The sequence below is a fragment of the Capricornis sumatraensis genome, chromosome 4, assembly GCF_032405125.1.
Source record: "Capricornis sumatraensis isolate serow.1 chromosome 4, serow.2, whole genome shotgun sequence".
Classification (NCBI taxonomy): domain Eukaryota; kingdom Metazoa; phylum Chordata; class Mammalia; order Artiodactyla; family Bovidae; genus Capricornis; species Capricornis sumatraensis.
Window position 1 is genome coordinate 131,455,651 of NC_091072.1, and position 144,179 is coordinate 131,599,829.

General features: G+C 38.1%; 1 protein-coding gene across 1 annotated transcript; it reads right to left on the bottom strand.

The window, feature by feature from the left end:
* Window positions 1-35,860: 35,860 nt before the first annotated feature.
* Window positions 35,861-90,204, bottom strand: ETNK1 (ethanolamine kinase 1). Its single transcript, XM_068970624.1, has 8 exons — window positions 90,034-90,204; window positions 75,991-76,250; window positions 63,920-64,060; window positions 59,049-59,191; window positions 50,204-50,287; window positions 48,245-48,405; window positions 41,817-41,890; window positions 35,861-41,494 (listed from the first exon to the last, which is right to left on the bottom strand). Exons 1-8 carry the CDS (start codon window positions 90,187-90,189, stop codon window positions 41,422-41,424), a joined length of 1,092 nt encoding a protein of 363 aa, XP_068826725.1. The 5' UTR covers window positions 90,190-90,204; the 3' UTR covers window positions 35,861-41,421.
* Between the last annotated feature and the right edge of the window lie 53,975 nt (window positions 90,205-144,179).

Genomic DNA, 144,179 nt, shown 5'->3' on the forward strand with positions numbered 1-144,179 from the left:
ACTGATGTAGGCATTTGTAATTTTTGTCTCTTTTTTATACCAATTTAACCCATCCCTAAGTAAGGCCCCTTCTTGCCTCCCTGTGATATTCTCCTGTCCTTGTGTCTGGGAAGTTTCTCTTTTAGGATACACTGTTTATCTAAATGCTATCAAGAGCATCACTTCATGTCAAGGATTGTATTTGCAAGGATTGTACACCAAAGAGTACATCATAATAATAGGCAGTGCCTTTCCTGTATACATCTTGACACTTGGAAAAGTTGGATAAATAATAAAGCTACATAAAATGTTATATTCAAAGATATAAATTATCACATTCAAGTCAATCTTAAAAATTTAAATATGAAACATGCATTTTCCTTTTTGCATAATTTCATCTCTTTTTCTCTAACTTTGATGAGGAACTATGAGGTTTTTCCCTTCCCTTCAAAGTATTAACTTTTTTTCAATCCATTACTATCATGTAGGTACTTTAGTCATCACTAACAGCAAGAATTATCCTGAAGACTTGTTGGAAAGAATTGAGAAGGTATGAATAGCCCTAGTTGCTAAAAGTAAAAGAAAAACTCTTTAAATAATAGTCACACTTGACTGTTAATCAAATCTTCAAGCAGGAAAAAAAGAATTATGATGTGGAAAAAATTTTAGTATTATTTTAATCATTTAGGTAGGTAGGTGACAGGAAGATAGATATAAAGATAGATAGATCACTTCCCAAAATATAGTGAAATACAGTCAATAACTTAATGGAAATTTTTCAATGATTCATCATGAAGCACTTCTTATGATGCTTGAAACAGCCTGTCAAACAACTTGAATACTTCCTGGTGACAGGAGATTCAAGTGTTCACAGCTCATTCAATATTCTACTTATTTGTGAAGCACCTACTCTGTACCATGCAGCCTCTTCAATTTTTGAACAGTTCTAATTGTTTTAAAGCTCTAACTCATACTGAGATGAAATCCTCCTGTAAAGAGCTTCAACACAGCTCCAGAGAAGAAACACACTCTGCTGGGTGTTGGAGAGAAAGACACAACTGCCTCCAGGGAGCTCAAAATGTCATGTGGGCAGGGGCTGGGGGTTGGACAGTGGAATAATAAATACTGAGCTATGTGGGGGTTCCCAGGTGTCTCAGCTGTAAAGAATCTGCCTGCCAGTGCAGGAGATCTGGGTTCGATCCCTGGGTCAGGAAGATCCCCCGGAGAAGGAAATGGCAATCCAGTCCAGTATTCTTGCCTGGGACATCCCATGGACAAAGGAGCCTGGTGGGCTGCAGTCCATAGAGTCACCAAAAAACCGGACATGACTGAGTGACTAAACGCAGATGTACAAAGTGCTCTGAGAAGCCAGATGCAAAAGCCACCACTTCTGCTAAGAGCGTGGTCAGAGGACTCCAGAGAAAGCATGGTATTAGAAAAGGGTGGACGGGACTCAAAAGAGAAAAAACATTCTAGTTCGAGGAAGAGTATGAATACAAGCATGGAAGCCTAAAAAAGCATGACTTATCTGAGAAACTTAGAGTGGCTCAGTAAGTCCGGAGTAAAAGTTTGTGGAGCAGAAGATAGGACTGACAAAAGTTGGTAAGAAGCAAGTCAGGAAAACACTTGTTCTTCATGATAAGAAGTTTGAATTCCAGGCTTTGAGGGAATCTGTAAAGAATGTTAAATGAGGTCTGTGACAACCTGGAGGGGCGAGGTGGGGAGGGAGGTGGGAGGGACGTCCAGGAGGGAGAGGACACATGTATACCTATGGCCAATTCATGATGATATATGGCAAAAACCACCACAATATTGTAAAGTAATTATCCTCCAATTAAAATAAATAAATTGAATAATAAAAAAGAATGTTAAATAAGGAAGTAACATGATTGGCTTTCATTTTTCTTTTTGAAGTTTTATTAATAAGCTTTATTTTAAGCAGATATGGTATATAATATCCTAGGTTTTTTTTTTTAGTTTTTATTTTATATTGGAGTATAGTTGGTTTACAATGTTATGTTAGTTTCAGGTATACAGCAAAGTGATTCAGGTATACATATATCTATCCTTATTCAAATTCTTTTCCCATTTAGGTTATTACAGAATATTAAGTAGCATCCCCTGTGCTATACAGTAGGTTCCTTTGTGGTTATCTTTTTTAAATATAGTAGGGTGTATATGTTGATCCCAATCTCCTAATTTATCCCTCTCCCATACCTTTTCCTTTTGATAGCCATACGTTTGTTTTCTGATGTGAACAATTGCTCTGAAGCACAGGATGAATCTGAGAAAGGAGAAAACATAAGAATACAGAAAAAGTACTGGGCTTCCTTGATGGCTGAAATGGTAAAGAATCTGCTAGCAATGCAGGAGACCTGGGTTCGATCCCTGGGTCCAGGAAAATCCCCTGGAGAAGGGACTTGCTACCCACTCCAGTATTCTTGCCTGGAGAATTCCATTGGCAGAAGAGCAATCTGAGAAAGGAGAAAACGTAAGCAGAGAGGAGACCTGTACATGGTTTGTTTCCTCCTCTTTCTCTCTCCGACCCTCTCTCTGTTCCTTTCTCTTGAAATGGTAAATATGTCTAAACCAAGGTCTACAAGTGAGGAGAGAGATGAACCAACAGAATTCAGAGATAAAATAAAATCATCATCAGTACTTTCCAACCAACCAGATATGGGGATTGAAGGAGTGGGCTCTAATTCTGCCCCCTGGAGCGTCACAGAATTCTTCCCTATGAAAACTCTTCATCCATTTGAGAATAATTATCACCTTCTTTCCCTCATCTCTCAGACAAAGTGCTCCTTCTCTTTGACCCAAGAACAGTAAAATGCCATTCCGCAGTCTCACCATCCTCCAATGCTTGATTAGATAAAGAAGGTGCCTTTTCTGAAATTTCTCAACTCAACAATGCGCTCAAAACTCAGTGAACAAAGTAATGCATTCTTCTTCAGCCTATAGGTATTTACACCAGCCAAAACATCTCCCTCGCTGTTCAGTTGTCAAGAAAATATACTAATGCTTCTAAATCGAGAACAAAAATAAAATCCCTCAGAAATAAAGTTTAACATTTCATATTTTTGGCACTTAAAACATTCTTCTATTTGTGCTATCCTGAACATATGACTTGCAAAGTGAAGTAGCCATAAATCAGGCTACAACACCCCTCCTCTCAGACATTTGTCAGGAAAAATAATTAATACGCTGGCTAAGAGAACACTAATAACACACTGCATTGCATTTGGTCCTTATTCAACAATGGCAAAGAGTTCCAAAGCAAAAGACAAAGAAAATTAAAATGATCGTTATCCCATACCCTGTTCTACTGATGAAGCACATTCTTGATGCTGGCAAAACTCCTGGACCTGATCTTTACTTTTTAACCTACTGATTCTTTTCCATCAGTGACAGGTTTGTTCTGCCACAAGAGATGCATTTCCAAATTGGCCTGAGGGAGACATGTGGGTTAGAAACAATATTGTCATTGGCCTACTTCTGGCAAGATGGGTGGAAAATCAGACAACTGTTATGTTTTGCAGTTGTGGGCTAATAGTGCCCTCTGTTTTCCATTTTTGCTCCCATCAACAGAATTACCAGATGGCTAAGAAGCCACTATAATAGAAGTAATGTTCCAATATAGTGGGAAAAGACCAGCCCAATAAATACCCTGACATTTATCTAGTTGCAATTGGCAATCTTTGTGTTTAAAGGTTTTTAAAAAGAATACATAACAGAAACCCTTGAAGCTTCACTCCTTTCACCAGAATACTTGTGCGTTGTTGGTTTTTTTTAGAGCAATAAATTCATTGCAGATTGCAGCATTCTCACCCATCCTCCCAAATGCCAAACCTTATAACCCAACGGACCATAGTCACTTAAAAGATTTGTAACACTCTTCAAAATGCCTCCAGAGATTCTCAGTCAGTGGATCTATGATGGAACATAAGAATCTGTAATTTCAAAAAATCTTTCCAGATGATAGGGAACCATTTTGAGAAGTCTAAGGTCTCCCTGTGGGAGACACTTTTAACTCAGGCTGCTGGCCAGGGAAGTAATCAGTCGGGTGATTTTCAGTTCAGACATCCTCTGATCCTACCTCCAGGTTTATTGGTGCCTCCTAGTGGATGGAGAGCAAAGTACCCACGGTGAGTGTGTTCCCTGAGAACCAATGATTTTTAGATTAAAGAGTCATGGAACTGCCTGGAGGAAAAATAAATAAAGCTTCCTCTCTTAAAATGTGGACATGTAAAACTAGTAGGACTCAGTTAATAAAACCACTGTTTTCTTCACCACCACCTTCGAGTTTAGTTCATTCCATCAGGTTAATGCTTCATCTGCTCCTGAAAGAAATTCTGGGAAGATGAAATTCATTCTTCCAGGCATCCTCAGATAAGGAAACCATTTTGTCTGAAAGAGTCTCATCTTTTAATTATAAGTTAAGTCAAGGGGACTTCCTAGGTGGTACAGTGGTTAAGACTTAGTCTTCCAATGCACTGGGTTCGGGTTTGATTCCTGGTTGGGAAGCTGAGATTCCACATGCCTCGGGACCAAAAACCCAAAATAGAATACAGAAGCAATATTGTAACAAGTTCAGGAAAGACTTTAAAGATGTCCACATCAAAAAATAAAAAAGTTAAGTCAAAAGTGCATAATTCAAAGCTAGAATGTTACTCCTCCCCATCTTGTACTGGTACTCCCAAATGAGGTCTGCACATTTAAACTTTTCTCAATATCCTCTCTTGCTTCTCCCCTTCCTCCACCTCACTCATTCAGCTTCCTCTGCCCCAGGCAAGACTACAGGTGGACCTGGGGTCAGAAGAGAGACGGGAGAAGTAAGGACTCTAGAAAGTCTTGCCTGACTGAAACCATACCACCTGCCACTGGCTCCCTCTACTGGCTGCTGCGGAGCGCATGAAGGGCCTTTGTGGAGCTCCTGCCATCATTGCGAACTCTCACCTGCAGAACTAGAACAGATTCGCTCTGGCTCATGGCTCACAGGTCCTCCACCAGTGCCCGACTTCTTCTGCACAATTAAAGCCTTTCTTTTTTTTACCTGACTATCTTTTGTTTTTGTTTTGATCGATTACCATAATAAGTTGATTTATATCATCTTATGCTGCTGCTGCTAAGTCACTTCAGTCGTGTCTGACTCTGTGCTACCACATAGACGGCAGCCCAACAGGCTCCCCCGTCCCTGCGATTCTCCAGGCAAGAATACTGGAGTGGGTTGCCATTTCCTTCTCCAATGCACGAAAGTGAAAAGTGAAAGTGAAGTCGCTCAGTCGTGTCCGACTCTTCACTACGTCATGGACTGCAGCCTACCAGGCTCCTCTGTCCATGGGATTTTCCAGGCAAGAGTACTGGAGTGGGTTACCGTTGCCTTCTCCTATCATCTAATATATGCCCAAAAATGAATATGTTTTTTCCTCGTGATGAGAAGTCTTAAGATCTATTCTCTTAACAACTTTCAAATATACCATAAAGCAGTGTTGGGGCTTGCCTGGTGACTCAGATGGTAAAGAATCTGCCTGTAATGTGTGAGACCTGGGTTCAATCCCTGGGTCGGGAAGATACCCTGGAGGAGGAAATGGATACTCACCTCAGTATTCTTGCTTGGAGAATCCCATGGACAGAGGAGCCTGGTGAGTTCCAGTCCATGGGGTTGCAAAGAGTCGGACATGACTGAGCAACCAACACATTCATAAAGCAGTGTTAAGTATAGTTGTCGTGTTGTACAATACATTATAGCCAAAGAACTGGTTTACCTTTTAACTGGAAGTTTGTGTCTTTTGACCTTCATCCAGTTCCTTTACCCAGCCCTGCCTCTGCTAACTGCAAAACTGTTCTCTTTTTCTAAGAAAATTTTTTTTTCTTGTTTGTTTGTTTAGATCCCCCATACAAGCCAGAGCGTACAATATTTATCTTTCCTGTCTGGGTTATGTCCAAGGTAAAAAGCCTCTTGATGAAAGTGAAAGTGGAGAGTGAAAAAGTTGGCTTAAAGCTCAACATTCAGAAAACGAAGATCATGGCATCCGGTCCCATCACTTCATGGAAAATAGATGGGGAAACAGTAGAAACAGTGTCAGACTTTATTTTTGGGGGCTCCAAAATCACTGCAGATGGTGACTGCAGCCATGAAATTAAAAGACGCTTACTCCTTGGAAGAAAAGTTATGACCAACCTAGACAGTATATTCAAAAGCAGAGGCATTACTTTGCTGACTAAGGGCCGTCTAGTTAAGGCTATGGTTTTTCCTGTGGTCATGTATGGATATGAGAGTTGGACTGTGAAGAAGGCTGAGCGCTGGAGAATTGATGCGTTTGAACTGTGGTGTTGGAGAAGACTCTTGAGAGTCCCTTGGACTGCAAGGAGATCCAACCAGTCCATTCTGAAGGAGATCAACCCTGGGATTTCTTTGGAAGGAATGATGCTAAAGCTGAAAGTCCAGTACTTTGGCCACCTCACGAGAAGGGTTGACTCATTGGAAAAGATTCTGATGCTGAGAGGGATTGGAGGCAGGAGGAGAAGGGGATGACCAAGGATGAGATGGCTGGATGGCATCACGGACTCGATGGATGTGAGTCTGAGTGAGCTCCGGGAGATGGTGATGGACAGGGAGGCCTGGTGTGCTGTGATTCATGGGGTCACAAAGAGTCTGACACAACTGAGCGACTGAACTGAACTGAACTGAACTGAATACCCTCAGGGTCCATCCAAACTATCACCAATGCAGATTTTCCTCCTTTCCATGACTAAATAATATACCATTGTATATTTAAGCCACAGATTCTTTATCCATGCATCCACCAATGGACACTTAAGTTTTTCCATGCCTTGGATACTGTAAATGATTACAGCCTTTCCTGATGAGCTCTCTTGCTCTCCCTGCCCCTCAGAGCTTGGGCAGGATTCAAGGCAGTTCAAGGCCAGCTTTCTTTCTCACACATGGCCCACATCTGATCCCCTGAAGACTCCTGTGTCATTCGCTGTCCCACCATCAAAGCAGGCACATCGAACGAAAGAATCTTGCTTTTAGGTGCTTCAAGCACGTATCAGACATCAGTCAACCATGTTTCTCCAGCAACAGGAAAATAATGCATTCCTTTGAAGTGCACTTTGCTTGACATAAAGCAAAGAAGCCTTCCCTCTACTTCATCTGCATGAGGAAAGAGGATGGGCAGCATACTAAAAACCCCCTCTAAAAATCCTCTTATCTCTCTAACCAGCTCCTCTCAGTCTCTCCAGCTTCTTCCATAACCCAAGGTAGATGATCTGCAAAATCAGTCTATTGTTGTTATTCAGTTGCCAAGTCATGTCCGACTCTTTGTGACCCCATGGATTGCAGAACTCAAGCTTCCCTGTTCTTAACACCTCCCGGAGTTTGCTCAAACTCATGTCTATTGAGTCAGTGATGCCATCCAACCATTTCATCCTCTGTTGCCCCCTTCCCCTCCTGCCTGCAATCTTTCTCAGCATCAGGGTCTTAGCCAATGACTCAGCCCTTCGCCTCAGGTAGCCAAAATATTGAAGCCTCAGCTTCGGCATCAGTCCTTTCAATGAATAATCAGGATTGACTTCCTTTAGGATTGATTGGTTTGATCTCCTTGCTGTCCAAGGGACTCTCAACAGTCCAAAATGTGTTTAAGTGACCCTGCACCCCCCTCCTTGGCAGGCAGTACTTCTAATTGTCTTGAGTCCTCAGATGAAACAGCCATTTACAGAGTCCCCTTTTACATTTGGGCAGCTTAAATCTTAGTCTTTTAGACTGCAAAACTGAGAAGGGCAATGGATTTCCAATAGAGGATCTGAACATGCCCTGCATTCAGTTGGCTCTTTGACATTTGAAGTCTGGGCAGACTGGCAGGTCCCATTTGCCAAGGAGCAATTACTTCTGTAGTAATTAGGTCTGAAATCATGTTGCCTCTTTGAATCAAAAGCAGTTATCTGTGCAAGATAACATTCAACCAGTGCAAACAGAAGAGTAAACAAACAGCCAGTGTTTCCTCAACCAGACACAAAACTAAACTTCATAGCACATGGAGATTCTGAGTATTAAATAATACAAGACTATAATCCTAAGAATACCAAAGAGATTTATCAACCAAAGACAAAATCTAAAAATATAAACTGATTATTTCTATTATAATAGGAAAAGAACAGAAGGACAAAATAAGAGGAAAAGGAGAAAACTTAAGTAGTAAAGGGAAAGCAAAAATTTAGATGTATCAACTATTCTGAAGATCGACAGTTTGATTGCCTTGTTTTACATAAATAGTAGGGACTTCCCTGGTTAAGACGTCGCCTTCCAATGCAGGGGGCCTGGGTTTGATACTGAATCGGGGAGATAGATCCCATGTGCTGCAACTAAGACTTGGCACAGCTGAGATAAATAAATAAAAATAAATATTAAACACAAATTATTTAAAAAAAAAAAAAAAACAGCAATTCTGAATTGCTAAGAGAACTAAAAATTTCCCGCCTCCCTTTTCTATTTTTATTTTTGGTCTGTGTGAGATAAAGACAAACAAAAGGACAACTACAGTTTTGACTCAAGCAACAAGCATTTCAGCTTAAAATGAACAAAGATAATGCAAATTGGCAAAAGCTTTTCATGCAAAATGAACCATCAAATCCCAGGACTAGAAGCATATAAACCCTTGGCATTATTCAATGGATGTTTATTAACTGTTCATGCAATATTAAGCTTAGGGCAAAGATGGCAGTGGGGAGTGGGTGCTTATGGAGTGGTTAAAAATAAAAGTATGAGAGAGATCTTCCCTTGAGACATTTTATCCTCATTAAAAAGTAATTCTTACAGGTTCAAATCATTGCTTCAAATCCCAAGACATTCAGAACTGCATGTAAAGCCATAATTTGTTTCAAAAATAAATTTCAAGACTTCCCTCATGGTCTAGTGGTTAAGAATCTACCTGACAACGTAAGGGACATGGGTTCAATCCCTGATCTGGGAAAATTCCTCGTGCCACAGGGCACCTAGGGCCATATGCCACAATTACTGAGCCCGTGTCTTCAAACTGGTCCACAACTAAAGAGAAGCCACCACAACAAGAAACTCACACTGCAGCGGAAAGTAGCCCCTGCTCGCCCAACTAAAGAAAAGCTCCCATGCAACAACAAAGACCAGAACAAGCAAAAATAAATTAATTTAAAAGATTCACATCCTCCATAAAGTTTTTTTTAATAAATAAATTTCAAATTTGCTAACAAACAAAACAGTTCTCCCACCCCCAAATAAAACCCACAGCAAACATCAACACAATAATGAAAACTGTAAAGCATTAACTTTAAAATTAGAAAAAAGGCAAAATCCCTGATAGCACCAGTTCTATTCACATTACACAGGATATTTGAACCAGTAAAACAATAAAGAGAAAAGATGTAAAAAACATGAGAACTGAACAGGGAAAATCAACAGCCAGTATATGCTTATATACGTTTGTTGTTGCTGTTGTTGTTTCGTTGCTAAGTTGTGTCTGACTCTTTTGCAACCCCATGGACTATAACCTGCCAGGCTCCTCTGTCCATGGACTTCTCCAGGCAAGAATACTGAGTAGGTTGCCATTTCCTTCTCCAGGGGATCTTCCGAACCCAGGTGCAGTCAGGAGATCTTTTACCCTGAGCCACTTGGGAAGCCCAACACTTATATACATAGAAAACCAAAAAAAAAAAAATTATATAGCTAAACTGCTAGAAATATTAAGAGATTTTTAACAAGGTAGCTGGATGTAGGATTATTAGTTTTTAAATCCATATTAAAAAGTCAATTGTACTTTTACACACCAGGAATAAACATTTACAGTATATAACTTTAAAAGATATCACTTAAAAATCAACAATTAAAAAAAGTTGTATAAATAAATTTAACAAAATCTTTGCACAATCTCCAAGAAAAATATAATACTTTACATGAAAGATGACTTATGAGAGCTATACCATGTTCATGGGATACATGAACATAAATATACTGTAACCATATCAGTTATCCTTAACTTATTCAGTATATTCAATTTCATTCTAATCATAGTTCAATAGGTTTTTAAAAGCTAATTTTTACTCATATGTAGATTGATGGGTAGATAGAGAGATGAACAGTTATTTAACAAAGCAATATAGCAAAAATTTATTATAGAATCTAAGCAGTGTATAGTCCCTTAAGCTGCAAGGAGATCCAACCAGTCATCCTAAAGGAAATCAGTCCTGAGTATTCATTGGAAGGACTGATGCTGAAGCTGAAACTCCAATACTTTGGCCACCTGATGCAAAGAACTGCCTTGTTGGAAAAGACCTTGATGCTGGGAAAGGTTGAAGGTAGGAGGAGAAGGGGATGACAGAGGATGAGATGGTTGGATGGCATCACCAACTCAATGGACATGAGTTTGAGTAGGCTCCAGGAGTTGGTGACGGACACGGAGGCCTGGTGTGCTATAGTCGCTGGGGTCACAAAGAGTTGGACACGACTGAGTGACTGAACTGAACTGAACTGAAGCAGTGTGTTTATGAGTGTTTGTTTGCTACAAAACTCTTTCAACTTCTTTTCATTTTTGGAACTTTTCATAATAAAATGTTGGGAGAAAATCATATGTAAATGTCAACAGGTAAGAATAGCCCAGAGACTCCTGAAAAGGAAGAACCAGGTGCTTTAACACATAGGAAAAGTTTGAAAAGAAATTATAATAATTAAGAGAGTATGGCACCGGTGTGGAAATAGAAAAACAAATCAATAGAATAGAATAGAAATCAGGTATTTATGAAAACCTAATTTATTTCAGATCTGACCTTATAGATCACTGGGGAAAGGGTGGGTCATTCATTAAATGGTACAAGGAAAATTGGTAAGCATATAGAAAATAATTTAAATGTTAACAACAAAACTTTAAAACTTTTAGGAAAAAGTAAAGAGAATATCTTTAAATATCTTTAAATTAGTGAAGGCAAAAAAGATGTATAATAAAACCATTTGCAGAAAAGATTTAAAACAGATGTTAAATAAATATATATATATTTTATATATTATATATAATATAAAGGATACTAAAAGGATAAGCAAAATATTACTGTTATTGTTCAGTTGCCAAGTCATGCCCGACTCTTTGCAACCACATGGACTGCAGCACACCAGACTTCCCTATCCTTCACCATCTCCTGGAGTTTTGCCCAAACTCATGTCCATTGAGTTGGTGATATCATCCAGCCATCTCATCTTCCGTTGCCTCCTTCTCCTCCTGCCTTCAATCTTTCCCAGAACAAGGATCTTTTCCAATGAGTCAGCTCTTTACATCAGGTGGCCAAAGTTTTGGAGTTTCAGCTTTAGCTTCAGTCCTTCCAATATTAAACATATAAAATTTATGAAATGTTTTTCTTTCTATGCCAATAGCTCTCTTGTGAACATAGTGAACATTTTTGAAATCCACTGGACTTTCTGTAAGAAGTGTGGCAACACCAATCTCACAAAATGACACAGTACAGGAAGGGCAAAGATCCTCTGTATGCCTGGGGAGAGCACCCTTATAACAGGAATCAGAGTGGCTATGGTAAGCAAACTAAGCTGTTTTTCTGGAAAAAGGCTAAAACTACAAAGAAGATTGTGCTAAGGCTTAAATGTGTTGAGCCTAATGCAGATCTAAAAGAATGCTAGGGGACTTTCTGGCTGTCCAGTGGTTAAGACTTCACCTTCCAATACAGGGGGGACAGGTTCCACCCCCGGTCTGGGAGCTAAGATCCCACATGCCTCGGAGCCAAAAAACCAAAACATAAACAATATTGTAACAAATTCAATAAAGACTTTAAAAATGGCCCCATCAAAACAAAAACTTAAAAAAAAAATAAAAGAATGCTGAATATTCACAAATGCAAGATTTTTGAAGTGGGAGGAGATAAGAGGAATGGCCCAAGTGATCCAGATCTAAGCTCTATCTTTTGTTTTTATTATAGAGACAAAAACTATTGAGGTTATGCTCACTTCATTTGGTGGCTTTGATCTTTGGGGAGGAAAATAGTGTCGTAAACAAAGTTCTCCTTGTGAGGAAATTTATGTTTTAAAAAAGTATATGGAGTGGAGAGATGAAGACGAATTTTGGAATGAGCATATCAAAAGCCACAGATGTCGTGGTAATGATCTATTTTTTTTTAATTGGGTGACATACACGAATATATGTATTCCAATACTTTGGCTTCCTGATACAAAGAACTGACTCATTGGAAAAGACCCTGATTCTGGGAAAACTTGAAGGAAGGAGGAGAAAGGGACAACAGAGGATGAGATGGTTGGATGGCATCACCAACTCCGTGGACATGAGTTTGAGCAAGCTCTAGGAGTTGGTGATGGACAGGGAAGCCTGGCATGCTGCAGTCCATGGGGTCACAAAGTCAAACACAACTGAGCAACTGAACTGATATATGAATATTTCTTTATATTTATAAAACTGGACACATACTGTTTTATATATGATACAATATGCAAATTAAAGATTTTAGGTCAATTGCAGAATGCTAAAAAGCCTAATGTGTGCTGTGCTTAGTTGCTCAGTCCTGTCCGACTCTTTGCAACCCTATGGACTGTAGCTCACCTGGCTCCAGTGTCCGTGGGGATTCTCCAGGCAAGAATATTGGAGTGGGTTGCCATGCCCTCCCTCCTCCAGGAGATCTTCCCAACCCAGGGATTGAACCCAGGTCTCCCGCATTGCAGGTGGATTCTTTTACCATCTGAGCTACCAGGGAAGCCCAAAAGGTCTAATAGGAAAGTAAAAATCTAAAAAAGCTAGTCAAAATAGAAAGAGATCAGTAAACTCTTAAAATCCTAAGATTTTCATGTCTCTCAACTTTAAAGGAAATAAGCCAAAATAAAGGTGACGCTGGCTTATACTTTAGTAAATTTGGTAAAGCATCCATGAAATATAATCTAGAGATTTAAAAACCACACATGACTTCATGAAGTTCTTTTTTATTAGCCTTCTCAAAGTTTACGAATTGTAGCTAAGTATGTCTTTAGTGGAAATAATGACCAGATATCCATCCATCCCTCCCTCCCTCCTTCCATCCTTTCTCTCTACTTCTGTATTAGTTTTGGTTTCCTAATACTATATAATAAATTACAAAAAGAAAATCCCCACAGAAGCTTAAAACAAGTTTATTATTTCACAGTTTTGGGTCAAGAACTTAGTCACAGGCCAACTCCTCTGCTCAGAGTCTTGCCAGGCCAAAAAGCAAAGTGTGACCAGAGCTGTGCTTTCAGCTGTGACTGAGTCCTCTTCCCTGCACATTCAGATTGTTGGCAGAACTTAGCTGCTGTGGTTATAGCTCTGAGCTCTCAGTATTCTTGCTAAGTGCTGGTTCACATTCATTCTCAGCTTCTAGACGCTGCCCTCTGGTCCTAGCTACACGGCATTTCTATAACTTGCAGCTTACTTTTCAAAGCCAGCAGGAGATATCTCTCTCATGCTTCAAATCTAACTTCTTTTAAGAGCATACCCAATTGAGCCAGGCCCTTCTGGGATAATCTCTCTTTTGTTTAATACAAATTCAACTGACTTGGGAACGTTAATTACAGCTGGAAACCGCAAGTTGTTTAAGATGTCTGAAGCATAGAATGACAGGTGGCATTGAGTGGGATAAAATGAAAGAAAAAAGTTAAATCACTTAAGACATTTTAAACCAATTATGGAATGTGGTCCTTATCTTAGCAACAGTTAGAAACCATGAAAAGTGAGGGTTTTTAGGAGCAAAAATGTTAGACTGATGAGATCTGCAGTTTAGAAGAATGATTTTAGGGGGCAGTAATAATGATGTGCTTAGTGTCATGTCCGACTCTTTGGGACCCTATGGACTGTAGCCTGCCAGACTCCTTTATCCATGGGGATTCTCCAGGCAAGAATACTGGAGTGGGTTGTCAAGCCCTCTTTCAGGGGATCTTTCCAACCCAGGGATCGAACCCAGGTCTCCCACACTGCAGGTGGATTCTTTACCATCTGAGCCACCAGAGAAACCCAAGAATACTGGAGTGGGTAGCCTATCCCTTCTCCAGGGGATCTTTCTGACCCAGGAATCAAACTGGGGTGTGCTGCGTTGTAGGTGGATTCTTTACCTGCTGAGCTTCCAGGGAAGCCCAGTAAGAATGATAAAGAGAACAATTCATTTGAGCAAGTATTTGTTTTGTGGCAAAAATAACTCTAGAAACTAAAATGAAATGCATGCTCTCAGAAATGCTTTAATTTGGAAAAAAACAATTTATTATAACCAGAAAAAAGGTCACATGCCCTTCCTCCTCTAACCTACCACAAATATACACAATACGATTTTTGAAAAAATAGCTGAGAGACAGGAAAGCCAAAATGCAAAAAGAACAACCTTTAGGGGAGAAGCACACTGCAATCCATACTGTATCTTCATCTGCTGTTTCCAGGAAGGGTAAAATTTCATCCTTACATGTCCTTGAATTCAAAGCGATACAGAAAACTTGGCCAGTTACAAAAGTCATTGTGTTCACAGGATAAATTGTTCAGGAGAAGAAGGAATATGACTGATGGCAAGACTGAGTGAAACTTCCCCTCCCCCCATCCTTTGTTATTTTAAGTAATACACCAAGCATTGGGAGAGGTCAAAACAGAGGCGTGGCCAGTGCACAGGTGAGCTTGCCGACAAACATCTCTTGATGAAGGGAGGAACGAATATGGCTCTTCAGAGAGAAGAGGCACATCCTGGTCATAAATTTATCTCCATCTGTGGCATTCGATCACTTCTCAGTCAATGTGTCAAAGGGCTTATTTTGTGATTGGAGCATCCCACGTGTATGATAAATTGCCAGCATCGTCTCTTGACTGACTTGTAAATCTCAGTCCTTTTCGGGGATTAACTACTTGCTAAATTCATTTATCAAAATTAAAACTAGGTTTTCAGAATGTTGCCCTCCAAATCCCAAGAAACTATAAAAGATTAACCTTTTGCAGATCCTTCCAGACTGAACACCAGTGGGTAACATCAACGCAAGTGATTAATAGGAGCTTTCTAAGATCCGGGGGAGATGCTGACAGCCGTTTCCCTCACATGACAGCATAAGTCATCTCCTAATCAACCTATGAAAACACACACCCTGAAACTCTCCATACTAATGGAACACATCCAATTAATATTTAGAATATCCATAGGAGTTCTGCTTTGCATTAGTACCAGAGGTTTTTACAAGTATATCAGACCTTCTCAAGGCTGTAAAACAGAATTCATTAACTCAGTCTCGTTCAATCACTCCAGAAGCAACAGGAGCAGCAGCAGAATGAAAGTCCAATCCAGAGTGAATTAGCTTCCAGAAGTCGTAGCTTCTCTGTGATGCTGTTGTTTGTTTTTAAGCTCATTAGTTGCCACTTTTATCTCACTGACCCCTGCACCATCCAAGCTGCATACAGCCTGTATATTCGCCATGGAGAAGCACACTCCTCTTCGTCGTCTTTCTTCCTCGTGCGTTTACAGCCCGTGGTGCTATCTTGGGGCCTTAAAGGCATTTCATCCAAATATCCACATTTGCACAAAATGTTCCGACACCTTCCCAGTACAATCCGTGACATTTTCCCTCCTCTCCCTGAGAGGCGTGCGCCGTGAACCTGCTCCTCCTTGCGTGTGAAATGGCAGCTGGGCTTACTAATGGCTCCCTCAGATCCTCTACCTCCTTCATTCCTCAAAACAAACTACGGCTCAGTTCATAACCGGTCTGAGAACACCCTGAATAAAGTGCCACGGAGACTTCGTTTCCCACGAAAGGGTACAGGTTAGACCCAGATGGAGGTATAAAACAGTATGTGTCCTATCAAAGTAGTCCCAGATTCCCTTAATTACACTTGATGGAGTTGTTCCCTTTGAATCCCCTAAACCAGTGGCAAGTGATCTTTTCCTTTTCCCTGGGGGGCTGCAAACTCACACTGTAATCATTTAAATGGGGATCATACAGGTTATGCTAAAGTCATTCATTTCATAAACATATGGTATACCTAGCAGTACTGAGCATGTATGGTAACCGTGCACTGTGTGAAGCAATTTATATGCATTATTTTTACCAATCTTGACAATGATTTTGTTGGTGACTGAGGCACCGGGAGTGCCTGTAATGTGTCCAAAGTTACTCGAATAGAGAGTGGTTAGATCATGAGTCAGACGTGGTCCCAGAGCCCAGGCTGTACTGACTGACTGTTCTCCCTTTCGCCCTGAGTGAAGCTCTGAAGTAGGTCCTAGAGTCATATTGGATGCATGAGCCACATGGATGGTGAAGACAGTACTTCTGCCCCACCTCCACCTGGGGCTTAAAGTCCAAGAAAAACATGTCAAAATCTATTACAAAGTTAAGAACAGAATGGTGATCCAGCATGGAGAATGGAAAAGCCAGCTTAGGCTAGAAGATTGAAGAAAGCTTCCCCAGAGGAGTGGCATTCAACCCGTAAACATGAAGAAGGATATCCATGGGTTCCATCCCTGGTCGGGGAAGATCCCATATGCTACAAAGTAACTACATGGTACACCACGACTACTGGAGCCTGCGTTCCTACAGCCCATGCTCCACGACAGGAGAAGCCACCGTAAAGCAAAGAGTGGCCCCGAATCACCACAAGCTCAGCAACAGAGACCCAGCCCAGCCAAAAATAAATAGATAAAAAAAACGTTTAAAATTTGCACCAGAGCACATGGACTGGCAGGCCTAACAACCTTTCCCCTTGAGTTGGGGATCTTTGCGTAGGACAAAACATACTCAGTACCATGAGGTGGTCCTTGCTAGGAATTAGGCAAGAAACTATTTCAGGATAGTGAGACTGGAAAGCAAAGACAAAGAGAATCAATTTATGATAACAGAAAAATAGTGAAGAACAAGGCAGAAGATGGAAAGAATCCACCTTAGATTTTAAGGATGATGGTAAAGGCTTGAAATGCAAAGAAAACTTGTTAGAGGCAAAAAAAGAGATGATCTGATCTGTACTGATAATTCGCCTGAGGTTGTATACTAGCTCCACCAACTACACATTCGTAATTCTTATGTGTAATTTTTTTCAGCAGCCTTCAGATAGATGCTCAGTAGCAGGAACAAAGAAAGCAAGTGGTTAGCTTCATCTTAAATTTTAGTAGAAAATTACATAATGCTCTACTACTCATTTTAAAAATAAAATGAAAGTGATCACAAAAGTCTAGACTATAAGGTATAGGAAAAATAAGTTTAGTTCCCCCAAGAAACAAATCATGAGTTGAAAAAGAAAGAGAGAAATAAAGCAGGAATCCATACAGTGAGAAAGTATGAAGAGAAAAGCAGCCATGACAATGTGCGATTTATTTGGATACTGATTCCAACAGACAAATTATAAAGTTATATTTTATAATTGGCATGGGAGCATTGGAAATGCGAGCATTAACTGGATTTTGTAATATTAAGGAATTACTAACATTTGGGGAGTGATATTGGCACTGTGGTTTTGGTTAAGTGTCCTCAGGTTTGAGAGACAGATACAGACATACTCAACGCAAGAATCTGGTATGAGACTAGAGCTTACTTCAAAGTAACTTGGGAAGTGGGAGTGTGTGTGGGGATATGGGTAAAATAAGATTGGCTATGAATTGATAACTTTGCAGCTATATGATAGGTACATAGGGATTCATTATACTATTCTGTGCATTTTCATATAAGTTTCAGGTTTTTATAACAAATTTTGTTTAAGGACAAAACAAGATTCTATTCAATGAATAATGGGAAAATTGCATTGCTTCTGATGATGGTCAGTTAGGGAGATAATGAAAGGGAGGAAACAATTTTAAGGGGAGGATACACAAGTCAGAAAAAGACCAAAAGATGAAAAGGACTGGAACTCAGAGACATGAAGGCATAAATACAAACAGAAAAAAAGGAAGCAACCAAGCCAAAAGACAGACTTGTGAAATGACATTACCACCTTGTGGTCTTTTAGGATATTGCTCCTAACTACTCCAGCCATGATGTTTTTTCACACTTTGTGGGGATGTCACACCTACACTTGTACCAGGTGTAACGGAGGTAACAGCCATGCCTAAGCTTCGGTCTCGAGGTTTCTTATTTGTGACCAAATTTTGTTGACTCTCCTAATATTTTCAGACCATATCTGACTTTTTATCACAAGGTTCCCACATTTGTTACGTTTTATTGTCCTAAGTTTCCCACTTTATTCATTCAGAGTTAGGTCCTGATTTGGTATTTCAGACTTCGTAAACAAATCTTTGTTCACCTTATCCAAATCCTCTGCGGTTTGTTTTTGTTAAAAACAGCTTTATCGAGATTATAATTGATATCCAAAAAATTGGACATAATTAACATATATAATTTGATGAGTTTGGAGAGATGCATAAACCGTCGTGACAATCAAGGTGATAAGCATAATCATCACCTCTGTTTATTACAGCATCTATTTGCTACTCTAACTCCAGCCTAATCTTACTTTTTTTTTCAATATATAGTAACACAATCTTTTTTGGTTTTGTTTTTTAGTATTTATTTATTTGGCTGCTCCGAGGGCTCCAGAGGGAGACGGGCTCCTTAACGGTGGAGCATAGGCTAATTGCTCCATAGCATGAGTGATCCTATTTCCCCAACCAGGGATCAAACCCGTGTTCCCTGCATTGGAAGATGAATTCTTAACCACTGAACCACCAGAGAAGTCCCTTAATCATACTTTCTAATGCCTCCATCTCCTTGAGCATCATACTCACCTTTCTCTCCCCTTTTCCAACTCCACAGAAGTTGTTTTTCTTGCAGTATGTGACAGAACAGCACAATGTAGTCATTGTGTGGGAGCAGCCCACAGACAAAGGAAAGCATTGGAAATGTGGAAGCAAAGGGCTTCTACAGCTAAAATGGCCCCATTACACAGCTATTTGACCCAAGGAAGAACGGTCCATCTCATACACAATAGCCAAATAGCCCCAATGCTATTACTATCACATGGTATTATGTTTTAAAATTTTCCCTCCTCTCCATCCACATTCCTCCTGTGTGAGCTCCTGCTGCTCTCCCTGGCATGGACTCTGCCAGCTTCCAAGCCAGCCTCCTTACTTCCACTAGCCCCTCCTGACCTTCCACACTGCCTCCAGTGACTTCTCCAAAATACAGGTTAATCCTGGACTCTCTGCTTAATACATCCCACTGTTTCCTAACGTCCACAAGAAAAGAATCCTAAGCTCAGACAGCCATGCTGTTTCTAACCTCATCCACTGCAGTGCCCTCAAGGCACACACACTGCCCCATTCATGCCAGATTGCTGGCTGTTCCCGACAAGGCGACTGTATATGTGACACTCCCTGTCTTGGCACTGACTGTTATCCTTGTCTGATAACCCATGTTTATGCCTGGTTAATTCCTAATGTTGATTTGTCTTCACTCAGACACTGAATTGGGCTTCCCAGGTGGCTCAGTGATAAAGAATCTGCCTGCCAGTGCAGGAGATGTGGGTTCGATCCCTGGGTCAGGAAGATCCCCTGGAGGAAGAAATGGCAACCCTCTCCTGTATTCTTGCCTGGAGAATCTCGTGGATAAAGAGCCTGGTGGGCTACAATCCATGGGGTCACAAAGAGTCAGATGTGACCAAGCACACGCACACACACACACACACACACACACACACACACACACACACACACACACACACACAGAGACACTGAATTGAGACTCAGACCTAACATGGCTGACCTCACTTCCCAACTGAGTAGCATCTTCACACTATTATACTTAACTCATTGTGTGGTGATGATGATGTGTTTATTGGTCTCTCTACAGCCCTGCCTCCAGTCTCGTTAGACTCAAGAGGAAGGTAACTGGAACTGTGCTGCATTAATATAAGCTTTCTTAGAACTTAGCACAGTGCCCTGCAAGGTGTGGGTATGCAATAAAGTTTGGCTGCCTTCTCTGCAGCTCTCTGTGGGAATCTGATCTCTGAATATAGAGTGGGTGGCCAGAGCTTTAATGAAGAAAAGAGATACCACTGGGGACTTATCAGATTGGGTATTTTTTAATGATAATTAGCCAGTGTTGGAGAAGGAAATGGCAACCCACTCCAGTGTTCTTGCCTGGAGAATCCCAGGGACGGCGGAGCCTGGTGGGCTGCCGTCTATGGGGTCGCACAGAGTCGGACACGACTGAAGCGACTTAGCAGCAGCAGCAGCAGCCAGTATTAGTAAAGATTCTCTTAAAGTTCAGCTAGGAAGTAAAAAAATTTGTTCAAGCCTTGTAGAAGTAAATACATCAAAATATATCAAACTTGTGCATATCATCGCCACATGTAGGAACTGAAATTGACAATATGCGCACAAAACTCCATACAAGAATGTTTGTCACAACAGTATTGATACAGTCTAAAAAAATCTGAGAATCCAAAATGTCAAAAATAGAAGCTTAACAAAGCAAACTGTGGTATAACCATATGATGGAACTCTAGGCAGTGCTTAAAAATTATATAATATGAAATTTACTCTTGAAAAGCAAAAAATAAAATGCTAGTTATAAGACTGTGGTCAATTTTATAGTGCATGCGTGTGTGTGTGTGTACATTTGTGTGTGTATATGTATGTTTGTTTCTATCATTATTCATCATCAGTCATCACTCAGTCATGTCCGACTCTTTGCGATACCATGTACTGTAGCCCACCAGTTTTCTCTTTTCACGGGACTCTCCAGGCAAGAACACTGGAATGGGTTGCCATGCCTTCCTCCAGGGGATCTTCCCAACCCAGGGATCAAACCACATCTCCTTTGTTTCCTGCACTGGCAGGCAGATTCTTTACCGCTGAGTTACCCAATGCAATAGACATTGTACCTACATACATTTATACACAAACATAAGATAGCCATGCAGAGTGAAAGTCTGGAAAATATATATAACCAAAATGAAAATAGGTTTATAAATAGCGTAGCTGGCTTCTCTGCACTTTCTGATTTTTCTCCACTGAACAGGTATTGCCATTATAATAAAATGGGGGAAATATAAAGTTGGTTTTCTTTTTAAGAGAAGAGGAAGAAGAAAGGAAAGGCAACTGAGTCCCTGAAGCCATCAAGAGGAGAGCTGAGGAAGCTGACCTGAATGTAAAAGAGCATGTGAATCTTAATAACACATAGACCAATGAAATTGTACAGAAGGTTAAGCCAGTTGGTCATATGTGCCTTAGTGTCAAGTACTTAGATCAATATGTACTTGAGGTCAGTGTCAATGAATGGAAATATTGGAAGAGAAGGGAACTGGAAAGAGGAGGTGATATCTGTCAATATTCTGGGTCAGATTATTCACATAACCCTTCTTTCCTTGGTTGTCCCGGCCCACCTCTCCACTCCTCCTCTGTCCTTAACACACAGACTTGGAAAATACTAGAAACTCCCTTTACTCATGGAGAACAGGCAGGATATCTGTGGAAGCAGCGAATCAAGAGTATCTAGACCATATGCCTGCCCAGTCTACCCAGAGTTGCTTCACTAGACTTGGGCCTCTCACCCCTAACCCAGAGCCCAGGGGACACAGTTCAGTGCTTGGAAATTTATTTAAATTTAGGTTTCATCAAAAATGTCGCACTGTTTGATTTACATAGAAAACCAATAGAGAAAATCTCCTGCCTTGTTAGACTGGATACCAAGTATTCATTTTGAACGGTTTCCCAGGTGACACCTGACAATGGAGGAGACAAGAGAGACCTGGGTTCTATCCCTGGCTTGGGAAGGCCCCCTGGAGAAAGGCACAGCAACCCACTCCAGCATTCTTACCTGAAGAATGCCCACAGAGAGAGGAGTCTGGTGGGCTATAGTCCATAAGGTTGCAGAGTTGGACACGACTGAAGCAACTTAGCATGCACACACATTCATTTTGAAAACTCTTTAGTTTCTTAAAAAAAAAAAATTAAAATCATACTAGATGAAACAGGAAGTTGAAGTTTGTCATGGTTAACTCTGTGTTAACCTGATTATGCCAAGGGATTCCCAGATAGCTGGTTAAACATTATTTCCATGTGTGTCTATGAGAGTGTTTCCAGAAGAGATTAATTAGCATTTGCATGGGTGGGCTGAGTACAGCAGATGGCCCTTCCCTATGCGGATGGGCCCCACCCGATTTGTTGAGGGAGGTAAAGGAAGGGAAGTTGTGTTCTCAGCTTGACCATTTCAGCTAAACCACCGATCTCTTTCTGCAGTCAGCTGTCCTGGTTCTCGGACCTCCAGACCCTAGATGGAAACTTCATCACTGACTCTCCCTCTCAGGCCTTTGAACTACACTATCAGCTTTCCTGGGCCTCCAGCTCATAGATAGCAGACCATAGGACTTCTCAGATATTGGTTCTGTTTCTCTGGAGAACTCTGACCACAGTCATTTCATAACAAGTATTTTGCTTTTCAAGAGAATAACTTTAAATTTCGTGCTAAATATTTTTTAACAACTGCCTAGAATTCCATCACATGGTTATACCACAATTTGCTTTGCTAACTTCCTATTCTGGCCATTTTGGGTTTCCAGATACTTTTAGGCTATATCAATACTGCTGTCACAAACATTCTTCTGTTGAGATTTTTGTGCATATTATCAATTTCAGTTCCTACATGTGGAATTCTGGGTTTAATGATATGTCTATGTTAAACATATTTTTTTGTACTTACTTCTATAATGAGTTTCCCAGGTGGCTAACGTGGTAAAGAATCTACCTACCAATGCAGGAAACTCAAGAGAGATAGGTTCAATCCCTGGGTCAGGAAGATCTGGAGAAGGAAATGGCAACCCACTCCAGTATTCTTGCCTGGGAAATCCAATGGACAAAGGAGCCTGGTGGTCTATAGCCCATGGGGGTCACACAGAGTTGGACATGACTTAGCCACTAAACAGCTTTTATAATATTTGAACAAATCTTTACTTCCTAGCTGAAGTTAGAATCCTTGCTAACACTGGCTGCTGCTAAGTCACTTCAGTCGTGTCCGGCTCTGTGTCACCCCACAGATGGCAGCCCACCAGGCTCCCCCATCCCTGGGATTCTCCAGGCAAGAACACCAGAGTGGATTGCCATTTCCTTCTCCAATACATGAAAGTGAAAAGTGAAACTGAAGTCATTCAGTCATGTCTGACTCTTGGTGACCCCATGGACTGCAGCCTACCAGGCTCCTCCATCCATGGGATTTTCCAGGCAAGAGTACTGGAGTGGGATGCCATTGCCTTCTCCAGCTAATGATCATTAAAACACATAGAGATAGCAAGAATACACTAATTTTAATGAACTTTGGCTGTGAAGTTGAAAGAGAAGGATGGAAGTAAAGGGGAATAGACATCGTTACTATTAGAGAGGAAATATTGAACAAAAGGAGAGGACACAGAGGGAGGCACTGGTATCCAATGAGACGGAGAGCATCAGAACATGTCGACTTGTGAGGTTGCAGAAAAGTAACTTATGAGAATGGGTAATATTTGTAGTTTTGAAGATAGAATGTGGGGGGACTTTTTATTTGATTCTGTAAAATTAGAGGCAGGGATCAACTGCTAGAGGGAAAGGAGTGTACAGGGGTGGAACAGCGGGTTTAGAAGCATGGTATATTTTTGGATAATGTCTTCTAGGAAAAGATATAACATCAAACGTGGTGTTCTCTGGGAAGCAGACACTAGGACAGAGTTGGGAGTACAAAGGATCAGCAGAAAGACACCAGTTAAAGAGGAAGGGTTTCATACCAGTGGCTCAGTTTTCTGTACTATTGCACATTCAGAGGAAGCAGATGCAACTTGGTAGGCAGTAATTCATGCTAGCAAGCCCACACAGCACAGCCTTCATCACTGCTGATGTGGCCACATCATCTTTGTGCCAATTGTGCTACCCTTAGGAAGGCCACTGACTCAAAACGCTAACATCAAATGGTCAAGCCATTTTGACTGCTTCGTTGTTTGGTGTTTCTCACATGGTGAATTCTATCTGGGGCATGGCTAATGTAAGGAAGATCTTTACATGTCATGTCCACTACCGTTTATCCACCCTTATGACTCTTAGATCTTGTCACCAGTCTCCCAACCTTTTTCCTTTCCATCTCTGCCCAGCTCGTCACTGCCATTAGTCCTGATAGTGTAACTTCCTTCCACACAAAGTGGATGGCCTAATGTACCACCCACTGGGTTTCCCTCACCATAGTTTTTCAAGGCCACCTTGAGTGGAGCAGTAACTCAGCTGCTGTCCACATCCAGCTCACCTCTACAAACCAAGCCAACCAGTCTACCAACCAAGCTGAGGCTTTTCCCCTTTCCTCCAGCTGTTTTAGAGGTCCTCCCACAAGACCATGGGTGTGCCCTGGAGGAAGGGCAATGGTGCAAACATGATGGGTAATGTAGAGGGTAGGTTATCAGCTCATTCAGCTTAAATCTTTTTGGTACTGCTCATGTTTGGTTCAGACATAGTACTTTCAACCTACAAAGGAGTACCACTGGGTCCACCTGACTTTATAACCTAGTATGACCAACAGGATCCAGATCATGATGGCTGTTTTGAGATGCATGGTTCCTTGGGGTCCCATGTTCAACTATTCCATCTCTACTGAGGACCAGTAGCTCACTAACAGCTATTATCAAAAGGCAGTTAATTCTCTGCTGCGCAGGGCAAGATTTTACTCCCAAACCTCTAGATCCCACTCTATCAGAGGGCTCAAAATAATGCTTGTCTCCAGCTATCAGTGCCAAGGTGGACCCTATGCCCAACAGACATTCCAGGTATTCTTATTCCTCCTGAATACAGTCTCAAGGGCTGTCATTCGCTTTGAATAAGGATTGAAGAATCATCAGTATTAATCATCTACTTACTATGGTGTTGTAGTGACCTTCTCCCTGAGGCCTGACCAACATTTTTGTAAACAGAATCCAGATTTGAAAAGTGGCTGACTAAAAATTGGGCAGGAGTTTTATTATCCTGACTGCCATCACCCTTCTGTCCATCTGACTTTGTTTTTATTTACATATAGCTTGCTAATCTCTTTTGCCCTGAGGGATGCTGTTTTCTATTAACCATCTCCACCAGAGCCAATCCCTTATATGTTCAGGCCTCTGAGCAAATGTTTCTTAAGGACCTCTGTCTACATAAACTGTTGTTGTTTTTTAGTCACTAAGTTGTTCTGACTCTTTTGCGACCCCATGGACAGTAGCCCACCAGGCTTCTCTGTTCATGGGATTTCCCAGGCAATAATACTGGAATGGGTTGCCATTTCCTACTCCAGGGGATCTTCCCAACCCAGGGATCAAACCCACATGTCCTGCGTCTCCTGCACTGGCAGATTCTTTACCAGTGAGCCACTAGGGAAGCTAGGTTCCAACGGTATTACAAAATTCACCGGTCCATGTGAAGTACAGTGATATTAATGAAAATTTAGAATAATGGGTAGAGAAGAGGTAATTACATATTATTTTTCTATCCAATCAGCACATGTAATGGTTCTTTGTGGTGTCCATAAACATCTTCCTTGCCTTTAGGTCCAGGAACCACCTTTTAATGTTCTTTATTGTCAAATGCACCACTACTGGCTAATTTCATATCTCCCATGACAAGAAAAATGTAGCTCTTCAGAGTGCTTGGGAACCAAAAAGATATTCTTGCCTCTGCCTGCAGTTCCTCTAGACCATTTTTTAATAATGTTACATTAAATACTATTTATGGTACATATATACTGATGATGATCTTGCATCATTCTTTGTAGTTTCCATAAACAGTGGCTTCCAGTGACTCTCTCAAAGTTGTTCCTGTGCCTTTTTAAAAAAAATTATTCATTTATTTATATATCTGGCTGTGCTGGGTCTCAACTGTGGCATGTAGAGTCATAGTTGCAGCATGTGCAATCTAGTTCCCCGACCAGGGATTGAACTCCAGATCCCTGCAATGGGAGCATGTCATCTTGGCCACTGGACCACCAGGGAAGTCCCTCTTGTGCTTTTTGATGATAACCACAAATGCAAGTCTTGCTCATCTCATTGTATACAGGAAAATATCATTTGCTAAAGTTAAATTTATCATTTGGAGTTTTATAGCCAAAATATAAAATAACATACCTTCAACCATGTCTTCTCTTGAATTCTCTAGGCTGGATTCCAAGAATATGGTTTCTTTTAATGTTGACCACACTACTGCCTTTCACACCCTACCACCAGCTGGGAGAACAGATGAGAGACCCACGGGTGAAGAAGGAAATGTCAACTCACTCTGGTATTCTTGCCTGGCAAATCCCATGGACAGAGGAGCCTGGTGGGCTACAGTCCATGGGGTCACAAAGAGTCAGATAGGACTTATCAACTAAACAACAACAAAAATGGGTAGAGTGAGGAAAATTGCCCCTTTTTTTCTTATCTGCATGAGAGATGTCTGTCCTTCATCTGACATGATGTAATGTGATTCATGTTAATCAAAGACAAAAGGGGACTTCAATTAGATGTATTTATTTGCATCACAGAGCAATGGTCTTGAAAACCTTCAAAGAAAAGAAGTACAGTGCAGTCAGGAGAACTGCCTGAGCCTAAGAAATGGAGTAACCACTCTGGGTATCAGTGGAAGAAGGGTATGCAGAGTAAAGAATGTTGAAAAACATGCTCACTGCCCTGGGGTACTATAGACCAGAGCCAGTACCATGGTCAAAACATATAGCAAATCAAAGCATAATTCCACATGCTCAATCCCAGGAGTCAGTAGTAGACCACTGGTAACCCAGAACCCTAAACTCATTCTGGTCATACTCAAGTAAGAGTCATTTCAAAACCAGAATGTCAGATCTATTCAGGCAGTGTTCTTGAATGATCCATTGGTGTGCTACATCTGACTGATACCAGAGAGTCAACTGTTAGCCTCTCTTCCCAGCTCTACACTTAGTGACATCATATTAGTAACCTAAAATTGACTGCAGAGAGCTTATCTATACCATGGGAGTCAGCAAACATTTCAGGGCTTTCTTGTGAGTTAGCTAGTTGTTAAACTGCTCTTAAAGGCCAAGCTACATTGGACACTATGAGACTGTAGGAGCATTAACTAGCAAAATTGTATCCCCCAACAGGGCCAGCCCCAGAGGCAGGAGTGGATGAGACGTAATTGGATATATTGAAGCCTAAGGATTGGCTGGATGATGGTGGGAGAAAAACAGAGGTGGCCAGTAGGTGAGGATGCTGGTTGGAGTGCCTGAGATGGCATGCCAGAGTCTAAGCTAGACAAAAGTAACAGGCCAGAAGAAGGACATTTGGACACAAAAGGAAGAGGTCCAAGTTCTGGAGGTTTTAATGAAGGAAGAGAAAAAGTAAGGTGGAAAAAAAGGAAATGAAAAAAGCTAGATAAATAAGAAAGTGCATTTTCAAATGACAAATTAGGCACAGCCCATGACCATCCAGATAGGATGCTGATATGAAATGGAAATGTTAAAATTTGAAAAGGCTAAAGAACTTTCAGCCTGGGTTGCTCGGGTGACATTCTCAGGTGCAGCTAAGTTGTCTCTGGTGATGACAGCAGTGGAGATGAGAGAAAAGACTGTGACTGAGACCCTGAAGCCCCTATGTGAACATGCGGGTATGGCCAGAAGAATAGAAAATGACAGTAAGAAGGAGAACGTGAGTATGGCATAGTTTATGAACTTCACATAAGGCAAGTGTTTGCCGGAAAGAAACAGTAGTGGGAGGTTCAGGGCCCTAGCCACATAGATTCATGAAAGAATGAGCAACCTTTGCTGTGGGGACTTTAAGTGGTACCACAGATACCTTGTGCCACAGTGAACATTTTTATATACTCTTTCTAAACCCCACCCCAACATACCCACACCCATTAATACCTACTTGCCTTACCTACTCACAACATTAAAGCCTAAGATATCCTAAATTCCTGCCATCTGTACTAATCAGCTCAGGCTACCATGACAAAATACTGAACATGGATATATTCAAGTGGCTTAAACGATGTTCATTTTTTCACAACTCTAGACCATGATCAAGGTGCCAGTTGATTAGGTTTCTAATGAGAGGTCTCGTCCTGGACAGTAAATGCTGTGTGCTCACAAACCCTTTCCTCAACGCATGAAGAGAGTAAGCAAGTTCTCTAGTGTCTCTTCCTATTCAGAAGCTAATCCTCTCGGATCAGGGCCCCAGCCCCATGAATTCATTTAACCTTAACTACTTCTTTTGAGGCTCTATTTCCATGAGGGGGGTTAGGATTTCAACATGTGAATTTGGGGAAAGGCATTCAGTCCGTAAAACCATTCAAACGCTAGGCAAAAATGACTTATTTGGCAAGAACCTATGTAATATTTCAGAAAGAAAAGACTCGAAGTGACACTCAAAGCCTGAGACTTCCAAAGACAAGGTACCTCCTTGCAGTAGCCAGTGTTTAGCTAAGATGAAGCTACAGGGAGAATGAGCCCCTGTACCAGCCACAGTTCAAGTAGGGAGCACGGCACAGGAAAAGCAGGGATGTGCCAGAGTGCAGAATGATACCGGAAAGCCCCAATTCCTCTATGTAAGCTTTTCAAACCATCAGTCCTAAAGCAAATCAACCCTGAATATTCACTGGAAGGACTGATGCTGAGGGTGAAGCTCCAATACTTCTGCCACCTGATGCGAAGAGCTGACTCATTAGAAAAGACCCTATTGCTGGGAAAGATTGAGGGCAGGAGAAGTGGGTGACAGAGGATGAGAAGGTTGGATGGCATCATCAACTCAGTGGACATGAGTTTCTGAGAAAACTCCAGGAGCTAGTGAAGGACAGGGGAATCTGGAATGCTGCAGTCCAGGAGGTCACAAAGCGCTGGACACGACTGAGCAACTGAATAACAAAATCTTTACCAAAGTATTTTGGTTATTGCATTCCAGTATTTTAGAACTAAAACAGACTCTAGAGGTAATCTTATTTAATCTGAGAAAAATGAGAAAATGAAGCCCATAAAACTCCTGGTCATTACTGGGAATTTCTGCCATGCGAACAGGATCTTTCCACCATGAAATACTTGCCCTCTAAGTTTCTGGTTGTTTCAAAAAAAAAAAAAAAAGATACTCTGAGTTGACAAGAAAAAAGAACAATAACTAAACTCCACTCAACTTATCCCAAGACTGGCACTATTAGCAACATCCAGTAAGCAATACCCACTTAGCAACACCCACTAAGTTTTTTAATGGCAAAAGATAAATGAGCTGTTGTAGTCAACACAATCTCAGGTAACATGAAGACAAAGAAACAAAAAAAATACTCAGCTCCTCTAATCAAGAAGGAAACTCACTGGCTAATGTAGCCAAGTGGTTGTTTTCTTTCTTGTTGACTTTTTCTTTTGAGACTATTTCAAAGTTGGAACTCAGAGATCTTTTTTAGCAGGATTGCTTTAAGTTGTTAGGGATGTCACAAGACAGCCTTTTACAAGGCACCTACACAGCCTTCTGCTTCTATGTGAGAAAAAAAAAAACTGCAAGAAGCACAATCAAATTTTAAGTTCTTTTCAAAGTGTTACAAAGAGGGAAAACGACAACAGTTTTGAGTTAGATTCTTGAAATGTGAGATTAAAAAGGCAATTCTTATTAACTAGATACTAAATATATGTAGTTTATATAAAAGACTAAGTAATCTTCAATTATTATAAAGACTCACAATATAAAGAGCTGAGAAAGACCAATGAGAGAAACTGTAGTAGAAATTTGGATGTATGATTCATGAACATGTGTTAAAGTAATACAGTAAAGATACCTGATACATCAGTGTAGTTTTAGGTTCATTCCTCTTTTGTGATATTCTGGTTGTGCTAAGAAGGCAGAGGAGACAATCCAATGCAACTAGCCAATCTTTAGAAAAAAGTATATGGTTCCCCACATAACAAATTATTAATGATGGATGCTTTAAAAAAATAAGGTTCTGGTGTAAGTCAATGTTTTACTGACATTTCTGTGATTTTGAGAAAAATAATACAGATTCTGACTGAAACTCAGAGAGTGGAAAAAAATCTTTCACTGCTTGTTTTAATGTTATTGGACATACATTTTTAAAAATACACACTGGGTAAGGGGGCTTAAACAGCTGGTGGGATGCTAGATTCTAAGAACATTGAATTCTGGTCATCTATAGGAGAATCACAATCATTAACAAAATATTTCTCCAAACTGGGACTCAACTAAATAAAAAATTAAAACCAAGCCCTACAGAAGTATTTATTTTTTTTAAAAAATGGATTTCTAACTTCCAAAGGAGTGAAGCACAGCTTCCCTAATGAATTGCTTTTCCGGTATCACATCAACTGAGAAAACGCTATTCTGGAGAGCCATTTCCATGGCTAACCTCTCTCCAAAATCAAATACTGAGTTTTTATTTCACTTAGTATTTTTTGCTTAGAAATATTTCCTAATTATTCAATACTTTGATTCATTCATTCAAAAAATATAAATTGAAAGGTCCATATAGTCAAAGCTATGGTTTTTCCAGTAGTCATGTACAGACGTGAAAGTCAGACCATAAAGGCTGAGTGCCAAAGAATTGATGCTTTTGAATTGTAGTGCTGTGGAAGACTCCTGGAGTCCCTTGGACAGCAAGTTCAAACCAGTCAATTCTAAAGGAAATCAACCCTGAATATTCACTGCAAGGACTGATGCTATAGCTAAAGCTTCGATAATTTGGCCAACTGACGCAAAGAGCCGACTCATTGGAAAAGACTCTGATGCTGGGAAAGACTGAGGGCAAGAAAAGGGAACGACAGGATGAGATGGTTAGATAGCATCATTGACTCAGTGGACATGAGTCTGAGCAAATTCTGGGAGACAGTGAAGGACAGGGAAGTTGGGTGTGGTGCAGTCTATGCAGTCTCAAGTTGGATACAACTTAGTGACTGCACAACAAGAATAAGTCCCATTAAGTACCTAGCACAATGTAAGGTTATACCATAAAGATAAATAAGGCTCAGGTTGTGAAGGCTCGTTAAATATACTCAGGAAGGCAAACACGTAACCAGACAATTACGGATACATTCACTAATAAGAGGTATTCCTCACAAAGCAGTGAGGTGGGCAAAAGGGCTAGAAGGGATGATTGCACAAGCATGGGGCTGGCTTTCTGGAAGCGATACTTCCAAAGTAGTCTGCAAAGAGTTTTTAAAAGCTTTAATAAAGCCAAGCATTAACCTGGTAAGTGGACAAGCAGCACGGGGAAAAATTCAGGGGTTTTTCAATAAGACTGTTATGTCCCAGAACTATGAGCAGATAGATGGGTGCTGCCCTAAAAGTATAAGGCAAGAGGTGGGACGAATCTGAAGCTGAAGAGCTGAGACCAAACTAAGGAAATCTTCAGCACTGTTTGGAGAGCCATTTTAAACAGTGAAATTGTCAACGAAATGCACAAAAATGTGAAAAATGTTGCACTAACCACATGACGAAAAGAACATTAACAGTATGAGAGCCGAAACAAAAGGCAGAGTATCAGCTTATTCTGCCTCAGCTGGGAATTCATGTGTCAGGGAAACTCAAACTTTTCATTACTCTGCACATGTCCACAGAAGACAATAAGAGCAGCCCAAGAATCATTGGGCATATAAACAAATTTTAACAAGTAAGCAAATTTGCCAATATGGAATCCAGGAATAATGAGGATAACTTGTATGCACACACACACATATATGTGCACATAAATACATATAGCTCTGTATACCACCACACACTGACAAGAGAATATATTAACACCTTCTTCAAGAACGTTTCCCACCCTGATGGCTCAGATGATAAAGAATCTACCTGCAATGCAGGAGACCTGGGTTCAACCCCTGGATCGGGAAGATCCCCTAGAGAAGGGAATGGCAACCCACTCCAGTATTCTACTGAACAACTTCAAACAGTCTAATCATGTGTAATCAGGGACCCATAAAGAGAAGATAGAACAGGTCTGAACTAATACTCAAAGAAATAATGGCTGAAACTTCCCCAAATCTGGTAAAAGACATAAATTTACAGATTCAAAATGGTCAAAACCCAAGCAGGATGATAAATAGAAAGGAAATCACATCAAAATGCATTACAACCAAATTGCTAAAAACCAATTAAAAAGAGGTCTTGAAAGCAGCCAAAAAAACAAAAAAGAAACATACTTTTTCTTCATTCATTTCAATGACCACTAACTCATCAGAGGTAAAACTAGTTTTCTTAGGAAATACAAGTATTGAAACATTGAGGGGTAAAGATTTGTGGGACTTCCCAGGTGGCACTAGTAGTAAATCACCTGCCTGCCAATGTAGATGTGAGACATGGGTTCAATCCCTGGGTTGGGAAGATACTCTGGAGGAAGGCAAGGCAATTCACTCCAGCATTCTTGCCTGGAGAAGCCCATGGAGAATGGAGCCTGGCGGGCTACAGTTCTTGAAGTCTCAAAGAGTCGAACATGAATGAGCGAATGGACACACACACACGCAAAGATTTATGTGTGCAAATTACTCAACTAATTCACAAAAAGAAATACCCCAGAAACGGGTACAGCAAAGGAAGTACAATATTAATAGGGGAACTCTGGAAAGGATGTATCAGAGTACACTAAACAATCGTCGTGACTTTTTTGAAAAAAGTTAAGTGTTGCTCAGTCGTGTCCAACTCTTTGTGACGCCATGAACTGTAGCCTGCCAGGCTCCTCTGTCCATGGAAATCTTCAGGGAAGAATACTGGAGTGGGCTGTCATTCCCTTTTCCAGGGGATCTTCCCAACCCAGATATTGAACCCAGGCCTCCTGCACTACAGGGAGTTTCTTTACTGTTTGAGCCACCAGGGAAAGCACTATGACTTTGCTCAGTTCAGTTCAGTTCAGTTCAGTCGCTCAGTCGTGTCCGACTCTTTGCGACCCCAAGAATCGCAGCACGCCAGGCCTCCCTGTCCATCACCATCTCCCGGAGTTCACTCAGACTCACGTCCATCGAGTCCGTGATGCCATCCAGCCATCTCATCCTGGGTCATTCCCTTCTCCTCCTGCCCCCAATCCCTCCCAGCATCAGAGTCTTTTCCAGTGAGTCAACTCTTTGCATGAGGTGGCCAAAGTACTGGAGTTTCAGCTTTAGCATCATTCCTTCCAAATAAATCCCAGGGTTGATCTTCAGAATGGACTGGTTGGATCTCCTTGCAGTCCAAGGGACTCTCAAGAGTCTTCTCCAACACCACAGTTCAAACGCATCAATTCTTTGGCGGTCAGCCTTCTTCACAGTCCAACTCTCACATCCATACATGACCACAGGAAAAACCATAGCATTGACTTAGACAGACCTTAGTCAGCAAAGTAATGCCTCTGCTTTTAAATATACTATCTAGGTTGGTTATAACTTTTCTTCCAAGGAGTAAACGTCTTTTAATTTCATGGCTGCCGTCACCTTCTGCAGTGATTTTGTAGCCCGAAAAAATAAAGTCGGATGAGTTTGCTAGTATTTCCTAATTCTGTCCACTGATGGAATTTAGAAACAATATTGCCCCAAAATGGTTAAGGCCTTAATTTCTAAATATTCTCTAAAAATTAAAAAAAATGTTAAGGCTCCTTAAGTATTTGAACTGAGGGTTGGGGCAGGTAAAGTACAAATCTAGCTTGGAACACCTTAAATTGCCAAAAAAGGAAGTGCTCTAGAAATGACGTGGACAGTGTTGAAAGAATACAGCCAATACGGTGAAGGAGCTCCCAATCACCAAGTTGAAACTAATTGAGCACTGTAACAACAACAACAAAAATTACAGCTCACAGAACATCCTTGTGTCCTTACTGGTTGGATAAATAAAAGTAAATAAACAAAGGTACTTCTTTCCCTTAAGAGTAAAATTCTAATTTATGAATGTAGAAGGAAACAGGGCAACAGAAAAGCAACATCATGCAAATGTCACAATGCTGTCTCAGGGCAAAAACTGCCAATGGATGCTAAAATTAATAGCAAAAAAAACCCCCAAAAATCCTGCACAGCTTCATAAACCTGGGAGACATTTTAATCAAGTAACTAAGATTAAAACCACTAGTAACATACATATCAATATATTATACCTCACATAACTTCCCAGGAAGCTCAGTGGTAAAGAATCCATCTGCCAAAGCCAAGAAACCCAGGTTCAAACCCAGGATTGGGAAGATTCCCTGGAGAAGGAAGTGGCAACCCTCTCCAGCATTCTTGCCTGGGAAATCCCATGGATAGAGGAGCCTGGCAGGCTACAGTCCATGCGGTGGCAAGAGTCAGATATGACTTAGCGACTATAACAACAATCTCATATGATACAAGGAAAAGGATACATTACTATGGTATTCTTAACAAAAATACATATCTATATTTTCAGAGTAAGGAAATAAGAAAAACAAATATGAAATATTTGTTTGGAGAGGCAAGGAAGAACTCTAGAAAGTTGAATCAGATATTGGAGCTATCAGTATGGATTCAATCCTAAAGGAAATTAATCCTGAATATTCACCAGAAGGACTGATGCTAAGTTGAAGCTCCAATATTTTGGCCATCTGATGTGAAGAGCCAACTCATTGGAAATGACTCTGATGCTGGGGAAGACTGAGGGAAGGAGAAGAGGGCAACAGAGGATGAGATGGCTGGAGAGCATCATTGATTCAATGGACCTGGGTTTGAGCAAACTCTTTCAGGAAACAGTGAAGGACAGTGGGGACTGGAGTGCTGTGGTCCATGGGGTTACAAAGAGTTAGACACAACTGAGCAACTGACTGTGTGGATCACAATAAACTGTGGAAAATTATGAAAGAGATGGGAATGCCAGACCACCTGACCTGCCTCTTGAGAAACCTATATGCAGGTCAGGAAGCAACACTTAGAACTGGACATGGAACAACAGACTGGTTCCAAATAGGAAAAGGAGCACGTCAAGGCTGTATATTGTCACCCTGCTTATTTAACTTATATGCAGAGTACATCATGAGAAACGCTGGGCTGGAAGAAACACAAGCTGGAATCAAGATTGCCGGGAGAAATATCAATCACCTCAGATATGCAGATGACACCACCCTTATGGCAGAAAGTGAAGAGGAGCTAAAAAGCCTCTTGATGAAAGTAAAACAGGAGAGTGAAAAAGTTGGCTTAAAGCTCAACATTCAGAAAATGAAGATCATGGCATCTGGTCCCATTACTTCATGGGAAATAGATGGGGAAACAGTAGAAACAGTGTCAAACTTTATTTTTGGGGGCTCCCAAATCACTGCAGATGGTGACTGCAGCCACAAAATTAAAAGACGCTTATTCCTTGGAAGAAAAGTTATGACGAACCTAGATAGTATATTCAAAAGCAGAGCCATTACTTTGCTGACTAAGGTCTGTCTAGTCAAGGCTATGGTTTTCCCAGTGGTCATGTATGGATGTGAGAGTTGGACTGTGAAGAAGGCTGACCGCCGAAGAATTGATGCGTTTGAACTGTGGTGTTGGAGAAGACTCTTGAGAGTCCCTTGGACTGCAAGGAGATCCAACCAGTCCATTCTGAAGGAGATCAATCCTGGGATTTCTTTGGAAGGAATGATGCTAAAGCTGAAGCTCCAGTACTTTGGCCACCTCATGCGAGGGGTTGACTCACTGGAAAAGACTCTGATGCTGACAGGGATTGGGGGCAGGAGGAGAAGGGGACGACAGAGGATGAGATGGCTGGATGGCATCACGGACTCGATGGACGTGAGTCTGAGTGAACTCCGGGAGATGGTGATCGACAGGGAGGCCTGGCGTGCTGCGATTCATGGGGTCGCAAAGAATCGGACACGACTGAGTGACTTAACTGAACTGAACTGAACAACTGAACAACTTCAAATATACAAACAGTTATACGTGAACACAAAAGCTTTTGCTACAAGAGGAAAACTACAAAAATAAGCTGAAGTCACAAGATTTATGGATACAAGCAGTTAGAACTCAACTTTATTGTTACAACCAATTTTTATTTACAGATTATAAATCTCTTCAAAAGGATACATTCCTTCATTTAATCAATGGTAAAAGGCCTTATTAAATAGAAATAAAGCCTAAACATCACTTATATTTAAACAGAAATACAGATTCATTAAAAGTTTGTGAACATATAGCAAAAACGCATTTTCATTTAAGAAGTTACATGAATGAGGCTGTTTTTAATTTTATTCACTGGCAACCCCATTTTAACCACAGAACAAATTTTACTTAAATTAACAGCAGTAAAAATGTAAAAATTAAAATTGAAACATGAAAATGAGCAACAAAAAACAGGAAGTATCTTCATTACCAAACAGATTACAAGTTCTCAGACACTCAGATACTTTCTGAGGCATATCAAATACACCTACCTCAAACGTTGCATTCATTTGAGAGGTATCAATACATTTTCAGTGCTGAGACTATCTGTAGCACTTACAGTATTTACAGAGCAGCATTATACTACTATGTTTCACATTTAATAAACACAAATTTAACCTTTATGCCACAATTTCCCAATTCAACATACAGCTAATGCAATGAGAGTTATTAATTTTTTTCTTTTGAAACCGATACGGACATTATCATTTAAGAACATGGAATAATGCCAGGTCTTCTTTCTTAAAATAATAGTATGTTTTAAAATCCAAATACTTCAAATCATGGAAACTTCACCCAGCTATACAAAGGCTCCTAAATAGAATAGAGTTTAAAACTCTACTCTTTGCAAATTCCACCAATTTACAATTACTTTAGAACATGGAAGTAACAGGAAACTTCCTCAGATTACTGAACAATAAAAACGTCAGCGTGTCACTACCTAAATTAGGTAGCAGCACACCACAACCATGCAAGTGCTCTTATTTCTGCCACTGCTTTTTGGGGGGGGGGGGGGTGGTCCTTTTCCAGTTCATAGGATCTAGCATTCATGGATATCATCAGATCTTGGTCTCTCTCTTAACGTCCCTTCGTTAAGAGTTATGAAATTTAACTAATGGTACAATTCAAATCAGCCAGCTTTTTCTTACTCTTCATTAACTAGTTCAAATGTAACACATAATGTTTTCAGTTTTTATAAACACCTTGTGTTTTGTCAAAACGAGTAATGGTAATTAATACCATTAGTGGGCAGGATGTAAACAAAAATATGTCTACATTTAGGAATTAAGAATTTTACAGAGCAACTTTTTTCATAACTAGAAAAGTCATAGGATGCATAATGAACACAGATTTTAACTGGCTGTTTGATAACATCAGTAGCATAGTAAGTGCATTAAGTATAGGAAAGAAGAGAAAGCAGATTGTAGGTTAGAACCCTACTAAAAACTTGACTTCTGAATGCCTCAAACTCAAAAAGGTAAAGCACTACCATTATTTTTTCTATTCAAATGGTTGAAATCTGTCCATTTCAAATTATAATCCAGAAAGGAAAATTTTAGTGTAAAACCTGTTCAAAAAATCCAATTCATCATGTAATATATCTTATTAATTTCAGTTTTTCAAGTACTCAAGTAATGCAAATTCAGGCATTTTCTTTTAGAGCAATGCATTTACATACTAAACTTCCAAGATGGGGGGAAATTCATTTAAAATAATCGCTACATTTTTCTGTCTGAAGACACCAAACCCAAGACAAAACACTGTAATCACACAAGTGGTATGTAACAGAAAAATAGGCGGTTCCCTATAACTAATATCTTTTGTTTAAAAAAGAAACAAAAACAAATTGCCTTAATATGTAACTAAGTTTCCAGTCAAACATATTCTAAGATCTAACGAACTATATTAGAAAATTCAGAGCAAATCAATTTTGAAATAAAGATTAAAGTTGCTTTAGGACATCCTTATAATTCACTTTCCTTGGTACATAATAGTTACTAGCGTTTGCCTTTTGTGTTGAGTGATGCAAGTTGCCGTCAATAACAAAACTTTCCTCCTAGCATAAAGCATTGTTAACTCTTAACTGAACGACTGACTAATATTAAAAGCTTGCCTATATCACTTTGGAATGCAGTATAAAATGCTTATTAAAAACAATGTAAAGCAGAAAAGCAAAATGATAGTTTTCTCATTTACATTATGAAGGATTTTGAAAATGGTACAGAAAATGTAAGAAAGAAATACCTATATAACTTTAAAAGTGGAGGTTTTTAACTTTTAATTCAGAGTGTTTAGGGGGAATTTTTCCTTTAAATTTGGAAGCTTTCATAATATGTTTATGAAGTTAAATATTCCTAGTTCCACAAAAATGGAATTAGCAGTCATTAAAAGAACAGTTCTATCTTTTTCTGTATTTTACAATCCCCTAATGAACAATTTCATACTTAGAGAAGCCAACTGAGATATGCTTAAGTTGAACTAGAAGCTATTATTTATCATCTCCCTTGTACCTATGGGACTTAAGAATCATATTGAGATATATAAAAATTGAAAGTGTTTTTTTTTGGTAGAGAAAAGTTAACAGCCTTGAAAATAGAAAAGGGTAATACTTCAGTTTGCAATCATTAAACTGCATTTTTAATTTGCTTTAGTTTAGAATCATGACTCAAAGAATGGAATTCTTACAGGGTATTAACTTAATGCCTGCAAGAATCTAACCTCCAAAAACTAATAGCCAAATAAAGAATGAAAAAAAGTCATATTAGGCACTGAGAGGCTAAACAAGTAAGTACTGACGTTAACAAAAATGGATAACCCTATTTCCAGTTCCTCTTGTTATCCCACTGTACCGCCCCATCTGTTGGTTATTTCCAGTCTAAACCAAAGAGCTGGATCATTCCCTTACAGAAAAATGTCTACAAAAGGAAAGAGAATGCAAAAACAATACACAATCTCATATGCAAGATACAATTCACACTAATTTACAAACGTTTATTTACACTGTTTTATATACATTCCAGGCAGACCTAGTTGATGAGTTTTGTGCTCATATTGATCTCAAATGATCACGTGAACAGTATGATTTACTACCACATCTCTTTAATTCCCAGAAAGTGGTGGTAGCATGGGGTCTGGAGGGAAAAAAGTCAAGTATTACTGGTCAGGTAAGATCACATAAGTAGGTAAGGAACAAAGAGGAAAAGAATTGTGGAATTCTGCTTGTTTAAGCATCCAGGCCACTATGGTCTACTGACTAACAATGAGTATACATGAATGCACTTCTCTAACAACCATTTTCATATTTACAAAATGAGCTTACTATCAGTTATTAGGTAAGGCATTCAAGTTCCTTAACATAAAAAGGCAAAAGACATCTCAGCAAGCCACAGGACAAATTTTAGAGGGATGTTTTCCCTTGAGAATCCCTTAAATGGTCAATTCAAAGGGAAGCAATTTTGAATTCTATTATTAGGCTGAAGTATGATCCCCAAAACCTGCAAAGGAAGTGAGAACATCATGATACCCCAAAGAGTGGGAGAAATATCTTAAATATCTTATTTTGTTCCCAAGATCCACTGCCTAGGGCTAAAGTGAGAGTCTTTATTCCCCTTTACATTCACTTCCTGAATCTCTCTGAACCACTTACAACGGTGTCACAGCAAGCAGCCACGCACAGTCTACCAGCAATGGCTCAGTGAATGTATTCAAAATAGTCTGAAGACTATGGAAGGAAGATAGAAAAATGATCTCCTCTCCGACCACCGTTCTCCAAGATATATACTGTTGCACTTTTAGGAAGTCAGAAAGCAAAAAAAACCTCGAGTCCTACATATTCTTCATTGTTCTAAGAAAATGTTCCAGCCACAGATGAAAACTCCACCAAAAACAATTTCTCAAGTTCACTCTTAACATTCTATAAAAAGCTATTAACTGTTTAACTGGTTCTTTTCCTTTAGTTAATTAGGTAAAGTTGTACTGATCCAATGATAACACGGTTTATAAAAACAGAAATGAACATTTGCAACGTTGGGGAGGTAGGAAACAAATCGTGGTTAACACTGTTACAGATTCAGACAGATTTTAAGATTCTACTCATGTAACTAGAATTTACCATTTTCAATGCCTGTGTTTCTACTTACTTTATCAGTTTTAAACATCTTGAGCTAATCCAAGTATTTTAAAGCACTTATCTGAGAGTATAAGTCATTTGGAATAATACATCAGACTCCCCAGATTTCTCAGAGGATAAATTTGCAGTTGCATATTCTGAAGACGCAGATTCATTAAGACAACTTTGTACATGGGCACTTATGCGACCAAAGTGTGCAAAGCTTCTCAGACTAATTTTCTAAGCGAAGTTAACCATGACTGCTCAACTCCACACAGCAGTCTTCAAAACTTGAAGTTTGCTTATCTATCCCAAAGACACAAGTTCCTTCCAAATAATAACTGTCATCCTCTCACAGACAAAAACAAACAAAATCAAAAGAAATCAAAACAAACAGAAGCCCTCCTACCATGAGTATTTTTGCTTAATTCACACTGTTATATCAGATTTTAAGTGTACAGGATTGATGTTCTAAATGTTCCTTATTTAATTCTTTTAACCACCTCAACTTATTTCTCTGAAACTACATGTTATCAAGTAATCATTTGCTATCATTCTAAAGACACAGAAGCAAAACTAAAACATAAAGCCACAGTGTAAGGAATGAATCTGGAGAAGTAAAAAAGAATTAATCTAAATGACATTTTCTTGTTCCCAAATATTATAAGCATTCTACCTCTGTTTCAAAAATTAGTAACTGCTGTACTAGCTACTATTTAATAACAAACAAAATACAGTATATCCCAATAAGTGAAACAAAATTTTTGGTTAGAAACAAATTGATACAGTAAAATTTTAAAAACAAACTGTACCTAAAATGACCATACACAGTACATGGAAACATTATTTAATGCAGATTTTGGTAACAAAACCACCATATATCTATTCCAGGATTATATGGTAAATGTTAATATTTATTCTGCCAGACTATGTAAGAAGAGGGAAATTTAAATTCTAAGATGGTCCCCCCTCCAAAATGCTTTCCAATTCTTCAGAAAGATGTACCACTATCATAGACAGTGTATGTATTTCATTCTCCTAAACAGATATTTTTCTATGAACATTCTAAGTTATCTAAACCAGTGTCTGGCATTTCAAGAGTAAATGATTCATTTTACTTACAGTGTGTCAGAAAGGTTACTCTAAACATCAAAAATGTTTACTGAAATTAATCTTATTAAAGTAAAACATAACAAAAAAAATATTTTCTCTGGGAATTTTTCATTGCTTACACTAAACAAACAGATGAAACAGATGAAAGCAGTCACAAAATTCATGTTAAATTTATAATAAATAATTCACATATAACATAGATTAAATTATAAAAGGATTAAACTGACATCTTTGTATCTTTTTGCTGATTTAACAAACTTCTAACCCACCACATACTGAAAGCAGTAGGTATATTTCTTGACATCATTCAGACTATTTAAAAAATAAGTTGGTTGTTAAGAGGCATAATTTGTAAAGCAAGAAAACCAAATTAAAAGAATTTTAACAAATATTGACTTTTTGGAATTTCTTAAAGATCCACAAGCACTGTTCAGCTACTTAAGAATAATTAAAGTCTTCTTTACTCAGGCACTTTTAATGCAGTAACCTCAGGCTTCATTTTAAAGTACTGGTTAAAACGAACAACTGCATACCTATCAAGAAAAGAGAGTAACAACAGAATTAGAGCTAAAAACCTTAATCCTTCCTTTATTTTCACTCACCCTTCTAAGTTGTTTTAAGTTTTAAAATTTAAAAGGACGTATTTTTAGTTTATTGCACCACCTACTGGACACTTTTCTAATACTGAGAACATTTTAACAGATTAAACCAGATTTCCTTGCAAACCAACTATTAAATGCATGCAACTCTTATAACATCTGACTAAAAATAATAACTACATGTCCCTTATGGATTCTAAAATGAATCCAAAAAGAGTAGAGACAAATGTAATGCATAGAATAAAATTAAACTTACCCAAGGAAATCAAAATCAATAGTGGAGTATTTGGCTTGAATCAAAGCCCACAATCCCCAAAAGAAATGAGAAGCCTAAAAGAAGGAAAGAAAAATCAAGAATTATGATAATTGATTTCTTTTTAAAGCAAATATCAAATTCTAAGTTTTTCCTCTTTCATCAACTCCATGCATATTTTCTTGATGCCTTTTTAACACATAGTATCTACAACACAGGTAATACTGAAGTGCACAACTCTCTGCTGCTGCTGCTGCGTCGCTTCAGTCGTGTCCGACTCTGTGTGACCCCACAGATGGCAGCCCACCAGGCTCCCCCGTCCCTGGGATTCCCCAGGCAAGAATACTGGAGTGGGTTGCCATTTCCTTCTCCAAGGCATGAAAGTGAAAAGTGAAAGTGAAGTCACTCAGTCGTGTCCGACTCTTAGCGACCCCATGGACTGAAGCCTACCAGGCTCCTCCATCCACGGGATTTTCCAGGCAAGAGTACTGGATTGCCTTCTCTGGTATAATTAGGAGCTGCACAATAATGTTGTATTTATACTTTACTAAAATCTATTTCACTATTCACTTAGTGAATCTAAGACTTTACTTCCCAAGAAATATTCTATTGTAACCAGAAATACTGTAACTGGAAAAAAAATTACTAGCTGTGTAGCTGTAAACAATTAACTCCTCTGTTTCCTCATCGGTAAAATGCAGGTGTGATCATTTATAATAAAAAATAAACATCTGATCTACATCCACTGTTTCTGACTTTCCTAAGCATAAAGTAACTGGGAGCATTTTTTATATAATATCTGGTCTTTTGTTGTTGGTTCCTAAAATAGTTCCAGAGCCATAAAAGTGAAAAGAATGTCTGGTTATTCTTAACAAGTCCCTTTCAACCACATGTTACTGAGGTATCGTTTGAAAAGATGCTAAACCTGAGGGCTGGTTGCCAGGGGGAACCAACCAGCTGATTAGATGGCTGGAACTTTCAACCCCATCACCTCCACACCTCAGGGGAGAGAAGAGGAGCTTGAAGGCTGAGATAAATCAATGGCCAATGATTTAATCAGTCTTGCCTCTGTAATGAAGCATCTATTAAAACCTAAAAGGAAGGGGTCTGGCAAGTTTCCTAATTTCATGAACCACAACCTATGCACATACTTGGGAAGGGAGGGGGTGGTCTACCCTAAACTCCACGGAACAGAAGTTCCTGAACCCAGGACACTTCCAGACCTCACTCTACCATACTTCTTCATCGAGCTTTCTTCTGTATCCTTATAATATCCTTAATGATAAACTGATGAACATATGCAAACATTTCTCTAAGGTCCATGAGCCACTCTGGCAAATTAATAGGCCCCAAGGAGGGAGTTGTGAAAACCTCCCATTTATAGCCAGTTGGTAAGAAGTACCAATAACACCCTAGACTTGCAAGTAGCATCTAAAGGGGTGAGGGCACAGTCTTGTGGGACTGAACCCTGAACTCATAGAATCTGACACTACCTCCAGGTGGACAGCATCAGACTTGAGTAGAATATGTAAGACACCCAATCACTGCCTGCTGAGAACTGGAGAACTTGGGCGGGGGGGGGTGGGGGGGGGTTGTCTCTGTGTGTGTGTCTGTGCGTGTCTGTGCGTGTGTCTGTGTCTGTCTGTGTGTGTGTGTGTAAAGGGGAGAACTACCTCAGAGCAACTAACAATAGCATTTACACCTGGCATACAACAAACATCCAATAAAATATTAATTATTATAATTACACAAAACCAGAATGACAAAAATGAGGAAGACTTTAAAAAATGGTCTTTCTATCTAAGGATATGTCTCAGGTATTGAAAGGTGAATTATGAAATGCCCTCCTTCTTTTGAAAGTCTAAGTCAGCGGTTCTCAAAGCGGTCCATGAGTCCATGGAAGATTCTGAGGCCCCAAGCTATTTTCACTATAATACTAACATGTTACTTGTCTTTATGACCCTGTTTACCTTTGCAGTAATGGAAAAGCAGTAATGGGTCACACTCCTGGTTCCTTAACATAAGCCAAGGTACCAAACTGTACTAGTATAATGGTCTTACTCTACCACCACACACTCGCAGTACAAATACAGTCTCACTAAAGAATGTACTTTATGAAGCCATTAAAACTATTAATCTTATTACATCTCCACCCTTGAATACATGATATTCTGACATTCTGTGAGATGACACAGAAGTACACACAAAGCACGGCTGATGCCTACCCAAAGTATGAAGGCTGTCTCAAGGTAACACACATATGATTGAGTTGTGACATAAACTTGCACAATTTTAATGGAATACCATTTTTACTTGAAAGAACAACTGACATATGAACTAGTTATTAGAATTGGGTATTTGGCAGACATTTCTCAAATATAAAAAAAGAGAACTTGTCATTTCAATGAAAATAACTGACAGTATTTGTTGCCAATGATAGACTTAAGACTATTCAACCTAAATTAGAACACTGGAAAATCTGTGTTCAATTCTGTGAGATTATCAGCTTCTCAATAAAGTGCTTATTATTTTTCTGATACTGGCAGTGACATAAATAAGTGTAATTTTTCAATATATAATGAGATGCATCAACTTTGAGAAGATTATACAACTTAATAAATCCATATTTTCCAAATAACTAATGAATGACATTAAAATTACAAAATCACACACTGGTATAAGAGGCATTCAAAGTGTAAGATAAACTAACGAAGTTTAATGTAATAGAGTAGAAAAGTTAACTGATATGCTCAGATTAAACATTACTACTAAACTTTAAGCAACTATTACTTATTGAATTTTGGTGAAGCATCAAAAAAAGAATATCCACAGTTCTCTGAAAAGGCAAAATACTTCTCTTTCCCAACAACATATGTGTGTGAAACAGGACTATCTTCACACACTTCAAAGAAAACAACACATTATATGAGATGAAATGCGGAAGCAAATATGAGAGTCTAACTTTTGTTAAGCTAGACATCAGAGAAATTTGTGAAAGTATAAAATTATGTCATTCTTCTCACTGAAGTGTTTTTTCCTTTGGAAAAATAGTTATTTTAATTTTTAAAATGCTGTTTATGTTAATCTGAGCTTTTTAAAAATATATATATTTAGTAAATATTTTAAATTTGTTTTAATATCCAAGATGGTAAATATTGGTCACCTAAAAATAACATCAAAACAGCTCTCCCCCATGTTTCAAGCACTGTTATCAACCATATTTCTCAATTTTTATTCATACAGTAATGTAAAATAACTAAATGATTCTATATTAGAGAAGCATTATACACAGAACCTCACTTATTTTGGTAGGTTAACACCTTTTACAGGCTGAAAACGAAAAAATTCATATAAAATTAGTCTCTTATATGAATAAAAAGGAAAGTAAGGGAACAGTCCATTTATTATTTGCATTCTCAAAAATGGAGAAGTGAGAATACTAAAGTACAACTAATATAATACTCTATGATTCTATGATTTACTAATACTATTTGTCTCAGATTAGGAAGTTACAGATATGTACGTCTATCAGAGGGCATTTTAATTCCTAGGCTACCCACATCTGTTGCCAAGAAAAATTAGAAGCTTTATATAGTGAACAAATAAAATAAATTCTCAAACTCTTCTGAAAACCTCATATAATTTTAATATATTATATATAAATAATACATAAGTCTAAGTTTGTAAATATATAATTATACAACATAACTTTACTTACAAAGAATCTGAGGTCTGCCAACAATGTGTCTAAAAACTCATCAGAGCTTTAAAAACCCAGATTAGCTATTTGGTTTTATAATACAAATACCTACTTTTGTTTGTCATCATCTCAACATTAATTAATTACAGTAAACAATCAATAACAAGTGAAGTCTTTTAATATTTAAAAGTTTGACCATGCCCTGAGGAATAAACATTTACCAACCATTTATTTTGGGGCTTCCCTGGAGGCTTAGCTGTGTAAAGGATCCGCCTGCAATGTGGGAGACCTGTGTTTGATCCCTGGGTTGGGAGGATCCCCTGGAGAAGGGAAGGCTACCCACTCCAATATTCTGGCCTGAAGAATTCCATGGACTATATAGTCAATGGGGTTGCAAAGAATCAAACATGACTGAGTGACTTTCACATAACCATTCATTTATTTAAAACCTCTACACCTCGATCGTATTACTCAAACCTCTTTTCCTCCCTTATCAAAACAGCCTTATAATGTATGTCAGTGCTGTCTTCTTCGTGACAAGTGATCAAGGAAGGAGAAGGAAAGAGTTTTTAAGACATGTCTATAAAGAATAAGAGGAACTTGCCAGAAAATACAGGGAAAAGGGTATCCTAGGTAGAAAGAAGCATACAGGGTTAAAACACCTTGGAGTGTTTAGAAAACATGATGACTCTGCTAGAGGAGGAAGTGGGATGTGAGAAATACAGTGGGAAATAAGAAAATCTGTAGATGCTACCATTTGTATGTCACTCTATAAATCATAGGGAGCCATAGAGTAGAGAAGTGACACAATCAGATTCATAAATTAGATTCTAGTTATTAGAAAGATCACTTTTAAAATGTACTGTATGAATTACAGACAGAAAAAACCTAAAGGTGAAGAGACAAGTAAAGACTAATGTAGGTGAGAGATTAAGTCCTTAATCATAGGTCATGCAATTAAGGAGATAAGAGGTGGAATTCACAGAATTTCAGGAACCAAAAAAAAAAAAAAGAAAAAAAAAGAACCTGAAAATAGAAAAGTGTGAGAAGAGGAACACTTGAAAGATAATGCCTTCTTTCCTGGTTTCAGAATACAACAGAATGCACATCATTTTAATTAAGTCAAAATAGTACAGTGAAGAATAAATAACGGGAAACAGGACAAGATGCTGAAAATAAAATTAAAGTTTGGACACATTGTGGTCAAATACTAATGAAACCCTGGAGAGATACAGTCCAGATCTGGAGCTTGACAGTGGGAGGAAACTCAACTTGGGATCATTAAAAGAAAGGGCAGTAAAAGCCAGGGAAATGTATATAAAGTAGGGAATTCCCTGGTAGTCCAGTGACTAGGACTAGGCACTCTCACTGCTAAGGGCCCAGGTTCAATCCCTGGTCAGGGAACTAAGATCCCACAAGCTGTGCGGCACTGCCAAAAAAAGAAAAAGAAAACGGGGCAGAGCCCAAAATCTGAACACTAGGAAACACTAGAATGCAAGAGAATTAGAGGAAGAGTAAGAAGAAAGAAGAGCCAGAGAAGCAGACAAGCAGGAGAGCACAAAAGAGAAAAACCAAGGGAAAATGGTACCACAAAAATTAACAAATAAAAAACTGGAATCAATGGGAAAATATACTGTCAAATGCTATGGACAGATAAAGTAAGATAAAGACTTAAGAGTTTTAACTGGATTTAGCAATTATGCCATAATTGTTAAGAAAACCCTATATTCTCTACTTTAAGATCATGCTTAAAAAAGAATAAACAGAAACAGCAGGCATCCTAGGACCAAATGGAGAGCATGTCATTAATGTTCTAAAGCCATCAGAACAGTAGGTAAAGAAGTCACATTTCAGCACATCCTCTTAAGATGTATTCTGAATGGCTCTGAAGAAATGCTACTTTTAATACTATGGAAACAGTACACCCATGAGCCACCATTAGAGTCTATTTGTAAAGACTACATGGCAAATAATTCCCGTGTCAATTGTAGAGAATTGTATTAAAACTAAAAAGACACAGTAGCTAAAAGAACTGCAACCCAATATTCAATTTGTCTCAACACTTTAGCTGAAAGCTCATTCTAATGGCATCATGTCATTCTCAAAAGATAATTTAAATGAATTAAATTTTGAAAAAGTAGATGCATTTAGAGTAAAGAGAGGTGGGTCTTGAAAATAACAGAGCATTAAAATACCAAAGATGTGGGAAATAACTGCTTATCAAAAGGTCATGAAGACACAATACTGTGCAGTTATGAACACAGTTCTACTGGTTCTTCCAATCTACTTTTAATCATGCTAACATGAGAAGTTCATGTGATGATTACATGTATTCTGGAAATAACCTCATTTCTCATAAATCTATCCTTGATTATGTGTTTTAATAACATAAAGAAAGAGAATTCGGTATTTTTAAAAAGTGCTTCACACTTTAATCCTAACTCTATCTCAAATCCATTAACTGAACAAATAATTTTATTGAGCACTTAACCTGTAGTTTGGCATTGCTGTTCTAGGGGCTGGGGATACAGTAGTGAATGAAATAAAATCTTTGTCCTCAAAAGCATTACAGTGCGGGAATTTTAAACACTCTTGTTTTGTCATTATTTTAAACAATTAAAAAGTCCAAAAAACTCAAAATAGGAACTGCTTAAAAAATGATGGAAAACTTTTTTTAAGCTATTAACATTGTATTAAGAACCTTTCATTAATTTCTTAAATTTAAACTTACCAAAGCAAACTGATTGACTTGAATGAACAGTATTTCTACTTCCTTTTCAGTAACTTCAGTCCCAAAACCCTTATATTCTTTGTAGGCTTCAAGGTAAGAACGCAGCCACTGGCCCTGTAGTTCTCTACCTGGATAAAGACTATAGTCTACATCACTCACACCTAAAATAGAAAAATACAGTGAGATTTTTTAAAACACATGACATATCTTTTACTTTAATAATGTGCACCATCTACCTATTTTTTCAGAAAAAAATTATTAAATGTCTCCTTTTTTGCTGAAACACTAGATATTATTAAGTAAATAACATTTATTAAGTAAACCAATCATAACGTATTCCTAATTAAATTCTAATACACCATAATCAATTTTCACTGCCTCAATTTTTCCTCAAAATGTGAAGCCTGAACCAACTACCATTAGGTGTCACAAATCTTCATTTACCTCAGTATCTCAGGAGATTCTTATGATTCTTATGCACACTAGCATCTAGAGCATTTTCTAGAACTGTGGCTTTAAAGCGTCTTTAACCATTACTTCCAAAGTAACAAATATTTAAGTGGATAGACCTTTATATTTTTTGTTTTTTGGCCACGCAGCATGTGGGCTCTTAGTTCCCCAACCAAGCATTGAACCTGCACCCCCTACATTGGAAGCATGGAGTCCTAACTACTGGACCACTAGTGAAAACCATAAATACATGTTTATATTGAAGCCTTACACATGCACCTGATACTGTATTTCATGAAACAATATTTACCCTAACTACACTTTCCAATTCTGATATTTTCTATTTCTTTTGCATTCTTTGCTTTAATTAATTCCCCTACACATCTGATCTCATGATGTGCAGTTTGAAGAATACTCGTCTAGTTCCTAGTATTTTGCCTACCATTCAAGTTGATCCTAAGTTGATCCAAACTTACCTCTCTGGTCTTATGACACTCTATTCTCCTTCATGGATTTTATATCCTACAGGAATAGGTATATTCACCTTGAAGATTTCTTCCTTCTTCCTGCAGTGCCCTCCTTTCTATTTGCATATCAAAATTCTACCTTTTTCAATTATTTTCTACACAAAATCATAATAAGATCACTGAAGCTTCCTCTTTTGTATCCTCACCAGTGAAGCATATTCATGGTGATAACTCTTTTTATGCACAACTACTCTCCCTTCCTATAGATAAAGAAATAAATTCTTGAGCTTTTTAGTTAGATGACATTCAAAAAGCCCAGGTATACAATGGAAAGTCAAAGTCACTCAGCTATATCCAACTGTTTAGGACCCCATGGACTGTAGCCTGCCAGGCGCCTCTGACCATGGAATTCTCCACTTGGGCTTCCCTGGCAGTTGGCTCAGCTGGTAAAGGATCGCCTGCAATGTGGGAGACCTGTGTTTGATCTCTGGGTTGGGAAGATCCCCTGGAGAAGGGAATAGCTACCCACTCCAGTATTCTGGCCTGGAGAATTCCATGGACTGTATAGGCCACGGAGTTGCAAAGAGTTGGACATGACTGAGCGACTTTCACTCACACACAATGGAAACAGCAAAGGCCTTTAAATGATTAAAAAAAAAAAAAAGAGTTGGTTTCAAATCTTAGTTCTCTGCATTTTACCGTGACCTTGGTGAATTACTTTACTCATCTGTAAATTGAGAACATGGATTGTGTGTAGAAAAAATTAGATGAGATTTATAAAGCAACTATGTCAATTCTTAAAAAAAAAAGTAAAAGCCACAATTATTATTTTTCTCTTATTTTCCTTAAGAAATTAAGGAAGAGGTCATCATCTCTTTCCTCCAATAATAAAGAAAAACCATAATGGTCATGAAGAAAATTAAAATTGTTGCTCCTACCCCCAAGTTGATCTTCTGTAAAGAACAAAAAAATTCTAAAAAGCACCCTTTCAAAGTTTTATATGCTACCTCACTAGAGGAACATGTTCTCTGCTGGATTTTACCTGCAAATTCATTGAAATGATTTCCAATATCATATGCCAGGTAGTTGTATCCAGAATATTCATAATCAATGAACTGTACATCACCTATGTGAGACACAAAAACAAAGACATAAGGAATCACATATAGGATACGAAAATCCCTATGCTATTTATAATTAAATAGCTTCCAATATTTTGTCTCATTGTACGTGCTTGGTTACATGCACTTCTGAGACAATACAGGGTAAGGCTGTGAATTTTATGGCAATGAGCTTTACAAAATTCCAATTATGTGCATAGGTCAACAGCTTCTTTGTGGACATCAATGTCCACTATACTAAATAAAAGTCAAAAAATACAGTCATTCTCCACATTCAAACAAAAGCAAATATGTATTTAACCACATGGGGGCATCAGTTACTTAAAAATTCAAGTGTAGTTAGAAATGAAAACTACCTTTGGAAACAATAATTTATGCAACTTTCTCAAAAGATTAATATATATTCCAACAGTGAGTTTACCGATGGAAAAAATACATAGACTTTCAAAGGTTTGAATTCTGTGAGTCCTGCACTTAAGCTATAACACTTGCTGATTAACAGAACCTCTTTAAGGTAAGATAGTTGCTATCAAACTCTTAAATATTTTTGAAATGCTACATAATTAAGGTTTCCAATAGCTTACTTGAGCAGCATTAAGGTGGTCATTTTATCATTTAAAGGAACAAAGGTAAGCTATTTTTTCTTTTTGAGAAATTTTTATATAAACTAAAAAAATCCCTATTCTAAATTAGTGCTTTATACATATGCAAATTTTATTATAATTCTTCAGACTATCCTGTTCCATTCGCCCAAGGGACAAACTCTTGCTTAGGAAGCTTCATCTTTGGATATTGAGTTTTAGTTAGAAGATTTGGCTCAACACAGATATAGGTCCTATTCAAATGAGGAAAAGACAGGGAGGGAGGGAGAGAGAAAGAGAAACATTAAGAAAAAAACATCAAAATGGGTCACTGTCTACACCAGGGGATCACAAACTCAAAAGGCTCAACAGTTAAAATGGATACATGAACACAGATGTAAGGCTGTTAAGAATAGTTTCTAAGCTGCTGATATTGAGAAAATACAGAGCTATGTCTAGTTACACTATCTTTTAAAACATCAAGCTGAGGTAATAAACTTCTGGTTTAAACACACTGGCTTTTCCCAGATGAAAGAGCCTTTTAACTATCATGTGTTGCTATAAATGTATATGTTTAATCTTGGACTGTATGTTGATCATATTCCAACTCAGAAAAAGAGTATTATATGACCAATAAAATGTAATAGCAAGTATTTTACACAAAAGCAAAAAAATATATATATATAGTTGCATTTAATATATAATTCAAAACTTTCATAATAGTCAAGTCTAGAGTAAAATAAGTGAGATCATCAAAGTATTAAAGTCCAGTTACCAAAATCTATACGCATATTGACAAAATAAGGTTTCTAAGAGCTGGTGACTACATAAACCACTGCAACACAACCAATTTATATTCTTGGAGAAACAAAAACTATCCCACAGAAAGTCTTAAAGTTAACCAAAGCACTTCACTAACCAGCAGAATGGGAGGACAGAACAAGCTTTAACCAAATCACTTCACCAGTAAGTTGCAAAATGAAAAGTCAGAATATATTTAAAAATTTTCTTCTAGGTACCCTTGGGAATGACAGGGTAAAGACCACCATGATGACAAAATACTTTGCAGCCATGATAAAAATTTCATTTTCAAAAGTTATTTAATGGCCAGGAGAATTACAAATGTTATATGACAAAAGATACAAAATAGTAAACACAGTGATCCAAATTATTAAAATATGCCTGAAGAGAGAAGGAAAAAAAAAAGAAACATAATACATAGAGGGGAAAAGATGGTGGAAATAAACCAAAACATTTTTATTGGTTTCATTTCAGATGGTAGACAAGTGACCTTTTTTCCTTTATTCTTTACAATAAACATTACTTTAAGGAGAAAAAAAATGATAGTTTAAAAAGATTAGGATGAAAGAGACTAAACATAATGATTTGGGAAATACCTATCTACCCACCCAGACTTCAAAATATTAGGATTCCAGAGGATTTACCAAGTTGTCTCACTGAGTCAACCAAACAATTTTAATAAACAATTTTTCAAATTACAGCTGTTGATTGTTTTAGCTCTTTAAATACAAATTCTTGTAGAGCTCATACAAACTGTTACATGCCAATAAAAATACACAGCCCAGTCCCGAAGCTTACTTTAGCCACATAAACAAAAGCTTCAATTTCAATTTTCAAAATCATATTTAGAATTTGGCAAATATAAATAAAACAGCAGGTAAAACATGCCTGCTTATAGAGTATATACAATTTAAATAAAGCATAGATCATTTTAACAAAAGTTAAAATCTGTTTCAGTATGAAAATTTTAGCAATGACTTTTTGTAGTAGCATTAATTCATTAAAACTAGCCTTTATTTTTAAATGCTATGTTGAGTTTATAAATAATGAAATTTTAAAAATAAGAAAATGAAGCTAACAAGATACAGATGAGGCTGTTACCAGGCTCCGTGCATGTGAACAAGTGATGCGATAAACCTCCAGTCAGTGCGTTTAAGAAGCACGGGTGCGCCGCCACATGGCAGCAACAATGGCATACCTAATCTGTAGCAGATGAAGAAAATTTGGCAAACTCACATTTTACAAGACACAAAGCTTAAAAGGAAAAAAAAATTTTTTTAATCTGCATTAACTATTCTTTTCAAACTACTGCAAACAAAGTGGAACTCAACCTTAAATTTAATCTTCTGCAACAAAGTAGAATTAAAAAGGCCTGCTTTCCTTATTTTGGGTGCCAGAAAAATCAAATTACTGGAAAATGCTTTCCTACAAGAAAAAAAAAATACCCTGAACTTTTTTCCTCTACAAATTTAACTTCTGAATTCTAAAATTTCCAATTTATTTAGAGAAATATCCACATCACTATTAAAAACTAACAGCTCATATGGCATGACCATCTTGTTTTCTCAAAAGCTTTTTCTTTTATTACTATGTTTCTTTATCTTCACAGTAATGAAGTCCACTCTTATTGAGTTAAATAAATCGTTCAAATCTCAGTACAGTTTAAACAATATTTAAAGTACTTTAAAACCAAAAAAACGTTAATTAACTAAGGCTATATAATTCACACAATCCATTCATTTGGACTCCTTTACTTGTTGTTGTTAAGGAAAAAAGGATTAAAAGCAAAATAACCAATATGAGAACCTGAAAATGATTCCAATTCACCCTACTTGCTCTACAGAGTTATGTAAGACAGGAAAAGAAGAGAGAAAAAGTAACCACGATTACACTCAAGTTGGCAAAATGTTTTCCCTCTTAGGCAGAAAAAGGAAGTATTCTATTCTGGGAAAGTTTCCTTTCATCTCTTTCTCTGAAGTCCAGTAACTTTACCCTGGACATGCACACCTTCAACCACAGCACTCATCATTCTGAATGTAAACATCCGTTTTCTTATCTGACTCCTCCATCGTTTCCTGGAGGGGCAGTTGGAGGGGCAGCAGGTCCCTTCCACCTTTCTTCATGCAATCCACAGAGCAAACCCTAGCACACAGGAAGTAGTCAAATGCTAGTGAAATATTAATAAATGGAAGTTTTGCAGAGAATGCTCAGACACAGTGATAACACATGTTTAAATGGGAGCAGGGGAGATAAGTATGAAACACTAAGGAACAAAGTATGGCATTTCTGACGTTCTTATTCAGTATATGGTTGAACATACAGTGGAAGTGAATGCATGAGTAAAGAAAAAAATCTAAACTAGTAACTATTTTAAGTAGCTCTTCCTTAATAGTTCAAGTTTTTACAGTCCATTTAAGTTTTTTATTATGTGAATTAGGGATATTTTATTTTATGCTAAATAGTGATTTAGACTACAAGGTTTAAAACAAAGTTAAGACTATCCTTCATAATAATTCTACCCTGGAAAATATACGCTAACAAATACGGTAACAAATTTTAATTTAAAAATAAAACAAAAAAACACTTGTTAAAAATCAATAAAATAACCACAACAATGCTTTTTCATGAATAATAATAAAGTGAGTAAGAGTTAGAGTCAATCAACTCTAGAGTCAATCAATGGGTGAATGGTGACTCACCCATTTTCTAATTATATTGTTTAAAACTCTGAAGAAGAATCTAGCTTACTCTGTAATTGCCCAAGAAAGCTTTGTTTCCTTAAATATTTATACATTAGCTTCTTGCATTTGCTGACAGAAAAAAATAATCAATGGCAGCCATTTAAAGTTATATATTAGGTCTTAAGCTTTTTATGAAGTTTTTATGAACGGGGGGCTTCCCTGGTGGCTCAGCTAGTAAAGAATCCACCTGCAATGCAGGAGACCTGGGTATGATCTCTGGGTTGGGAAGATCCCCTGGATAAAGCAAAGGCTACCCACTCCAGTGTTCTTGCCTGAAGAATTCCATGGACTCTTATAGTCCATGGGGTCCCAAAGAATCAGACATGACTGAGCAAATTTCACTTTATGAATCGGGGAAAAGAAGAAACAAAACAGCCACCAGTAAACATTCTGACAGAGGATTAAGACATGAGACGACAAACTCAAAAGCTTTAGCGATTACTTCTGTCAGCAGCTAAAGGATTAGTTGAAATTAAAATACGAGATTTGAAGTCAGTTAATAAGCAATATTGAAATTTGTTCCACTTGGTATAAATTATTTTTAATTAATTGCTGATTAACTTAAAAGAAGACTGATAAGTCTTATCATACAGTTCTGGAGCAAGAGTCACTGCTTTTGGTTTTATCATTATATAACAAATTCTACCATCATATCATTAAGTATACTTTTCTTACCTTTTTAAGATGTCATTTCACTGAAGCCAAGGAATGGGATGCTGTCTTACCAACCACCTAATTCCTGGCACTGACTAACATTTCAAAAATCTTGACAACTACCATCAACTTCAGAAAGGAAGCTTACTCTTCTCCCATATTCCTGAGTCCTGTCAACTGACATGATGAAAACAAGTAGAAGCAGGATTTCTTCTGTGATGCCTACCAGTTCCTGTAACATTCACAGGTGAAAATGCCTACAAACTGCAGAGTACTCATAGTCTGTGTTTGTGTGGATATGAATAAGTACAGCACACATATATATATACATTTTTAACTTTAAATTAATCACTCAAATTATAGTTAAGATAAAATCTGTAAATTGCATTTAAAGACAATCTGAATTGTCATCTTATACTACTAAGCCATAAATCCTTCTGGCTTACAGTTACCATTTTTACTTTTTCAGAATCAGATACACTTTGTATAATACATCTCCTATGAACATAATACAGGGGTTGGCAAACAATGTGTCCTCAAGCCAAATTCAACCCAGTGCCTAACAACATATGGCTGTGTTTGTGCCACAACACAGAGCTTAATAGTGGAAACAGAGACTATAATATGGGATGAAAAGTCTGAAGTACGTACTACATAGCTCCTTACAGTTTGCCAACTCTTATCACAGTATAATAGTTGCAACTGAGAGCTGTAAAGCACCTAGTCTGGTGCAATATGTGTTATATGCCTCATCTAAAATCTTGTCAGGAAGCATCTGGAGTAGCTATTATCTCTAGTCTCAAACAGAGCAAATAAAAGTTCTAGACTATCAACAATATAAGCAGCACTTCCTAGAGTCTTAAGCCCATCCATAAAAATTTTTGTTCAGATGGTCTTGGATGGAGCCCAGATACCTACATTTTCCCCAAGTATCCTAGGTGATTCTGGTGCAGACAGTAAAGGATTAAATACAAACACTTAATGAAGATAAAGACGACTTCTTTAATACCACCTACTTCCATATGTGATTGAGCAGGGATCTGCACACAAGAGTGTTTGGTTCCAAAATCTATATTCCTTTTGACTTCTCTTTAAAGTTACTTAAGAGTTTGATTACTCTTTTAAGAGTAATGTATCTGCTGATAAGAGTTACTTAAGAGATTTTTAATCTAGTTATACGATATAAAAATCTAAGTTATTATAGCTGAAAAGTACATGCAGAGACCAACATGATCCAATATACATTCATAAAGTTTAAAATTTGTACTTTCAAGAAATTAAGACTCTGAAATACACTATATCTTATTACTTTATATTTATCATAGGTGGGTACAAAATGGTGAAGCCCTGAGCTGAAATCACATGAACGACTTATCAAGTGATAACAAATCAAACACATTTGTGAACATACTATGTAACTTAATCATTTATTCTATGTAGAAACCATTTTAATTCTGAAAGACTTAAAACTTGGGATTTCAGATGCTACAAGGCAGTAAGGTAAAGAACTCTGCAGTCCATGCTTCTAATTTCAATGAGCCTCCTGATAGTACAATTTTAAGTACTAATGCTATGCTACAGCTCAAATACATATATTCTTTGCTTATTAAATTCACTAAATTTATATAATTTACCTTTTTTAAAAGTATGAGGCAAGTTACTTCTCCTTATAACTAAAGAAAATATGTCATAACCACATTACTTCAAAACCATTAGCTCCTAATTCAAAACAAGTAAGATAATAGCAGGATAAGATAATAAAAAATAAAAACAAGCTTCTTGCCACATTTTCATGAGTTTCAGATTTTACCTGAACAACATTCCAAACATGTTTTCTTAATGCTTATGTATCAACTAATCACATAGAAACTGATTTTTTTAATGGATGCCGCAAAGTCCAAAGTAGCCTTCCTAATGAACAGTATAAAACCATTGGTAAGAAGAAAAAAAAAAAAACATTGCAAGAAAACATAACAGAATATTTTCATAACTAACACACAAACATAACCACAAAGACAAGAAGAAACAAATGGTACATAATAGACTCCTATGTTGAAGCGCAAACTCTAAAAACTGTATCAACGTATTTACACTTGTTAAACTGTGAGTTTTATTCTTCAATGCAGGGAAGAAAAATTAACCACAAAAGTATGATTTAGGTAACTCCTGGTAAAACAAAAAATGACAAGAAGTTTGAACTTTTAAAGCCAGGATGAAGCATAAATATTTTATTTGAAAACAGGAGAAATTTTCATATCACTAATCAGCAGTTTAGATAGCCAACTAGTTAAATAAAAAAGCAAAAATTCATGTTTTATACCTAAAACATAGTAATCTGATTTTTTTGGTCCCTTTTATTTTAGATATCAATTAAGTTTGTTTGGTGAAATGAATATGCAAAAGAAACTTATAAAATAAAAATGTGAAAAGTTAAAATTATATTTCAAAGGAAATAAGAGATTCTCTTAATTAACTTGCAGTTAAAAATAAAGCTGAGTGTCCACTTCAAATGTCAGATGAAGGCCCTTACTTGAAATTCCATTATATAATATAATGTGTTATTAGGTCTTGCACTGAACTTAAAAGATAATACATCACTTTAATGAATAACTAATATTCTTGTTTCACAAATGGCATTGAGATTTGGTTACTATTAGACAATGTAGTACATATATACTGTAACAATTATAGGTAATAAATGGATAACAATAAATTAAAGGACACTGTCAAGTACTTAATGTTTTAGGGTACACTGGAAGTTTTTAAAAAATATTATTCCATAGACTTCAAGACATTCAAAATAGAGATGTTAGCTCAAAATTTTTTTAGACTCTCTAATCCAGATTAAAATATCAAATATAAAAGGGACTTAAGCGTGTTTTTGAAAATATTGGCTTCAGTCTACCATCCTTGACAGTGTTCTTTGTTTTTCAAGTTGAAGTCAGTTATAAATATTACAAGCTTTTGCATTAGAACAGTCTCAACTTATAATTAGATAAGAATGGTCATAAATAGTAATTTGACATAATATGACCACTTAATCAGAATTCTTTGGCTTCAGTATCTTCAAAAAGCACACTTATAATTCAAAATAATCTTCCAACTGCAATATTTACCTTCAAAACTGGTTTCCTACAAAATGCAATAGCTTCAAAGTTTCAGACAGACTTTTTGAATTAACACTAATCTTTCAACCAAATTGTGTCTTTTAAATTTCAGTGTAGTATATTGAAGGGCATCTACCATTTTAGCAACCAAACCTCAAACCACTTTATCCAATAATATTATACAATCATGTGTTTCTTAAATATGAAAACATAAGAGAATTTGAATACAGCAAGATAAAAACAATCCCCAAAAACATTTCACCAAAATGTATCACTGTCCTCCTCAAAAACTGTTAAGACAATTTACTAAAGTGTCTTGATTATTACTTCAGTAGATAAAATTTCAGCAACTACAAAATAAAATTTCCTCCATCTGTGGCTTATTTCCTTAGCATCAAAATATCTAACAAGTCAGTAAAATAAACAGGTAATAGGAAACCTGGATACATTTGTTTTTAATACTCTATCCACCCCCAACACTCAGAATATTTCTATATTTATAAAACAGTGCAATGTCAGTTGGTTTTTCAATAACCCTCATTACAAGCAGGTGCATTTTCAAACCACGAATTACCAAATATTTACAATTAAATTTATAAACAGTCATGTCATCATTTTTCACTTAAAACTCTAACAGAAACCAAAAACTATTTCTAATAAACCAATTCTAAGAAACATTTTATACAACTATGCAGAAAATATATATTCCTAATATAGCACAGTTACCATGACTTTGTAACCAAAAGAAAACACTTCAGTCTTCATACATGTTTTTAACCCTTACATTTGAATTAAATTTATTGATTGATACAAAGATCAAAGGACTGTTATAAACTCAAAGGAAAAAAAAAACTTTACTTACTGCTAAAGTCAGATACCTACCTTGTTTCTCATTGTAGATTATATTCTTACACAACAGGTCATTATGGCAAAGCACAACAGGTGAGCCCAGGTTGGAAAGAATCTTCTTCATCCAAGTCATTTCTTCCTGAAGAATCTGAGAGCTTGGGATATCACTCAAGAACCTTTCAGTTAAAAAAAAAAAAAAGTTACATCTTGTTTATATTAATGACAACGTGTTTTTTTAAGTTTCCCTAAGGAACTCCGGGAGTTGGTGATGGACAGGGAGGCCTGGAGTTGGTGATAGACAGGGAGGCCTGGTGATTCATAGGGTCGCAAAGAGTTGGAAACGACTGAGTGACTGAACTGAACTGAACTGAAGGAATAAAACCTTTTATTTTCTTTTTGGTCACATACAACTTTTTTCCTTTCAGTTTTAAGATATAATTGACACACACAGCCCTACTGAAGTGTACAAAATAAAATTTGACTTACCTACATAATAAAATGATTACTACAATAAGGTTAGTTAAGTATCCATCATCTCATACAGATACAAAATAAAAAGAAATATTTTTCTCTTGTAATGAGAACTCATGTTCTTAACAACTTTCATATATAACAATGTAACAATATAACAAAAGTTGTTACAACAATATAACAACTTTCATAAATAACATAGCAATGTTACTTTACCATGTTGTATATATACATCCCTAGTGCTTATTTATTTTATATCTGGAAGTTTGAACCTTTTGCCTACTTTCATCCAATTCCCCCTTCCCCTCACCCCATCTTTGGTAACCACAGATCTGATCTCTTTTTGTCTGAGTGAGTTTGTTTGTTTTTGAAATATAAATGACCTACAATACTGTTACTTCCTGGTGTACGACACAGTAATTCAGTTATTTCAATACATAACAAAAAATCTATTTTTAATAAGTTCTTTCTATTTAAATGTAGACTTCTGAATTAAAACAGGCCAATTATTCTAAGATTAGAATAAAGAAAATCCATTATAAACAACTTTACTATGAATAAAAAGAAACTGAACAAGACACCTAAAATGCAGGGCATAAAAGTAAAAAGTGCATCAGTACAAAACAGGGCAGGGAAAAATATACATGTCTAACAGCTGACATTTACTAACACTATTCTTCTCAATGTTTTATATTTATCTCCACTCTACAGATGGGGGAAACCAAGACACATAGTTTAATAAAAAGAAGTTTAAGCATTTAAAGTCACAAAGATAACCTATTAAAGAACTAAAACATCTATCTCAAGCTTGGAAGGGTGAATGTCATATAAATTAGTTAAAGTCACATTTGAAAGTCAACAGATATATTTGGGCTTCCAGGTGGCTCAGCAGTAAAGAATCCACCTGCAGTGCAAGAGCTGCAGGAGACTTGGGAAGATCCCCTGGAGGAAGAAATGGCAGCCCACTCCAGCATTCTTGCCTGGAGAATCCCATGGAGAGAGGAGCCTGGCGGGCTACAGTCTACAGCGTTGCAAAGAGAGACATGACTAAAGTGACTTTGCATGCACGCATGCAGATATTATCTATTGCTGACAAATCAACTCATTATTATATGATAATCATCAATCATATAAACATTATGATACTATCATATGATAACCATACCATAGAATATTCATCTTTACAGAGAATTGCCTCAGTAGTTAGACTGTGAAGGATGAGAGTTTGACAAGGATTGGTGATTACGGCTTTTTATCCTGTGCTCTTTTCTGTACTATTTATTGTGCCATATTTGTAATAATAAAAATACAATGGAACAAAAATAGTGTGCTGCTATTAATTCCTCAATAGCACCATCAGGCATACGAAATTGCTGTTCCTCCTCTTCTTCCCTAAAACTTCAAGACAAGTTCTCTTCATTCTTTCTCTATACAGTCTCTCAGATTACCCCTTTCATTTTACAATACAATAAACAATCTGTATCAGAGTTTACTTTAATGAATCTGCCTATTCACTGTTCTCCCAACTGCTGCATTCTCTTCTACACGTAGCTTCCAACAGAGATCTGCAAAATGGTGTAATTATTCAAGAATTTATTTTAAAAGTACCGAGTTGAATGGAAATAATAGGACTCAAAGGATTATTAATAATCACAATCATGTACAGACAAAAAGGAATGAAAGGAAATATGAAAAATATTTTTAATATTAATTATTTTTAATACTTTAATTGTGTATTTTCTATTGGGGCAAGGATCTTTCGTTATCTACCATAGGGCATCTCCAGATTTATCACTAACCCCAAGAATTTAAAGTAACCTCTGAATAATAAATTTTTAAAATAGCAGCTAACATTTATTTAGCACTTAAATGCACCAAGCACTGTTCTAAGATATGTGTATATACCGACTCAATCCTCACAAAATCTCTAAAACGTAAACATCCTACCCTTGTTATTTCCATTTTACAGAAAAGGAAACAGGTGACGTGTCCAGGGTTACACAGCAGAACTGAGATTTGATCCCAGGCAGTCTGGCTCCAGAGTCTTGTACTCTTAATCCATACAATATCATACTCCCTCTCAACACTGCACCACTGCCAGCTTCATTATTTTAAAGTGACTTTTTTCCTGAAATCTTTCAATAAAATTATTTCAAAGGTGGATTTTTTTGTTTGTTTTTATGTGATCATTTTCTGAATATCCAGCACCATGGACAAACTATCAGATGTCTGTCTCTCCCAGTTTACAGGGTACAATATCCCTGTCCATTCAGAGTCTGACAAACTGTGTGCAAACAAAGCACACACAGAGTGAGCCAAACTAATCTTTTGAAATAATCAACTTTAATTTTTTCCTAATGAATTATAAAAAATAAAACAAAACAAGGAAAAAAAAATCCACAGGTCCTGCTTACCTCTGTCGTTCTTAAAGACTTCCTGAATACAAAAGTGGAAGTCTTCATGTACATTTTAGATATAAAGACAAAGTAAGATGTGCAATTTCTCTACTAGTATTAATAACATTATGTAAAAACATGCTCGGTGTAGTTTCTGAGGCATGTGTCACAGGTTATTTCAGAGGGTCCCAGCAGGACTGTGCTCTTTGTTAGGAGCAGTCAAGATGGTAAGTAGGAAGACTGAGCTCACCTGCTCCAGCGGACACATCAAAATTACAACTACTGACAGAGGTACTAATGAGGAGAAAGACCAGAAGACTAGCACAAAAGATTTTTTAAAGGTAGAATGGAGAAGCCACAGTAAGACAAGTAGAAGGGGCAGAGATACAGTACAGTGAAGACCCACACCCCTGGGTGGGCAACCCACAAATGGGAGTATAATTACAATTGCAGAGGTTCTCCACATGGAGAGACAACAAGCCGCATCTCTGGCTCCCTAGCCCAGGAATCCTACACTGGGAAGGCTGGCTCCTAGAACATTTGGCTTTCAAAGGGCACACTTTCAGGAGAACCAGAGGGCTGTGGGAAACAGACTCCACTCTTAAAGGGCAGATACAATATCCCGCATACTCTGGGATCCAGGGCAGAAGCAGTAATCTGAAAGGAGCCTGGGTCACACCCACCTGCTGATCCTCAAGAGCCTCCTGATAAGGCAAGAGGCAAATGAAGCACCCCCTGGGCTCACAGGCACTGGCAGCAGCCATTCTGGGAGTTCATTCTACCAGGAGGACACTGGTCCTGGCAACCACCACTGTGGAATCCTCCCTCTAGCTCACTGGCACCAGGACCCAGCCCCGCTCTAGCTGATAAAGTTTTAGGACACCCTGGGCCCCTACCGCAGCCATCCAGGGATCCTGCCCCACCCACCAGCAAGCTGATACTAGCTTCCAGGACACCCTGGACCCCAAAGCCAGCTGTGCTTGAACCAGCCCTGCCCACTGGAGGTCTGATACCTACTTTGAGGAACCTCAGGGCTGTGCAGCCAGAGACCCTGGGACCTGACTCCACCCAACAGCAGACCAGCTCTAGGCCCAGGAAGCTCCAGGACCTGGGCCCTGTCCACCAGAGGCCCACACTAGACTGAGGATCTGTAGCCCCACAACCACCGACGCCAGACCCAGTTCTGCCCACCAGAGAGCCAGCCTGGCCCCCTTAACACAGCTGTACATTATACATGAAAAGTTAAGAGAGTAAAACCTAAGAGTTCTCATCACAAGGAAAAAAAAAATTTTTTCTATGTCTTTATTATGAGATGACAGATGGTCACTAAACTTATTGCAGTAATAATTTCATAACATATAGAAATCAAACCATTATGCTGTGTATCTCAAACTTATTCAGTGCTGTGTGTCAATTATATCTCAATAAAACTGGAAGAAAAAAAAACTTGTTTAGATTCTAAATTCTGATTTACACATTTATCTTTATAGGAAATGAAATATCTTAGTTACTCTGAACCTGAAGTCCTACAAAATCTGAGACTCCAGTAAAAGAACTTTCAATCTCATTATATGAGATTTTAAAAGTCACAATAAACTAAGACAACCCAAACCTTTTCACACTTCAATATGACTACACTGCCCCAATGTAGATCTCTAGGCCCATTCAAAGCAGCCTTCCTTTGGACAGAAACAATTGCTTTAAAAAGGTCCCTATGGTCAATTCACACTAATATACCCAATAACAGTAACCTTTATATTATGTTTACTGCCAAATAAATGTTCTATATTTGTTTCTTGGCTCCCCACTTCCCCAGTTTTATAGGGACTGATTTTTTTTTTTTTTTGAGCTGACTGGGGGAAGAAAGCAGATTTCTGTAGTGCCTTCTGAGAGTTAAATGGATTATTGCTTATTTTACTTAAATGCAAAGAGATAAACAAAATCAGATTTTACACACCTTACAGTTATCTTCGAAACCCTATATATATATAGCAAAACAATGTAAAACATAATGTCAAATAAAAAAAGTAATTCTACCTTTTATTAATGTCTTCATCTGCAAATCCTGTGGGAATGAGAGAGAAATATTTTCCCATCTTTAGCCACAGGTTAGATTTGGGAATCCAGCCATTGTGTGCATGAATAGCATGGATTTTAGCAAGCTGACGAGCTATTAGCCTGTTTAAAAACAAAACAGCATAAAAAGGAAAGTGTTATGCACCATACAGTTCATATTTACTCAAACTAAAATAATTAGGGTGCTTTTACCATATAACATGATTTCTTTTTACCTTACATAAGATTTAAAATAATATGGCAAGTCAACTCTCACTAGAAAAGGTAAACATTTAAAATATAAGTAGGAAGAAATACCTAAAATTAATATAGCAATTATAGTTCAAAAGGGATTGAGTGCAGCCTATTTTGATTATACAGTGTCGGCAACCAGCAGAATACACAACTATAAATGATTTCAAGGCGCACATTAGACATTAACTACCAATACATTTAAATTACACTGAGTCATTTTAATTTTGAGCCTTTGAAGTCACTGAAGTTAAAGGGCAAAGAGGACTAAAAGGTAAATGGGCAGATAAAAAGGTTCTATGAGTTAATTTCTGAAGGGGGGTGTTAACAAATTCTCTGAACAAATGTTAGGATTTTATGATGTCAATTAATCCTTATATAATGAAAAAATAATGTGAAGCTGTGTGTATTTATGTCCACACTATCTTTTTATCTGTAGAACCTAGTACAGCAAATGCTAATGGAGGAATAAGCATACTACATAGAAATAAGAACTAAATTAATATTCAGTCCATAGAACTGTAGGTAAAAAAGTGACAATAATCTATAAAAAAAGAACTTAAAACTGGCAAATCTTCAACATTACAATCTAATGTAACATCCCTCAAAGTAAAGTCCTAGGTCTTAAAATACAGCACCACCAAGGAATTTCTGAAGTTCTACCTTGCATCTACTGAATCACAAACTCTAGGGGTAGGCCCTAGTACTCTGCATTTTAAACAAGATTTCCAGGTGATTCCAATTCACTGTGTAATTTGAGAAGTACTGACTTAATGTTCCAATTCTGCTTTTGAAGTCACTGAGGTTAAACCACAAAAGAGACTAAGGTAAAAAGGTAAGTGGGCAGATTAACAGGTTCTATGACTTAATTTCTATATCTTATGTTAATAAACATTAGCTGGCCTATGTACTAAAATTGATCTTTGGAAACTTTAAGAAAAAAGAAAAAAAAGCCTGGGTATTACCCCAGAAATTAAATGGTTTGGGGTGCAGCCACGGCATCAAGGTATTTTAAAAGCTTCTCAGATGACGTGAATACGCAAAAATCACTTTAAGCACACAGGGAATCTAGTATTGTAGTTATCGCTCACCAATCTGTGATAAAATAACAGTTTCATTATGTTTTCATACTATAGTGAATATTCTTATCTACTTAGTTTTTAATAAGATTCCTGATTTTCCTTTGGAAAAACTTCTATCCCTCTTACTTTTAGTTCATGTGGTTCCTTCAGAGCTGATCTCCATCCTAACCCCCTATCCCAGCTGCACCACTAACTTCAGGAGTGAAGAGATATCAGACTTGCCCAAAGCACTCCATCCTGCATGCCAGAGTGATTGGTTCAGGGTATTTCACCCAAGCTCAGGCTAAAAGGATTTGATCCCAAAACTTCTACTGAAGCTACTGACTTTGGGTGAAGCCATCAGAAAAAGAGGAACACACCCTCACACACACACACACGCACACTCCGCAAATTGATTAGATAAGTCTGCAACTGCTAGTAATTATAATTGTCACTCTTCAGAAAAGTTTGCCAGAAAAAAAAGCTAACATACAATAAAACAGACAGCAACACTCCTCATGACAGACACTATTAGAGTCCCTGGATCCACCCATACTTGAACTTAGTATTCTCAGATATAGACACCAACAAATTCCTTCTTCTTTGAGCCAGTCTGAATTTTCATATTATTATCCTCAATAAGAGTCCTGATGCGGCTCAGAAGTGTTTAGTCATTACTGCAAGTGAGTTCCAGTTTTACTACAAGAAATATTCAATGCTTTGTTTGAAAGAACATAGCATTAAAGAACCAACCAATTGACTAATATTCTTCATCTTTCCATTTAGATGATTATAATTCAGCTGATTTTTGATGTTCGACGATCTGAAAAATATTTCACAGTGGGGGTAATGCTTAATGCTTGTAAGAAGCAGACAATTGTTACTGGTCTGACAGTACTTGAGGCAACAAAATGAGGCTTATGGGACATAGCCCTCACAGATCTGTCTTTGATGCACAATGCTGTAACTGAATTCACTGTTTCCCTATTGATTCTCCCCTGTACCCAGATACAGAAATTGGTCAGTTTCGATTGTCTTCAGAGCACTACTGGACTTTACTATCGAATTAAAAATGAGTAACAAAGTATTTGTAACGCTGTTCTTTAACCTACCTAAATTGTTAAAGAGAAACCTCCTAATATTGTTACTCTTAAGCTTAAAGATTACATGGAGACCATATCCAGCCAGTTCTTCAGCCTAAAGACGCTGTAAGTGTCATGTCTGACACATTCAATATTTTTCTTCTTGTGAGACATTCAATATTTTTCTCTTTCTACTGTTTTCTATTTTGACAAATAAGTATGATGAGGTTTCACTGTAACTGAGTAATATTTGCTTTTGGCCTTTATTTTGATGATTAAGTTATGATTCTACCTATGGATGTTGAAGTTATTTAAAAGGAGAGGCAAAAGGTTATCTTATCTGAGAATATGTTTTGCATTTAAGGCACTGCATTCTTGTCTAAAATGGAAAACTTTGCTGATCTGAGAATAAAACTAAGTATGCAACCATGTGAAGAATAAATCACATTTTGATGAAAAAAAAAAAAAGAATCCTAATGCATTACCAAAATATTAAAATCCATGATCTTTTTAGGTATGTGTGTTTTGGTTCATACCTCTCAAATTACCAAATAATCATTTTTTATAAATAATTATTGCTTGAATGACCTTAAGACCACATATTCTATAAGAATACAGAATAAAAAATCTATTTTTATTATCAATCTCTCATACAGTATTTGCATTAAAAAGCTAGACCCCCTAAAAGTGCTATAAATAAACATATAGCACTTTAAGCACTAAGAAACTTCATTAAAAAGACCAAGTGATAATTAAAGTGCAAATAAACACATATATTTATATACACGTGCACACAGGTATATGTATACATAAACTGGTTTTAAACTTTAAGCGAGGGAGTTGGGACAAGAGGTCTGAAGAAAAGTAATCCATGTTACACAAAACTCAAGGAGAAATCTATATCAACAGAACATTATGACCTAAAACTGTTTACTCACTTGTTGGGTAAACAATATGGAGAAGGGTCACGTATTAGAATAGATACTTAAATTTTTATTTGCTGTTTTAAAAATAAATAATAATGTCATTTTTCATTGTTTTACCCCAGAGTTTATATGAGACTGATTTGAAAACCAAAAAATGTAGTTTCAGAAGTTCTCCAAATATAAGTTATTCAGCTACGAGTGACTGAAATGACAATTCTACGGTAAATAGAATGGTCATAACTCCAAAGGGCTCGTACATGTTAACAGAATCTGCTGAATAGGTGCTATGAGAAAAAGCACCTACTAATTTGAGAATCTTGACCTTTTGGGCAGAAAGATGGCTAACTAGAGCTGGGCCAGGATTTGAACTGATTATGTGATGCAAAGGCCACGGTCTTTCCACCACAGTATACTGCAGTAACACTGCACAGAATTAGCAAATCACTGCATTTCTGAGTCTCTGGGTTCTAACAAGGAAAGCCAAATTACTCATGTAATCTTAAAATCTCTCCTTCATATCTAAGAAGGGATGTCTGTAAATAAAAGAAAAAAATTTATATAAACATCCACTCAGTTTAGAGATTTAAGTTCAATAATGACAATAGGAATTTCACATTTTTATTCATATACAAGGCTCCTGTAAACTAACTTCCCATCTCATATCAATTTCCTACTAGTCATAATAGAAATATTAAATATACACGATCTATGGATTAAAAGAGGCAAAGTTTTCCAAATGATACCGATTTTTATCAAAAATCAGCAACTATTTTCATCTTTGAGTAAATTTCTGAAATTACAAGTGAAATTATAAAAATTATTTTATGTGAAATTTTAAAAATACTGTTAGATAATGAGATATATATCTACCCAAATGGAAAACAATCTATTAATTACCAACATACAAGAGCAAAATTAGTATTTTCAAACAAAGCTATATCAAAATTTAAGAGCTAATGATTAGTATCTTCTAAAGTAAATTATAGATATCTTTGTCCTTTCTAAAGGTGCACTGTCAAAATAGTATTTGATTATATAAGGGATGATGTTAATATTAAATAATAACATCATGCTTATATAACAGGTAAAAATATATTCAGAATATTATTTAAATGTTTTATAGCATTTTCCTATGTAATTTTTTTTAAATAGCAGCAAATAATAATACTATAGTTGAGATTGCTTTATTAATACTACTGATCAATACTATCACTAGGTTATACTACAAGAGGCAAACACCATGCCTTATTCTTCTCTCTTAGCATTCAGCACTAAAAGGAGGTACTTAATAGATACTTGATGAATAAGAATCATCTTGGTAACAGATTCAGGGTACATTTAGAAACTTACCACAGGATTCTACCACTATTGGAGTTATCCTCAGGTGGATTAAATAAAATCTACCCTGGATTTTTTTTTAATCTCATATAATACCAGTTGTGCCGAAATTAATGCAGAGCTACAGAAAGACCAAGGGACCATCCATTTGAAACACTGCCTGTTCTTTGACAAGACATAACTTGCATAGTAAGTCTTTTTTTTTTCTCAAAATTTAGAATTCAAGCTAATTTCTACAGGTCTTAGAACTATTGGTGTATCATCTCTGTAGCAAAATTAACAAGGAAAGGAAGAAAATCTATTATACAAATATCCTCATGGAAATAACAAACATAGTTAAACTGCAAGCACAGCAACTACATACTTAAAAACCAGGCTTTGCTAAGAGATTTTAAAAATTAAATAAGTCCTATTTACAAGTTCCATACTCATCTGAAATTTTTAATAAATTGGGTCTTGAAAAAAAAACCAACATGCAATTTGTGAAGGATGGCTTTGTTAGGAAAATTTATGGTTTTTCACTTGTAACTGAATTCAACACATTTGCAGAACACAAAATCAACACATAAAATATGCTGCAAATCTACATTACCAATGAACAACATTCTCCTCAAAAAGGAGATTAAGCAAAACAACTCCATTTACAATAGCATCAAAAAGAATAAAATGCTTAAAAATAAATTTATCCAAGAAGGCAAAAAAAGTTCTATACAAAACATTGCTGAAAAAAATTAAATACAGAATTAAATGGAAAGATATCCCCTGTTTGTGGACTAGAAGACTTAAAATTGCTAATAATGTCAATACTAGCCAAAGTGATTTATAAATTCAATACTATCCCTACCAAAATCCTAATAGAATTTTTTACATTAAACAGAAAAAAAAAAAAAAACAACCCTAAAATTCAAATGTAATTTTAAGGAATCCCAGACAGATTAAAAACAAGTTAAAGAAAAAAGAATAAAGTTAGAGGTCTCACATTTCCTGATTTCAAAACTTATTACAAAGCTACAGTTATCAAAACAGAGTGGTACTGGCATATCACCAGACACACAGAGCAACAGAATAGAGCCCAAAACTAAACCCCCCAGTTTATGAGCAAATGATTTTCAATAAGGATGCCAAGACTATTCAATGGCAGAGGACAGTTTTCTCAACAGATGGTGCTAGAAAAACAGAATATCCACATGTAAAAGACAGAAATTCCTTAATCCTTTCCTTAAATCATACATAAAAATTAACCTGAAGTGGATCAAAAATATAAATGTAAGAGCTAAAACTATAGAACTTTTAGAAGAAAATACAAGGGAAAAGCTTCATGACGCTAGACTTGCTAACAACTTTCTGGATATGACACCAATAGCACAGATGACAAAAGTAAAAACAAACAAACTGGCCTACATACATCAATTTTTTTTTTCCCCCAGACAGGCAGGTGGCAGGTTAAGTAAGCAAGAGAACTTACATATAAGGCTTGTCTTGGGTAGCTGTAGGAGAAATACATCTACCTGCCTGCCAGAATCATAGAAGTTTATACAGAAGTCTTTACGGAGTTCAGTAATGTATGCCATCCAGACAGTCTCAACAACACCCCATTCTCTCCAGGCTCTAGCCTCGAAAATAGCTTCCACTGGGGGAACAGTGAGCAGAGTACACATTCCAAGGGCAGGGGAGGGGGCGCTGCTGCTAAGTCACTTCGGTCGTGCCTGACTCTGTGCAACCCCATAGACGGCAGCCCACCAGGCTCCCCCGTCCCTGGGATTCTCCAGGCAAGAACACTGGAGTGGGTTGCCATTTCCTTCTCCAATGCATGAAAGTGAAGAGTGAAAGTGAAGTTGCTCAGTCATGTCCGACTCTTCACGACCCCATGGACTGCAGCCCACCACGCTCCTCCGTCCATGGGATTTTCCAGGCAAGAGTACTGGAGTAGGGTGCCATCGCCTTCTCCAGGGAGGGGGTGAGGAACCTCCTATTGTGTGAGTACAGCCCAGGGAGTCAACTGGTGGTCACATCCCCTTGATGACCTCTTCCAACAATTGCAGAGGTTGTTAGCGATCAACAAAACAATCCACGTACATCCAAATTTAAAACTGTGCATTAAAGGGCAAAATCAACAGAGTGAAAAGGCAACCCATAGAATTAAATAAAAGTATTTTTAAGTCATATATATGATATGGGGTTAATATTCAGATTATCTAAATACTCTTACATCTTGACAACAAAAAATAATCCAATTAGAAAACTGGAAGAGGACCTGAATTGACATTTCCCCCAAGAAGATACACAAATGGCCAACAGGCATAAGAAAAGATGCTAAATGTGACTATTAGGGAAATAGAGAACAAAATCACAATGAGATACCATCTCCTTATAATTGGGATGGCTACTATCAAAATAATAATAATATGTCAGCAAGGACTTGGAAAAACTGGACCCTGTGCACTGCTGGTGAGAATGGAAATTGGTGGTGCTATGGAAAACAGTATGGCAGTTTCAAAAAAAATTAAAAATAGAATGACTGTATGATCAAGCAATTCTGATAATATATCCTAAAGAACTGAAAACAGGGTCTAAAAAAGCGTTTGCTCACCCACATTCGTAAGAACATTATACATAACAGTAAAAAAAGTAGTAATAACCCAATGTTCATCCATGAATTAGTGAGTAAACAAAACATAGCCTACACATACAATGGAATATTATTCAGCCTTTAAAAAAAGGAAGGAAACTCTGATACATGCTACAACATGGATGAAGACATTAAGCTAAGTAAAATAAGCCAGTCACAAAAAGACAGAAGTAACACTAATATAAGGTATCCAGAGCAGTCAAATTCATACAGACAAAAAGTAGTATGGCTGCCAAGGGGGCAGTAGGGGAGAATGGGAAGTTGTTGCTTTTGTATATAAAATTTTAGTTTTGCCGGACGAAAAGAACTGTGGAGATTGTTTGCAAAACAATGTGAATGTACTTAACACTATGCAACTGCATACTTAAAAATTAAGATGGCAAATTATGTTACATGTATTTTATTACAATTTAAAATAAAAATGTTAAATAATATAAATGGTCATAAAAAAGAATACAGTTCTTAAAAAGACTTGATTAGAACAATTCAATTATTTTCTATTAGCTAATTTTATATACAACAAGAAAAACAACTAGGTAATAAAAAATTAAGATTTCTTATTTTCACTATCACAGATGGTCCTTCTTCTATGTAGTCTCAATCAGATATGGTTTTACTGTACTAACATCAAGGCAAATGTTAGTTTAAATTCCATACTCAATAAACCCAAATGTTTGAAAACCTCAAGGCTGCAGAGAATTTCTTCAAATACCTACTAATACTCACTAGTTGCTCCTTTCTTGGAAGCTTTTTAAAAACTGTAACAATAACAGGCATTTTTTGAAATTGAAAAAACAGATCCCCAATCCTACCTTCCCAACAGAATTTATTTTTTAAAAACTCCTTTCAGTTTTTTACATAAACAAATTACTGATTGTAACCACAGTTTAACTAGTAAGCTGATTTTTTCTTAGTCCTACATCAGACATTTTGTATGTTTTAGACAACATTCAATATTAACATAACATTTATTTGTGCTAATGTACCTTTGTTATATTCAAATATGAGTTGTTATCACACAACCAAGCCATATGACTTTCTTTTATGACTTACTATATATTGCCCTACGGATTTCCAAAAGAGAACATTACCAATTCTATTTGCAACCCATAGTTTACCAGTTTCACTACAATATGCTCAGCACTGGAAGTTGGTATTTTTTAGTTATGTTTATTGATAAATGTGCAATAACTCATTTTAAACTGCACTTCTCCCTGTATGTCTGTTGCTGAGCGGTTTTAATTACACTTCAGCCAGTATTCCCAGCAAGAGGTAAATTTTAGAGAAATACCAGGTAAGAAAATTCCTAAACACTTTAGAATTTAAAAAATAATAATAATAATTAAAGATTTCTGCAATATTTGACTGCTATAGAGAAATTCAAATAAAAAAGGTCATGATAAACTTGCATAGGCTGAATTACTAGTTAAGTATTAGCATGATGTAATTCGTTTTACCTGTCATCTCCCTCAGACTCCTCCATGTTCTGCATCACCTTTAAGGTCCAATTCAAATATCATCTTAGTTTAAACACTGCTTATTTCCCAACTATGCCACAGTAAATTAGTTGTACTTTTTTAAAAACCTTTTCTACTCCTCTGTGTATACTATTTAGCTTATTTTTCCCCCCAAGGCTATTGTCTATCACAGACTGTATTACTAGTAGAGCAGCTGACTAAATTACTTTTCCTCCCCTAGGTTAGATTAAATACAAATATATTCCAATGCCCGGTATATCCAAAGTAGATTCTCTTTATTATAATCATAATACAGGCAAGTAGACACGTCTGGAGAAGTCAAAGCAAGGGAATACTGTGGACTTTGATCTATGGCTCAAGACCCTTTCAGGAAAAGGTTTGTGAGATTAAAACTATTTTCATCAAGTGTTATTTACCTTTTTTGTTCTTTTCTAAATGGGTGTAGAGAACAATATTGAAAAGTTACATGAAATGGTCTAATGTTGTCATCATGTTGACTGACAGCTAAAAGAATATGCACTTTGGTAATCTTCCATTCTAAAAACTTTGTTTTAATTTCTAACATAGTTCAGTCCAGTTCAGTCACTCAGTCGTGTCCGACTCTTTGCGACCTCATGAACCATAGCACACCAGGCCTCCCAGTCCATCACCAAATCCTGGAGTCCACCCAAACCCATGTCCATTGAATTGCCATCCAATCATCTCATCCTCTGTTGTCCCCTTCTCCTGCCCTCAAACTTTCCCAGCATCAGGGTCTTTTCAAAAGAGTCAGCTCTTCACATCAGGTAGCCAAAGTATTCGAGTTTCAGCTTCAGCATCAGTCCTTCCAGTGAATACCCAGGACTGATCTCCTTTAGAATGGACTGGTTAGATCTCCTTGCAGTCCAAAGGACTCTCAAGAGTTTTCTCCAACACCACAGTTCAAAAGCATCAAGTCTTCTGTGCTCAGCTTGCTTTATAGTCCAACTATCACATCCATACATGACCACTGGAAAAGCCATAGCCTTGACTAGATGGACCTTTGTTGGCAAAGTAATGCCTCTGCTTTTTAATATGCTGTCTAGGTTGGTCATAACTTTCCTTCCAAGGAGTAAGCATCTTTTAATTTCATGGCTGCAATCACCATCTGTAGTGATTCTGGAGCGCCCAAAAATAAAGTCAGCCATTGTTACCACTGTTTCCCCATCTATTTGCCATGAAGTGATGGGACGGATGCCATGATCTTGGTTTTCTGAATGTTGAGCTTTAAACCAACTTTTTCACTCTCCTCTTTCACTTTCATCAAGAGGCTCTTTAGTTCTTCTTCACTTTCTGCCATAAGGGTGGTGTTATCTGCATATCTGAGATTACTGATATTTCTCCCAGCAATCTTGATTCCAGCTTGTGCTTCCTCCAGCCCAGCGTTTCTCATGATGTACTCTGCATATAAGTTAAATAAGCAGGGTGACAATATACAGCCTTGACGCACTCCTTTTTCTATTTGGAACCAGTCTGTTGTTCCATGTCCAGTTCTAACTGTTGCTTCCTGACCTGCATACAGGTCATACCTGCCTCTCAAGAGGCAGGTCAGGTGGTCTGGTATTCCCATCTCTTTCAGAATTTTCCACAGATCCACAGAGTCAAAGACTTTGGTGTAATAAATAAAATAGACATAGATGTTTTTCTGGAACTCTCTTGCTTTTTCAATGATCCAACGAATGTTGGCAATTTGATCTCTGGTTCCTCTGCCTTTTCTAAAACCAACTTGAACATCAGGAAGTTCACAGTTCACATATTGCTGAAGCCTGGCTTGGAGAATTTTGAGCATTACTTTACTAGCATGTGAGATGAGTCCAATTATGCAGTAGTTTGAGCACTCCTTGGCATTACCCTTGGGATTGCAATGAAAACTGACCTTTTCCAGTCCTGTGGCCATTCCTGAGTTTTCCAAATTTGCTGGCATATTGAGTGCAGCACTTTCACAGCATCATCTTTCAGGATTTAAAATAGCTCAACTGGAATTCCATCACCTCCGCTAGCTTTGTTCATAGTGATACTTCCTAAGGCCCACTTGACTTCACATTCCAGGATGTCCAGCTCTAGGTGAGTGTGAGTGATCACACCATCGTGATTACCTGGGTCGTGAAGATCTTTTTTGTACAGTTCTTCTGTGTATTCCTGCCACTTCTTCTTAATATCTTCTGCTTCTGTTAGATCCATACCATTTCTGTCCTTTATCGAGCCCATCTTTGCATGAAATGTTCCCTTGGTATGTCTAATTTTCTTGAAGAGATCTCTAATCTTTCCCATTCTGTTGTTTTCCTCTATTTCTTTGCATTGATCACTGAGGAAGGCTTTCTTATCTCTCCTTGCTATTCTTTGGAACTCTACATTCAGATGCTTATATCTTCTTTTCTTTTCTCCTTTGCTTTTTGCTTGCCTTCTTTTTACAGCTATTTGTAAGGCCTCCTCAGACAGCCATTTTGCTTTTCTGCATTTGTTTTTCTTGGGGATGGTCTTGATTCCTGTCTCCTGTACAATGTCACGAACCTCCATCCATAGTTCATCAGGCACTATGTCTATCAGATCTAGTCCCTTAAATCTGTTTCTCACTTCCACTGTATAGTCATAAGGGATTTGATTTAGGTCATACCTGAATGGTCTAACATAGTAAATATTGATAAATATAATTCACAATAACAAAAACTCTTTAGGTCCTCAGTAAACTTTAAAAGTTGTAAAACAGTCTTGGGACCAAACTGTTTGAGAAGTTTAGATCTAAACTATAAATGAACTTGCAGTTTTCAAACCAAGCCCATTTATTACAGTTTTCAAGAGCAGAAAAGAAAATTTTATCAATTTTATATTTTTAGAGCATTTCCTTATAAAAATACAATACATTGAATTAAATACTAGAAGTTTAAAGAGTAACAAAGAAGTGTTAACAGTATTAAAAGGATCTTAGTGAGCAATAACTCTGAAACTATGAGCAACTGAGTGACAAAACTTAATAAGAAATGTGTTATGATTTGATTCAAGCACTATTTTAAAAAAATTAAGGAGAAACTTTGACCTTCTATAGCAAGCTAATCTAAAACCTCACACTCTTATTTCTTTTGCAGAGTTAACTATGAGAATTCAGATAAAAAGGAATACTTTTTCTGTAGCAAAAAAACAAAATCCGAACAAGAGAAAGTTTCTAAATTAACCAAATAGTTGCTTAAAGAAAGAAAAGGCAGTTTCAAAAAACATTTCCTTAGTGCACTTAAGTTTTCAAAAGGAAAAATTACTTAGGAAAAGAAATGTACCTGAAAATGGCAGGGTTGCAGACATGCTTTGGATCCAACGCTTCTCCCTGTATAAATTCATAGCACAGTCCATTATTGAAGGTACAGTAGAGCTGTGGTGCACAGCCATGAGCCTGCAACACTCGGAAACTCTTCACTTCCTCATCACGGTCGACTAACAACTCAGTCTTATTGCCATAAATTCGCACCAGGACGACATCCTCCATTGTATTACCCACATAACAGCCAATAAGTTTATTTGTGATTCCATCAGTGAAAAGCTGCCCCCAAAAAAAAGAAAAAAAAAAAGGAAAAACAATTATTCACTTTTAAGGAAGGATTAGGAGATAATTTGAAAAACATTAAATACTAATTGAAAGAAAATGTCTACTTAATTTTTGAATATAATTTTGCCTAACATGTCTATAACTTTAATTCTAGATGTAAACAAAATGGAATGCTGCTGTTTAATATGTTGTGTGGTACAACACACACATTCTTTCTCTCTCCTATGTCTAACAGATTGGAAAATCTCTGAAGATAGGGAAAAGTGGCTTTCTTGCTAGCGTAATATATGATATAAAAAAGTCTTTAATAATGTTCACAAGTTTAAAATTACAAACTTAATGTACCATAATTTTCATTATGGTAAATCTCCAATTTATAAAAAACTTAATTTTAAATGCTATTTTCAAAGATTACTTAACATAATATGCACTATCAATTATTCTAAGTATTCAGGTTATAATAATTTAAACTTGAATGCTACAGCTAAACAAGCAGCAGCAGCACAATCTTAATTAGATGAAGATAGAGAAGTAACTAGAGATTTCACAGATATTTTCTAAAAGGGAGGTCGGGGACTTTTCAAGATTTTTTTTTTTTGCTGCACCATGAGGCATGAGGGATCTTAGTTCCCCAACCAGGGACTGAACCCATGCCCCCTGCTATGGAAGGGCAAAGTCTTAACCAACAGACCACTAGGGAAGTCCCCTCAGGAGTTTTAAAGTCTTTTTTCAGATTTGAGTATAATATTATATTAAAAAGCAAAAGATGATTAGCAATATTAGTTCTCTAAGTCTATTCAAAAACTGCAACTTTTGTCTTCCTCTACATTAATTTGACACTCAGTTCAGTTCAGTTGCTCAGTCATGTCTGACTCTCTGCAACCCCATGGACTATAGCACACCAGGCTTCCCTGTCCATCACCAACTCCTGCAGCTTGCTCAAACTCATGTCCATCGAGTCAGTGATGCCATCCAACCATCTCACCCTCTGTCATCCCCTTCTCCTAAAATTGACACTAAAACTTTCTATTTACCCAATTATAACTCAGAGCTTTTGGAGGCTCTCGGGTGGAATAAAGGAATAAAAGTGAAAGCAAGTGTTAAGGATATTTATCCCAAGACAACTGGGAAAGAACAAGAATAATGAACAAAGGATAAGTTTTAAATGTATACACATTCAACTAATGCCTGAGAAAGACGGTAATCATTTTTATTTTGATAAGACTGTTGTAATGATAAATAATACCTGAAAAGGCTAAAAGATCTTCAGGTGAAATTTGAAAGAAGTATTTACTTATCCTTATTCACCTAATGTAGGTAAATTTAATGAGCTAATGTGAAAAGATTTATTTTGAATATCTATGTTTTGAGGGTATGCAGAGACATACAAACTCTGCTTTCCACCTAGATTTCAAAAAGCTGGTAGGTAGGGAAACAATGACAAGAAGCATATGCCCTTATACTAAATTCCGATCATCATTTTCTTAAAAACTATGTTGCAAGTTTGTTCTTATTAAAATATCAACTGGCACCCTACCCCAGTACTCTTGCCTGGAAAATCCCATGGATGGAGGAGCCTGGTGGGCTGCAGTCCATGGGGTCGCTAAGAGTCGGACACGACTGAGCGACTTCACTTTCACTTTTCACTTTCATGCATGGGAGAAGGAAATGGCAACCCACTCCAGTGTTCTTGCCTGGAGAATCCCAGGGATGGGGAGCCCGGTGGGCTGCCATCTATGGGGTCGCACAGAGTTGGACAGGACTGAAGCGACTTAGCAGCAGCACACATATTACTCTGTAACTCCTCCAAATATCATATAGAAATAAAATATTTCAATTATTGAAATAATTAATGTTCTGAAATGCTTATGATGAATGACACTCCGCACTTCTCAAAAGCCAGGAGTAAAATCTATGTTTTCCACATCCTCGCAACAAAAATTTAGTAAGGACTTAAATACTGGCTTCCCTGGTGGCTCAGGCTTCTGCCTGCAATGCGGGGGACCTGGGTTCGATCCCTGGGTTGGGAAGATCCCCTGGAGAAGGAAACGGCAACCCACTCCAGTATTCCCTCCTGGAAAATCCCATGGATGGAGGAGCCTGGCAGGCTACAGTCCACGGGGTCGCAAGGAGTCGGACATGACTGAGCAACTTCACTTTCACTTTAAATATTAGCTTGTCTTATTGATCTGCTACTGCTAAGTCGCTTCAGTCGTGTCCGACTCTGTGTGACCCCACAGACGGCAGCCCACCGGGCTCCCCCATCCCTGGGATTCTCCAGGCAAGAACACTGGAGTGGGTTGCCATTTCCTTCTCCAATGCATGAAAGTGAAAAGTGAAAGTGAAGTCGCTCAGTGGTGTCCAACCCTTAGCGACCCCATGGACTGCAGCCTACCAAGCTCCTCTGTCCACGGGATTTTCCAGGCAAAAGTACTGGAGTGGGTGCCATATTTATTCTTTCACTCTTGCTTATAATGAATTTCTTTAATTGTGCATGCTATATTGTATATTTATGTGTACACACAGAAATACACATTTAAGATGTACGCACTTAAAAGGGCCAGAAGTGGATAACATTATGGATAAGATTATTGAACAATATACACACATTTACAAGGATGACATTGAATCACAACTCCAATGACACTAACCCTAACATACTCTACTATACAAAATAGCTACAAATTTACAATAAAATGATAGTCACAATAAATTTCTGGGGCAAAAAAGTATTACTTCATTTATAAGAGTATTTTGCTTCCCTGATGGCTCAGCTGGTAAAGAATCCACCTGCAATGTGGGAGAACTGGGTTCAGTCCTTGGGTTGAGAAGATTCCCTGGAGAAAGGAATGGCTACCCACTCCAATATTCTGGCCTGGAGAATTCCATGAACTGTACAGTCCATGGGGTCGCAAACAGTCGGACACAACTAAGCGACTTTTACTTCACTTCATAAGAGTATTTTATGTAAAGTATCACTTAATTTATATTTATGTATAAATAAGGATAGAAATGTCTACAAAAATATCCAACACAAATATTAGGTAGTTTAAATCCTGTCTCTTGTTTCCCTGTTTTAAACTTTTTTCTTTTGGATTATGCGTGTTTTCTTTTTTTTTTTTTCTTCCACAATCAATCCAGTTTAAATGTGAAAAAGTTAAATTAGTGAGAAAAACAAAAGGAGCCCAATAGCTAGGAACAGACCCAGTACATACAGCAAGCCCTAGAGATTCAGTTGAACATAAGTAATTTCACAGAACATCAGTATCAGATGAGACCACTCTGTGACCATAATGCATCAAGACAAAAACAAAGCCACTCTGTAATCATGTGTGAACACAGATAAAACTATGAATTTTTTCCAAACCACAAAAATCACCAAACATCCCCCTGCTCTGGCTAATATGAGGAAATGCTGTTTCTTTTCTAGTACAGTTCTGGCCCTGCTTCATTCCTCCAGTCCTCTAGGTAAGGTAAGTTACCCACAGTTACAGACTTGCCCCACTTCCTTTCTGACAGCACCCAATCCACAGGAAAGCCTTGCTTCCTTAAAAGTGAAAGTCACTCAGTCATGTCCAGCTCTTTGCGACCCCATGGACCATATAGTCCATGGAATTCTCCAGGCCAGAATACTGGAGTGAGTAGCCTATCCCTTCTCCAGGGGATCTTCCCAACCCAGGCATCAAACAAGGGTCTCCTGCATTGCAGGTGGATTCTTTACCAACTGAGCTATCAGGGAAGCTTCCTTGACCCCTCTCCTAAATTTTTATGCTAAGTCCTTTCTAATACCCACATAGCAAGAGCCCCACCATTACTCATGGAATAAGTCTTCCTCAACTGCAAGGAGTAATAAATCCAATTTGTTCAGCTATTCAAATGACCTCTTGATGGAGATTTCTGGCTTTAAAGATGAATGGATAATGCTTTTTCACTCTTGGATGGTTCCTACCTCATGCATAAATCAACAATTAATTCAAGGTACTTCAGCTTTCCAAAATGGACAAAAATATACTAGGTATATGCTAGGTATGAGCACTATATCAGATATATACTAGAAATGTAAAATTCCACCTCATTGGAGGGGGTACAAAAACAATAGAAATCTCATGGAGCTCCTTTTCACAGGGTTTATCCTACACTATTTGTCAAGTATTTAAGATAGTACTAGTTCAGAGAATGAGATTGGAGCAAGACTGCTCTACTTGACTGTAAATTCTAGGTGTGTCAGTCTATAAGTTGAGTAATCTTAGGCAAGTCACTTAACTTGTATGTGCTTTATTCATCTCATGTCTAATATAAGCAATTAGAATCTACTTTATAGTTTTAGTTTTTGTTTTTTAATTAATATGTTTTTATGAGAATTAATAGCTTCTCTTGTGGCTCAGCTGATAAAGAATCCGCCTGCAATACGGGTTCAATCCCTGGGTTGGGACGATCCCCTGGAGAAGGAAAAGGCTACCCACTCCAGTATTCTAGCCTGGAAAATTCCATGGACTGTATAGTCCATGGGATTGCAAAGAGTTGGACACGACTGAACAACTTTCACTCATGAGAATTAATGACTTAACATATACAAAAGCACACACAACAGTTTCTGACACAAACTAAGCTCTTATCAAGTATGCAGATAACCACATATTTAAATTTCAACACAAGACAGCAAAATGATTCATAATGAGATCATAAAAGTTAATAATTATGACAACATCTATGTTACAGATTAGCCCCTAGACTCTATGCTGCTGTACTGCCCAAACCTGTACAGGTTGCCATTTGAAGTAACACAGAAAACCTGGTTGGTGAAAAGAAATTACAGTTTAATGACACCTTAGAAGTTAAAGTGACTATCAATGAACCTGAAGACCTTCTTGAGACCCCCAAAACATAATCCAATGCCTCCTTTCAGTGCGTGACACTATCTTGCAATGACAAACTCTATATCTTAGCTACCACGAAATTTCTTTAGTCCCTAAGACGATTAAGAAATCAAGCAGAGTTTTGATATTTATTTATGGTTTAAAATGACCAATTAATACTAAATTCAAATGAATAAGCCTCCACAGGCCAAGATAATGGGAAAGACAAGTTTCAATTATTCTTTAAGATAATGACTACTACACAAGACCAGAAATTTAGAAAGATGGAATTAATTTGTGTCAGTTCACTGTTTTGTAGAAGAAACTATTGTGATTCCACCATCTTCCAAAATGACAGGATTAAAAGCAATGTAAAAAGAAAACAAAATACCATTTTCATGGATCTAACTGGCAAAAATTATTTTTAATTTAATATCAGAGATTGGAGAAGATATACAGAAAAAGATACTTTACAACACTTTTTGAGGAATAAAAAATTACATACAGTGAGAAATACCATGACAGTTTTATGTCAACTTGGCTTGGCTATAATGCCCAGTCATTCAATCAAACATTAATTTAGATGCAGCTCTGTAGGTATTTTGCAGACTTATTAACCAGATAACTTCAAGTAAAAGATTAATCTCCATAAGTGAGCCTCATTCGATCAGGTGACGGGCTGTTAAAGCAAAACTTAGGCTTTCCTGAAGATACTCTGCCTTAAGGCTACAACATCAATTCCTGTCTTAAGAGTTTACAGCTTACCAGACAATGCCATACAAATTTCAGATTTACCAACTTCTACAACTGTGTGAGCCAGTTCCTTGAAGTAGATTATATATATATATATACACACACATACACACACACATGTATATGTGTGTGTGTATGTTTTTTTTCTTTAAATTTAATTTCACTAAGAATTAATGGATATACTTAAAGAAGTTACACGAAATATATGCATAAAAGTAGTTCACTGCAATACTGATTTTAATATCTAAAAAATAAAAACAAAATTTAAAAAAAGATTACATACACTGACAGAGATATTGAAGATATACTATTTTAAAAGCACCATATGGAATAATTTAATTATATTTACTATATTTATAAATGAAGGTAGATAATGTATGCTGGTAAATCCATACATAAATTATTTATGCTGGTAAATAATCTGACAATTTTACATAAGTCAAAAAAAACTGTTCACAAAATTATCTTTGAGGAGGACTTAGTGTTGAGGGATTTAAGTTTTTTACTTTCCATTTTATAGCCTTATTTATGTTTTAAATATTTTATTAACAGCATGAACCATTTGTATTTATTAAACAAAATCAACAGGGTTAGATAGTATTCTTTTATGAGTGTGATGAATGCCTGTGTGTGTGTGTAGTCCACTCAGTCATGTCCAACTCTTTGCAACCCTATGGACTATGGTTCACCATAGTCTCTGTCCATGGAATTCTCCAGGCAAGAATACTGCAGTGGGTTGTCAATTCCTCCTCCAGGGGATCTTCCCAACCAAGAGATCAAGCTATATCCTGTGTCTGCTGCAAAGCAGGCAGATTCTTTATCTGCTGAGCCTTTCTAATTTTCCTCTTTATACTCTTTAGAATTCTTTTTAAAACCTCACTTTAAAAGTAATTAAGTCACATGATCAAATATTATGTTTCTAGCTACCAAAAATTGTGGTCAATACCATAAAAACATGAAAATATTTACAACGGACATGAGTTTGAGCAAGCTCCAGGAGTTGGTGATGGACAGGGAAGCCCGCAGTCCATGGGGTCACAAAGAGTTGGACATGACAGAGCAACTGAACTGAACTGATATGAAGAACAGGAATATAAAAGTGTACATAAGATTCAATAAAACAACTATGTAAAATATTAAAGGGAGAAGTAGATGGTAATAAACAAAATAGAACAGTTGATTGTTTAATAAAATATGAATAGGAAGTAGGGGTTTTTTGCTACTCAAAGTTTTAATATTGTGTTACATCTTTTCAGTAAAACTAAATTATTTCATGATTATACAGTTCTTTATTTAAAAAATTTACACATACAGTATATTTTCTCAGAGTACTAGAAAAAATGACTAATTCAATTCAAAAATATTGTTCTGTTAACTTTTTTAAAACTGTTATTATGATTACCACTAGAGGGAGGGAAAAGTTAGGAGCAGAAAGGGAAGTGGGAGATATTCTGGGTTACTGGTTAATATTTTCTCTTTCCCTGCGCTAGGGCTACAAAGGTATTTGTTCTACAACAATTTATGTTTCACTTTTTCCTGTAGGCTTGTTGTATCTCACAATTTTTAAAAGGGTGACAAAAATTTATCTATAGCCCATAAGATGTATCAGAGTAAAAGAACTTCTAAGAAAAAACTCGGGGGACTTCCCCTGGTGGTCCAGTGTAAGATTCTGTGCTTCTACGGCAGAGGGTTCAGGTTCAATCTCTGGCCAAGGAACTAAAATCCCACCTGTCACATGGCAAGGCCAAAAGATAAAAAACAGTGACAGAATCCTGAAAAATACAACCTGATTCCTTACATAAAGGCCTTTCATTACTGCCCTATCTTTGTCAGCCACAAAAAGAAACACAAAACAAAACAAAGCCCTTAAGCTTCCCACTTCCTCCCGGACCTGCAAGCAATTAACAAGTCCTGCACATTTATTTTCTGAAATGTCAAATCTATTCCTTATTTCCAGCTTCAAGGCCACTGTCCTAATTTGGATCCCAGCACCACTTATCTATACTAACATAACAGTCTTTCCTCAGTTGTCTTTCACAACATTTTTTAAAGCAACACACAGGGGGAAAAAACGTATTTATGGCTTAATTCAATACATATATTTTATGTAAAACTAAAACAAGCTTCACAAGAAATATTTAACCATATTACTTGCAATGCTCTCTGATCTATCCTATCACATCTTAACTCATCTTTTTAAACTGTAGTGGTTTCAATCCACTATACTAATTTAGCATCCTCTTAGTAAGCAACAACCAAGAGTTTCAAAAATAATGTCCTTTCTAGGTGATCTGCTGCTGCTGCTAAGTTGCTTCAACCATGTCCGACCCTGTGCGACCCCATAGAGGGCAGCCCACCAGGCTCCCCCGTCCTTGGGATTCTCCAGGCAAGAACACCGGAGTGGGTTGCCATTTCCTTCTCTAATGCATGAAAGTGAAAAGTGAAAGTGAAAAGTGAAAGTGAAGTCGCTCAGTCGTGTCCGACTACCAGGCTCCTCCATCCATGTGATTTTCCAGGCAAGAGTACTGGAGTAGGGTGCCATTGCCTTCTCCGTTCTAAGTGATCACTCACTTTCCAATTCAAAACATTTTCTTCAATGGATGCTGCCTAAATAGTAATCTGCCACTTAATATATAACATACTGCTTAAAAACATTCACCAACTTCCCATTACGTCCTAGATAATAAAATACCACCTTCTAATGAGGCATAAATACTTCACATTTAACCTCTGCCTTATTTGGAAATCACTTTGTACACCATTCTACCCAGGACACTCATAGTCCACGAAACACTCATAGTTTACGAAAGTGGTTTTTCTTTGCCCAGAAGTACTTCCCCATTCCATCTCCTATCTTTCCTTCCAAGCTCAATTCAAGGTACCCCTTGAAGCCTCTCTGTGAAGCCTTTCCTTTTCCATTCTCCCATGCCTACCTTCTGCTACAAGAAATGCTGCTAAAAATTAGCATTATGCCAGCACAAAAAAATACATGTCAAAATTACTGAATTTTAGGAGCTTACAATTCTTTTAGAACAACTTTCTACTTACAAAGGCTGGGGGTTGAGCCGGGGATGGGGGGGCAGGGTGAAGTAATAAAACATACTGTTTATAATTTTTTACCTATTTCATTTAATTCTCCTGATACTCTACTCTTAGTAGTAAAAGTAGTAAACGAATAGTAATTAAAATTACTATTTGTTGTAGTGTAGTAGTTAAAAGTGAAAGAGGAGAGTGAAAAAGTTGGCTTAAAACTCAACATTCAGAAAACTAAGATCAAGGCATCTGGTTCCATCACTTCATGGCAAATAGATGGGGAAACAATGGAAAGAGTGTCAGACTTTATTTTGGGGGGCTCCAAAATCACAGCAGATGGTGATTGCAACCATGAAATTAAAAGACACTTGCTCCTTGAAAGAAAAGTTATGACCAACCTAGACAGCATATTAAAAAGCAAAGACATTACTTTGCCAACAAGGGTCCGTCTAGTCAAAGCTATGGTTTTTCCAGTGGTCATCTATGGATTTGAGAGTTGAACTATAAAGAAAGCTGAGCGCCAAAGACTGATGTTTTTGAACTGTGGTGCTGGAGAAGACTCTTGAGAGTCTCTTGGACTGCAAGGAGATCCAACAAGTCCATCCTAAAGGAAACCAGTCCTGAATATTCACTGGAAGGACTGATGCTGAAGCTGAAATTCCAATACTTTGGCCACCTAATGAGAAGGACTGACTCATTTGAAAAGACCCTGATGCTGGGAAATATTGAAGGCAGGAGGAGAAGGGGATGTCAGAGGATGAGATGGTTGGAGGTATCACCGACTCAACGGACATGAGTAAACTCTGGGAGTTGTTGATGCACAGGAAGGCCTGGCGAGCTTCCGTCCATGGGTTGCAACACGAATGAGCGACTGAACTGAACTGATAGTAGTTAAATTCTGTTTTGTACTATGCTACTATTTTCCAAGGTAGACAATAATTTCTTTTTATAGAGATTTTTAAACTTGCCAAAGGTGGCAAATGGCTGACATCAGGATTTGAAACCATCCTCTTTCCACTACAGTACTGAGGCCTCAAAGAGTGGTGAAATGGTTGCTCAGTCCAAGACATATAGCTATTAATACTTGAAAGTGAACTAGCACATTAGACCCCTGACTTTGTGGTCACACATTATCAAAATACATGGGAGCCTATCAAACATTACACATCCTTCACAGAAGCCTATTAAACATCCCATCTCTCTTAGTCATAGTTAAAATACTCTCAGGTGTTATCACCCACTCAAATACTTTCCTATTAGATAGTAATGATTTTAAAAGAAAGCAGAAGTGAATCCCTTTTCCAGAATAATGTCACATGTGAAAAAAGTAACGAAATTATATTTGTAAGGAACTTAAGACAAAATCTTTCTATGAACCAAAGATTTAATTTTTAAACAAATTACTAATATTGCAGAGAAATGGCTTCCCTGTCTAAATCATAATATACAAACTGCAGTCCATGGGGTCGCAAGGAGTCAGACAAGACTGAACTGAACAAACATAAACTTTTATCAAAGAGCAATAATTTATGAGTTCTCATCCCAGATCTGGAAAAGGCAGTGGCACCCCACTCCAGTACTCTTGCCTGGAAAATGCCATGGATAGAGGAGCCTGGTAGGCTGCAGTCCATGGGGTCGCTGAGAGTCGGACACCACTGAGCAGTTTCACTTTCACTCTTTACTTTCATGCATTGGAGAAGGAAATGGCAACCCACTCCAGTGTTCTTGCCTGGAGAATCCCAGGGACGGGGGAGCCTGGTGGGCTGCCGTCTATGGGGTCGCAGAGTCGGACACGACTGAAGCAACTTAGCAGCAGCAGCAGCATCCCAGATCTGCCATTACTAACTTCAAATTCAGTATCATATAACTATAAAATACATATTAACAGTCTACATCTATCTCACAGGATTGCTGGGAGAGTGTATGCCAAAGTGCTTTCTTTATAAACAGTAAAATATTATTAAATAAAAAACTCTGATGTCTTGTTTTAGACCTACTCTGCCTATTCTAACATACTACACTCCACAAAGCTCACCACTCCTTTTATATCGTATTCTTTTAATTTGGCAGAGATAGGGAAAAAATAATTCAACTTTTTAAAGCTCTATCTAAAATGAGACATATTATCCCATATGTCCATAAGTTGTGAGCAAAGATGGGACCCTCTATCATTTTGAATGTACTAACATCTTTTTTTGTTTGCTTCTGGATTTTGTAATGTGCTCTCAAAGTTCAGCTGGCAAGACTAAGTGCCAGGTAAATAAGTATTATTAGAGTAAGCTTCTAAGGTATGTTTAAATAATATTTTATATCACATAAGAATTTGAGAAAAAAATCTTTTAAAAAATATGTGCTATTATTATTGATACTTGTTTTACTCTTTTAACTATATGTGAGGTATGACTTTTATCTTTATACTTCAAAGGAAATAAAAGCAAATCTCAAAAGAAAATATTTCTGTCCATATTTACTATAATGACCTAGAATTTGGGAGTCAGATCTACTAAATTGAGAGATGAATAACCATCAACTCAGCTTAGCAGTTGTCCCAGCTTCTGGATCAAAAGCTTTGCTTGCACATGGAGGGATTAGATTTCTAAATAACAATCATCATAAGGACAAAACAAATGGTAGTATTTACCTTCATTTACAAATAAGCACATTGGAAGTTTGGAAAATGAGTACAAAGGTCTCAAAGTCAAAAGTTGATACACGGGTTTCAGGTAAGGCTCAATCTCAAGTACTTTCAACAGTTAGAAACAGTCTAAATGTTAATACATTTTATCCTTTTTTTCAACCTATATCCTGGCTTTACTTCACTGCTGCTAAGCTGCTTCAGTCCTGTCCGACTCTGTGCAACCCATAGAAGGCAGCCCACCAGGCTCCCCCATCCCTGGGATTCTCGAGGCAAGAATACTGGAGTGGGTTGCCATTTCCTTCTCCGATGCATGAAAGTGAAAAGTCAAAGTGAAGTCGCTCAGTCATGTCCGACTCTTTGCAACCCCATGGACTGCAGCCAACCAGGCTCCTCCGTCCATGGGATTTTCCAGGCAAGAGTACTGGAGTGGGGTGCCATTGCCTTCTCCACTGAGCTATATCTAAAAAATGATAGTACCCATCTTAAATGGTTGTCTGAGGGATTAAATTATTTTAAAAAAACACCTCATGTACCTCTGAAATTCCAGTCATCAAAGCTTCAAACTCTTAAGTCTCTGCTTAAAAAGTAATACAGCGTGTCAGAACCAGAGTTTACCAGAAAACGGCAATGTCTTTAATTAATATGTTTAATTAATAATTGACGGCCAGAACATAACTTATTTTAATAAATGTAAAAAACTAGAATAAGTTAATAAATAATAAACTAAAGAAGTGTAGAGTTTCAACTTGGAAGTTTCAATTAAACTAATTTTCCTTACAGAAAATATGCTGTTATTGTTCAGTCACTAAGTTGTGTTGGACTCTGCAACCCCATGGACTGCAGCACGCCCGGCTTCCCTGTTCTTCACTATCTCCCAGTTTGCTTAAATTCATGTCCCTTGAATCGGTAATGGGATCTAACCATCTCATCCTCCGCACCCCACTCCATCCTCCTTTTGCCATCAATCTTTCCCAGCATCACGGTCTTTCCAATGAGTCAGTTTTTCAAATCAGGCGGCCTAAGTATTGGAACTTCAGCATAAGTCCTTCCAATGAATATTCAGGACTGATTTCCTTCAGGATTGACTGGTTTGATCTCCTTTCAGTCCAAGGGACTCTCAGGAGTCTTCTCCAACACCGCAATTCAAAAGCATCAATTCTCCGGTGCTCATCCTTCTTTATGGTCCAACTCTATTATTTTTTTTTTATTACACATGAAAATCACTTTTGATTCACTATGCCCTACATATCTGGCTAACAAACACTCCCTTAAATTTTCAAAATTTTTGTCTGATAACTTTTTTTCAAAACATATGGGTCCTTTTAATCTGCTCAAAACTCTTCCAGACAGTAAGAACTGAAGCCAACATTTATGAAACTGAAGTGTCAAGGACTGTTCTGGGCCCTAGGGCACTATTCATGTTTTATTCATTTTTGTATAGGTGACTACTTTAGCAAAGCACCTGAGATACTATTAAGTTAACTTTGCTGAAATAGTCAACAAAATAAGGCAGATGATCTGGCTACTTCAACTGAATACTCTTATATTATTGCTCAGATTTGAAATAAACCTTAAATATGCCAGCCTTTAAAATTACTTTGTGTTTGCAAGGAAAAAGGAGGTTCATTTTCGTATATAGTACCTAAAACTGCAAAAGTTAAAAAGAAATGTGCTCAAAATACATTTCCTGTATGCTGCATCATAACTTATTAAAAATAAGCTATTCAAAAACGCATAGGTTCTCCAGGACTTTTTCTCCCAATTTCTATGAATACAGTGGCTCCGGAAAAAGAAATATTCACAAGCCACCTATCATTCCAACATCAGATATTGTTAGGTTCACTCACATGATTAAAACCTTTACAGAAATACTGATACAAACAAAATAACGTGTGCAGGGCCACCTAAGAACCCAATCTGATAATGCATGATGACCATGGTCATTACTTTGGGAAACAGGGCTGTCGCCAATCCCAGGATTTGAGAAGATAAAACGCAGGGTGAGCATCAGTGGCTTACACCGACGGGGGGAGGGTTGGGAAGGGAAAGGAAAAGATCAGAGAAAATTAATTACTGCATTATTTGTGAAAGGAGAGGCGACAGCGGCTTAGGCCGACGGGCGAGGACCCCTTGCAAGGGGAGTGGAAAGGGTTCATTCCGCAGTCTTCTAGGATAGGCGAGGGGGAGGAGGGGCGAGAAACAACAAGGACCTTCCTGAGGTGCAAGGGGTGCGTCACTAACGTAGCCGCTTCGGGAAAAAGGAAATCTGCCCTCAGGACAGCCTCAGTAAGCAATGATGAAAGGGGGAGTGACCTTCCTAGGTGTGACGGAGGAAACACAGGGTCACTTCCCAAAGAACGGAACGAGAAGACGTTCCCGGAGATCCTCCTGGGGCCCCGGGGACCATAAAGGATGGTGAGGAGGAAACCCCCCACTCCCTTCCCCCCTGGGCCGCGTCAAGGTCGGGAGAGACCCGGGGCTAAGGTGTGGGCGTTACCTGCAGAGTCACCTCCTGAGGGTCCCAGTGCGGCCGGAGGTGTTGCAGGAGGCTCAGGGCCCCCTCCCGGCAGCGCTGCTCCTCCTGATCTTGCACCGTGACGTCCAGCTTGGGGACCTCCGGGGAGCCGTGCGGGACGTGGATGTAATTGGCCATGGCCCAGGCGACGGCAGAGACTACCACAACGACGACGGCGACGGCGACCACGAGAACGGCGGGCGCCGACAGGCTGCTGGATCCTTCCGTCCCGGGGCGCCCTCGCGGGAGGGCTGGGGGCGTTCAGACTGACAGCCGAGCGGTAGGAGAACCGGTGGAGGCGGCACTCTCGCCGACCCGGGTCTGGACAGCGGCTGAACTGAGCGGGGACTGCTCACGGGAAAAAAATTCCTCTCGTCTGCGCTCGGCCGCCGGCGGGCGCGGAGCATGCCGGGACTGGCCTGACGCTGGCGTCACGCGCGGGGCGGGGCCTCGGCTGCGTCAGGCTCAGGGCCGCGTGTCTAGCTCTGAGGCACAATGGGCCTGGTTCCCAGGGCTCGGTTTCTCGGCCTTTATCAGACTCTTCCTGGCGTGCTGTTACTCGGAAACACGCGGGGCTCGCCTTCTGGAATGAGGCTGAGCCCTGCCAAGCTCCGAACGAAAGGCACTTAAGCTTTAGCTCACCTTTTTTGGGGAAGGGGTGGGTCTTGGTATCTGGGTTTGAGGTAGAGCTGACTTTTTCTGGAATGCCAGGGACGCGTCCTGAGATAACCCCAGGTTCAGCCTCTGAGTTTGGCCTGAGTTTGGGCAAGCTGAATTAACTGGGTCGCCTTGATCTCGGAGCTGCTGTGTACTGAGGTCCACATAGTTGGGTTGACAACTAACTTACCATCAGCAGTATACTGAGCTCATGGTATACTGGGACAGTTAAGATAATTGGGTAAAACGGAGACTGCACGTCAAGATGTATTTCTAAAGGTCGGTTATTTGACCGTACTGAGAATTATTTAGAGTCAGGAGGAACAGGTTATAGTCTAAGATGAAGATGGAAGGGAAGTAATTCTGAGGCTCAGCGATGGAAGTGCTGGGTGGGCCTATTAGTCTCCTGGTCTTATATCAGCTAATACCATTGCTAAGAGAATACTGGAAACTGGGTAATCCGCAAGTAATTTACTGGGACTTCCTAATTTTCCTTATAACGTGAGGAAATTGGGTTTAGATTTGACCTCTTAATCTTAATCTGTATTCTCTGCAACACTTGGTAAATGGTGAATATACTTGTTAGTGGTGAATTACATCACTAACAACTCAGCTTAACAGTCAAAATGTTTAATTATCTGATTAACATCAGTTTACATTCTGATAGTTCAGAACCCACTTACCTTTGTAAATCACAAAATAGCTTACTTTCAGTAAGGGGGGTGGGCGTGTGCGCGTGCCAAACTTCATAAACTGAAAACAAGGAAAAGAGAGTTTTATAGACAACAAGAAAGTTGATTCAGCATATTCCAAACTTAGTCTTTTTTAAATCATATATTGCAAGAAACGCTAAATTACATGTTCTTGTTTGGGTGGAAATAATATACTAATAATTTCACATTTCAGGTAGAATCTATTTTATTTTTGTATAATTTGTACTTTTATTAAACAGTTGAATTTTAAGAATTTTGAAACTGTTCTGAATTATGAAATGATTTTAAAAATTATTTCTGGAATTACACAAATTTGTAATTTTAAAGAAACATCTGTTAATAATTAGACCCCCCCCAAAAAAAAAAACTATTAGATGCCTAAGAATAAAACTAACAAAATATGTGTAATACTTTATGGGTGAAATTATACTAATGGAGAAATGAACCACATCCATGAATAAGAAAACATAATTATTATAAAGAACTCAGTTTTCACTGAACTAATCAATAAGTATAGTGCAATTACAATTAAAATCTCAACTGAGTTTTTCACAAAACTTGTTAAAGTGACATTAAAATTCACACCAAAAGTTAAGGTCGAACAAAAGCTGCTATGTTTCTTTGTGGGAGAGGGAGATTGGAGAATAAGTTGGGAGAACACATGCTACCAAGATTTATTATATAACAGTTTGCTGCTGCTGCTGCCAAGTCACTTCAGTCGTGTCCAACTCTATGCGACCCCATAGATGGCAGCCCACCAGGCTCCCCCATCCCTGGGATTCTCCAGGCAAGAACACTGGAGCGGGTTGCCATTTCCTTCTCCAATGCATGAAAGTGAAAAGTGAAAGGGAAGTCGCTCAGTTGTGTCCGTCTCTTCACAAACTCATGGACTGCAGCCTACCAGGCTCCTCCTTCCATGGGATTTTCCAGGCAAGAATACTGGAGTGGGGTGCCATTGCCTTCTCCGATATAACAGTTTAGGAGTGGGCAAACAAACCAGTAGAACAAATAAGGATTCCAGAAAAAGATCTACACATTTATGAGATCTTTGAATATAATGAAAGTGGCATTAAAAATTAGGAAAGCATGGATAAATAGTACTGGAGTAATTGCTATTTGTATGTGAAACTTTTTGATCCCATTGTTACCCCAAAACTGGGTTTGCCACTTCATGAATGTTGAGCCAAAAGATATAACCAAGGCAAAGATCTGGACAAGGTAATATTTATTACTTGCAGCAAGTGAAGAGACACCAGGGAACGTCTAAGCAACATCTCCTAGAACAGCAAAATTGGAGAAGTTTTAAGCTAAAGGAGCATGCATATTCATGAAGCGAATTGGGAGGAATATGCACATTTATGAAGGAACTTGAATAGAGGATAATTCAGCATATTACTGGGGCAAAGGTCAGCAGAGTCCAAGCCTTAGTTGATGGAAGTCATGAGAGTCAGAAAACGTCAGCGTCTTCATTCCTTAGGTTGTGACCAGTCTGGGTCTTCCACCTGGGTGAGGGGACTTACCATCTGTAGAACAGTTCAAGAATTTGTGTCAAATTATATAGATAGATATATAGCTATACCTTGAGAAAGAACTAGGACTACTTTATAGCTTAACTGTTGTTTCTTGACTGCTTTTCTTCTGTTTCTAAACTCCTTTGTTCCCTTGAGATCATTAATTACTGAGATCTGTACAGGGTAAGCATTGCAACCAAGCTCAGATCACAAAATGGCTTAGGCCAAAAATGGCTTCTCTTATGTCAAGAAAGCCATGCCTGCTTTTCTTTCTCTGGAGACCCTCTATACTATCTGCTTACAGGCTTAATTAAAATTAAAAATTTCTGCTCTGTGAAAAACATATCTGTATTTAAGAGACTGCAAGTCCAAGACACAGACTGGGAGAAAATATTTGCACAACATATATCTGATAAAAGATTTGTATCCAAAATGTGAAAATAACTTTTAAAACTTACTAATGGAAAACAAACAATCCAATTTAAAAATGGGCAAAGGATCAGAACAGTGACCTAACCCCAATTCCATACACAGACAGCAAACAAGCATATGAAAACATTCAACATCATATCATTAGGAAATTGCAACTTTATACAACAATGTGATATGACTACACATTTATTAGAATAGCGGAAATCCAAAATACAAAAAATGCTGTTGAAGATGTAGAGAAACAGGAACTCTTACTACTGACAGAGTGATAATGGTATAGTCACTTTGGAAGAGAGTTAGGGAGATTCTTACAAAGGTAAACGTTGTCTTACCATAAAATCAGTAATCATGGTCCTTGATCTTTACCCAAATGAGTTGAAAACTTACATCCACACAAAAAAAAACCTGCATAAGAATATTTATAGAATTTTTATTCATTTATAGTATTTTTATTCATAATTGACAAAACTTGAAAACAATCAAGATATCAGTGAAAAGGTAAATAGATTTAATAGATGAATAGATGGCATCCGGTCCCATCACTTCATGGCAAATAGATGGGGAAATAATGGAAACAGTGGCAGACTTTATTTTTGGGGGCTCCAAAATCACTGCAGATGGTGACTGCAGCTATGAAATTAAAAGACACTTACTCCTTGGAAGGAAAGTTATGACCAACCTAGACAACACATATTAAAAAGCAGAGACATTACTTTGCCAATAAAGGTCCATCTTGTCAAGGCTATGGTTTTTCCAGTAGTCATGTATGGATATGAGAGTTGGACTATAAAGAAAGCTGAGCACCAAAGAATTGATGCTTTTGACCTGTGGTGTTAGAGAAGACTCTTGAGAGTCTCTTGCACTGCAAGGAGATCCAACCAGTCCATCCTAAAGGAGATAAGCCCTGAATACTCATTGGAAGGACTGATGTTGAAGCTGAAACTCCAATACTTTGGCCACCTGATGTGAAGAGCTGACTCATTTGAAAAACCCTGATGCTGGGAAAAAATTGAAGGCAGAAGGAGAAGGGGACGACAGAGGATAAAATGGTTGGATGGCATCACTAACTCAATGGACATGAGTTCGAGTAAACTCTGGTGGTTGGCAATGTACAGGGAGGCCTGGCGTGCTGCAGCCCATGGGGTCGCAAAGAGTCGGACACAACTGAGTGACTGAACTGAATAGATGTAAAAACAACAACAACAGCAACAACAACAGAAACCACCATGACATGTATCCAATGGAATATTATTCAGCAATAATAAGAAATGAGGGATAAATCCACCAAAAAAAATGAAAGAAACTTTAATGCATATTGCTAAGTCAAGTCTGCCGATTTGAAAAGGCTATAAAATGATTCCAACTGTATGCCATTCTAGAAGAAGCAAAACAATAATAGAGACAGTATAAAGATCAATGGTGACCAAGTGTTCAGCCAGAGGAAAGGAAGGATGAATAGATGACTCACAGGAAGTTTTAGAGCAGTGAAACTATTCTGTATGTATGATACTGTAATGTGGCTACAAGATTTGAACTTTTCAAAACCCATAGGACTGTACAACACAAAGACTGAACCCTAATGTAAACTAGGGACTTTAGTTCAGATTTATGTCTTTGGCAAGGCAGTAGTTATTTTAACAATGTAAATGAATGAATGGAAAAATTGTAGAAGGAAACATAGGATCAATTTTGCAAGTTAAGGAAAGATTTCCTAAAGAAGTTTCATAAAGCGCACACCGCAAAGGAAAAAGATTGAAAACTTTGAAAATATTAAAATTTAAAACTTTCTGAAATTAATTGGCTAGCCATAAAAAAGACATTAATTGACAACACATAAAAAAGATAAAAGATAATTGTGACATATATTCTCAAAAAGGACTAATATTCTGAATACCACTAATCAAGAAGAAAGTCAAGTCACTCAAGAGAAAATGAATAAAGAATACTAATTTTCAGAAGAGAAAATACAAACAGGAAATAAACATCAAAATATACTTCTATAACTAATAAGCAATGCAAGTTAAAACAACGAGACATTTTATTTCCATCCATTAGACTGGGAAAAATTTTGAATTCTTACAGTGCCAAGTGTACATTACTGATAGGAAAGTGAAATATTAGAAAAATAAAAACTATGGAGAGCAATTTTTCAGTATTTATTAAGATGAATATAAACATTCTTTGCCATCCACCAACTTCAATTCCAGAAACATACAAAAATCTCACATATGTGTATGAGAAAGTGTGTAAAGAATATACATGCAAGTATGCCAAGTCACTTTAGTTGTGTGACTCTGTGACTCTACGGGCTGTAGCCTGCCAGGTTCCTCTGTTCATGAGATTCTCCAGGCAGGAATACTGGAGTGGGTTGCCATCCCCTCCTCCAGGGGAGTTTTCTGACCCAGGGATCAAACCCACATCTCCTGCACTGGCAGTTCTTTACCACTAGTGCCACCTTTGAAGCCCAAAGAATGTGCACTGCAGTATTAATCATAATAGCTTATAATTGATAACAACCAAGCTGTCCCTCAGTCAACAAACAGTTGGATAAATGATACATAGATGGATAAATAGACAAGTAGAAATATCCTACAGCAGAATAATGACAGCAGGTGGAACACATCCATCTACTCATACATACATTAGGAGACAACAATGTCCATAGAAGTCAGAGGTCACGCTGCAGCTTTGAGGACCCAACAGCAACAGTGCCTCTGGATAGTTTTCAAATAGCTGACTTCTCTGTCTCCTCTCTTCCCCTGTTTTTATCTCTGCTGCTGCTGCTGCAAGTCGCTTCAGTTGTGTCCAACTCTGTGCGACCCCATAGACAGCAGCCCACCAGGCTCCCCCGTCCCTGGGATTCTCAAGGCAAGAACACTGGAGTAGGTTGCCATTTCCTTCTCCAATGCATGAAAGTGAAAAGTCAAAGTGAAGTCGCTCAGTCGTGTCCGACTCTTAGCAACCCCATGGACTGCAGCCCACCAGGCTCCTCCGTCCATGGGATTTTCCAGGCAAGAGTGGGGTGCCATTGCCTTCTCTGGTTTTTATCTCTAGTCTGCTTCTAATTGTCTGTTTTGGCTTTCTTGTGATTTCTCCTTACGGGTTTCTTTCCATGGGATCCCTATCACTCAGAGCTTACTCAAAAATTGTTCCCCAAAAGGTCTTTCCATTGCTTCCTTTATCACAATAACCTGTTTGATTTTTTTTATATATAACTTGTCACTATGTAAGTTATCTCAAAATCAATGTATTAACTTTTTTAGTAGCTACCTTTGTAGACACAGTGTTAGCCCTAAAAGAGCAAAGCCACAGTCTGTCTTGTCTACTGCCCCTTCCACTACCTAGTGCCTAGAAAATAAAAGGTACTTAATGAACAAATGCTTCAGTTCACCTCATTAGCTCCTGAAACAGCCAGTCACAGATAAGAATAGCATTAGCCAGGGGCCGAATTAGTTGGAGTTGGTGATGGACACGGAAGCCTGGCTGTGCTGCAGTTCATGGGGTTCCAAAGAATCAGACACGACTGAGCAACTGAACTGAACTCATAGAGTACTCTGATCATGCTGAGCTATGGAGCTATGGTTTTTCCAGTGGTCATGTATGGATGTGAGAGTTGGACTATAAAGATAGCTGAATGCCGAAGAATTGATGGTTTTGAACTGTGGTGTTGGAGAAGACTCTTGAGAGTCCCTTGGACTGCAAGGAGATCCAACCAGTCCATCTGAAAGGAAAGCAGTCCTGAATATTCATTGGAAGGACTGATGTTGAAGCTGAAACTCCAACACTTTGGCCACCTGATGCGAAGAACTGACACATTGGAAAAAACCCTGATGCTGGGAAAGATTGAGGGAAGGAGGAGAAGGGGACAACAGAGGATGAGATGGTTGGATGGCACCGACTCAATGGATATGAGTTTGAGTAAACTCCAGGAGTTGGTGATGGACAGGGAGGCCTAGTGTGCTGCAATCCATGGGGTCGCAAAGAGTCGGACACAACTGAGCAACTGAACTGAACTGAACTGATCACACTGAACTTTCCTGTCTCTGACTTCTTCCTAGGTCATAGGCCAGCCCATAAATTATCTTTGGCTTTGGAAAAATTCCTTAGCTTCAGGGCATCATTAAAATTGTTCAGCATCGTGCTTGTAAAAGAGAAGTGAAGGTATAACAGCAATATAACATTCCAACAAACTTTAGTCCCCTCCCAGTATTTAGCATTACGTTGTGGCCCTCCAGTATTTGGGAAGATCTGTCTTATATCTCTGCTTCTTGAAATTGGATTCATTCTTCAGAGCTTAACCTCCAGCAACCATCTTCACAGAGTTTAGCTAGATTTTCCCAGTCTAATTTTACTTTTATCCCTTTTATGCATCTATTTAGTTCAGTTCAGTTCAGTCGCTCAGTCGTGTCTGACTCTTTGCGACCCCATGAATTGCAGCATGCCAGCATCTATTAGAACACTTTAAAAATTCTGCCTTGTGCCACCTGTATTGTAGACTTAAGCCATAAAGATTATGCAACACATAAAAGACTAGTAAAATATTTATAACTTGCTACATAATAAACGTTTTGTATGAGGGAATAAAAGGACCACTGAATATACATCTGGAGGCTCTAGTCATAAATATTTTAATTACAATGGAGTTAACCTTAGTTACCAGAGTAATGGGTTCAATCCCAGAGTTGCAAAGATCTCCCAGAGAAGGAAATGGCAACCCATTCCAGTACTCTTGCCTGGAAAATCCCATGAACGGAGGAGCCTGGGAGGCTACAGTCCACGGGATTGCAGAGAGTGAGACACGACTGAGCAACTTCAGTTCATCAGAGTAATAACACATAGAATTCACAGAAGAAAATATTCTGTGAAACAAGATTATGTGGGCATATCTAATAGCCAGATCATTCACCAGATTCAACACGTGTTTAAGAAGAAATCACTCTTGTACACCTACCAGAGAATCAGGATTCATTAATGCTATCATAGACTGAACTGAAAATTCAGAAATCCAAAACATCTGTGACCCCTCCTTCATGTTCAAGGACATGCATGCTCCACACACCTGCTCCCTCTCTTAAAAAAAAAAGAAAAGGAAAGAAAGAAAAACAAGACCCTCTAGGTGTTTAGATTTTCAGATGCTGCATAAAAATGAAGCTGCCCCTGTTCTTCACTTTACAACTTTAAGATAGCCTAAGGGAGCTGGCCATCTATAAAACCACTGCAACAATCACATGTGTGCTCAGTTTTAAAAGCTAATAAATATTTAACTCTATAAAACATGTCTATTGGTGCTTGTTCTAGCTTGCTTCTTTCTCCTGTTCCTAGAATCGGATTATAACTATTCCATATAATAGGTTAATTCCTTAATAGCAAGAATTCTATCATTTTCCTCTTAATAGCCTCGATGGTGTCAAGGGTGTCTTGCATACTGTAAATTACTATTGAGGATTTAGTAGAACAGAGAAATATTTCAAATGATTCTGAATTATAAGAATCTAAAATATGTAAGTGGGGAAAATATTGTTAAAGATATATGGGTAATGAGAGGGAATGCACCTTACCAAATATTGAATCATATTATAAAGCTGTAAGTTGTGAGGCTGGCACTGGAATAAACAGATCCAAAAAAGAAAAATCTATGTGTAAATGGATATTTAGATGTAATAAACTTTAATAGTTTAAATCAGTGGGAGAAGGCAGATTAATTAAAAAATAATGTTGAGATCATATTTTTCACAGAATTTGTTAAAAGTCTGTGTCTATTATTTTTATTTATTTATTTCCTTTTGGATTTTTTTGGCCATGCAGTGTGGCTTGCAGGATTTTAGCTGCCCCACCAGGCCTTGAACCTGGGCCCTTGACAGTGAAAGCATGGAGCCCTAACCACTGGACAGTCAGGGAGTTCCCTATTATTGTTATTTAAGTGATATTAATTAAAAGTTCATAAGTACTGATCAATATTTCATTTTTGTTGTTATTGTTCAGTCACCAAGTAGTGTCAGACTCTTTGTGACTCCCATGGACTGCAGTGCACCAGGCTTCCCTTTCATCTTCAATTCTATATAAATCACAGCCAAGAACATCATTTTAAAAATGAAAAAACAGGGAATTCCTGGGGTACCAGAGTTTCACTGCTGTTGGACCAGTCAGGGAACTACAAGATCCCACAAGCCATGTGATGAGACCCCCAAAAAAAGGAGAAACATATTTAGCTTAATTAAATCCTGTGGGGTTTTTTAATCCATTTTTCCAGGACTTTGCTGATGATTGCCATTTAACAGTCACTTAATTATTTCTTGAATAATAAAATGGGTGACAGGCTAAATATGTTCTGCATTATAGTTTAAAACAATTTTTTCAGACCCCTAAGGTACACTGAATCACTCTATATTGTTGTCAGTACCATTCCAACTTTCTCCCAAATGCACCCAAGAGTTTAAATACCAATTCCCAAATTAAACATTTCATATCTCTATTTTCATGCTTATTCAGTCCTTATAAGAAGTGTTTGAAACTGTGTTTTAATAGTTGGAAATCAGGATTTCAGAGCAATCATGTATGCACACAAACTCAGTTCAGTTCAGTTCAGTCGTTCAGTCGTGTCTGACTCTTTGAAACCCCATGAACCGCAGCACACCAGGCCTCCCTGTCCATCACCAACTCCCGGAGTCCACCCAAACCCATGTCCATTGAGTCGCTGATGCCATCCAACCATCTCATCCTCTGTCGTCCCCTTCTCCTGCCCTCAATCTTTCCCAGCATCAGGGTCTTTTCAAATGAGTCAGCTCTTTGCATCAGGTGGCCAAAATATTGGAGTTTCAGCTTCAACATCAGTCTTTCCAATGAATACCCTACAAAGGTCTAATGTCTACTACTTGTGGGCCTATAGCATTTGAAAAATACAGCAAGAAAGAACCAGTCTCTCCAAGTTCAAATTCTACTCTTATCTTGTTCCAAAGGATGAAACTTTGCTTTCTAGCTCTTAAAGTATATTATACAGATACTGGAGACATATTGAAGGGGCTGAAAGGATTTGAACTTTGCAGCTAGATGATCCTACTACCAAATTTGAGCAATGTATTTAATCTCCTTTAATCTCAGTTTTCCCATCTGCAAAACAGTGATAATAACAGAGATGCCAAAAAGATGTAAATAGATGATTATACAATCTTCAGGATAATGCCTGGTCCCAGTAAGGGCTCAAATATGTGTTGAGCCCTTATTTTAAGTTTTTTATCTGGATTAAATGAAGACTCAATGGACATCAGGTTGAGCACACTCTGGGAGGGAGGGAAACCTGGTATGCTTGCAGTTCATGGGATTGCAAAGAGTCACACATGACTCAGAGACTATACAACAACATAATAATTAGCTATTATTAAATGAGATGGTGCTATTATCATTTGACTATAAAAGGCAAACGACCTTCTTAACTTAGTCCAGGAACATTGTCACAATGCTTAAACCTTAGTTCAGTAAAGGGATTTCAAAATCTGAAACTAAGTTATGGTTTGGAGGTCTGCCTAAACTAATGACATCTCTTTTCTTTCCTTGGGAGAGGTGTATCATGCGCTAGAGGAGAATATTCTGGGGGAAGGGTAAGGAGAGTATCAAGGACCTCCTTTCTCTGGCCCTTTGTAATCCACTAGGTCTGCTCAGGTTACTCGCCTTTTCTTCCCTTTGTATATTTTAAAGCTGCTCTGAGTAACAGGACCCGGAAAGGCAGCACAATAGCCGGGAATGAGGCGTGATGCAGTAACTGGCGGCTCACTGATAACGTCTCCCACGCTCCTAAGACCTGAGCGGAGCGATGGGGCCATTATTTTGCAGGACTGAAAGGTAACGACAGAGGATGAGAGGCTTAGATGGCATCACCGATTCAATGGACATGAGTTTGGGTAAATTCCGGAAGTTGGTGATGGACAGGGAGGCCTGGAGTGCTGCGGTTCATGGGGTCGCAAAGAGTCAGGCACGACTGAGCGACTGAACTGAACTGAACTAATGGGTAACGAAAATTCTGAAGACTGCTGAAGAGTTAAGTGAAATACGAGCCTTTTTAAGGAACGTGGGCAGAATGTCACCCTATTAATGGTAAACTGGTGAGATAACCCAGCATTCCTAGGTAACTACTAAATAACAGATTATTAAACCAAATAGACATCTGGAAGAGCCTTAATAGGAAAGGCAAAATTCTGACGGCTCAAACAGAACATAGCCTACTGTCCTAATGAATTAACTTTAATCATGGTGTCAGGACACAATGAGGAAACACTGAATTTCACCTATTTGGAATTTGGGAAGATGTGGTTCTTTCTTCTTATCAACACGTTAGGATTACAGAGATCCAGTCCTTTAAATTCGGTATTATAAATTAGAAAAAAATTTGACTGAAAATCTTATCCAAGTGGTTAAAAGTACCACGGATGGTGAAATGTGCCAGGTGGGCTACTTGAGGATCATTTCTAGAGTTTTGTTTGTTTTTTTTTTAATGCACTTACATATGACAAATATTGTAGAAAACCAGTAGGAATTTCTACCCACTAGTGCTCAGTGATTAATAATAGCCAAACCAAGGTACAAATGGGGCTTCCCTGATGGCTCAGTGGTAAAGAATGTGCCTGCCAATGCAGGAGATTCGGGGTCAATCCCTGGAAGATCACCTGGAGAAGGAAATGGCAACCCACTGCAGTATGAGAAATCCCATGGGCAAAGGAGCCTGGCAGGGCTACTGTCCATGAGGTAGCAGATTAGCAACTGAAACAACAACTACAATAAGGTACAAATATATTAGAGGTGGCTAATACACAGACATTCATACAGAAGAAATAAAAATTTGGGTTAGGGAGAAAAGAGGAAGGAGCAAAATGTATTTTTTAAAAGTCCAATGTAAAGTGTTCTAATTGGACATAACGAGAATATGAAATATGTATTTATTTAGGTACAAATTAAAAAAAGAAAAAAGTTTTAAAAAATATTTATTAATTTATTGTTTGGCTGCACGGGGTCCTCACTGTTGTGTTCAGGCTTTCTCTATTTGCAGCGAGTGGGGGCTACACTCTAGCGGTAGTGGCTTCTCTTGTTGCAGAGTGTGGTCTCCAGTAGTTGCAGTGCACGGGCTTAGTTGCTCTGAGGCATGTGTATCTTCCAGGACCAGGAATTGAACCCGAGTCCCCAGCACTGGCAGGCAGATTCCTATCCACTATACCACCTTGGAAGTCCCAAATTATTTTTCAATATTAATTATATCTGAGTTGTTTACAAAATAATAAACATTAAAGCAGGATGCATGCCAAATCATACAAAATCAAAATCTTTAGCCTGAGATTAAAAAGAAGGGCCCAACATTAAGAGGCAAATGAATATTCTTCCAAACGAAAACTAAGTCAAAAAGAAACTTAAAAATACAGTAACAATATTTGGGAAATAATTGATATGAAAACAGTGTTGCAAGATAGACCTCTGCTAAATCAGAACTCAGACTTGTAAGTTAATTTATGATTTTGTGTTTTATCATCAAAATTAAAAAAGAGAAAATAAGCGCTGTAGTTTTCATTTAAAAAATACCCCAAGGAGGGGAAGGTGAGGGGTGGGCACACACCCCATAAAATCAACCTCTCTTTCAGCTCAGCCAAAGCTATCTTAGGTGTAACAGAATATGTAAATATAAATGGGATTCTTAGGTACATCCAATAACTAGTTTGGGAGGAAAAAAAATGTTTAAATTGTATTGGCAAGTCAGACAAAAGAATAAATTACCCAAGAATAAAGATGTGTAAGAAAGCTTTTCCTATAGTGCATACTTACTTTTTTAAATTATAAAATATTAACATGTATAAAGGAAAATCCAGTAATTTTTTTCTCAATAAGAGTAAAAAATCTGCAGTAATTATCAATAACATAATCAGATAGCATTAACTCTAATAACAATAGCTCCAGATTTTTGGTTAAAAGTAATTTAATGAACATGGCAATTGAGGGATTTTCCAGGGATCCAGTACTTAGGACTAAACACTTTCACTATCGAAGACCCAGGCTCAATCTCTGGTTGGGGAACTAAGATCCCACAAGTCACAAAACCAAACCAAAGAAAACAAAACAGCAACTGAGCAGAATGACAAAGTGGTCAAAACATATTTCCAGTAACTTTAAATTTCACACACATGATGCCCTGTTTCACAATTTCTTCATACTTTCATACATCTTTTAAAATTTTTGCCTGTTTCAGGATTTTTTCAGATTATTTTTGCTTTTCTTCCTAAGTATTTATAGCGAATTGTACTACTCTGAGCTATTTAAAATAATGAAGTTTGAAAGTAACCTAAATATTGAAAACTAGGTTTGAATATGCCTGTGTAGCATAAATTTATGCAATCATAAATTAAAATGTAGTTTCAAAATTTTACATTTTGAGGGACTTCCTTGGTGGTCTAGTGGCTAAGACTCCACACTTCCAATGCAGGAGACCCAGGGTCAATCCCTTGTTAGGATCTAGATTCCACATGCCACAACTAAGATTCAGCACAGCCAAGTAAATAAATTAATTAAAATAATTTTTTAAGTTTACATTTTGAAATGAAAGACAAAATGTAATGTATGGACTGTGTTTTCAAGGTAAAGAATTGTGTGTGTGTGTGTGTGTGTGTGTGTGTGTGTGTCTTTGCAGGAGCAGAAAAGGAATTAGGAAGATAGATGCCGTTGCCTTAACAGGTTTCCCAGGTGGCGCAGTGGTCAAGAATCCGCCTGCCAATGCAGGAGGTGCAGGTTTGATCCCTGGGTCTGAAAGATCCACTGGAGAAGGAAATGGCAACCCACTCCAATATTCTTGCCTGAACAATTCCATGGACAGAGGAGCCTGGCCGGCCATAGTCCATGGGGTCACAAAGAGTCTAACGTGACTGAGAGACGGAGCACACACACAGAGCCCCTGGATAAATGTGTAACTATATGGTGCTGTCCTGTTAGCTGCATGCACATTGCTGTACAGCATATTTCTAGAGTTTTTTCATCTTTCAGGACTGGAATTCTGTTGAATAGAAACCTCTCATTGTCCCCTTACCCTCATCAACTCCTGTCACCCTACTTTTTGCTTCTATGAATCTGACTGCTTTAGATACTTTAAGTGAATCCGAGTATTTGTCCTTTAGTGATTGGCTTATTTCACTCAACATGATGTCCTCTAAATTCACGTGTTGTAGCATATGACAGAATTTCCCTTTTTTTTTTTAAGTCTTTATTGAATTTGTTACAATATTGCTTTCATGTTTTGGCATGTGGGATTTTAGCAACCCGACCAGGGATTGAAACTACATCCCCTGCACTGGAAGGTAAGTCTTAACAACCAGAACACCAGAGAAGTCTCCAGAATTTCCTTCTTTTTAAGACAATAATATTCCATTGTTTGGATATACATCATTTTCTTTATCCATTCATTCATCTGTGGACTTTTAGGTTTTTTCCTATTTTTTCACTGTTTGTGAATAATACTGCAATGAACATAGTGGCACAAATATCTCTATGAGATCCTGTTTTCAATTCTTTTGAATAAATCCCCAGATAAGATTTCTGAGGGACATCCATGCCATTTCCATAGTGATTCTACCATTCTACATTCCCACCAACAGTGTACAAATATTCCAATTTCTTCACATCTTTACCAACACTTTTTTTTATAATGGCCATACTAACCAGTGTAAGGTGACATCTCATTGTAGTTTTGATGGCATTTCCTTGAAGATTAGTGATGCTGAACATACTTTTATCCACTCATAGATGATTTTTATGTATTCCCTGGAGAAATATCTATTTATTAACTCCTTCACCCATTTTTAAGTTGGATTATTTGGGGTTTTGCTATTGACATGTAGGAGTTTTTCTTATATTTTGGATATCATTTCCTTTTCAGATATGTGGTTTGCAAATATTTTCTCTCAGTCCATAGGTTACTTATCACTCTGTTGATTGTTTGCGGCACAAAAGCTTTCTATTTTGATGTGCCCCCATTCGTCTGTTTTTGCTTTTGTTTTCTATGCTTTTAGTGACATATCCAAGAAATCATTGTCAAGACCAGTGTTAGAAAGTTTCCCCCCGAAGTTTTCTCCCAGCAATTTTATTTCATTTCAAGTCTTATGTTTAAGTCTTTAACTCATTTTGTATTGATCTTTGTGGGTGTAAGTTAGGGGTCCAGTTTCAATTTTTTACATGTCCATATCCAGTTTTCTCATCATTTTTTGAATAGACTATCTTTTCCCCATTATGTACGATATGTCTTGGCACCTCTGCCAGAGTTGATTTCAGTGTAAATACATGAGTTTATTTCTGGGTTCTCTATTCTATTCAGCTGGTCTATATGCCTTTCTTTATGCCAATACCATGCTATTTTGATTATTGTATTAATATTAATAGCTTTATAATATGTTTTGAAATGAAATGTGGGGTCTCCAGCTTTGTTCTTCTTTATCAAGATTGTTTCTGGCAATTTAGAGTCCTTTATGGTTCCATGTGAATTTCAAGATTTTTTTCAATTTTACTAAATAAATTGAATTTGTTGAGTCTGAAAGGAAGGACTTTTTAGGTCACCTTAAATGACAGAAATAAAGTATAATTGCAGCATATGCTATTTTGTGTCATTTTCTCACACCACTAAACCTGTGGCAAAAGTTTTTTAATTTCTATTGAAATATAAATGAAAAATAAAACTATAAGCTATTTATAAGAGTACAACATGATTATTTGATATAGCCATTGACATTTTGATACGGACTGCACTGAATCTGTAGCTTGCTTTGGGTAGTATGGACATTTTAACCCTATTCATTCTTCCAATTCATGAAGGCAGGATATATTTTGGTTTATTTTTGTCTAACTTGTTTCAGCATTGTGTCATAATTTATTTATTCTATTTCAGTAGTTTTTTTTTTCCAGATGCCTTGTTGTAATGAACATTTTGAGTAACATCTTTCTGCAGGTATTTTTTCTTTAATTTCTGATTACTTTTTATGATAGATTAAAAAATAAAGATGATTGTGTCAAAGGCTATAAATAACTATATTTAAGATTTGATTAATGATGCCATATTGCTTTCCCAAAAGTCTTTTTCAAACTACATTTCTATAAGTTAAGTACATGTTCATCTGCCTATATTGTTTAAGCCATGGAGTTTTGAGGAACTGTATGTTGTTGTTTAGTCACCAAGTCACGTCCAATTCTTTTGCAACCCCATGGACTATATAACCTGCCAGGCTCCTCACTCCTTGGGATTTCCCAGGCAGAAATACTGGAGTACATTGCCATTTCCTACTCCAGGCGATCTTCCCAACCTAGGGATAGAACCTGTGTCTCCTGCTTTAACAGGCAGATTATTCACCATTTGTCACCAGTGAAACCTGGACTGTATGTTAACTGCAATAAAACCTAGTATATCCTAAATATTGCTATGATTTACAAAGTTTTCTGATTACAGCACCAAAATGATTAAAATTTGGGAAGCTTTTACATGGTTTTGAAACTTTATGGCATAAGATAAAATCTAAATGTGAATCAGAAGCTTTGTATTGGAGAGCTAGCAGAAATTTTATAAAGATTTCAAATGTCTTTTGGGAATTCTGAAATGGAAACTCAGGAGACTTTTTGTGAAGCAGATGAAATGAAATTGGTTGTGTCAAACAATATCACTGAGTGTTAAATTCTGCCAAGTAACTGGAAGGGAGGATTTACATGAAAAATATTCTTTTGAATCCCATTTGAAATTCTAGAGCCTGAAGTAAAGATGATTCTGATTATTATGGGGTAGGCAGTATAACTTAATTGTTAATAATAGGCCCTTTACCAAAATTCTCAAATCCCAAAGTTTCTAAAAACCAAAAATAGTGTTTTACATTTGCCCTAAACTAATTGGGTAACAAATTCAGACTTGAAGTGAAATCAAACTACTTAAAGTCCTCATTTGTTCCGCTCCATGTGAAGTAATAAATTTAAATCAGATATATTTATTTCTTTGCTTATGGGGAGGTATCCAGACTCTGCTGAAAATGTTATACAAATTTTGGTGAAGGGTCTCATTTACTTTTCTAAAATCTGAGTGATTCTGAATTATAAAGTGTATTAAACCTCATGAATTTCTGGTGAAGTATTACAGACTTGTGATAGTTAGGATTTTTTTTTTTAATATATATATTTTATGCCTCATGGCTCAGTGGTAAATAATCCACCTGCCAATGCAGGAAAGGAAATTTCAATCCCTGGGTGGGAAAGATCCCCTGGAGAAGGGCCAGGGGAGCTTGGCAGGCAAAAGTCCACGGGGTGGCAAAAGAGTCAGACACAACTTAGTGACTAAACGATAAACACCACCACTTTGTGCAGATTATACTAAGTGCTTTGTCTTATCTTATAAAACTTATGATAAAGATATAGTGGTTATTTCCATTTTACAGATGAGAAAACAGACACAGAAAGGTGAAACAACTTACAAAGGGTAGAGCCTAAATCCATGTCACGGCTCCAGTCAGACGGCTGGACAAGCTCAGCTGGTTTTTCAATCAGAGTGCAAGGCTTACTTAGTACTAAAATCAGGCTGGTTTAATAACCACTCACTCTCAGTTTTGTCATTGTAGAATGAGAATAATATGACTGACTAGTCATATACCTGATTAGTACCTAGATTAAATAAAACGTGAATCACTTAAGACAGTGGCACATAATACCTACTCAATATACTCAATATATGTGTGCTATTGTGGTATGTGTTGATCACTTTAAACCAACCTGAACTATCAATCACGATGGGGACCTTGAAATACTTAGAAACAACTTAGAATTTGCATCAATAAAAAAGAAAATATCTATTTGGACTACCTAGGAAGACATCTTAAAAACATATAGTATATCCCTACAGTAGAAACTAACACGACATTGTAAAGCAACTATAGGTTTAGTCACTAAATCACGTCCGACTTTTGTGACCCCATGGACTGTAGCCTGCCAGGCTCCTCTGTCTGGGCTATGGTCTGACCTGTAGAACAGTATTTGACCCAAAGCGGGTAATCAATAAATATTTCCTCAAAGAACAGGGTTGTAAAGCTGTAAAGAGGCAACCCCATGCTTCACACTATGAAATGTTGATATATTATATGATGGTAGATAATAAAAATGTTAATGGGTTTATTGCCTTCCTGTAAACAAACAGTTAAGTCCGCAGTCTGTATGTTATTAGTGTTGTGCTGAAGATCCTCCCATGCTTGTCTGGCAAGATGTCTGATAACGAATAAAAGAACTGAGCTTTACTTTCTATTTCAATCCCTCAGCTGACAGACTAGACAATGTAGGGGAAGAGGGGCACTTAAGTGTGCAGAAATTGGTCAAATGAGGCTGGATTTTAAAGCTGATTGGAAAGCTCTGGGGTCTGACTAGGTTGTCCTTAAGAGATGAGTCAGGGGAATTTGATAGAAGAGTTGAACTCATCTAGAAAACTCTAAGCTTTATGTTTATGCTATGTTGAAGGGAGACTGCTGGAAAGTAGTTATGCATGTTTTTTGGATAAAAGGACCTTGAAAAACTTTGAACCTTTAGAATTTAAGAAACCATAAGCTACTTAAGAAATAATTGATAATATATATGAATCATCTGATATTAGCATTAGTAACAAATAAGTAGTATACCAAAACTGTAACATTATTTATTTCACTTAATTTTATCGTGCTAGAAATATCACTTGTGAATTGTGATTAAAGATTTATAATAAAAATACTATAGCTTTCCCTCCCTGAGAGCTATTTGCCCAGCTCAGGCCACATCAATTTCTTAATCATTATCAATAGATTTATTGACAGCAAATAAATAGCCCATTTGGGGCGGTGGGGGGGGGAGCAATAGTAGAACACCCGAAGTATGTCCTTCCAGTCCATGCCTGAAAAAGCTTCTACTTATATTTCAAGACCAGTATAGATCAACAAAATGAAAAGGTAACTTATAGAATGGGAGAAAATATTTGCAAACCAATATCTTATAAATGATTAATATCCAAAATATGTAAGGAACTCATACAACACACACAAAAAAACAAGAAAATATCTGATTTTAAAACAGGCAAAGGACATAAATATATATTTTTCCAAAGAAGACATACACATGGTCAATGGTATAAGTAGAGATACTTAACATCATTAATCATCAGAAAAATGCAAATCAAAGCCACATTGAGTTATCACCTCACACCTCTTAGAATGGCTATTATCAAAAAGAGAAGTGACAATAAATGCAAATGAAGGTGTGGAGAAAGGGGCACATTTGTGCATTGGTGGCAGAAATGTGAATTGGTGCAGCTACTATGGAAAACAGTATGGAGGGTCCTCAAAAACTTAAAAATAAAACTACCATATGATCCAGTAATGCCACATCTGTGTATTTATCTGAAAAAAAATGAAAACACTAAGTTGAAAAGATATATGCATCCCCCTGTTTATTGTGGCTTCCCTGATAGCTTGGGTGGTAAAGAATCCATCTGCAATGCAGGAGACTCCGATTCGATCCCTGGGTAGGGAAGATGCTCCTAGAGAAGGAATAGGCTACCCACTCCAATATTCTTGGTCTTCCCTTGTGGCTCAGCTGATAAATAAGCTGCCTGCAATGTGGGAGACCTAGGTTCAATCCCTGGATTAGGAAGATGCCCTGGAGAAGGGAAAGGCTACCCAATCCAGTATTCTGGCCCAGAGAATTCCATGGACCCTAAGAGTCAGACACAACTGAGCGACTTTCACTTCACTTCATGTTTACTGTAGTATTGCTTACTATAGGATGCATGGATGAAGAAAAATTTTTATACATATCTCATATATCATAAAAAAGAAAGAGATCATCCCATTTGCTACAACATAGATGGACCTAGAGGACATTATGAAATGTGAGATAAGACAAAGACATATTGTATAATCTCACTTAAATGTGGAATCTAAAAAAAAAAAAAACACCTCACAGAAACAGCAGATTGGTCATGGGGGATTGATGAGAGAAAGGAATGAGTGAAGACCAAGAGTACAAACTTCCAGTTGATAAGATGAATAAATTCTGAGGATCTAACGTACAGCTTGGTGAGTATAGTGAAAAATACTGTATTGTATACAATTGCTGAACATGAAACCAGCATCACACAAGGAAAAATGGTAACTATGTGAGGTGATAGATCTGAGCTACCAGGGAAGCCCAAGAATACTGAAGTGGGTAGCTTATTCATTCTCCAGGGGGATCTTCCCAACCCAGGAACTGAACAGGGGTCTCCTGCATTGCGGGCAGATTCCTTACCAGCTGAGCTACCAGGTAAGCCTATTCTTAAGGATCAGTTCAGTTCAGTCGCTCAGTCATGTCTGACTCCTTGTGACCCCATGGACTGCAGCAAACAGGAACTACATTCTATTTGCTTTTTATTCCCTAGCTAGCGTTGCGCTTCAAACAGTAGGCATTTAAGAAATGACTGAGGTAATTACTGAATTAACTCACATGTATTTCTCAGAATTGAAAAACTGAAGTAAGTTTTGGATAACTAGCACATTTTGGAAAAATCACAGATATTCATGATCATGAAGTGCTGAATGTGCTAAGACCTTTTTCTTAAGATTACAGGAGATTTACCTAACAGAGCTGATAATTGACTATCATCACCCAACTGCCGACACTAACACAGCTCTTAAAATTATGAAAAGCATCTAAGTTTTGTTGGTGTTTTAAAGATCACTTTGTTTACTTCAGGCTCTGATGAACTTTTAAGTCAATGAACAGCTCTAAGAGATCTTAATTTTCCAGTAACATGAGAGTGAGCTGGATGGTGGAATATGACCTAAGGTTTGCAATTCTACACTAGTGTTTAACTTCTTCAAGTAACTCATTAACTATTTGAATTGCAAATAGAAAGGGCATGATAATGCTGAAAGAACTAAGCAGACTGATAAACATTTCTGGAAATGGGAAATCTTTTACATTTTTGCAGTGTTCTAAGGCTATACAGCTTGTGAGTTGTCTTTCATTCACTGAGACATTCCCTCACATTTTTTATTGTATGTGTAACTATCCCAACTTCAAACGTGGTGCAGTTAGGGTTGTGAACACTTCCTTTGAACTTTGTTTTGTGACTTATTTCTCATAACAAGGAAATTCCAACTTGGCACATACTCAAATATGTGCAGAGAGAGATAATTCTTTAAAGAAATATACATGGTGACACAGTGATGATTTGAAAAAAAAAATCCTATTTTTTTAAAAGCTAATTTAATATTGTTTTGTGCAGATTCTTAAACATGGTTGTATATCTTTTAGATTCTAACTAAAAGTGACATTGGTATTAATGTGGCTATTATCTCAGTTTTACAAGTTTGGTTACAGGTATCTTCATATCTGTTGACTTTGGTAACATGTCTAATGGAAATATAAAATTTCCTAAAATAAAAGAGAAATATTTTCAGAAGTAGTACTAAGTGAAAACTGAGCTAAGCAACAATTAAGGCATTTATGCCTGTCTTGTTCATCATTTGTTTTCCTGGCAAAAAAAATCCCCTACAGAAACCTAATTATTATTTTATATTTTAACAGTACTTAAAGTCTGGGTGTTAGTTGCTAGGTCATGTCCAACTCTGCAACCCCTTGGACTGTAGCCTTCCAGGCTCCTCTGTCCATGGGATCCTCTAGGAAAGAATACTGGAGTGGATTGCCATTTCCTTCTCTACGGGATCTTCCCAACCCAAGGACTGAACCTGGGTCTCCAGTACTACAGACAAACTGTCTACCATCTGAGCCACCAGGAAAGCCCAACTTAGATGCAATTAAAGAATTTTCTTTCTCTTTGGTATATGACTGTTTTTCACACAATGATGGGTGTCTTGAACAAGGAAAGTGTTAGTTCCACTGAACTGAGTGCAAATGAAACTTTTATAGGATTGTTGCTAATTCATAATGCCATCAAAATAAAGAAAAAAGAATAATAGTCTTTCTTGTATATTAGCTCATTTGTTTTTTTATTTTAAATTTCTTTAATTTTTAGTCAAAGGGTAACTGCTTTACAGAATTGTGTTGGTTTCTGCCACTCAAATAACACTTTTTTAATGAGTATGGATAAACGTGAACAGAAAATCTAGGTTGATTATATCTGTGCTTCCTGGGAGCTAATGTAATTCAGTGGTCACTAATATTGAACTAACATTCATTGACCATTACTCTATGCCAGGCAGGGGTCTGCACACTTTGTGAATATCATTAACCTTCACAAACACTATGAAAGAGAACCATGATGGGACATGAGCTCTTAGGGGAACAGATGCAAGACAAGAAAGGGAATAAAGTTTTGAACAGTGAGGTTAGTCATAAACTTAGCAAGAGAGCTGTTTCAGGGGGACTTGAAGCAATGAGTACAAATATATTCACCCCAGTGGTTTTTAAATAGTAGAAAAATAGAAATAATATAAATCCAATTACAAAAGAATGACACATTAACCACAGTATTTTCACTGGACAGAGCCTTATGCTATCATCAAAAATTTGTTTCAAATAATGTGTACTAGTATAGACATTCCATTTATCAACAAACGAGAACACTTTTGATAAATGGAAACACTCTCAAAAAAATATTGTTCAGATATTTTTAAAGGAATTATTTCTTTAAAAAAAAAAAAGGAATTCTTTCTTAAAAAATTTGTTTGGCTGCACTGGGTCTTAGTTTTGGCAAGCAGGATCATCAATCTTCATTACAGCAGGCAGGATTTTTTTGTGTCATGTGGAATCTAAAGCCCTGACCAGGGATTGAATCCAGGGGCCTTGCACTGGAAGTGTGCAGTCTTAGCTACTGGACCACCAGGCAAGTCCCATTAAGGAATTCTAATAAATTCCATGGCTCTCTTATACAGTCAGTAAAAACAACTGGGAGCTGACTGTAGCTCATATCATGAACTCTTTATTGCAAAATTCAAACTTAAATTGAAGAAAGTAGGGAAAACTACTAGACCATTCAGGTATGACCTGAATCAAACCCCTTATGATTATACAGTGGAAGTGACAAATAGATTCAAGGGATTATATCTGATAGACAAAGTGCCTGAAAAACCATGGATGGGGTTTTGTAAATTGTACAGGAGGTGGTGATTAAGACCATCCCCAAGAAAAAGAAATGCAAAAAGGCAAAACGGTTGTCTGAGGAGACCTTAAAATAGCTGAGAAAAGAAGAGAAGCTAAAGGTAAAGGAGAAAAGGAAAGATATACCCATCTGAATGCAGAGCTCCGAAGAATAGCAAGGAGAGATAAGAAAGTCTTCTTCAGCGATCAGTGCAAATAGAGACAAGCAATAGAAAGGGAAAGACTAGAAATCTCTTCAAGAAAATGAGATACCAAGGGAACATTTCATGCAAAGATGGGCACGAGAAAGGACAGAAACAGTACAGACTTAACAGAAGCAGAAGATATTAAGAAGAGGTGGCAAGAATACATGGAAGAACTATACAAAAAAGATTTTAATGACCCAGATAATCACAATGGTGTGATCACTCACCTAGAGCCAGACATCCTAGAGTGCAAAGTCAAATGGGCCTTAGAAAGCATCACTACGAACAAAGCTAGTGCAGGTGATGGAATTCCAGTTGAGCTATTTCAAATCCTGAAAGATGACGCTGTGAAAGTGCTGCACTCAATATGCCAGCAAATTTGGAAAACTCAGCAGTGGCCACAGGACTGGAAACGGTAGGCTTTTATTTCAACCCCAAAGAAAAGCAATGCCAAAAAATATTCAAACTACTGAACAATTGCACTCATCTCACATGTTAGCTAAGTAATGCTCAAAATTCTCCAAGCAAGGCTTCAACAGTACTTAAACCAAAAACTTTCAGATGTTCAAGCTGGATTTAGAAAAGGTAGAGAAATCAGAGATCAAATTGCCAACCTCTGTTGGATCATCGAAAAAGCAAGAGTTTGAGAAAAACATTTACTTCTTCTTTACACTACACTAAATCCTTTAACTGTGTAGATCACAATAAACTGTGGAAAATTCTGAAAGAGATGGGACTACCAGACCACCTGACTTCCTCCTGAGAAATCTGTATGCAGGTCAAGAAGCAACAGTTAGAACTGGACGTGGAACAACAGACTAGTTCCAAGTAGGGAAAGGAGTATGTCAAGGCTGTATATTGTCACCCTGTTTATTTAACTTCTATGCAGAGTACATCATGAGAAATGCTGGGCTGGAAGAAGCACAAGCTGGAATCAAGATTGCCAGGAGAAATATCAAAAACCTCAGATATGCAGATGACACCACCGTTATGGCAGAAAGCAAAGAATTAAACAGCCTCTTGATGAAAGTGAAAGAGGACAGTGAAAAAGTTGGTTTCAAACTCAACATTCAGAAAACTAAGATTATGGCATCTGATCCCATCACTTCATGGCAAATAGATGGAGAAACAATGGAACCAGTGACAGACTTTATTTTCTTGGGCTCCAGAATCATTGCAGATGGTGATTGCAGCCATGAAATTAAAAGACACTTGCTCTGGAAGAAAAGCTAGACAGCATATTCAAAAGCAGACATTACTTTGCCAACAAAGGTCCATCTAGTCAAAGCTATGGTTTTTCCAGTAGTCATGTATGGATGTGAGAAATGGACCATAATGAAAGCTGAGCACCGAAGAATTGATTCTTTTGAACTGTGGTGTTGGAGAAGACTCTTGAGAGTCCTGTAGACTCTCCTGTAGATGGCAAGGAGATCAAAACCAGTCAATCCTAAAGGAAATCAATCCTGAATATTCATTGGAAGGATTGATGCTGAAGCTGAGGCTCCAATATTTTGGCTACCTGATGTGAAGAACTGACTTATTAGAAAAGACTTTGATGCTGGGAGAGATTGAAGGCAGGAGGAGAAAGGGACAACAGAGAATGAGATGGTTGGATGGCATCACCGACTCGAGGGACATGAGTTTGAACAAGCTCTGAGAGTTGGTGATGGACAGGGAAGCCTGGCATGCTGCAGTCCATGGGATCCCAAAGAATCAGGCATGACTGAGTGACTGGGCTTAACTGAACTTGGCTCTCCTCTAAAGCTGTTAACACTCCAGTAACACTTCCTACATCTCTTTTTTCTCTCCTTTTCAATTTTCTGTAAACACATATTACTCTGGAGCCTCTTAGTTACAAGGGGTTTCCCAGGTAGCTCAGTGGTGAAGAATTTGCCTGCCAATGCAGGAGACACAAGAGATAGGGGTTTGATCCCTGGGTGGAGATGATCCCCTAGAGTAGCAAATGGCAACCCACTCCAGTACTTGTGTGAAAAATTTCATGCACAGAGGAGCCTGGCAGGAGCCTCTTTGCTATAAGCCACACTCCAATATTTTCTCAACTCTTTTCCCTTTCTGTCCACCCCTCTTCATTACTTTCTTTTTTTCTCTTCTTCCCACCACTTCCTGGCAGAGGGACCTTTTCTCTGGAGGAAAAGATGGGATGCTGGAATAAAGCAAAACAGAAAGTTAGCATTATCTCTTTCAGCGGAGGAAGTGTCATTTCCACATTAAGAATTTTTTATCCTGCTCAGTTATGAAGAGGCTAACAGAATTTAAGATACCAAATATTAAAACTTGCTATCAAGTTCCAAGTTCAATATTGAAACTTGGTATTCAAGTATGATTATCAAACTGGCTTTTTTTGGGGGGGTTTAATTTTAAGTGTGACAACTTGTAAATACTCCCACCAGAAATTCATCATATAAACCTCTATCGACATTAGATATTTTACTTCTTTGTGTGTTTTTTCATGTAAATCTAGGAAAATTTATCTTAAAATACTGATAAATACACAGCAACAACAATAGTAACATCAACAGAAGAGCTAAAATATAAAGCATTGGAAAGCTCTCTCAGTCAGAAGGGCAAGGGTTTTGCTGTACAAAATAAAAACTTTTATTGGAATTATGTCCTAGGATTCTGCCAACCCCTTGCTGAGCCACATAAATATGATTTACATATAACTTTTGTTTACCCTGAGAGGTCAGAGCCCTCAAAGTAGCCAGTTTTTAACAGGGAATATGTCAAGAGGAAGTAAAGTAGAAGTGAGGGCTTAAAAATACTTTAAATTGCTTCCTTGTTTTTGATTTTTTTAAAAAATTTCCATTTCTAAACATAATTGATATTACTAGAGCCCTGCTGCTGTCTTTGATTAAATGAGAAAAGATTAATTGCTGTACTTTGCAGCTCAGTAGATACTTCCTGTAATATCCTGTTTTCTGTTAACTACTTAATCAATAATTCAATTAAAACTCAGAAGACTTATAAGTAGATGGGATGAAGTTTCATGAGGTCTTGGATTTACTTTAAAATATTTTAGTAATAAGAAAAAAAAAGGAAGGTAGATGCAGCTAGTATGGCTAATACTGATAAGCTTTTAAAGCTCTGAGCTGCATGGATTGTGCTGTGCTGTGCTAAGTTGCTTCAGCTGTGTCCTGCTCTCTGAGACCCCCATGGACTGTAGCCTGCCAGGCTCCTCTGTCCATGGGATTCTCCAGCAAGAATACTAGAGTGGGTTGTTGTGCCCTCCACCAGGGGATCTTCCCAACTCAGGGATTGAACCCACGTCTCTTAGGTCTCCTGCAGTGGCAGGTGGATATTCTTCACCACTTGCACCACCTACTTTAAAATATTTTAGTAATAAAAAGAAAGAAAAAGAGGGTAGATGAAGCCAGTATGGCTAATACTAATAAACTTTTAAATCTCTGAGTTGCGTGTATTAGGGTTCATTATACTACTAGTCTCTCCACCTTTGTGAGTCTGCAATTTTTCATAATAAGATTAAAATCAGTAGTTACATTGAAGGCAATTTCTGGTTTTTTTGGTTACATCTTGATTTGTGCAGAATAGTATTAAAAATTTCTGATGTAAAAAGTGTTCTAAATATCCAAGGATGACGGAAGCATATATAAACAATAAATATCAGATTTAAGACATTTTGACGTTAAAAGTAACACCAACTCGCATTTCTTGTCTCAAGTAGAAAATCCAGTTGCTTCAACCAGCTCCAGCTCTCTGCCACTTCCCACAGCACTCCTCTCCTTGCCCTTGTACTTCTGGAAATTAAGCTTTCAATTATTTTTTTTAGCAACATTCTTCTACTTTCTTTGGAAAATCACCTTTGTATAAAATAGTGTTGTTTATATTTTAACATTAAAAATAACTTAGAGTCAGTTTTATCAGATGAAGCAGGATTGATTTCCCACTGCAAGCCCCATTTTTGCCTTGAAATTTCACCAAGCATTTGGCTTCACAAAGCTGTGTTTCTGAATTCCTCTGAATTACTATCATATTTACTATTCATGTTCGGGCTCTTCTCTATTATTACATGTAAGTATATGAACTAAAATGGAACTCATTTAAGAGCAGTGACTCTTTTCTAGATCTCTCTGGACTCTCAAGGGGCTGAATGTGATGTTTTATTTGTAGGCTGAACATTGAACTAAAACTCTGCTTTGGTCCGAGCACATGCATCTTTCCCTTACCTCTAGTTGGTTCCTTTCAGCTTAGTAACAGTCATGGACAATTGAATGTGAATCTTGGGGCTGTTACTGGTTTACCTAGCAACTGGGAGGGTTCCCAAGGATACAAACCCTGAAGACAGATCCTTTTGATATGGTAATGAATGAAACAAAGGAGGGAGTCCTAAAACAGTGCAGTTCCATACAAACTGAAATCATATGTCAATATTAGAATTACTGTATAATTAACTGTGGCTTTAAGGTCACAGAAGGAGCCATTATTGCCCTTTCTATAATCAAGCATTTTATTTCAGTCACATCAAACAAATAGGCCTAACTTTTTAAAAATGAAATGAGGACATATAGAAGAGTAGTAAGAACAATATTACAGATAGCCATATTCATATAAGTGAGATTTAGCAAATATTAGCATTCATTTTTCCTGTGAAATAAAAAATTATTGAGTAGAATCCCTCTTACCTCGTTTTCTTTTCTCTTTCCCCAGAAGAACAGCTATCCTGAAGTTGATATGTATATTCTCATGCATGTTTTTATATTTTTAGCATATGTATTGTTTATATTCATTATATACTATGTAGTATTATTCTGTATGTTTACAAATGTTACATTATATGCGAGCTTCCCTGGTGGCTCAGCTGGCAAGGAACCTGTCTGCCAATGCAGGAAATGCAAGAGATGGGGGTTCAATCCCTGATTCAGAAAGATCCCCCTGCCTGGAAAATTCCAAGGACAGAGAAGTCTGGTGGGCTGCAATCCCTGGGGTCACAAAGAGTCAGACAGGACTGAGCACTCACACATCTCCTTGCAAACTGGTTTTATAAAGTTAACTTTTATTAGACTATAGTTGATTTACAACATCAGCATTAGTTTCTGCTGTAGAGCAAAGTGAATCTGTTATGCATATACATATTGAATTGGCTAAAAAATTCCTTCAGGTTTTTTTCTTAACATCATAAAGAAAAATCCAAATGAACTTTCTGACTGCCCCAATATATCCACTCTTTTTCATACTCTATTCCCATATAAGTCATTACAGAGTATTGGTAGAATTGGTAGAATTCCCTGTACTATACAGTAGATTTTTATTACTTATCTCTCATATATGTAGTAGTGTGTATATGTCAATCCATGTTCCAGTTTATCTCACCTCACACCCCTTGGTAATCATAAGTTTGTTCTCTACATCTGTGACTCTATTTCTGTTTTGTAAATAGGTTCATTATTCAATTCTACATATAAGCGATATCATATAATATTGGTTCTTCTCTGTCTGACTTAATTCACTAAGCATGACAATCTCTAGGTCCACCATGTTGCTGCAAACGGCAAACTGCTTTTTCATTAAAAATTATTCACAGGTTTCTCCTGCAATCTGAAAGTTCATGGAGCACTCCTATGGTATTTTCCTAAGCCAAAGTTGTGGAGAGCAAAGAAACAATTTCCTTTAGGGCTGCTGCGGCTGCTGCTGCTAAGTCACTTCAGTCGTGTCCGACTCTGTGCGACCCCATAGACTGCAGCCCACCAGGCTCCCCCGTCCCTGGGATTCTCCAGGCAAGGACACTGGAGTGGGTTGCCATTTTCTTCTCCAATTCATGAAAGTGAAAAGTGAAAGTGAAGTCATTCAGTCGTGTCCGACTCTAGCAAACCCATGGACTGCAGCCTACGAGGCTCATCTGTCCATGGGATTTTCCAGGCAAGAGTACTGGAGTGTGGTGCCGTTTCTTTCTCCATCCTTCAGGGCACATCCTGCTAAAAGGATTCACAAAGTAAGTCAAGATAAAGCACAGGTGCTTGGAATTCAAAGCTATGGCGGCTTGAGTGTAAATCCCAGGAAAGGAGCTTGGTGTTGCCCCTGTCACTCTCTGGCACACACGGCCTCTATAATCATGGGCTGCAAAACAAATGTGGTCATTGTCAACTTTAGCCCACCAGGTGTCCATGGAAATTTCCAAGCAAGGATACTGGAGTGGGTTGTCATTTCCCCCTCCGGGGATCTTTCCAACCCAGGAATTGAACCTGCCATCTCTTGTTTCTCCAGGTGGATTCTTTACCACTGAGCTATCAGGGAATTCTGCAAAAACAAATGCTGAAGACTATTTTACTTTTTGCCATTTTCCTAAGCACAGAAGCTCTCAGATTTGCTAACCAGATTTCATTTGGTTAGCAAAAGCACACACTAGTGTAGGTCTTTGGTAGAAAGGGAAGTGACATAAAGCAAATATTTGGAAACTGAAGGATACTTGTGTTGAAGATTGTTGCATGCAGATACGTGTAATAAATTCATTTTAATTGCTGCATAGGATTCCAGAGTGAATAACATACAATTTGTTTGCATACATATTTTCTTATGGAAAAGCATTAAAATTATAATCTCCAATTTGAGGGGAAATTACACCAAAAAAAGTCACTGTAAAAAACTTTTACATGATGACATATGTGAGAATCTCTTTAGTATAAACATTTGAACCTGAAAAAAATATTAATATGATAAATTGTTATAGATTTTCTGCCTTTGGACCATGCTTATATTCATGGAATAAACCTTATTTGGTCATAACTTTTTTCAGTTACTAGATTATTCAAAGCACATTTTATATATGATCTTTGGCTCTACGTTCACAATTGAGGTTTGTCTATAATGTTATTTTCTTATAAGACACAAGTAATTTTATTTATTTATGTTTTGACACAATTAATTTTAGTACCAAGGTTGCTGTGCTGTGCTTAGTAGCTCAGTCATGTCCAACTCTTTGTGACTCCATGAACTGTAGCCTGCCAGGCTCCTCTGTCCATGGGATTCTCCAGGCAAGAATACTGGAGTGGTTGCCATACCTGCCTTCAGGTGATCTTCCCAACCCAGGGATCGAACCCAGGTCTCCTGCATTACAGGTGGATTCTTTATTGTTTGAGCCACCAGGGAAGCCCAAGAATACTGAAGTAGGCAGCCTATCCTTTCTCCAGGGGATCTTCCCTTCCCGGAAATAGAACCCAGGTCTCCTGCATTGCAGACGAATTCTTTATTAGCTGAGATACAAGGGAAGCCCAAATATATATATATGTATATATATTAATTTTGTTGTATACCTGAAACTACAAAATATTGTAATTCAATATTGTAATTCAGTTTTTTGTACTTCAATTTTATACTAGAACATTCAAACACAGGCCTTAAGAGGCTTCTTCTTTTGGAGCTCCAGCAGCAGTATAAGTAAACTTGGACTAGACTATTGACTAGGGCTTCCCTGTTGACTCAGATAGTAAAGAATCGGCCTGCAATGCAGGGTACCCCAGTTCAATCCTTGGGTCAGGAGACTTTTGAATAGTGGAGAGACGATAGACTTCCAAAGAAAAAACTCTGGCTTCCAGTGCTCCCTGCTAAGGCCTTAGACTTAGGAAGGAAATGATCTTGGATATTTCCATGCATCAGCTCTTAGATGCATGAACAACTTCAGATAGCACCATATCAGACAGAGATAAGTCATGCCCCTGACCCCTCCTCAAACTGCAGAATCGTGAACAAATAAATGATTGCTTTTCAGTTCAGTTCAGTTCAGTTGCTCCGTCGTGTCTGACTCTTTGTGACCCCATGAATTGCAACACACCAGGCCTCCCTGTCCATCACCAACTCCCAGAGTTCACCCAGATTCACGTCCATCGAGTCCATGATGCCATCCAGCCATCTCATCCTCGGTTGTCCCCTTCTCCTCCTGCCCCCAATCCCTCCCAGCATCAGAGTCTTTTCCAATGAGTCAACTCTTCGCATGAGGTGGCCAAAGTATTGGAGTTACAGCTTCAGCATCAGTCCTTCCAGTGAACACCCAGGACTGATCTCCTTTAGAATGGACTGGTTGGATCTCCTTGCAGTCCAAGGGACTCTCAAGAGTCTTCTCCAACACCACAGTTCAAAAGCATCAATTCTTTGGTGCTCAGCTTTCTTCCACAGTTCAACTTTCACATCCATACATGACCACTGGAAAAACCATAGCCTTGACTAGACAGACCTTTGTTGGCAAAGTAATGTCTCTGCTTTTGAATATGCTATCTAGGTTGGTCATAACTTTCCTTCCAAGGAGCAAGCGTCTTTTAATTTCATGGCTGCAATCACCATCTGCAGTGATTTGGGAGCCCAAAAAAATAAAGTCTGACACTGTTTCCACTGTTTCCCTATCTATTTGCCATGAAGTGATGGGACCAGATGCCATGATCCTTGTTTTCTGAATGTTGAGTTTTAAGCCAACTTTTTCACTCTCCTCTTTCACTTTCATCAGGAGGCTTTTTAGTTCCTCTTCTCTTTCTACCATAAGGGTGGTGTCATCTGCATATCTGAGGTTATTGCTATTTTTCCTGGCAATCTTGATTCCAGCTTATGCTTCTTCCAGCCCAGTGTTTCTCATAATGTACTCTGCATATAAGTTAAGTAAGCAGGGTGACAATATACAGCCTTGACATACTCCTTTTCCTATTTGGAACCAGTCTGTTGTTCCATGTCCAGTTCTAACTTTGCTTCCTCACCTGCATAGAGGTTTCTCAAGAGGCAGGCCAGGTGTTCTGGTATTCCCATCTCTTTCAGAAGTCAAGAAACACCTGGAGTAACAGGCAAATTTGGCCTTGGAGTAAGGAATGAAACAGGGCAAAGGCTAATAAGAGTTTTGCCAAGAAAATGCACTGGTCATAGCAAACACCCTCTTCCAACAACACCAGAGAAGACTCTACACATGGACATCACCAGATGGTCAACACCAAAATCACATTGATTGTATTCTTTGCAGCGAAAGATGGAGAAGCTCTATACAGTCAGCAAAAACAAGATTGGGAGCTGACTGTGGCTCAGATCATGAACTCCTTATTACCAAATTCAGACTTAAATTGAAGAAAGTGGAGAAAACAACTAGACCATTCATGTATGACCTAAATCAAATCCCTTATGATTATACAGTGGAAGTCAGAAATAGATTTAAGGGACTAGATCTGATAGAGTGCCTGATGAACTATGGACGGAGGTTTGTGACATTGTACAGGAGACAGGGATCAAGACAATCCCCATGGAAAAGAAATGCAAAAAAGCAAAATGGCTGTCTGAGGAGGCCTTACTAATAGCTATGAAAAGAAGAGAAGCGAAAAGTAAAGGAGAAAAGGAAAGATATAAGCATCTGAATGCAGAGTTCCAAAGAATAACAAGGAGAGAGAAGAAAGCCTTCCTCAGTGATCAGTGCAAAGAAATAGAGGAAAAGAACAGAATAGGAAAGACTAGAGATCTCTTCAAGAAAATCAGAGATACCAGGGGAACATTTCATGCAAAGATGGGCTCGATAAAGGACAGAAATGGTATGGACCATACAGATGCAGAAATATTAAGAAGAGGTGGCAAGAATACACAGAACTGTACAAAAAAGATCTTCATGACCCAGATAATCACGATGGTGTTATTACTCACCTAGAGCCAGACATCCTGGAATGTGAAGTTAAGTGGGCCTTAGAAAGCATCACTATGAACAAAGCTAGTGGAGGTGATGGAATTCCAGTTGAGCTATTTCAAATCCTAAAACATGATGCTGTGAAAGTGCCGCACTCAATATGCCAACAAATTTGGAAAACTCAGCAGCAGCCACAGGACTGGAAAAGGTCAGTTTTCATTCCAGTCCCTAAGAAAGGCAATGCCAAAGAATGCTCAAACTTCCACACAATTGCACTCATCTCACATGCTAGTAAAGTAATGCTCAAAATTCTCCAAGCCAGGCCTCAGCAATACATGAACCATGAACTTCCAGATGTTCAAACTGGTTTGAGAAAAGGCAGAGGAACCAGAGATCAAATTGCCAACATCCGCTGGATCATTGAAAAAGCAAGAGAGTTCCAGAAAAATATCTATTTCTGTTTTATTGACTATGCCAAAGCCTTTGACTGTGTGGATCACAATAAACTGTGGAAAATTCTGATTGTTTTTAAAAGCCACTAAATTATTGGGCTGGTTTGTTATGCAACAATAAATAACTAAAACAAGGTGCTTGAGACCATTTTGGGGAGGATGGTGGAACACATTTATGGAAACAGATAATTAGGGATTTAAATATGTTGAATTTGAGATCAGAGTGGGAAATACATATCAAAATGTTCTGCTGTCAAATATATAACATCTTAAAGAAGAGTAATAATATTATCTGGTGGCTCAGATGGTAAAGTATCTGCCTGCAGTCCAGGAGTTCAGTTCATTTCAGTTCAGTCTCTCAGTCGTGTCCAACTCCCGGCGACCTCATGGACTGCAGCACACCAGGCTTCCTGTCCATCACCAACTCCCAAAATTTACTCAAACTCATGTCCATTGAGTCGGTGATGCCATCCAACCATCTCATCCTCTGTCGTCCCCTTCTCCTCTCACCTTCAATCTTTCCCACCATCAGGGTCTTTTCAAATGAGTCAGTTCCTCACATTAGGTGGCCAAAGTGTTGGAGTTTCAGCTTCAGCATCAATCCTTCCAATGAATATTCAGGACTAATTTCCTTTAGGATGGACTGGTTTGATCTCCTTGTAGTCCAAGAGACTTTCAAGAGTCTTCTCCAACACCACAGTCAAAAGCATCAATTCTTCTGCATTCAGCTTTCTTTATAGTCCAATTCTCACATCCATACATGACTGCTGGAAAACCCAGGATACCTGGGTTCAATCCCTGGGTTGGGAAGATCCCTTGGAAGAGGGCATGGCAACCCTCTCCATTATTCTTGCTTGGAGAATCCCCATGGACTGGCGAGCTACAGTCCATGGAGTCACAAAGAGTAGGGCATGACTGAGTGACTAAGCACACGCAAAGAAGAGTACAGAGAAGGAAATGGCAACCCAGTCCAGTATCCTTGCCTGAAAAATCTCATGGAATGAGGAGCTTGGCAGGCTACAGTCCATGGGGCTGCCAAATAGTCGGACACGACTTAGCGACTAAACAACAAGAGAAGAATAAAACAGGAGTATATATTTATAAAACAATTTAAGCACTGATTGGTTGAACAAGTATTTACTAATAATCTATCATGTTTCAGGCATTCTGCTAGGGGTTGAAAGACAATGTAAATGTTTCAAAATGTCTTAGGTTAACTTAGCCAGTTAACAATTTTCAGAATATTTTTGTATGTACTGGTAGATTCTCGCAAAGATAGACTGGCCTATTTCTCTAGTCCCCTCTACCTTCATTCCCAACAGCCTTGATATCCGTAGTATCTTGCAATAAAGAAAAGCCATAGGCCAATTCTGGTAGGTGTACAATGTTTATTAGAATATCACTTATATACATATATATAAATTATGGGCCTTCCACATTAAGAAAGAAAAATCCCATTTAAGAAATGCATATTAAAGTAATGAAGGAAACCAAAATTACAGTATTAATATTGTCATGGTAGGTTTGGGAATTAGCTGTTTGCCATTTTAATGTTTTACAGTTTGGTGCTTTAAGTATTTGACATATTTAATATTTTACAGATTATCCTCATGATATTCTCATTTTTCAATATAAAAAGTTATGTCAATTTTTGTTTGCAATTTTAAGCTGAAAGACATAAGACAGTGTTATTAAGTTTTATAAATAATATTATAACTTTTAAAATAGCTTGAGATTCAACATAAATATATTTACATATTTAATTTTCTAGATTTAGGAGTTATTCAAAGACTTGGGAAGTTTTGCTGATCAGACAGTTGAATTATTTAACTAAAACCATACACAAGACTAAATATTAATCAAAAGCCTCTTAAAAGTAAGTGTTAAATTTTTTCAGATTTTAAATTAATTATTTGATTGATAAGTTAAAAGCTTAAGAAGAAATGAGCTTTTTAACTTATAACTTTAATAAATCAAACATTAATTTTAATAACCTCAAAAGTAATCTTTTCCCAAGTCATTGTCAAGGACACCCAAATATTCTCACTTAAATAATGTAGATTAAGGGTTCATCAATGTTAGGTGCAGCTTTTGTTGAAAAGGAATAAATGCTACCATGTGTGTGTGTTCTCCTGCTTTGTTTCTCTATTTGTTTAATAGCTAAAATTTACGTTTCTAAAATTTAACTTGAGTGTTTAAATATTTCAAATAGTAAACTGCTAAGAAAGACATTTCTTTTCTTTTCTTTCTTTCTTTTTTTTTTTTTTTTTTTTGAGTGCTGCTCTATAAGGAGCAGCTTTGTTCAAAAATGGCCCAGAGAACTTACTGCAGGTTTCCCAGACAATAAGCAGCTGTCTCTCAGGGGGAGGGGCTGCCTTTGAACTCAGCTATCCACCAGCTGGTGGCTTCTTCTACCTACCAGGAGGATTACAATTTTTCATGGATTGAAAGAAAGGGTTGAATCTTGGATATGTGGAGCTTAAAATTTATAGTCTCCGTTTGCTAAACTTTCAGTTTTGTTTCCCCAATAAATCTTATTCCTTAAGCATATCTTGTGACATTGCAGAATTCACTTTGACCCTCTTCTTAAGTTCTGCTGTTTGTATGCTGATTCGGTGTTATTACTTTACATCTCTTTCACGTGCAGCAATGGAAGAAATTAATTAGAAATTTTATCCTGCTCAAATACAAAGGAAGTGTAAGATATACCCTTGCAGTCACAATTACTTGCAAGTGGAATGGAAGAAAGCTTAGAAAGACACTTGTAATAATTAAATTAGAAATGGTCATTCCTTTGAGCAAATTGAGACAGATGTGAAAAATATTTTAGGAATAAAAATGGATATTGCTGTAAACTATGTGTTGTTGCACCATATAACCCATTTTCATCACTGCAGATAATTTGCCTTTGTAGTAAATCCAAGATCTTCAAGAGCAGATCTATCTTGAGCTGGAAAGAAACCACCTAAGTATATGAACTTCGGTGTCTACAAATGCTAAGTGATGAATCATTTTGGTCCTGGCTCTGCCTTTTTTCTGCAATGTGACTTCATTCAAGATCATATATAAAGCAGAGAACATACAGCTTACTCTGCCAATGTGATAGTTTAGTTGTTTTTTAGCTAAGTGGACGTGAAAGGATCTTGAAAATTCAGAAAAGAGGCGCTACCACACCCAGCACTTAGCCACTGCTCCATATTCCTGAGCACACAGCTTCCCGGTGCTTAGAAGACACAATTTTCCCCTCTTCGTGTTCTGAACAGGTATGTCCCTTTAAGTCCATGTTCAATAGCTATCACCTCCTAGTGCTTTTATGGAAATGTTCAACCTCATCTGAAGTCTTCTTTCGTCTTAAAGCTTTTACTGATCATAGAATTATTTGGCTCATACGTTTTGTTATTTACTTGGATCAGTTGTATTTTATTTAATTTGGTCACACTGTAAGACTTGCAGAATCTTAATCCCCCGAGCAGGGATTGAAGCCATCTAGTGAAAGTGCTGAGTCCTAACCACTGGACCATCAGGAAGTTTGCAATTGTATTTTTATAATGGAGTGTAATGTCACATATTGAAAGTAGGAAGGAGATAGTATCCAAAAGTATTCACAGTCTGAGCAGATGTCTGCGTAGTTTTTGCTAGGCTGTGTGGGGACTCCAAGGTGATCATTCTCGTTTCTAGGAGTATCATAATGTAGTAGTAGAGTTGAAACATTCTTCTTATTAAATATTCATAGTCATTACCATTAAGCACCATAAAATCATTATCATCTCGACAGTATATGAAGCCCTAAGAGTAAAGGAGCTTGATCTAAAGAGATTTGAGAGAAAAGACAACTTATGGCAGAGGCTCAGAGATTCAGTACATAAGAGATTCAGGAAAGGAGGCTGAGAGTCCAGGAAAGGCTGTGAGCCTAAAACTGCTTTTTAAAAAATTACATTTAAAAAAACTGAGCACTAAAAAAATGTTCAATCTGGAATGACAGAAATACAAATTAAAACCATAATAAGACACCATTCCCCATCCACTAGAGTGGTTAACATTTAAAAGACTGACAACATTAAGTGTTGGAGAATATGAAGCAACCGGTACATAGAGACTGCTGAGGGAAATCCAAATTGTCTGGCCATATTGGAAAGCAATTCGGCTGTTTCCTGTAAAGTTAAGTTCAGTTCAATTCAGTCGATCAGTCGTGTCTGACTCTTTGCAACCCCGTGAATCGCAGCACGCCAGGCCTCCCTGTCCATCACCATCTCCCGGAGTTCACTCAGACTCACGTCCATTGAGTCAATGATGCCACCCAGCCATCTCATCCTCGGTCGTCCCCTTCTCCTCCTGCCCCCAATCCCTCCCAGCATCAGAGTCTTTTCCAATGAGTCAACTCTTCTCATGAGGTGGCCAAAGTACTGGAGTTTCAGCTACATACAATTAAAACACAGTCTAGCAATTCCACTCTTCAATATTTATTCATAGAGAATGAAAATATATGTCTCCATAAAGACTTGATCTTAAATATTATGAGCAATTTTATGCATAATAGCACAAAACTGAATTCAATCCAAATGTGGTTAATGAATAAGCAAGAATGTCTCCTTTTATTACTAAGTAATATTGGATCTTAAAAGACACTTACTCCTTGGAAGAAAACTTATGACCAACCTAGATAGCATATTGAAAAGCAGAGACATTACTTTGCCAACAAAGGTCCGTCTAATCAAGGCTATGGTTTTTCCAGTGGTCATGTATGGATGTGAGAGTTGGACTGTGAAGAAAGCTGAGTGCTAAAGAATTGATGCTTTTGAACTGTGGTGTTGGAGAAGACTCTTGAGAGTCCCTTGGACTGCAAGGAGATCCAACCAGTCCATTCTGAAGGAGATCAGCCCTGGGATTTCTTTGGAAGGAATGACGCTAAAGCTGAAACTCCAATACTTTGGCCACCTCATGCGAAGAGTTGACTCATTGGAAAAGACTCTGATGCTGGGAGGGATTGGGGGCAGGAGGAGAAGGGGACAACCGAGGATGAGATGGCTGGATGGCATCACTGACTCGATGGACGTGAGTCTGAGTGAACTCTGGGAGTAGCTGATGGTCAGGGAGGCCTGGCGTGCTGCGATTCATGGGGTCACAAGGAGTTGGACACGACTGAGCAACTGAACTGAACTGAATATTGGATTTTATAGGTGGGTGTATTTTTTTTTTTACTCACTAGCTGATGGACATGGGTTGTTTCTAATTTAGGGTTATAAATATTTAGGTATAAGTGTTTCTATAGACTTCAGTTTTTATTTCTCCTGGGTAAATGCCTAAGAGTGGAATTGCTATACTGTATGCCAAAGGTATATTTTTGGAATTCCCTGGTGGTCTGATGGTTAGGACTCTGAGCTCCCAAAGCAGAGGATACAGGCTTGATCCCTGGTCAGAGAACTAAGATCCTGCAAATTTTGTGATGCAGGCCCCAAAAAGTGCATGTTTCAGTTTATAAAAATCTATCAATGTGTTTCTACGATGGCTGCACAAATTGAATTCCCACCAGCAATGTATGATAGTCCCAGTTGCTCTGCATCCTAGCCAGCATTTGATACTATCATTAAAAATATTAACATTTCTAATATTATGGATTGAATATTATGTGTTCTCCCCCAATTCTATGTTGAAACCCTAACCTCTGAGTATAACTGTATTTGGAGACAGAGTCTTTAAAGCTAAATGAAGTTATAGAGTGGAGGCTTAATTCAGTAGGACTGGTGTCCTTATAAGAAGAGGAAGAGATACCAGAGGTACACAGCACAAAAAAAGGCCAAATGAGGACACAGCAATATGGCAGCAATCTACAAGCCAGGAAAAGAGGTTGCACCAGAAACTCACCCTGCCAACACCTTGATCTCAGACTTCCAGCCTCCAGAACTGTGAGAAGATTAATTTCTGTCGGTTAAGTCACCTAGTCAGAGGTATTCTCTTATGGTAGCTAGCACAGACTACTACAAGTATATAGTGGAAACTCATATGGTTTTAATTTGCATTTTCTGAGTGATTAGTGATATTGACCCTCTTTTCATGTACTTATGTGACATCTCTAGGTCTTTTTGTGAAGTATACATTTCCATACAATTATGAATATTAAACCTCCAATACTTTGGCCACCTGATCCAAAGAACTGACTCATTGGAAAAGACCCTGATGCTGGCAAAGACTGAAGGCAGGAGGAGAAGGGGATGAGAGAGGATGAGATGACTGGATGGCATCACCAACTTGATGGACATGAGTTTGAACAAGCTCTCAGTTGGTGATGGATAGGGAAGCTTGGTGTGCTGCAGTCCATGGGGTCACAAAGATTTGGATATTACTGAGTGACTAAACTGAACTGATGAGTATTGTATCACAACTAATTTTTGTTCCAGATTTCTTAATTTATTAGATCATTGTTTTTATCATACTACTGTGATTCATCAGTATTTTGTATTTGAATAAACTTTGCAAAAATGAGGTTTCAATGCTGATATCTTTAAATGAAATTTACAGTAACCTTCACAATAATGTTAAATGTTTAGATGTTTTACCTTAGAATGACCTTTCAAAAACTTAATTTTGATTCCATGAATTGTATTAAAAGCTACTGAAATGAACTGATTTTTTATTTGAAGATCTGATAACACTGATATAAAAGCAGGCACCATTTAACTATTTACAAACTACTTGTTCTGCTAATGGACCCAACACATTAACAGCCCTTGCTCTACTTTTTATAAGAGTGCAAAAAACATTCAATAAAAAATTAGTAAAATTAATTGAAACCATCATATGATCAATGCATCACAATGTGGTATGTTAAGGAGTTCTACAACTGCACATGTTAAATTTTTGGTTTGAGGGCATAGTCTTTTTCAAAGAAGTGCTTACTTTTGAAGTATATATCACTTCTTCAACTAATTTTTCTTTTCTGGAGTTTTAGCAGTCATTTAGTAGCCATTACTGTTATCCCCATGGTAGATTTAAATAGTAGCAAATATATTGTGCAAGTAATATTATATCATCAATATTCTTAAGAAATGGAAACACAGTGCTTAATTTTTCACTAAACACACATGTTATGGATTAAATTGTGCTGTGTTTCCCTCTAACATTCATGTATTGCTAAGTCCTAATCCCTCTGGTGACGGTATTGGAGACAGGGACTTTACAGAGCTATAAAATCTTGAGATCAATGAGAGCAAAAGGGTGGGGTTCTGATCCAATAGAATTAGTGTCCTTGTAAGAAGAGGTGTCAGGGAGCATGCATACTCTTTCTCCAACATGTGGGGACACAATGAGAGGTAGCTGTCACCAACAAGCTCTCACCAGAACCCAGTTATATTGGGACTGCAATCTTGGATTTCTAGTCTTCTGAACTGTGAAAAAATAAACATGTTTTTTAAGCCACCCAGTCTATAATATTTTGTTGAGATTGCCTAAGCTAAAACATACAAGAGGTCAGTAGAAGCTTTTGAGTCAAAGAGTGACACAATCTAATTCTTCATAGGAATTATTCTGGCTGCTGTGTTGAGAAAACCTAGACAACCATGGGTAGCTAAGGGAAGAAACAGGAAGACCAGTTAGAAAATTGGTGAAATAATAATACACATGAGATGTGATGATGGTTTGAACCACTTCAGTTCAGTTCAGTTCAGTTCAGTCGCTCGTCGTGTCCGACTCTTTGGGACCCCATGATTTGCAGCACGCCAGGCCTCCCTGTCCATCACCAACTCCCGGAGTTCACTCAGACTCACGTCCATCGAGTCAGTGATGCCATCCAGCCATCTCATCCTGCTGTCCCCTTCTCCTCCTGCCCCCAATCCCTCCCAGCATCAGAGTCTTTTCCAATGAGTCAACTCTTCGCATGAGGTGGCCAAAGTATTGGAGTTTCAGCTTTAGCATCATTCCTTCCAAAGAAATCCCAGGGCTGATCTCCTTCAGAATGGACTGGTTGGATCTCCTTGCAGTCCAAGGGACTTTCAAGGGTCTTCTCCAACACCACAGTTCAAAAGCATCAATTCTTCAGCACTCAGCTTTCTTCACAGTCCGACTCTCGCATCCATACGTGACCAATGGAAAAACCATAGCCTTGACTAGATGGACCTTTGTTGGCAAAGTTAGTAGTTAAACATATAGTGAGAAATGATAAGAATCTAGTTTCAGAAGCTGCAAACAAAATTTGCTTAAAAATGTGAGGTACAAAATAAAGAGGAAGGAGAACCTCCCTGACGGCCCACAGGTTAAGACTGCCCTTCCAATCCAAGGGGCACAGGTTTGATCCCTGCTTTGGGAACTAAGATCCTTGGTTGGGCAACTAAGATCCCATCTGCTGCATGGTGTGGCAAAAAAAAGAAAAGAGGGAGTCAAGGATGGCTCAAAGGTTTTTTGCCTCAGACAGTTGATATGATGAGAACAATTAATGCAATAGGGAAGAATGAAGATAGTAATTTAGGGGAAGACTTACTAGTAAGATCTGGAATTCTATTTGAGAATGTTAAGTTTGAAATACCAATGCACATCCAATCTCTAGGAGAATGATTCAGGCTGCAGATTAAAATTTAGTGGTTGTGAGCATTTAAATGATTTATAAAGTCATGATGTAACAAAGAACAAACCTGACTCCATATTGAACCTATTGTTTGAGCTCTAAACTTTGTGCTTTGTTGCCTGTGCTTAGTCATGCTGGGGGTTCCCAGGCGGTGCTAGTGGCAAAGAATCTACCTGCTAATGCAGAAGACATAAGAGACATGGGTTCGATCACTGGGCGGGGAAGATCTCCTGGAGAAGAACATGGCAACATAATCCAGTATTCTGGCCCAGAGAATCCCATGGACAGAGGAGCCTGGAGGCCTACAGAATCACACAGGGTTGGACACAACTGAAGTGACTTAGCATGATCATGCTAACTCTACACCTTTCGTAAAAGAATGTTGCTTATAGACTGAAATATACAGATAGTCCATTGTCAAGGTTCTGACCTTTAAAGGTAAAAGACATTTCCATGCATATAGAGATGAAAAGACACAGAACAAGAATAGTATTTGTCTTGCTGGAGGTTTGTGAGAACATTGTGATCACCCTTACAAGGACAACTGCAAAAACAAAAGATTCTGGCACCAAGAAATTTGCAACAACCAGTCACATTCCCTCCTTTTTTGGTATAAAAGAAGCTTGAATTCTAACTCAGGTAAGATGGTTCTTTGGAACACTAGCTCACCATCTCCTCAGTTTGCTGGCTTTCTTAATAAAGTTGCTATTCTTTGACCTGACAACTAGTCTCTAATTCATTGGCCTGTTGTGTGGTGAACAGTATGAGCTTAGACTTGGTAACTCTTCAACCAAAACAACATAATTCCAATAGATCGAGTAAGAAGCAGAAATCATAATCTAGCTGGTTTCTATTAAATGAGACCAATTTGACCAGGAATAGGCAAACTTTTTCTATAAAAGTCCAGATAGTTAATATTTTAGGATTTGTAGGCCACACGGTCTCTATCACAAAAATACAATTCTTCACTGTAGTGGGGAAACTGCCATAAACAGTACGGAAGTGAATAAGCGTGGGAATGTTCCAATAAATTTGTATTTACAAAAATAGGCAGTTGGCTGAATTTGATCTGTAGGCCATTATTTGTGGACTTCTAGGCCTCTAAACTGGATAGTAAAGAGATTTTCAAAACGGTAAAACAATGTCAGTTTTCTCACTAATTTGTTTTGAAGAATGCAGTGTTTGTTTGTTTGTTTTCCTAAAAAGTACCCTCATCCACTGTTGAAACTCGCTCAGTAGTGTCTCCAGGCCAGAATACTGGAGAGGGTAGCCTTTCCCTTCTCCAGGGGATCTTCCCAACCCAGGGATCAAACCCAAGTCTCCTGAATTGAAGGCAGACTCTTTACCAGCTGAGCCACAAGGGAAGCCCAAGAATAATGGAGTGGGTATTCCATTCTATCCCTTCTCCATGGGATCTTCCTGATCCACGAATAGAACCAGGGTCTCCTGCATTACAGGTGGATTCTTTACCAACTGAGCTATCAGGGAAGCCCATGCACTGTTGATGGGATTATGAATTAGTAAAGTCACTATGGGAAACAGTATGATGTGATCCAGCAATATCACCTCCGGGTATTTATCTGAAGAAAATGTAAACACTAGCTTGAAGGCCATATCATCATCATGTTCACTGCCACATTATTTATAACGGCCAAGACATGGAAACTATCTAAGTGTCCACTGATGGAAAAATGAATCATCAAGATATGAAGATGTGTCTATATATAGAGAAACTCACACACACAATGAAATATGATTCAACCATAAGAAAGGAGATCTCACCAGCACGAATTGCCCTTGAGGGCATTATATAAAGTGGAATAAGTCGGACAAAGAAAGACAGATACTATATAATCTCACATGTATGTGGAATTTAAAAAAACAATAAGTCATAGATACAGAAAATAAATTGGTGGTTGCCAGAGGCAGGGGATGGAAGTTAGTGAAATGAGTCATTAAAATAAATGTCATGGGGATGTAATGTACAGCATGGCAACTATAGTTAATAATAATGGTATTGCATATTTCAAAGTTGCTAAGACAGTAGATCTTAAAAGCTCTCTTCACAAGAAAAGAATTTTTGTTAAGTATGTGAGGTTACATACCTAGTAACCATGCTTACTATGGTGCTCATTTTACAATATATACAAATATTAAATCATTACATTGTACATTTGAGACTAATACATGTTTTATGTCAATTATACATCAATAAAAATTTTAATGAAAACAATTTTAAGTATTTATGTCAACCTGTAATGAACTTATAATTGTTATTTTTAAATGAGTGGGTAGAATTTTTACATGTGTTAGTCGCTCAGTCACAGCTGACTCTTTGTGATACTAAGGACTGTAGCCTACCAGGCTCCTCTATCCATGGAATTCTCCAGGCAAGAATACTGGAATGGATAGCAATTCCCTTCTCCAGGGGATCTTCCTGATCCAGGGATGAAACCTGGGTCTCCTGGCATTGCAGGCGATTCTTTACCATCTGAGCCACCAGGGAAGCTAAATTTTTAGTGGAGTAAATATCAAGAGATATAAGCCACATAACCAAAGCTTTTTGAGATTCTCAATAATTTCTAAGAGTATAAAGGGAGTCCAAAATGTTTGACTAAACTTCTGGTTTAGAAGTTGGGGACATAGGACAGAATCAGAAAATGAGACAGAAGAGGACCAGCTCATGAGGAAAGAGGAAAACCAGAAATGTGATGTCCTGGAAGCCAAATGAAGAAATTGTTTCAAGGAGGAGGGTCAGGTTAAATGTGCCAACTAATACAGAATTGTCAAATTGCTAATGATAAGGACCCAATAGACATGGAGCTTCAGGGGAGAGAAGGGCTAATCATTTGCGTTAGAACGCTGAAGAAGACGGTGATGACATCTGGAGCAATGGTTGAAGAATTTGCCATAAATGAGTGACAAGTTCCCACTTCAACCTAAAACAAGAGGCAGTGAATGAAGGATGAGGGCTGCTGCTGCTGCCGCTAAGTCGCTTCAGTTGTGTCCGACTCTGTGCGACCCCATAGACGGCAGCCCATCAGGCTCCACCGCCCCTGGGATTCTCCAGGCAAGAACACTGGAGTGGGTTGCCATTGCCTTCTCCAATGCATGGAAGTGAAAAGTGAAAGGGAAGTTGCTCAGTCGTGTCCGACTCTTCGTGACCCCATGGACTGCAGCCCACCAGGCTCCTCCATCCATGGGATTTTCCAGGCAAGAGTCCTGGAGTGGGGTGCCATTGCACTTACAGGCAAATTTGCAGGTTCAGGAACAGGAAACTCAGGGGGTGCCAATGTGATGGCTTTTGTCTTCACCTAGTAGTTGGAAGTGAGGCATTGTCAGGATAAGGATGCAACATGTTTGGAGGCTTAGGAGAGTAGAAAAAGCGACAGGCGAGGAGAGAAAGCTGACTAGAGAAATGAGACGGCTAAGCAGGTAATGTTTCCAGGTGGGGTTAGAGATCATGAATAATCATCCAATTTACCAGTTGACGTAACTGAAGGATTTTTTTCTCTAACAAATATTTAACATCCCAGCTGTTGGGACAGAGAAGACAGATAGCAGAACTGCTGGACCAGTGATAGGTAGACTTTTTCCGCGAACAGCATAATAGTACCTATTTTAGGAGTTTTGGGTCATAAGGCCATCACAGTCATTCAGCTCTGTTTTTGTAGCATGAAATCTGTCATAGACAATATAAAAATGAAAAAGAATCACTGTATTCCAATAAGACTTTATTTGTGGACATTGAAATTTGAATTTAATACAGTTTTTCTGTTTATGTATATTTACTTATATTTATTTATACATATCACAAATTATTATACTTCTTTTGATTTTTTTTTAAACTGCTTTAAATTTTACACGTAAATATTAACTTGTGGGCCATACAAAAACAGGCAACAAGCGGCTTTGGTCTGTGGGGACCAAAACTTGTGAGCCTCTATACTAGACAATGACAGATCAGAAAAAAGTTACAACCTTGAAGAAGAACTACCCCAGAACTCTGCACAGAGCTGGGGTTGCCTTCCATTTGTAGGATGCACTTGTGCAGTACACAATAAGCACCTATGTATATGAGGGTCCTCACAGAATTAAAGTCTATCACATGATATGACAACAGGAAGAAAAGCACAGAAATTGAGAATATGGTCAGAAAAATGGCTGAAGTTATGAGCCACTGCAGTGTAAGCTGGACAGGAATGGAAGCAGAGGTAGAAAGGGGCTGATAGACATCCAGACAAGTGGGTCAAGGGCCATTAAGACTTGATGAACCCAAGGAACTGATATAATAGGAATGGTGAAGGGAAGAGTTGGAAGGAAGATGAAAGTCCTAGAGTGGTATGATTTTAGAGTAAAATGTTTTCAGATAATGGCAGTGTGCGTGTTTCTCATTCAGGGATCAAAGTCTGTGATGAGAAAGAAAGAATGACCAAACTGTCAATAAGTGACTGTACCAACAAAGGTTAGAGGTTGACATAGCTGATGACATGAATCACAGAGGAACAGTGAGGATGAAAGTATAACGATTTGAAAATGTTTCAGGACCAGATGGGAGATCCATCAATTCCTCTAACATATGCCAAATAGTCCCTAATCATCTCCCTTCCAAAAATTAGCTACCAACCTTTTGTTCTTGCATCCCAAGGAATTAGGTCCTTTAAGAGCCTTTTCTTTTCTCTCCAAGAACTGGTCTGGCAGAGAAACAGTAGTAAAGACTAAGAAGATAGTAGGTGAGGGAGAAGGGAAGCTGGGCGACATTTTTTTTTTTTTTTGCTTCATTATATTCATATATTTAAGTTGCCTACTGGCTCCCCAGTTGAAAATACCACAGGCTTCTTAGACTCAGCATGCCCAAATAGAACTTGATTTTCTCCTTGACACACTCTCCCACCTGCCCCATCTAAACATTTGCCTCCTCTTGAGTATACTGTACTAGTGAAAGACATCATCAACCCTCCCCTGCCACATCTCTTCTCTTTGTTCTTCCTAATCCATCCAAGTGTGTTGAGACCCAGTACTCCTCTTCTGCCTTAGGTGCTCATCACATCTTTTTAATGATTTCCCTAATAACCTGGCATTTATTTAAAATTTTCATAAGTTGTTCATCATGGATTTTTACATGAATTTTTATTTTTGAAAATAATGCATTAAAATACCATTTATCTTATTTACTAGGTCTCTGGGGGCCTTCTTAAGTGGTACACACAAAGCAAGTGCTTCACTCAGTTCATCCTTGTCCCACCTTCTGTGTGTCCTCAGTCACATCTGACTCTTTGCCACCCCATAGATTATAGCCCATCAGGCTCTTCTGTCCACGGGATTTTCCAGACAGGAATACTGGAGTGGGTCGTCATTTCCTTCTCCAGGGATCTTCCCAACCCAGCAATCAAATCCATGTGTCTTGCATCTCCTGAATTGGTAGGTGGATTCTTTACCACTGAAACACCAGGAAGCCCAAGATCTACTTTCTAAACAATTTTTAAATATGTAATACTGTATTATTAACTATAGTTATCATGTTGTAAAAATGCATACTGCTTTAAGGTATTAAGGTACTAAGTTACTAACAATTGTGTGGCAATTTGTTAAAGCAGCAATAGGGCACACTTCCTGAGAGAAGCCTTTTCTGATGCCCCCAAACTGAGTTCGATGTTCCTCCTCAATGTTGCCTCATTTCCCTGACCTTGCCTTCCTCACAGTACCTGCCTTACTGCATTGCATTTCTGGGCTAGGACCAAGGCTTGTCACTCCCAAATGTCTCTTTGGTAAGCGGATTATTTTGAGCTGAAAGCAATCAAGGCCCGAAAGACTCAGGAAGAAACTTTGACCTTCACCTTCAGTTCAGTTCAATTCAGTCACTCAGTCATGTCCAACTCTTTGCAACCCCATGGACTGCAGCAAGCCAGGCTTCCCTGTCCATCACCACTCCCAGAGTTTGCTCAAACTGATGTCCATCAAGTCTGTGATGCCATCCAACCATCTCACCCTCTGTTGTCCCCTTCTCCTCCTGCCTTCAATCTTTCCCAGCATCAGGGTCTTTTTCAGTGAGTCAGTTCTTCATGTCAGGTGGCCAAAATATTGGAGCTTCAGCTTCAGCATCAGTCCTTCCAATGAATATTCAGGACTGATCTCCTTTAAGATGGACTGGTTGGATCTCCTTGCAGTCCAAGGGACTCTCAAGAGTCTTCTCCAACACCACAGTTCAAAAGCATCAATTCTTCAGTGCTCAGCTTTCTTTATGGTCCAACTCTCACATGCATACATGACTACTGGAAAAACCATAGCTTTGACTAGATGGACTTTAGTTAGCAAAGTAATGTCTCTGCTTTTTTTTTTTTTATTGTATAGCAGAGTTTTATTAAGGTGAAAAGGGACAGAGAAAGCTTCTGACATAGACATCAGAAGGGGGATGGAGAGTGCCCCCTCACTAGTCTATGCAAGGGAGTTACATAATTTTTTAATTGGTTATTACAATAAATCAAAAGAATGTCTCAAGGTTGTAAAGATATTACTAGACCCACTCCCACAATTTTAAGATGATAGGATCAGAACTAACAACAGAAAGATCTAACCAGGCTCACTCCCATAATATACATTTTAAGATAACAGTATTAATCAGAAGGTTTTCAAGGAGAAACTGTCCTTAAGCAGGATACGCTGTTTTTATATGATCCTTACTAAGAAATGTAGGAGAAAAAGTTTGTCCTTTCCTCCTCCTTGAGAATTCCAGACCTCTATCTCCCCTTCGAGAGCCCCAGGCCCCTTTCTCCTTCTCAGGGACCCTGGACTTCTTATCAACCTGCCTCGTAATTGACTCTCTCTTTCTCCCCTTTTCTTTCAGGAGAATTATGTTGCCAAGGGAAAGGGGCATCATTTTCATTCCATAACTACTTCCTGGTGTTGAGAGGCAGCAATAATCCCTAAATTATTAAGGGATCATATTCTCCTAACTCTCATATTGAGGGTCTCTGATCCAGGGGCCCCAGGTAATAGTTGGAGGAGGTTGTGGCACTCATAGGAGCTTGAACAACCATTTGTAACCTAAAAGCTTTCAGACAGTTAGAAACAAATCCAGTTACACAGTTATAGATGCAGGGAGTAAAAAGTAAAAATGGAACAATTAGAATTATTAAAATTAAGATAGTTTTTCACCATGAGGAGCTACTTAACATTTCCTAAAGTGAGGTGACTGAAGCTTCAGGAGAATCCATAGCCTGAATCATCTTGTTCATGTGTTTAATAAAGTGAGTAACATTAGTACTCATATCTGGTATATATGTACATTGGGTATGAATAATAGCACAAGTTCCTCCTTGTGCAGCTGTTAGAGTATCTAAGGCCATTCTGATTTGTAAAATCACCTTTCTACCATGTGTTTATTCAGCATTAAGGGCTGAAATAGCTTTTTGAGAATCTTGTAAAGCCTGTTGAGTAAAGTTAGTCAGAACATCAACTTGTAGCATAACATCCATAGTTCCCAGAGAGATAATCATACCAGTGAAATACAGACCTTGCCCAGTGAGTCTTAAGGTGTGGCAGATTAGCAGGCTTCTCTGGAAACTCTGAAAATATGAAGCCATGAGTAAAAGCTACACCTAGGGTGCATCTTCCTATCCAGCCAGGGAGAAGTCACACCCATAGGTAAGAGCCACATATACAGTAGGTCCATTTTAGAGCAAGCCAGCATGACTGAGGGATCCAGTCCCAATCAGTGCCTGGCCAGGCAAAAAGGAGGACCTGAACTTCTTATGTGCAGCAAAATAGTCATTAAACCGAGTTAAAATATAATCAAAATTAAGAGTCACATTATGTCCATAGTTACATCCGTTTATCTTAGGATTGTTAGATGTCATCGCAGAGTTGAGGAAAGCCCTTTCTTTGAACTGGAGAAACCCACCCTGGGAAGCCTTCAGTTGATGAGGAGGTGGAAAAGCTGAAAGCTGAGTCACATAGTTAATTCTAAGGCTTCAGGATCTATGACAATATCTGTGCACAAAAACTGTCATTGAGATAATCCCTTCTTCTTAGGGTCAGTTAAGCCCTCATTAAAACTATGCATCAAGCTTTAAACCAACTGTCTTGTGTTTCCTGAGTTAGCTTACACAGATGTCTCTTAATAATGTCATTAGCCTTTTCAATTTTTCTGACATTGGGGTCTCCAGGAACAGGGTAAGTGATATTCTATTCTTCGAGTTTTTGACACCCTTGAGTTACAGCAGCTTTAAAGGTGGAGAACTGTTGCTCTGAACTTCAGAGTTTAAGATCCCACTTACATCACAAGAAGTCAGTACACTAAGATTTTGCCAATTCAGTTAACCCTGGGCTTTAGTGGATACTGCTTTTGATGTGAAAATAAGTGAGGGTCATTGAGCTTGATAATGACAGGAACAGTATTTTGTGCTCAACTCATAGTTTTTCCATCAGTCCACACTCAAGAATTTACATTTTGTTAAATTAATGGGAGAGAAAGAGCAAGCTCCATATTCATGAAAACAGAGGCCTGGACCTCATTCAGTATATATCCTTCCCTAGAAGGGATGAGCGAGACTCTGGCAAGATCAGAAACTCATGAGAAAACAGCACAGAGTCCCAGTTGCAGCTTAAAGGATGACTGAAATAATAGCCTTTGGCTCGTCCTGACAGTCCCATTACAGTAGTGGATTGGGAGAAAAGTGGACCAGGAGCTTCAGTGAGCACAGAGAAAGTTTCCTTGGTGTCCAAAAAGAATCGACTGATTGGCCCCCCACAGTTATTAATACCTGGGGTTCCTCAGGTATTATTAGGATGGGGGCTTGTGTGGGGACCCCCAGGCACCTTCGGTCCTGATTGTCTTGAGAGTCTGTCTTGGGCCTATACCTCAGAGGGCAGTCTCTTCTCCAGTATGGTCCTTTGCAGACCAGACATGGAGCTGGGGCAGCTTAGATGCCTGAGGGCATTCCTCCTTGAGAGGCCCTTTCTTTCCACAGTAATAACAAGTCCATCCCTTTTCACCTGGGTCCCTCTGGGTATTTTTCTCACGCTGTTTCAGAGCAGGTTTAACAACCATTGTTGGGGCTTCAGTCTTATGCCTGAGTTTTTCTCCCTATTTTCCTCTTCATATTCTCTACCATAATATCTGAGCCATCTGTAACAGTGTTTCAAAAGACTGATTTGGTCCAAACGCCTGTTTTCATAACATATGGTGGATATCTGGAGCTGACTGAGTGAGAAATCTATTGTTTAATATTACTCCTCCTCTGAACTTTCAGAATGAACGTCAGTAAACTTGTAGAGAGCCTTCCGTAGTCTATCTAGGAATTTACCAGGAGTTTCCTTCTCTCCCCGTTCTATGTCAGCCAACTTAATATAGTTTAAAGTCTTAACGTGTGCTTGCTTAAGACCATCAAGTATACATCCGGCAAAGCAGCTCTGTTATTGGAACCACTTGGCTCCCAGTAGGAAGGAGGGCTATTTCGTGTTCCCTCTTTCCCCCTGTCTCACGTTCAAGCCATTTACCTCCAAAAGTAATTGATTCCCCCAAAACTCAAATTTTTGAGTCAGGAGTCAGTGTCTGTCCCAAGAAAGACATGCATTACATCTCTCCAAGTAACATCATAAAGTAAAGTTAGTTCTGTAAAGCCTTCTATGTACCTTTTGGATCCTCTAAATAGTTCAACCACAATTGGGACTGTTTAAATTTTTACCAAGACTGAGGCAACCCCTCCTGGAAGGGTGCCCTGTTCAGCCTTCTCAGCCTGTTCAGTTGGGAGCCTCAGATACAGGGGCAAAGTAAGAGGACAGGAGGGGGCCAAAGGTTTCACACCCAAATCTGCACCTTTAGGACATAAATCTGGCATGTTTCACAGAGAAATAAAGAGCAACATATATGGTACTTCTACCCATTTCTCTTGTTTTCTATGGAACTGGTCTAGTTGTAAAACAGTATTGTAATTAAGAGACCCTTCAACAAGCTAGCATTCCCCATCTTCTAAAGGATACTGTGATATTCAGTATCACAGAAGATCAGGTGTGTCTTTTTTAAACTCTGGAGGTCAAACTTGTCCCCCCCCTTTTTTTTTAAATATACATTATAAAGGAGTGGTTCTGGAACTGCTAGCTCCCATCTGTAAGAGGGAAAAAAGCACATCCACGGCTGTGGTTTCTTTCCACCAGAGGCGTCCCTCTCTACTTTAGATGGGGGTGTAGACAAACTTTCCACCGAAGCTTTCCTTCCCTGGTCAGACTTAGTCTGTCCCTTATGGACACAGGGGCCTTACTCATCACCCCTGGTTCTACCACAGATGTGGGGTGGAGATGCACCAAGGATAGACCTGATGGCACCCCAAATTGACTTAGTTCCTTACCACCAAGACCTTTGTTTGATTTCTTCTCCTCTGATGCCACCCAGAGTGGATCAGAGTAGTCTTTTGTAATGTTTCCCAAGCTAAGATGACTAGGGGAAGCATCCAGCTTCCCTCTGCCTGTGCACATTCCTGAGCACAGTCCTGACTACAGTAGAAATGGTGAGTCATAAAGGGATGAAAAACAACCAAGATGTCCCTTCTGAGTGTCATCATGCCAGCATATGTGAGAGCAAAAGGGTCGGCCAGCGAGGAAAAAGTGATTTTTGTCCTCAAGCTATTAGGGCCAATCCTTCCAGTTCATTTCCACAGATTCCACAAAAAGAATATCTAAGGAGTTGAAACAGAAGCCCCTGGAGAGCTTTCTCTGGTCTTCTAGGAGCTAGCACTACCAAAGAAAGAGGCCCATTGCACTTCCAATCCAACCAGATCCTGCAATCCCTGATCTGTGTCCTCAAAAACCTCATGGTCTCCAGCAGTGCTTCTGTCCACACTGATCAGAGGCACAGCCATGACAAAGATTCACTTTCAGGTCATTGGCCCCTGAGGGAGGCAACCAAGAGAGACGATGCTGAAGCTAGAGTTCCACTTTGTTCCCAAACATGCTCCTGTAACTTTTGGCTCCTAGCAAGCCTAAGTGCTTCCATACATGGGGTCTAAGTAAAAGTACGCAGCAACAGCATGGATCACAAGTCCCTTGAAAGTCTATAATCTGACAGATTATGTTAGTAGTTCTAATTCCCCACATAATTATGAAGTAGTCAAAGGGACCAGGAAAAGTTGACCTAGAAAGGAAAGTTTGGTCCACACACTTCACCCATTTCTGGCCGTTCTCTTGACAGGGACATTGAGTGTCTCCTGGCATTGGCAGGTAGATATAAATCCCTGACAAGGTTCCCCTTTTGGGGACTGCCTTCAGTCTTTACAAGGCACTGGAAAACCGTGGAGCAGGGCTCAACACTTGCTTCACGCAGGGCATATCATTCTTTCACACAAACACACCACAGAGTTAATGAAGTAGAGCAGAAAACGTTTACACAGAGAAAGAAGAGAGGCTAGAGCTCTTGAGTGTTCTTACGCTGTCCTGAAGATCCTGGAGGAGCCCCCAAGATGATAGCTTACAGTGAATGGTGTCGGATTCGTGATCTCCAAAGAAGAAGATTTAGCTTTGGGACCAGACACCAGGATTAATCACTCAAGAGTTTTGTATAGCAGAGTTTGATTAAAGTGAAAAGGGACAGAGAAAGTTTCCAAGGAACAAGTATCTTTTAATTTCATGGCTGCAGTCATCATCTGCAGTGATTTTGGAGCCCCTCAAAATAAAATCTCTCACTGTTTCTACTGTTTCCCCATCTATTTGCCATGAAATAATGGGATCAGATGCCATGATTTTAGTTTTCTGAATGTTGAGTTTTAAGGCAGCTTTTTTGCTCTCCTCTTTCACTTTCATTGAGAGGTTCTTAGTTCCTCTTCACTTTCTGCCATAAGCTGGTGTCATCTGCATATCTGAGGTTACTGATATATCTCCCAGCAATCTTGATTCCAGCTTGTGCTTCACCCAG

Bases quoted from the DNA above. Each gene is read 5' to 3' on its own strand.
- ETNK1 (XM_068970624.1), bottom strand. From the start codon at position 90,189: ATGGCCAATTACATCCACGTCCCGCACGGCTCCCCGGAGGTCCCCAAG. The intron at 64,061-75,990 runs GTACATTTCTTT...GTTTTTAAACAG, and splicing joins TGCAACCCTGCCATTTTCAG to GCTAATAGCTCGTCAGCTTG. The intron at 41,891-48,244 runs GTAAGTTTAAAT...TCCTTCTTTTAG, and splicing joins AAGTCAATCAGTTTGCTTTG to GCTTCTCATTTCTTTTGGGG.